Consider the following 106,268-nt stretch of genomic DNA (forward strand, 5'->3'; position numbering starts at 1 on the left):
TCCTTGATATTCAATACAAAATGATATCATTACTAAAATGTGGTTGAAGGAATAAAATCTTAATTTGGTTTATATTATGACCCAGAAATGAAGTCATATGAACTGGCTATATCTACAGCACAGGGACTAAGGGCAAGGAATTACCCCGAGATAGATTAGGATACCATAAAATATTTGTCTTTTCAAACCATTTTGAGTGTCCTTAATCCAAGCTCTAGTTTAGTCACCGGANGATACCGGCAAAGCGGTACCCGGCAAAGTGCAAAATTGATTATTATGTGCAAATAATCAACAGATTGCCTTCATATTATTTCATGAACATAACCAAAAAATAGTTATTCTATCATATCAAGGTCCTTTTCGCTTCAAACCATAGATTTTGGTCCTTTTTGTCATTATAACTCCTTTTCGTGGTTTACTTCTACCCGACTTTATTATCGGTTTACGGAAGTCACGGGAGATCAGTCATATGACTACGCACATTTTGGCAGTAACAAGCTAATAGCTTAATACCAGAATAGGTCTAAACAGAAACATTATTGCCGTATTAAGTCTATAGATTTACAGGGTATATGACTATGAGAGAGTTTTGTAATATTTTCACAAGTATTAAGCAGGGCCAGTAACACTGCCGATTGAGCTATATAGCTATGAAGACCTTATGATATCGTTAGCTATATTCACACAAAAATTATATAGCTTTATTGAGCTATAATTTCTCCGATTTCAATTTTCATTAAATCAAACCAAAGCCACATAAAACAATAAGGCTTATGGTAATGTTGACGACAAAAAGTATACATTTAGATGTTTATTTTCATTTTTCCTTAATGTAAAATTTCCGATTTTTTTACATCATTATTTTGTAAAAAGAATACTTATATTGAATGTCTTTTGTTATCAACCTAATGATGAAATCTTCTTTTTCAAGCGACTTTGTTTTGTTTTCCTTCAAAAAGAAAATCACATGAAAATAGCTCAAAAGACCTATTTCAGATACATGCAGCTATAGGTCAATATAGTCTTGTCTTTACAGCTATATAGGCAGAGTGTACTGGACCTGTTAAGAACAAACATACAATGTATGTATACGTACCTGTAACCAATTTTTTGGAACAAATACTAAATTTGAAATGTTCAGCGGAACCAGTAGAAGATCGAATGACATGAAATTATACAGTATGTTCGTATATAAAATGAAACTAGTGTCATTCTGAATATTTTCCTTTGGTAAATATTTAAGGATTGACCTTCATTTTGACTGCGTATATGATAGTATGAACGCAGTTGGCAACAAACATATTCTATGGAGCGCTAACGCGCTCCATAAAGAATATGTTTGTTGCCAACTGCGTTCATACTACCGTATATGCAGTCAAACTGAAGATCAATTCTTATATTTACATATTTTCGTACTATGATGGTACACTCAGAATAAAGCTAACTCCAATACATTTGCTTTTATAATGGTTCAAAGCCTCTGTAACGTGCGTAAACCCAAACAAATGAACAGCCTACAGCTTGCGAGCAGCTATGGATCTCCAACATTACCATTATAAGGTCACAATGTAAATTACGTCATCAATAGGAAACAATGGTCTCCAAGGAATCTCACTGCGTATACGGTAATGTATACGCAGTCACAGTTTACACAGCTTCAATGGGAGCGAATGTAAATATAGATTGTATACAGTACAATTACAAAGTATACTATTCATTATTAATGCTTGTCTGGTATCATTCCAATTGGTGCCGGGTCATTTCATCCCCAGTTGTTTTAGCACTAAGTTGTGTGGCAGGGTTCAATTGTACCTAGGATTAAGGTCGCCTTCTAGCCTCGAGCTAGGTCAGTGGTAGAGCGTCCGACTAGGAACCTGGAGATTGAGGGTTCGTTCCCCGGTGGAAGCACACTATTCTCTTTCCGGTTACAAATGGTGTCCGTGGCTCTCCCTGTGGTGACAGGGAGCTAGATCCTGGGTTGTGGTGTTCGAGGGTGAACACATTTAAAAAGAGGGGAGTAGTGTGGCAGGGTTCAATTGTTCATAAGATTAAATAAGGTCGCCTTCGAGCTAGAGGGAATTTCCCTTTAGGTCAGTACTAGAGCGTCCAACTAGGAACCTGGAGATCGAGAGTTTAGTCTTTTTTGTCATTAGACTAGTTTAATCTGTACATGGTCGACTAGATCTTCACATACAATGTAGCATACATCTGCATGAAGTTCTTCAGACAACACAATTGTTTGTAGTTTTTTAAATCATTAAAAACATCGACTGTTATTTATAGCTAAAAAGATATATCTATATTAAGGTGAAACTACCTTGGACAGACTGGATTAGCGGCAAAACGACCAGGATCTATTCCAGTAATAGTATTGTTGTGTTGTACATATGTTTCTATGTTTCTGAAGGATATACAATATAAAACTTATGTTTCAGTGGCTCGTGAGGGTACGGGGGTCGGTACCAGGAACTTCGCAAGGCTATCCTTGCTGAGGTACCTGAGGCCGATGTCAGTGGGCAGGTCGGACGCTCCTGTAAGTATTAATTCTCATCCAATTTATAATATTATTATGTGTTTATAATGCAAATCCATATCTCTGATCATGATTGGATGAGAAATGCAGGGTTCTCTTTTATTACTTTTTGGAATGCGGCAAATGACTTTGGTGTGTAACAGTGTAGCACTCCTGAGAGGTTGACAACCCTGATACATACATGTACATAGTCAAATTGGGAATTTTGGTAATTGTACCAAGATTTTTTGTTTCTAAAGTTTTTGAGAGTATCATTTAAAAGAATAAAACATCCTTATTTGCAAATTAAACATTGCATTGTGGTCTGAATATGCTGAAAATTAAAAGAAAAGTTGGAACTTTTGGAAAGAATTTGGGAAAATGTTGCTATTTTTAGTAAGCCATATGTCATTAAACTTAAATTTGGCCTTGAGATGGTCCTAAAATGCCCCGAGATTACAAATCTCTTGCAGACCCCAAGATAAGAACGGAATGAAGTTTTTAAGATACTGACTGTAATGGACTTTGTAATCCTTTGATATAGAGTTATATTCCAAAGTGACATGAAAATAATTATTGCATTTGTCTAAATGTAAAATTAAAACTTGAAAAATAAGAAAGTCTCAAAGAATTGTGACATCTGTTTTCAACTAATCAAAACCCTTCAAGTCTACATCAACATTTTATGCTAGATATCACTCCCACTACTGTAGATTACAAGAGTATGGTATTTAGTGGTAAAAATTGAAAAGCATACAAATTATATATATATAATTATGATATATGCTGTTGACCTGGTGCATGTCTTCTTTCTTCCAGCAACCTATGAGGTTTCAATAAACGGCCAACTTGTCTTCTCCAAGTTGAAGACACAAGGGTTCCCAGATGAAAAACATGTAAGTACAGGTTTTTGTTCTAGATCTGATGGGATACACTTGGCAAATTATAATGAACCCTTTCACCACTGTAGACCATAATGGACTCATCCCAATAAATGCATGGTAGAGTCCATTAAAGTTACCTAGGGTTGAAAGCGTTAATGAGTCATACCAGAGCTTGTGTAAACTCAGTGTCACAAGTTATTTTGAATTATTTTGTCTCCTCTTCGACAGAAGGTAAACATTTAAGCANTATGTCTTTTCCAAATTTCAAATTTCCCGCTTATTACCGTCAGGTCAGGTCAGTATCTAGAACGGCACAAAGATAACAGCTGACGTCATGCGCCATTTCCTATACAAAATTGAAAAGACTACACAATTTTCGTTAATAATTCATTTGATTTTGCTTTATATATATATATCATATTCTCGATTCATAAATAGTAACAAATGACATTTTGTAAGTAACTAATCAAGTGTCGTAAAACATTTTCCGATTTTATTGCGACCTATATCCGGCACACGCACTCAACGGTAGCCCGCAGCAATCAGGTCCGAGTTATATTTGCAGTCCGGCATGTTGTTGATGATGATCGCGCACCCGGAGAAGGTTGAATTGGTGAAAAATCCAGGCGTAAAATTGCTTGTTGATCTCACAGACACTTGAGATAGGCAGCTGGTGTTAGGGATCAAAGCAGAAGATACCGATAAGTTTGGAAGTGACATTGTTAAGTCGCTCGGAGGGGCAAAGACCAACTTCAGTTATAGTCTCATAAGATGAAGCTGCTATTGGCAGTGCTTTAGTAGTAATATAGAAGGGCTTTGCCACACCAAATGTAAAGATAGTGTATTAGTTTTTATTCTGGGTCTCCCTCTCATGTTATCTTGTCTGGCTGTTACTTTTTAGCCATAACAGATATTTTGATGAAACTTAAATTGTACCAGGAGTAGTGCAGTGCACTGGAATTAGGTCAATTTGAAGGTTGAAGGTCAAATTAAGTGCAAAGTTACCTGCAAAATCTGGTCTGGACCATAACTATGAAATGGAGCAAGATACTGTGATGAAATTTCAAGTGTATCTGCATCTCACCCCAAGTAGTGTGCAGTACACGGTAAACAGGTCATTGTGACCTTCACCCCAGGTTCAAAGGTCAAATAAGTGCCAATTTTCTAGTGAACAAGTTAAAGTAGTTTACAATTTTGCTTGTGGTGCATTGCAATTCAGGTAACGTTTTGTTTGTTTGTTTGTAACAGGTGATCGCCCAGGTCCAGGCTGCTCATAAAGGAGAGAGCATGACGGAGATCACAGATTCTCAGTCTCCAGGCTGTACCATTCTGTAGAGGAGGGGTGACAGACCCGCTATATTAACCTTATCCAACATTGGCAGGCCTTGAACATCATCCATGTCACTTCTACAAGTTGTTCTGACTCCCCTCTGTATCTACAATAGACTCTCCTTCATGTCCATATGCATTCCTGGCCTACCAAGGAGGACACCTTGTTATGTCAAAGGTCAAAATTTAACACAACAAGAAATTTCTACATTTGATTAAAGAGGGAAAACAAAGTAAAATAAAAACATCTTAGATGCAAAAATACACAAATAGCAACCAGACCTGACCATGAATAATGACAATCACAAGTTAAACTGTATGTTAAAAAGGATTGGGACAAATTTAATGTTAAATGCTGTGATAATTCTTACCATAAATTTATATTGTAAGTTTGTAATATTATACAGAATTCAGCTCAACAGAAATGATATCCTGGTGTATTTCTTTATTAAAAAGTTTGTAGAGACATGTTTTTCATTTTAAATTGACAAAAAGGATTCCGGAACTGCTTTTATGCAAATATTTCTCCTGAAATATGGAAAGGATATTGTGTTAATTTATTCACCCCTGAAATTTCACAATGAACTATTCCAACCTTTGAATTGGAAGAGTTCATAAGTGTATTTAGGGGTGAATGAGTTAATTAGTAGGATACGTAATAAACAAAAATAATTATATCTTTTCATTTAGAAGTTACTACTTAAGGAAATATATGTAAATACCCTCATATGTTTGATAATTAATGTTAAGTGTATAAAAACAATTAGTGTGTGTAAATGCATTCAGGCCAAAATAAATTCTGTGTGTTTAGGGTTACAAGGTGAAATTGGTTATCGGGTTGGATCAAATATAAATATTTTCAGAATTTTTCTGACATTGTTTTGTAAATTAAAATAACTGCATTTACTCGATGATTAAACTATTTTAAAGTAAATCATGCTTGGTTTCAACTTGAATGCATGCATACATGCATATCAATGTGATGAAACATTTTTTAAAAGCATATGAAAATGTCATGCCCACCAACAAATTTGAGATTTTTTTAAAAGTTGAAATTAAGAGCAAATGATTTTCAGTGGGTAAGGAACTCTAAACACAAGTATTTGCCTCATAAATAGAACAGATATCACGTAGAAGTGTCCAGGAGCAGGGTTTGCCATGTTTTTCAACTGTTGTGAATAATTTCTTTAATTTTCTCAGTGTTTGAGAGCTGGTGAATCGCTCATGAAATTAAAATGCCGAAGTCCTATGGAAAGGCATCTTAATGGATAGTTTAGATAAAAAACAGTTCTCAACACCAGATAAAGATTGAAGAAATAAATTACCTCAGTTTTGTATATAAATTGTGATATGTTTTATGTTTTTTATTTATTGTATTTTTTTGTTTTCATATATTTCAGAATGATCATATATATAATCTAAGCAATATTCATTAAGTTTTGAAAAGAAGTATAAAACACCAGAAAAACATGATATTACTGTACTTATCCTGTAATACGCTCATGTCTGGTCACAAGCCCACCCATATCTCTTGCAATTCAGTAGACAGACCAACATAGTTTTTCATTGTCCTGTGGTCAACCTACCCACCTGTTTTGAGTCAGAGATTACATGTTGCCCATCTGGACTTATTGCAGGATAAATATTGTATTGCACATTAGTGGAGACAAAATGTTAAGGTGTCAACCAGAAATATATTATCTAATACCCCTAGTGCAAAATAAAAAAATAAATAAAATGATATAATTTTTGAGTTCTCAAATTTGACTTTCTAATTTCAATTGTTAAATTTTAAACCCTTTCTTTAAAGTTGAGATCCTCTATTTTGTTTGGGATCATAAAGACAAACCCACTGACAGCTAATGAAATGTAATTTATCCATTGACTGAGTTCCTGGTCTAGGCAGGCCAAAATATAAAAAAAGTTTCATGTTATTAGAATAGAGATATTCTGGTCACAAGTGATTTTTCTTGATCTCAAAGTGTGTTCCTTAATAAAATATTTTTTATTACAAACATTTTGTATGTTACACAAGAAAAGATGTATTTTATTTCATTTATCATTAACTCATTCACCCCTGAAGACACATTTGAACTCTTCCAATTCAAAGGTTGGAATAGTCTATTATGATATTTTAGGGGTGAATGAGTTAATGAATTGGTGTTCGTTTTGAATATCACACATATGGATACCATAATCTTTGTTTGTTGCCACTTGCTACCATGTAAAAATGGTTGGGTTTTGGTTTGATCATAATTCCATAAACTTTTATTGTCAATATTGATAAAATACTCGCTGTACAAAGCCCATTGGTACAATACCTGATAATGTTACAGCCATCAAGGAATAGCTGAATTTTAATTGGCGAGGTGGTTTGAGATTATCATTTTTAGATAAAAAAATGCATGGTGAAAAAAGGTATTAAAATCCTACTGTGAGGCTATTTATTATTCATGTTAATTATAATTGAAGAGGAGATAACTCGGACAAGAGCCTGAATCAAATGATCAAAAATGAATGTATGATATTGTCACAAATGATCGGTAGAAATTAGGTTATTCCATCACTGATGCTGAGTTTTAGGAAGCTAATTAGCTTTGATCACAGATGGACATAATTCTAAGTACCTTTTGTTTGTTCTTCTGCTTGAAATCCTGGTTAAAGGAGGAAATGAGGACTGCTTATATCATATCTAGTCATCAATAACATTTTGAATAAAAACATCGCACCAGAAACATGGTTTTGGTTGTTTATATATTTAATAAAAATGATAATAATTGGAGGTTCTTATATACCGCTTTATCACAACCTAGTTTGAAGGTCGTCTCAAAGCGGTTCACAAATTATTAGGGCCCCGTATTGGAGATACGGGTGCCCTATAGTAATCACTCTGTCTGTTTGTCTGTCCGTCCACAAATTCTGTTCCTGGCGGATAACTTTGGTATTTATTGACTGATGTACATGAACCTTGGTCAAGATGTTCAGTTCACAAAAATACACTTTGAGGTAAAAGGTCAAGGTTAAAGGTCAATGTCATTATGTTCAAATTTCAAGGTCAAATTTTTACATCTTTTCACTGATGAGCATTTTGTTATGACATTATGAAGCAAAGTTGTTCCGAATTAAACAAAGAGACACACTGAGGTAAAAAGCAAGGTCAAATGTCAAGGTTATTAGATTCAAAGGTCAATGTCAAATTTACATATTTTGACTGATGATCATTTTATTATGACATAATGAAGCAAAGTTGATCAGAATTAAACAAGGAGTAAACTGACCAAAGGTCAAGGTCATTGGGTCAAAGGTCAAGATTAAATTTTGTACCTTTTCCCTGATGAACATTTTGTTATGACATTATGAAGCAATGTTGTTCAGAACTTAACACAGAGTCAACTAACCTTAGGTCCAGGTTATGGGGTCCAAAGGGTAAAGGTCAAGTTTTGTATTTTTCACTGATGAACATTTTGTTATGACATAAAGAAGCAAAGTTGGTCGGAATTAAAGAATAAGTCGACTGACCAAAGTTCAGGGTCACTGGGTTAATGGTCAAGGTCATTTGGGTCCAAAGGTCAAAACAAAGTGGATCTCTTACTTTGATCCTGGCTCTTGATGGAGGAGGTATATAAGGTGAAATAAAACAAATCAAAGTTAACAAATGAGTATTGCACCGGTATATACATTTCTGTTAGCCTGCAAATATGGAGGTGGAAGGAAACAAGACTCACATCATAGTACATGTAAAGTGTATATTTTACTTCCTTGCGATTCTTTTTGAAGTCCAAATGTCAAACATCAAGCTCACCTATATGGGCAGTTTCCACCATGATGATTATGGGGAATATATTGCCACAAGACGGGGCCCTTACTGACCTGTCAGTGTTCTAGTTATCCGTGGTTATAGGGCCTTTGCAACCAGCCAACATCTTTCTCAACTCCCCGGGGAGCATACAGCCCCTGCTGCCATTTCGGCGCTCAGAGCTAGCATTCTACAATTCTAGCACTGCCAAACCACGTACTCATTTACAGCTGAGTAGACTGGAACAAGAGGAGTAAAGTATCTTGCTCAAATATACAACACATTGCCGTGACACGAGTCAAACTTGCAACCCTTCAGTCACAAGCTCGGGGTCCTACCACTAGACTACCATGCCTCCTGAGGGTTCCCATGTAATAGCAAGGGGTACGAAATCCTTTTGCCAAATATTGCATATCACATTGCTGATTTTTTATTTCACATTTTTAAGTATTAAATTTTTATCATATTAATTGATTATTATACCTTACAGTAGGTCATTATATCACTTTCAATATTGAAGCTAATGAAAATTTAGCAAATTCACTGCATCTAACAAATATTCAGATTGACTGATTAAATTTACACTGGTGTCTCCTGATGAACTAAAAGGAACTTGATATCGTGATCTCGAAGTATAAATGATTACTATTTGTGGCAGATTTTAACTGTACATAGGATAATGGTCACCTAGTTTCAGGCTAGAGAGAATTTCCCTTTAGCTTAGTGCACATGGTAGAACGTCCGACTAGGAAGTCTGGGATCACGGATTTGAAACCCGGTGGAAGCACACTACTCTCTTTCCTGTTACAAATGGTGTCTGTGGCCCTCCCTGTGGTGACAGGGAGTTAGAAAACTGGGTTGTTGTGGTGTTTGAGAGCGAACACATTTAAAAATGTGAGTATAAGTGTGGCAGACTTCAATTTACAAAGGATTACCGTAGCCCTCTATCTTTGCAATAGAAATAATCTCCCTTTGGCTCAGTGGTAGAGCCTCTGACTGGAAAGTCTGGGATCTCCCTTTAGCTCAGTGGTAGAGCCTCTGACTGGGAAGTCTGGGATCTCCCTTTAGCTCAGTGGTGGAGTGTCTGACTGGGAAGTCTGGGATCTCCCTTTTGCTCACTGGTAGCTCAGTGGTAGCTCAGTGGTAGAGCGTCTGACTAGGAAGTCCAGAATCTCCCTTTAGCTCAGTGGTAGTGCGTCTGACTGGGAAGTCTGGGATCTCCCTTTAGCTCAGTGGTAGAGCGTCTGACTAGGAAGTCTGGGATCTCCCTTTAGCTCAGTGGTACAGCGTCTGACTAGGAAGTCTGGGATCTCTCTTTAGCTCAGTGGTAGAGCGTCTGACTGGGAAGTCTGGGATCTCACTTTAGCTCAGTGGTAGAGCGTCTGACTGGGAAGTCTGGGATGTCCCTTTAGCTCAGTGGTAGAGCGTCTGACTGGGAAGTCTGGGATCTCCCTTTAGCTCAGTGGTAGCTCAATGGTAGAGCGACTGACTAGGAAGTCTGGGATCTCCCTTTAGCTCAGTGGTAGAGCGTCTGACTGGGAAGTCTGGGATCTCCGGTATGATCCACAGTGGAAGCACACCATTATCTTTCCTGTTATACATTAAAAGAGGACAAACTTTCACTGTACTCATTGCAGAAGGGAAATAACTCTGTCTTCTCAAGACCAACATTTGTAAATAAAAAAACTTATCAATACTTGATTGATGAAAGCAGTTTTATTTCCTTCATGGAAAAAGGCAAGTAATCAACAGTTTAATATATATCTATTTTTTGGGTATATTCAATTTTCTAACAGAAAATGTTCTGTCGTGTCATATTCAAACAAAATTAATTTTTGACATCATAGTTTTAAATGTTACATACTATACATCAAATTGTATAAGATATTTTCATAATATTATGGTGTTTATTAACTCATTCACCTCTGACATTTAATAATGATCTATACCAACCTTTGAATTGGAAGCGTTCAAATGTATCTTCAGAGGCCTAGGGTGAATGAGTTAATTTGATATTACAACAAGAAGCACTGTGAAAGCAGATAAAGACAAGGGCACTTTCCACACATTTTCCAATTAATGTACCAGTGAAAACAATTGTAAAAGATAGGTACAATATTAATGAGAAAATAAATAATTTGCTCTTGGTATGAGCTAACATTGTAAAGCTAATGAGTTTTGCCTGTCAGGCACAGTTTACTTAAACAGTTAATTTGTTCAACTCAAACAGAGTGTATACATCTTTAGTTCTTAAACCATGGTTACTTATATATGTTTTCATTAATAACTGAAGTGCTTCTGCTAAAAATCATTATGAATTCAGATACAGTATGCTGATTAAGTTAAATATAGATTATCTCTAGCTGGATCAGTAACTAGTGACTAGATGGTTCACCACTGTGACATACCTCTAGCTGGATCAGTAACTAGTGACTAGATGGTTCACTACTGTGACATACCTCTAGCTGGATCAGTAACTAGTGACTAGATGGTTCACCACTGTGGCATACCTCTAGCTGGATCAGTAACTAGTGACTAGATGGTTCACTACTGTGACATACCTCTAGTTGAGTCAGTAGCAAGTGCCTAGATGGTTCACCACTGTGACATACCTGTAGTCGAGTCAGTAACAAGTGACTAGATGGTTCACCACTGTGACATACCTCTAGTCGAGTCAGTGACAAGTGACTAGATGGTTCACCACTGTGTCATACCTCTAGACTCGTCAGTAACTAGTGACAAGATGGTTCACCACTGTGACATTTCTCTAGTCCAGTCCGTAACAAGTGACTAGATGGTTCACCACTGTGACATACCTCTAGTTGAGTCAGTAACAAGTGACTAGATGGTTCACCACTGTGACATACCTTTAGTTGAGCAAGTAACAAGTGACTAGATGGTTCACCACTATGACATACCTTTAGTTGTGTCAGTAACAAGTGACTACATGGTTCACCACTGTGACATACCTCTAGTTGAGTCCGTAACAAGTGACTAGATGGTTCACCACTGTGACATACCTTTAGTTGTGTCAGTAACAAGTGACTACATGGTTCACCATTGTGACATTCCTCTCGTCCAGTCAGTAACAAGTGACTAGATGGTTCACCACTGTGACATACCTCTGGATGAGTTAGTAACAAGTGACTAGATGGTTCACCACTGTGACATACCTCTGGATGAGTTAGTAACAAGTGACTAGATGGTTCACCACTGTGACATACCTCTAGACTCGTCAGTAACTAGTATCTAGATGGTTCACAACTGTGACATTCCTCTAGTCCAGTCAGTAACAAGTGACTAGATGGTTCACCACTGTGACATACCTCTAGTTGAGTCCGTAACAAGTGACTAGATGGATCACCACTGTGACATACCTCTAGTTGAGTCCGTAACAAGTGACTAGATGGTTCACCCCTGTGACATACCTGTAGTCGAATAAGTAACAAGTGACTAGATGGTTCACCCCTGTGACATACCTGTAGTCGAATCAGTAACAAGTTACTAGATGGTTCACCACTGTGACATACCTCTAGTTGAGTCAGTAACAAATGACTAAATGGTTCATCACTGTTACATGTTTTTGTAACTGATCTGTATATATGGTGAGGAATGTTTATCTTTTACCACTTGTAAGGCACAGTACACGTGTTCTATATTATGTATATAATATAAATTATAAAGGTCCTAGTACACCTTAAAACAGGTGTTGGACACTCTAATGGTAGTGCGATGTGTATATACTATATAATATATAGTGTGTCCAGCACCTGTGCATTAAAAGTTATTAAATTAAGATTGGAATTAAAACAGTACCATAAGCAATAGATGTATAAGAATATCTAGAGAGATCATTATAAAATATTAAGATATGTGAACTAATTTGTTCATTTGAAGCATTTCATATTACAAAATTCAAGCTTTGTTCTGTTTTGCAAATATTTCAAAAATTTAATAGGTGATTTCAGGGTATTTTTAGGTCACCTGAGCTTTGCTCAAGTGACCTATTCTAACTGCTTTCCGTCCGTCGTCGTGCGTAAACTTTTTACATTTTCAACTTCTTCTAAAGAACCTGTGGATGGATATTTTTCAAACTTCGTCAGAATCATCCTTGGTAGATTAGGCTAGAAAAGTGTAAAACTGGGATTCCTACCCCAACCCCTGGGGCAAGGGTGGGGCCCCAAAGGGAAAATTAACCAATATTTCAAAAATCTTTTTCTCCAGACTCAGAGGTACTACATTCAATTTAAGTGCATAAAAAGAAAGATCATCAGGGGCTTTATTTAAATTGTTAATTTCAGGACCCCCGAGCTATCCGTTCTTCCTTGGGGAGGGTGTAAAGTTTACTACAGTTTATATAGAGATATAACACTTTTGGGTATATTTTATCCATTTTCAGCAGAAAATTACTCAAACTTAGTCAGAATCTTCTTTGGTGAATGAGGGTATTACATTGTATTATTAAGATTCCTGCCCCATCCCCAGGGGCTAGGGCGGGCCCCAAAGGGAACATTTACCAATATTTTTTTAAAATTATTATCCTTTTATTTGATGACATGACAAGTATTGTATATACTTAGTTTACATGCTGATTTCCACATCACATCTAAACAATAAAATAAAGCTACCAGTACCTATGATATAACTCATCTGACCGCTAAGGCCCTTGTGCCTCTTGTATAAATAACTCACTCGATATTTGAATAATTGTATGAGTATACCCTTCAACATTCATCCTTTGATGTAGCCATCATCTGAATTCAATGAATTAGTGAAATGACGGTATGGTAACATAGTATAAACATTTTGGGTACCCTTACCTAATTAGCGTTACTAGGAATTCCTACATGTCTTTCATAATCTCAGTGAAATTCCCATTTTCTGGGTACATGGTATATTGTCAGGTAAAATATCATATTGTGAGGAATGATTTATACGAAATCAAATCAAAATGTATTATGAATGTGGCACTAGCATCACATAATGTTTAACCCTTTCACCACTGTAGACCATAATGGACTCATCCATATCAATGCATGGTAGAGGCTACTAAAGTTGCATATGGGGTGAAAGGGTTAAAGATAGATTTTCATAGATGTATTCCAACCAAAGCACATCATTCTATGTATGTGAATTAAATGCATGACAGTTGTTTGAAATTTGAGTATATAAATTAGACACAAAAATGAATATAAATAAACAAACAAAAATAAAAATTTCCAATTTGAGTATATAAATTAGACACAAAAATGAATATAAATAAACAAACAAAAATAAAATTTCCAGAGGTCTCACTTATGTCTTCAATTCCTTCACTGTAGACATGCACAGTATCAATATGAAAGATAAATACTGGGAATTTTTTCACTGCAGTTTAATTTTACGCCTTTTTTCATATTTCTCATTACAGCAAACATTAGTACACAACATTATATACATAGCCATCAAATGAGAAAGGCGAATTTAAAATTGAGCGAAAACAGATTAAACTGTTGAAAGGAAAAAATTTGAATGGCCAAAATGTCCAGTAGATACCTCGTCAAGGGAAGGAACTCTAAGCTAGTACAATCAAAAGATGAGCTCTGAAATGGAACTCTTCCCACTTCTTCCTTATAACCCGTTACATTTATGTGCCTGACATTTAATGTATAGCACTATTTCTTTAGCCAGAATAAGTAGGTATAAAATTTAAAATCAATAAATACAATAAAAATAATAAGTGGATTTCACAGCAGCTGCCTTATCAGGTGCTTCCAACATGTATAGTGTGTGCTGGAGGGTTTTCTGCTTTGTGGTAGGACTCATCCTCAATACTCAAGGGGTTACGCTCACTTTCGGTCTCTGCACCACTGTCATAGCAAAACCAAAGGCTCAGTGTGCGCCACCTATGGATGAGATGGGAAGACTAGTTGTATCCGTTGATGTACATTAAAAGAACCTGTTGGTCGCATAATGGTAATATTGATTGGCTTTGAAGTCAGGTGATGCTCCTCTGTATTCTTCAAAGGATTTGGGTGTCAGCCTAGCATTCGGTCAGGTTATTTTTTTACCCGAGACCAATCATAATGCCGCCAGGTTCACTATGACATATAATATTCCAGGGGTGAGGAGAGTAAAAGTGAGCGTAATCCCTGGCAGATCGAGGATAGGTAGGATTGTGTTTCCAAAAACATTATTTTCCCTTATAATTAGTGCCATCTCACTTGAACACGACAGCGCAGACACTGTTGCACCCACACAAGACCCTTTTAGACTCTGGGTTTATTGAAGACCTTTTTATACTCGGGGTCTATTGAGTTATTTGTGCAAGAGAAAAACACATTCTCTCTGACAATTTCGTACAACTACGACTTCAACCCGGGCCCGTATTCACGAAACCGTTCTCCTGCTCAAACATGGATTTTGTGCTCAAACCAACTTTCTAGTAGCTCACTTAGATCATGTTAAACGATCAAATAGTCAAATAAAAACATTGAAAACAGTCTTCATTTTTTTTTCAAATCAATGACAAAATAAGATTTTATTATCAAGTTATAACCGCAATTTTTTTTTTAGACTTGAGCACAAAATCCATGCTCGAGCGTGAGAACGGTTTCATGATTACAGGTCCTGATATACGGTGAATGAAAGTTCAAAAATGTTTTCAGACATATATTATTTCATTCACCAACACTTGGATAACTTAACAATTTTAGTATTTATATACGCAAACATGCATTCATAAAATGAGATCTTGTCAAACTCCTGTTCTGGTTTATAAACGTGTCTGAATTCTACAGGACTCAGCGAAGACAGCTGGTTAACACTGAACAATCAGTATCTGATACGGTTATGTAATATATCATGGTTATTTCAGCACCATGTCATCAATTATTCTAAAAACTTAACATACATACATGTACCCAAACATGAGTCGAATGACATACATACATATAAAATATAGAATATATATACACTTTATTTATTTTACAACAATTATGAAACAAGCTATTTCAACTAATATCAATCGCTCGTGTTGCCCTGGATGTTAGCACACAGGGGCTAGGGTCTTAGTCCATAGTCATAAAATAGAGAGCCACATTCCCTACCGATAGATTGTACTAAGTTTCACTGAAATCTATGCAGTATGTTACGTTAGGAATAGGCAAGACATAGTTTGTTCTGATGAAAAGGGGCATAACTCTACAAGAAAGAGATGAAATGATAAAAGTAACGTTGTTATCAACTGCTATGCACCCGTACTTCAAGTCGCCTTATTTTATGCGGAACTCTGAATTTTTCCGTATTTAAAAAAAAAAAAATGTTGGAGAAATAAGGAGAACATTTTTTAATGTGGGGAAAATATATATAGAGCAGATGTGGCAAAGCTGACTTTGAAAATATTTGAACAAAATCAGAACCAGATTCTCTTCTTTTGTATTTCTCCATATTTCATTTCTCTATAATTTGTTATTTTTTTTTCTGTATATTTTCCTTTTTTNCCCCCCAATTTTTTTTTTACAGTAAATGTGAAAACCAGTGTCAAAATACTACCGTCTGTATTTTTTTCAAATTTTCTACGAAGAAAATATGGAAATCTGAGGTAGGGGCCATGCAGGCATACATTGCAATCTATACAGTACTGTCTGGAACAGTAATCTACAAACAGATGGATATACCCCGATTCCTAAAAATCCCCTCCATCTAACTTTGTTATGAAGATATAATAATAAGATGACCGCAAGAGAAGCTGGAAAGCTTCTTTTAGAAATAAAAATAAAAATAAACTTAACTTCATTTGGGGTAAAAACTTAACCAAGCTTTAACTCATTCACCCCTGATACTTCATAATGGACTATTCCAACCTTCGAATTGGAAAAGTTCAAAGGCGTCTTCAGGGGTAATAAGTGAGTTAATTAGAATACATTTATTAAATGTCAAAATTGGATCAATTAAAGCAGAGAACATCACGGTGTTGTACTATCAACAGCAACAGTTACATCTGTTTGTACTATTTTTGATTTCGAAATCCGCAATAAAAACCACACAACTAAAGGAAGAGCCATTAAGGTTACAATATACAACGATTGTGACAGTACAGGAGTGCTACCAAAGGGAGGTAACCACAGACCACGCCTTGCCGCGTCCCGTATATGATGTGAAAGCCAGGCTACAATGAACAGAGGACACAGTAGCCCAAAGAAACTGTCCCTGTAAACATCGCCCAGCGTCCACAGGATCACCGCAATCGGGATGATGATGGTCGTTGCATGGAAGTGTGGCCTGCTGGGTAATGAGGTAAGATCCTGTAATATTAGAATTAAAAGAAATAAAAATAAGTTTTTATTATTAAACATATATATATGCAAAGGAGTAATCAAAGCATTTTACTGTTTTTAATTACATACAGAACTGTATACTAACACAGGACATAGTGTCACCCTTGTAAAATACTAGCCACCCTCTACCGACAAATGGTTTAAGAAGAATTCCTCTACATCCAACTTCTGACACCCTTTTTTTCATTAACCAACTTGAGATGTGGTTACACCATATGAACATTGTATAATTGAATAATGTATATTTACATTTTGAGTCTGGTGTAGAGGAAAATAGCCGACTGTGATCCTGTACCAGATATAACGCGTATAAACTTAACTTAACTCATTTGGTAGGGTATGAGACTAGTAAGCAGAACACTAACTATAGAGATCTCGGGTTCAATCCTTATTAGAGACATTGACTCATTCACCCCTGAAGACACATTTGAACCCTTCCAGTTCAAAGGTTGGAACAGTTCATTATGAAATGTCAGGGGTGAATGTGTTAATAATGATAATGTCTTCTGTTATGTATACATTGACTGCAGTGCTCTCTTAGGGTAGCTCAGCTACAAAACTGTATATAGACTTACAGTCAAACCTGCTCAAGTGACCACAGGCATTAACTGACCAGCTGTGTTAAAATAAGATCCCAGTTTTAATGTGTGACATTGTAAGGATTTGAGAATTGAACCAGTATTAATTATATAAGAGACCACCTGCAATTAGAGACAATTTTTCGAAATTTCAAAGGGCAGTCTCTAAATGCAGGTTTGGCTGTAGAAATTACATGGAACACTGATTGACAATTGCCTTTCCAAGAATTTACATACAAAAACTCTACACTTACGTGGAATACAGATAACTGTATATATACATGCACACTTGCCAACCAACTCTCCCTATTTTGGAGGGAGACCCCCAATTTTGGACTTTAAAATGGAACATTTTCAATCAGTGAATTTGCTCAACTATTCCTGTATTTGATAGTCTATTGATTTCATTTGAAAGAACAATTCCGAAGATGTCATTTCAAAGTGTTATTTTTTTCTCTATGGGTATATAAACACATTTTATTATGTTTTTAATGTTGAGCTGGTGGAATCTCCCCCATGGAAATTATAAAAAGTTGGCAAGTATTTACATGGTTTGTACTTACGTGAAGGTTTATTGATCGTGCTGCAATAACGTGATCCACGTCCACCAGCATGGCCAGTCCCATACAAATTATACACTGGACGAAGCCCTTGACCCATTGGTCAGAGGTCGGAGGTCGGAGGTCAATCACAATAGCCCAGGAGAAAAACCCCACAAGTCCATGTGTCAAACTGTCTGTGAAGATTCTAAAATGGAGGTTTTCATACTCTCTTGCCAACAGGAAATCTCCGACACTGAGAACAGCGTACAGAAGGAACTCATACAGGATGGTGTTCACATCAATGAAAGTTGAAAATGATGACAGACTTGGCATTTTGTAATATTGGCGTATCAGCAACTCATTTCTTGTAAATCCATGTTGATTCTTGTCAAATCCATTTGACAATCCAGAAAATCCTACATGAGAGTGTCAAAATGCAGATCTGTTAATTCTCCATCTTCTGTCAGGAAATGATGCAATCAACACGGGCTGATAATTGAAGTCAAACCTTGACGTTACTCTTTCCCTAAAATGGCAATAAGAAAGTATTTTGATCATAAAGTTTACCTAAGGGATGTTGTATATATATCACTATCAAATTTTGCGAAGATCTGTTATATAGGGTTTTTACGAAGGGCAAATGAAGTTTTGCAATGGGACAGCAAATCCAATTTGGTCTCTTCAATGTCTGACAATCTCAGTATAGGACTTAGGAGAAAACATGTTATGTAGGGGGCCCACACATCATATTAGAGGCCTCTTGGCTAGGATACAGCATGTCTAATATTGGTTACTTTAAAAGTCCTTTAAACAGAAGATACAGAAGACCCAACACTTGTTTTTTTCTGCTGCGGGGGCCCTCATTGGTCACCTCTTATGGTCATGCATGCACTGGGATACATCAGGCATCTTTCCCCAATTCTACTCAGGTTATAGAGCATACAAACAGTACTTATAGAGCAGTCTCCATAATATTATGAGAGTCTTTAATGTCATTTATTGTGATGAATTGTAAGTTCCTTTCATGGAATATTGGACAGGTTTACTCGACTGGGTTGACTGGTGGCCACCAGGTACTCAATTGGTAGAGCGTCCGTCTAGAGTTCGGAGGGTCCCGGGTTACTTATACACCAAAAAAGATCCCTCTAGAACTTCCCGAGAAATAGCGATAACAAGAATTGTTTAAGGACAGACAACGGACAGACAGAAGGGTGATTTGAATAGCCCACCATCAGATGATGGTCGGCTAAAAAATTAGTATAAGGTGTATATTCTTTTATACACAAATCGATAATACGTCGCACTCCTGTGCAGTAAGGCAGTGTTTTCCCCTCAAATTCCTTAGCTGTTACAATAGTTATAATGGCAAACATGCTGTAGGTCAATCGTTATATCAGTAACTTCCCTTCCTCTTCTGAACTCACCCGTCACATCATTTAGCAACCACAGGGCCCTGATAGTTTGTTACAGCTATATTCACCTATAAATTAAAGCTGTATTGAGCTATAATTTCTCAGATTTCAATTTTCATTTAATAACAGCAAAGTCACATAAAACAAAAAGGTTTATGGTAATGTCGACTACAAAAATATACATTTAGATGTTTATTTTCATTTTTCATAAATGTAAAATTGCTTAATTTTTTACATCATTATTTTTTAAAAAGAATACTTATATTTAATGTCTTTTGTTATCAACTAATGATAAAATCTTCTTTTAAATGCGACTTTGTTTCGTTTTTCTTCAAAAAGAAAATCACATGAAAATAGCTCAAAAAAATAGAGCTATTATTTTATATAGGTCATTACAGCTATATATAATATAGCTCAATCGGCGTACTGGACCTGCTAAACTAAGGTGTTCACAGTTAAACTAGTTTACATATTTCACTGGTTTTTATCGATTTTCGGTAAAAATGACACCCAATTTTTAGTATAGATCATAAGGGTGTCAATTTTTTGGTCTTAGTTTAGGTCCAAATATATATAGCGGTAGGTCCCTGTGATAGCAACATGAACATAAACATGAGAAACGAACCTCTGAAAAGTCTGGAACAGATAAGACAAACTAGGGCCTCATGTAAGTACAACATGGTTGCCTATTGAAGTCAGCAAATTTGTCGTGTCTGAATTAGAAGTCAATAACTGTATCGGTTATTAACACATATTTACCAAATATAAAGTACACGTAAACATTCATAACATCATCCATGTGTGTTAATGTATACCGGATGTAGCGCATGTCGAACGCGCCTATACACCTTGGGGTGCTACTAATGATCAGAATGCAACTAGACTGACAGGAAAACATAAGGTTTATAACATTTATAATCGATTATAATTTGGTTTTGTAGTATTATCACGCAAAGGTAATATATTAAAATTATACTTTCAATACAGCTATATTGAAAGCCAGAATAAAGTGACAATGATATTTTTTTTTTTATATATTAATAATTTCTTAACTTAGTTGACTTGAATTCATCTGAATAAGTCTGACACATATTATATTATATATTAATTAAGTATATGTAACAGAGGTAGTTATTTTTTCAACGCCTCCGCTAGGATTCGAACCCAGGACCTTTGGCTTACTAATCTTAATTCTTCTAAGTAGCCGAGTCGGTAGGAAGCGCTGCATTTTACCAGTGTGATATAATATTTCAATGCTATGCGTGCTTACTCAATTCTCTTCGTGCTGAAGGTATAGTTCAATCCTAAAAGATCTAGCTGGAGCAGTTTATGTAATACACTTTGAGTCGTATAGACAGCAAGCGTTTTGTATACGTTTGTAATATTTCCTATGAATAAGATGGAGTCATAGCTTGACAAAGGGACCGGTCGGTCTTGAAACGTAGCGACACGTTTAATACGTACATTGTTTTTTGTAGAAAGTAAAACTTTTATATCATTTCCTATGAATATTTCTTGATCCAAGACAGAATTCCGTAGCGAATTCTAGACTCGCACCCACAACAGTACGTATTGCATGATGAATCATCACATGACCCTGTAAATCGTCTTCATTGATACCATGGCAACTGAACATGAACGATTGTCGATCTACCGGTAAGTTTCACGGTAATTTTTTTCGGACATCTGGCGGTTTACAATTGTACTTGAATTTCCATGTCAAAGTAAACGCAACTGCACAACAACAGACATGTTAGCCCGAGTTTTATGTGGCCCTAACACCAGACTTCCCCTACCAGACATGTTAGCCCGAGTTTTATGTGGCCCTAACCCCAGACTTCCCACACCAGACATGTTAGCCCGAGTTTTATGTGGCCCTTACACCAGACTTCCCGCACCAGACATGTTAGCCCGAGTTTTATGTGGCCCTAACATCAGACTTCCGACACCAGACATGTTAGACCGAGTTTTATGTGGCCCTAACACCAGACTTCCGACACCAGAAATCTATAGATATGTCAAAATGTTTAAGTCTGGTGTTAGGGCCAGAGGAAACTCGGGCTACAGACATGTCAGACAATGTTTATTCTGACCGCGAACAATACCATGGCAACTGAACATGAACGATTGTCGATCTACCGGTAAGTTTCACGGTAATTTTTTTCGGACATCTGGCGGTTTACAATTGTACTTGAATTTCCATGTCAAAGTAAACGCAACTGCACAACAACAGACATGTTAGCCCGAGTTTTATGTGGCCCTAACCCCAGACTTCCCACACCAGACATGTTAGCCCGAGTCTTATGTGGCCCTAACACCAGACTTCCGACACCAGACATGTTAGTCCGAGTTTTATGTGGCCCTTACACCAGACTTCCCCCACCAGACATGTTAGCCCGAGTTTTATGTGGCCCTTACACCAGACTTCCCACACCAGACATGTTAGCCCGAGTGTTATGTGGCCCTAACACCAGACTTCCCACACCATACATGTTAGCCCGAGTTTTATGTGGCCCTAACATCAGACTTCCGACACCAGACATGTTAGACCGAGTTTTATGTGGCCCTAACACCAGACTTCCGACACCAGAAATCTATAGAAATGTCAAAATGTTTAAGTCTGGTGTTAGGGCCAGAGGAAACTCGGGCTACAGACATGTCAGACAATGTTTATTCTGACCGCGAACAATACCATGGCAACTGAACATGAACGATTGTCGATCTACCGGTAAGTTTCACGGTAATTTTTTTCGGACATCTGGCGGTTTACAATTGTACTTGAATTTCCATGTCAAAGTAAACGCAACTGCACAACAACAGACATGTTAGCCCGCGTTTTATGTGGCCCTAACACCAGACTTCCCCCACCAGACATGTTAGCCCGAGTTTTATGTGGCCCTAACACCGGACTTCCCACACCAGACATGTTAGCCCGAGTTGTATGTGGCCTTAACACCAGACTTCCCACACCAGACATGTTAGCTCGAGTTTTATGTGGCCCTAACACCAGACTTCCAACACCAGACATGTTAGCCCGAGTTTTATGTGGCCCTAACCCCAGACTTCCCACACCAGACATGTTAGCCCGAGTCTTATGTGGCCCTAACACCAGACTTCCGACACCAGACATGTTAGTCCGAGTTTTATGTGGCCCTTACACCAGACTTCCCACACCAGACATGTTAGCCCGAGTGTTATGTGGCCCTAACACCAGACTTCCCACACCATACATGTTAGCCCGAGTTTTATGTGGCCCTAACACCTGACTTCCCACACCAGACATGTTAGCCCGAGGTTTATGTGGCCCTAACACCAGACTTCCCACACCAGACGTGTTAGCCCGAGTTTTATGTGGCCCTAACACCAGACTTCCGACACCAGAAATCTATAGATATGTCAAAATGTTTAAGTCTGGTGTTAGGGCCAGAGGAAACTCGGGCTACAGACATGTCAGACAATGTTTATTCTGACCGCGAACAATATAACTAATGTGAAATGGCTAGAACGCAGTACAATTGCAATGCTATATCTTTGGTATGTAATGCACTTAATGAAATATCTCTAGTGGAATGTTAAAATACTGTAGATGCCATGTTTGTTTGTTATTGAACGAAATCCCGTTAATCTATCTTAGAAGCGTGTTTATTAAATGTTGAGAATGATGAAAAGTGTTGTATATTTATGCTTTATTTTCCTCATAACGCTTTAATATAGGCTAACACATAACTCAATGGAAGACGAATCTTTATAACGGAGGGGAAATAAATAAATAAATAAATAAAGGAGCAGAAGGTTGCAGATACAATACAGCGTGTCTAGAACACAAAATAAATGCGTATTTGTTAAGCTATAATAAAATAACTTATTACATTTTTTGCCAGTGAAATATCGGATTCTATCAACTTGATAAAATTGATATCTTTTACACTGTGATAAATATCAAAAGTGATATTTTCACAGTGTGAAAATATCACTTTTTAGTATTGACCAATCATAACGGTATCTTCTATTCGCTGCATTCAAAAGCAACGATATTTTGTCACAGATTCACATGAAGCGACGGTAAAATGAGTGGTTGTTATGGTAAATGTTTGGTACACAGATTTAAGTATATTTGTACCAGTAATGACATTTTTATAAGCAATCATACCAGAAAATAGCAGAAAACGTCGAAATTGCGTTGAGAATGCCACTCAAAATGACGCGCAGCCTTGTTGTCAAGCGTGCCGTCATTATAATATATCAAAATATTAGCCATACTCGTGAAATATATTTGTTATTACTGAAGACAACATTAAATATCCTCTATTTATTGTACTGGGACGTAAAGTCTGCGTTACAAGAAATCTAGAGATAGGTCTACAGGTAATCAAAATATCTGCTTATATTTTATTTTTTTATTTTCCACGATTACCAAAATTTATGAACACGTTTACATATTACATATAATCGTTTACTATCAACATTCTATACATTGAAATCATTCAATCTTCCCCAAAAACTTACAAAAGTAGTTCTACCAGGACCTGTCTGAAATTCCCAAAGACATTTATAAATGCTTTTAACTACTTTCGTCGTGTGTAGTTTCAACCATTAATTCAAATAATGAAACCAATTTCGTTTAATGTTTTCAAAACAAAAAGATTTATTTGGTTTATGTACATCCGTAGTAGAGATCGTATTGTCGCTTCAATACCGTTGATAACATCGATCTTGAATGTGAGTACGGGCACTTAATAGGCGACGTGGGTGGTCGATAGTCGTACTGCCTTTTTGGGTGATGTTTCCCGTCAGATCTTGCCAACATATCAGAAAACATTCGTCGATAGTTGCACACACACCGGCCCTGGCTATATGCACAGGACGGCCCACAAAATCCACTATCCACTATGTAAGACAACGAAAAAGATATCTAATATGAATGTGCACAACCAAACGCAATTGTGAGTAATGGGTTTACTGTTCTTGTATTATGATCGTGAGGTCTTAGAAATTGTGACGTCATAATGATAACTGTGGAAATAGCTAGCGATTAATTGTTCCATTTACTTGAAATACATATTAAATTGTGAAAAATCAAACGAACATTTAGATAATGAATATCTTTGTAAAAATCATTAGGAATAAAACTATATTAGTTCATCCTTATTCGTCCAGGGGTTACACTCATTTACGTTCTCTGCGTGCGAGGTATATGTCCTGACAAAATTGAAGGCACAGAGCCAGCAATTTGATTCGTTTCATGTCTGACCAATCGCACGACTGGTGCCTTTAGGATGACCAATCGAAAAGCTGGTGCCTGGAGGAACGACACCATACTTCAAAACTGGTCAGTTTTACCATTCGGCTGCCGCGCGATTCTGTTGTGACATCACAAGATCAAACTAATATACATGTATCATCCGAAAGGTGGCGCGTATAGGGCCTTCGGTGTTGGCATTACATATTCCAAGGGGTACATAAAACGTAAGTGGGAGTATCTCCAGGAGCTCGAGGATGGCGTTGGTTATGACGACCTAACACATTTCAGTGTAGAATGAATCACCTCAGAGAGCAAAACATTGGTAGATTATTGAAACTTAACACAAAAGATAAAACTGGATACAAGGCACATTAACATGAAAAGTCATTCAGATTAACAGAGCCATCAAGTGTATCTATAATTTCATTATTAGACCCTCCATGCAGTATTTGTTTAACTGCTTTCCCACAAAAACATGCCATATAAATCATATCCCAATATCTCACAATGCCTTGCATGGAAATATATACTTGATTGAAATTTGAGAATTTCAACAAAAATAAGCCAAACTCTAAAGTGGAATTGCTTTTTCGGGATATAACTGTTCAGTGTTGCCATTTAGAGGTAAATAGCTAGAAAGGTTGGTCAGGAAATCATTTTTTTTTTTAAAACCAATAAAGCAATACGGAATCATGGGCTAAACAAAATTCATGTTATAAACATGCGACTTAGAATATTTTGGAGAGTTAGGTTACATAAGTAATTTTAACTCATTCAAGGGAACAACTAGGCATGGTTTTTCTTTTAGTAAAATCCTCGTTCTGTTGCAGGTAAACACCTCCCAATTCTTTTTACAGTTTTTGACAGTGGTAAGGGAATCTTAAACACAAAGTTAAGTTTTAGATTCATCGCTTTTTGACAACCAACCAACAAAACTTGTAACTTGTAACTCATAGGTCACATTATACAATGTTACACTGGTGTAATGGAATCTTACCTGTGACTACACAGACAATCAACACAGCTATCAGCATCGCAGTCTTCATGGTTACTCAGCAGCTTCGATATTGTTGAAATCTCTAGTTTCTCAACACTGTTCCCTTAATTGAAATATTTTTATGTATTCTCCTATCAGGAACAATTGTTCCATTCTTGTCTTATCTTATTCGAAAATAATTTGCTGTTGGGCGTCCAATCCTGGATCAAGTTTTAATCAGGGAAGTAACATGCTAGGTCAGTGGCACATTAAGTGTAATGGCTGCCCTGTAGATAAAGAGGTTGACCCCAAAAGTTTCTAATGATTTCATTGACTTTTACAACAGCTTAATACTGAGTAAAAGGTCAGTATTTTTTCTATTAAATCATTGATAAAATATTTTGAATGAAACGTCTTTTTGGTTGGATTCGACGGTTTCAAACTAGAACGAGTTTTAAAGAAAGGTATTGAAAGGGGTTAATGAAGTGAAATGAAGTGTTTCAATAAAAACGAATTTTATGGTGCACGATTTCCTTCGAATTGTATTACATATATTGTAATCAAGAAGGTCGTATTTGCTAGGACGTTTGTATCTCTGAGAAATACATTTACGCATGTTATCCGAAACGAAGATTACTAAACTTTCTCGTTTATAAAGCTGTCTGTGTAATGTACGTTAAAGATCAAACGTATAGTTTATCACGGACCCATTCCAAAGTACAAGGAGAATAAAATCCAAGTGTTCCGGAAGGGTAGGCGTCTTCTGCCTCATCGACAGAGCATTGTTAATATGATGCTACACTAAACATATTTTGACATTGCGATTGGAAAACCGGAATTTTTCACCCAGAAAATCATGTTTCGCTATCGAAAGGACAATTAATGTTATAATTATACCGCAACAAAACAGTGGCGTGGGGGAAATTGACATGTTTTATGTCGTGTTCATATGCTCAATAGAAGTCAATCAGACACACTGCTGTATAGATGAGGTATACTGATTTAATTATCTGACCTATTCAAAGTACATATCAATTTGTCCAGATGGATGCTGGATTTTTGAAATGTGAAAAATATTGATATGATATTCGACAAAAAAAGACTGCAGTACCATTGAATCATGTTGAATACCCACTCGTATTTTATATGTTTACATCTCTTTTTTGCTATGTTTACCTGAGTCCAGTCGTTAATGTATTGGCTTTACCTGCTGAGTAAGCAGTGCTGACTAATCATGTTCTTAACGTATTATCTATGGTATTCAACATTTCTGATGAGATTTTTTCAATATAAACATCGTGCATCATCACAAAATCTGGCATTTATTGTGTTTAATTTTGTAAAATAAATCGATAAATAGAATCGAGCTTCCTTCGATTCAGCGACTACAATACATATATAAACATTTGAATTGTGTCCGATATTAAGTAAGGATACTTTAATTTAACATCATGCAGTAAATACCCTTTGTTATTGGTGTCATTACTTAACGAACATTACAATGACTACAGAATAATCGATAAGAGTGGACATGATAACGCGTAACGTTGACGACTGTGTGAAAAGGTAAAACCAACAGTTGAGAACGGGACTGTTTTTTTTGTTCAGCTAGACATTGAATGGGTTTATAGAAATATCACGTGAAACTTATAACTTTCTAAATGAAACCTATATTTCACATTATTGTCTGTCAATAGACAATTGATTGATATATGTTTTCGAACACAGAGCTGTCGCAACTTAGCAGATTGTTGAGCGTACATACGAAGTAAACTGTATTTGGAGCACTGTGGCGAAGAGAGATAGCAGTATGTTTTGTTCAAGATCTATGAAAAAAAGCTTTTTAAGACTACTGTTGTTTATTAAGCATGGTCAATGGATAAAGAAATTATCACATGAGTTCCGAATAACTACAGCAGATGACAACAATGTTTAGGAGTCCTAGTCATCTTCATTGTTATTTTTCTTTTATTTCGGCATAATAACAAGAAAAGATAATGTTTTATCTCTCTTGAACTAACGAAACAACGAACATCTCATCGGGGATAGATATGATGTTTATGTTCCAACCCGAACCTTTGCAAAAGTAGATATGGACAAGGGATTGCTTGGTTCAGTTGTTAAGTGGCTGGGCCAAGTTAAGTTTGAAACCGGATTAGCAACCAGTTTACCCAAAGGTTTGGTCTGCCATATATTCAAGATACATGTTCATACAAGTGACTACGGAAATTCTGAATAAAACCTTAAATGTATCAAAATTCAAACTGAATGTCTGAACACATGAAATGCAAACATATTCCTGAATTTTTAGATTTTTTCCTTCAAAAATTCAAATTTTACATTTACAATTCACCAATTGGTTTTTGAACATCTAGCCCCAGATCTTGTAGAAAGCAGCTTGAGTTCAACTACTGGTAGGAGTGTGTCATTTCGAGAAATATTAAATGTTATATTATTATTAGGGACTCGCCCTCAGTAGAATTCTTCGATGTTTATTATCAGTTTAGTCTATGGAATACTACTCCAACCTGTACAGATTTATAAAAAACAATCAAATAAATAATGATCTGTTTATAAAACTAAACTCCAAAGTATTGGAATGAGAGAGCAATCTGTTCAAGCGGCAGATGAAGGAAGCCATCTGGATACGCCGCTGTGGGCAAGTTCTAAATCGAGATGAGGGGCTCATAAACTCTCGCACATCTAGACCAAGTATTAATCAAAGCGTAGCTGAATCGAGTCATTTTGGTACATATATGTATATAACAATTTTTGTACATACGCTTACAGCGAAGCCGAATCGACATCGATTTTGTTGACAACTCGTACACATTTTACACCTTTGTGTGCATACATTTCACTGTCATTGGTCTGATGAAGGTGACAGTGTACATACCGTACTAGTCATCGAAACGTCACATAGACACTTTTATTGGTTCAGTAAAAAGAACTTTTCATAATAAATAATTATCTGTCTTATACTCTGTGAATGTGGTATTTCATATCATAGTTTACTTTTAGTTAGTCCTTTTGAGGTTTAAGAGTAAAAGTAGTTCTGATAGATCAATCGTAGTTTAAAAAATAACACTTTATTGGGTAAGAGTGATGATATTTGGTGGGATGGATTTCAATCCCATGTGAGGGTAATAAAACTTTCAATCTGGAGAATGGCCTTCTTCTTCTCTAGCAGTCAATGAAAAAACCCATCATTATTAAGGTAACAGCTTCGCCCAAGCTGCAAAAGTTGGGTTCCACTGTGTCCTAATGTTCTTATTCTGACTTTATGTCTATTGCATATACATTTCGGTAAAAAGATTAAATAAAAGTATTCCATAATGATTCATGACACACTAATAAATGATTTGAGATAACTTATGCGGGAACCCCTTGCAGAATTATTATAGAATTGTTTTGGTGCTCTCCACTACGGGACACGCCAAAATGGATTCCAGGATACAAATTAAAACAGTTTCTATTAATGAAGATATTATATATCATTTACCAAAGATAAAAGTATGTTACGAAGACAAGGTTAGACTAATAGTAATGAGAGAAGATAATGAGCCAAATTTGTCCTGCCTTAGATATATCAAATAGACTATCTAAAGGGAGCCAGAGGTAGCTCCTAACCCAGTGCGCTTCCTTTTGATCTTCGAACGGTAGTCTTCACAGGGAATTAGGTGATCATACTTAAAATAGCCATATGGGTTAACATATTCTGTCAGGGTTAGAGTGGAAACAAACAACATCAAGGCATAGTGTACATAGGAAAGAAAAAAAACCAGATTCACTCAGCAGTGATTGGCAGGATACTATTGTTCATTTTAACTAGTTGCTGCCATGAATGTGTTGACTGAAACAGAAAAAGCTCAACAACTGTGCTAGATAGGGAAGAGCATATCGTACAGATCAAGTAGCTACACATGGACCCTGGGTTTGGTATCCTCCTTATCTATACATTCAGTAAGGGTATGATTTGTTGACATCCTCATGACCTGTACCAGGTTGACTTGTAGCTACACATGGACCCTGGGTTTGGTATCCTCCTTATCTATACATTCAGTAAGGATATGATTTGTTGACATCCTCATGACCTGTACCAAGTTGACTTGGGAGTCATATTTTTAGTGTTCAGTGAGTTGTATGTTATACCGTAGTTGATCTTAAAAACCCCCACAGTGAAACAATACTTTAAATAATTACAAACATTGTGTAAATTACAGTCGATGGTTTTTCTCCGGGAACTCCGGTTTCTTCCACCACCACCACCACCACCACCTGACACGTCCTTAAATGACCATTGCTGTTTTAAAATAGGACGTGAAACACAAAAACAAAAAACACCTAAAAACGTGGGACATCGGTAAGGGTACTGAAAACAATGAAAAGCGACTGTTACCAGTTGTCAGGACTGAATTCACCGAGATAGCAACAATGATTGTGACCAGTTGAATTCATCCACACTATATACAAATTCGAAAGTAGGAAAAACAGGAAAAAGAAAAAGAAACCTTATTATGGTATTTATATTCTTAAGACTATTCTTACATATCAATATGTACTGTAATTAATGTGATGGTCAATGGAACTTTTATATCAGTTTGTAAAGCAATAGGCTTCAACTATTTGATGTAAACTTTCAATTAAACAGGTTATACAGTGTTAAGGTTGTAGAGAGAACTCAACTCTTCGAATGGCGGACTAAGACTGACTTTATTACCAACGCTATTGGAGAGTTTCACATCAAGGGCGATAACTTATAATGGCTTAACCAATACTGTTACAAAGGTGTTATCCCTAACACTGGTATGCCTGTGCGACAACTAGTTCAGCTGTGACCTACATGGATATTGATCACTGGTCCCAGTTCCACATACTTTCATGTCAACAGAATGGTCATACAAAGAGAGCAGTTTCGATGGTCTTTCCAGGAACAGAGTCCCGACAGAAATGGAAAAAAAACGAGCCACACTGGTAACGAAGGTGTTGACAGACTTGCAGGATTAGGTTTTGTGTCTTTTACAAACACGACGGTAAGTTTTAAGTAAGTGCCAGTGTATTAAGCATTTTGCTTTCATATTCAAGAAAAGCTTCGTCCAAGCTGTATAAGTTGGGTTCCATTGTGTCCTCCTGCACTTATTCTTACTCTAAGGTGAGAGGACACCAGAATGGATCACATGACCATCATATATTCAAGAACTTTGCCAAATTGCAGTGACATTTTAGTTAACTTTGGAATTACAAAAAGGTTTGAAGAATTTACATGTTCCTGTAAGTATTTTGTTGAAGGAGTTATGTACTTCTATACCATTGCTTAGTTTGAAGTTAGTAGTTTAATCAGGATAGATTTGTTTAAATCTAACATGGTTTTATTTTTAGACATTAGAATTGGTAAAGAAGGAGGTCAGTATTTACATGTTCCTGATATGCAATCTAATGTAAGGGAGAAAACTTGCTTTTTTTACATTTTTGAAGTTATAGATATCTGTATACAGGCAACAGTGTACCCCTTTCTAAAGTACACCCTAGGTGTTCGAAAGGGTAGTAATGATTAGACAAAGTTGTATTATTTTTAGCCTAATTGTTTATTTTATATTTGTGTATCCTTTTATTGCAGTATAACTTGAGGTTCGGTACGGTTACTCTATCAGATCTTTTAGCAGACATCACTGGTGTTAGCTATTGGTTACAGGGGTGTTTTCTATATAGATAGCCGGATTTTGGTGAGTCTTTCAACACGTTTTTTGGTTTGTTTTTGTTGTTTTGTTAGGGTTTGTCGAGTTGTAAATTTTAGAGAGTACAGTCGTTAGATTCGATGTTACCTTTTTTCAATCCCAGAGAAAAACGACGGTCTGTGGGAACAACAGGTCATAAGTCAAACGGACTGTCCGCCAAAGGTGAGGATCTGATTGGTTGATTAGTTCGCGCACGCTCACACGTAAGCGTGGGTTATTAACAAAAATCTAGTCGTTCAACACTGCTTGTTGACACAGTTACGTCACAAAAATTAGTTCGACCAGCTCTAAGTGCATAGGCTCATCCGTCATAATTCTTGTAACAATAGGTTGCTGATAAGTGTCAGAAGTGACCTAAGAGTCAAAGTGACTTGAGCCTTTTTGTAAATAGGGAATAGTTTTCTTACACCAAATGCTTTTTGGCAAGCGTATTCACAGAAACATATGTTTGACCATGAATTAAAGGCTTATGCTTATCAAGGTTTCATATAGGAGAATGTTTAAAAAGTAGATTTTCCTTATGAAATATCCCTCCTGTATCATAAGGAAAAAATACATTTTAACATTTTCCTATATGAAACCTCCCATGTTACATTTCTCTTTATGAAAGCCTTTATTTTCAAATGTTAACAAAGACACAGAGAAATACTTGTATTTTTAAGTCAAAACAGGAAATGTTTCAATACAAATCTTTGTAGAATGACTTTTTGTGTTTGATCAGCCTAAGCCTTTCATTCAAGGTCAAACTTATTTTTATTCTTCAATTGACCTTAACTATTAATAGGAGGTTAAACCATGCATATAAAACAAGACACAACTAAAACCAAACTAGCCTCTTGAAACACGCTGAATTCTTAGGAACAAACAATCTTGAACAAGAACAATAAATGTTTAGTTTTTTATATAATGTTACGGACATTTAGTTCACATCTATAACATCGCATAAACAAAGAAATCCATACGTTGGTTGCATTAGTTTGTATTGCTTTCACCAAAATAAACAACATAATACATGTATATATAATTTGTTATGATCAGTATTTTATACGTCGAAATCACTTAAATGTTTCAAATGCGATACAGGTCGAAATTTACAGTATCGAAAGATTCCTGTTGCTGTGGAAGTTGTAAGAGATTAACGGGAAATAGAAGGTACGTCCAAGAGCTAATATCCGGATTTTGGAAGTCGGTCATCGTCTTGCCGTTTTGACACAAGTTTAGGACCTGTCAGTTGTTTAAACATTTTGTTTTGATGCAATTTTGGTGTTGTTGGCAACTCTCCGGCAACCATTCGTTTGAAGTTGCACACACACCGGCCCTGGCTGTATACACAGAACGGCCCTCCACACCCTTGTGTACCTGTGTTTAAAAAGGGACAAATTACATATTTACGTTAGCTTTTTCATAACAACTACATATACTCACCACTGTCCGATAGTGGATGTAAACTGTTCCACTTTATAACAGATAAAAAACGATTACCAATATCGATGGCAAATATAACCATAACTTTTACTCTGTATTTCGTTCGTAGTAATAGCCATAAAACTGTTAGCAAACTGAAGCTTACATTAATGCATAATTAACATAAATACAAATCTATATCAGCACCGATTGACGATAAATTGACTCAAAATAAACTAAAAATCCAGATATACCTTCTCTTTTCTCTTATCTGTCTGCTGTTACATAAGTAAACTGATGGAATGCATTCTTTTAATATTATTATTTGCAAATTAATATTAGGTAGTTTTGTTTCAAAGTCAAAAATCTTATGCCGAGTATCCTTCAGTATTTTGATTTTTAATTAGACATAGATTAAAGGATTATTCATTGGAGTGAAAGGAAACACGATTCTCTTTTGAAATCTGTATAAAAATTGGAGTCACTGTGCTTGTTTCTTGCCGTATTGTTGTTAGTTCTGGGCTTTGAAATAGCCCAGAGATTATAGCGATGGATCTAAAATTTGGTTGAAGTTTTGCTTGTTATCGCATTTCTGGTCTAACTATATGTATTTGTGGTAGTACATGTATATTGTGATGCCTGATTGTAAGTTTGATACAATTGTTATTCGATTTTCTCGAAAATTCACATATTGTTAAATAGTGATTTGGTAAGTTTTAACATCTATATTTAATTACAGCAGAACGAAAGCCTATTTCACACTACAGCGTGTGTTACAAACTATGTCGTCTGCTACGACGAACACATGAAATAGGTTAATTAGATTCGGTATAGTATATGAATCATATATATATATATATCATGAATTAATCTCTTTGTGATATAATCAATTGATAATTGGTAATTAGTTTGTATGGATTAATGGACTGTGCATTGAAGTTGATATAGAATGTACTATGTATGAAGTTGACCAAGCTTTTCACCAGTAAACGGAGAGGGTGGTCTAATAAGCTTGGTTGGGATAAAGCAAGGCAAATTATTTTTTTTGTGTACATAAATGATTTTAATTTTATTAAGAATACTTGTCCCAGCCTTGAACTGCAACTGATTACTATGTTTCTACCTATGTACTCAAACGATATGGTGTTGATGTCCGACAAACCTGAAGGTTTGCAATCTATGCTGAATTAATTAAATAATTATACAATCACAGAATTCCAAAATGTTTAGGTTAACGAAATTTTTGCGTAATTATGATTTAAAAATATGTATAATAATCTCTTGTATGTGTACTACATGATATAATTGTTTGATATTTAACCTATGGGTCGGATGACTCTTGGAAATGAAGAAACTGAAACTGAAAATCTTTAAAACATATGTCAATTTTAAAAATGCCAATAATAAAAGGTTAAACACCTTTTGACGGATGGACGGACGGACGGACGGACGGACGGACGGTGCATATGAAAGTATTTTTCTTTTTCATCTTCTTAAGAAAGGCATATAATACGTCCCTATTTTAACAGTTATGTAATATTATAGTGTACATATCAATCACAACAAAACAAATTAATTGAGTGTGGCTGTACCGGAATGAACTGGCCGAGCCAACTCAGATCAAAGAAAATTTGCTACGATAACGAACGTAGTTCATCTAGATCTGTCGCTATTCTGTACCTGTTACACACACCGCCCCCCCCCCCGCCCCCTTCCCAACACCCTTTCCGTGATCTTTGACCTTTTACTTTGAATAGAACGAAATGTTTCCCGTATATTGGCATTTTTTTTACTGGAAAACCTTCGATTTAAACTCAATGAACAAATTTGGATATATATGTGTATTGCTACATAGTTCTACACTTAATTGTTTATATGAGAATCTTACCTGTGACTACACAGACAATCAACGCAGCTAACAGTATCTCAGTCTTCATGGTTACTATGTAGTGTATATGCTGTTGCACTTTCTAGTCTCTTGACACTGTCGACTTAATTGAGGTAAAGTTATATATATACTGTAGGTAATGAGGGGGTTTTGTACCATTATTATCTAACTCGAATGTGATTGGCTTTTGAAACGACCAATTCTGAACAGGATCTTGACAAGGAAAAATTGGACACAGATTAAATATAATGTCTGCTGTATATATACCAAAGTTGACCCCAAATCGTTTCCGCCTATTTCATTCATTACTACGATTCCTAAATACGATCAAATGATCAGTGTTCTATATCAAAGCACTGTAAAAATCAAAATTTGAAAAACTGAATGGTTTCCAAAGCAACACGAATTTGGATGAACAGCGTTTGCATGTCTTTAATGAAATAACTATCGAAGCATTTACCAGGTCAGGTAACAAAGACCTTGGCAATTCCTCCTTCAATTTCTCTCTCAGAAATGTAAACAAATTGTTCCTCAACACAAAACATTTCCGACCAGGTTCAGAGTATATCGCCAACAGTACTTGAATTCAAGGACATAGTTGACAGGAACATAACTTAAAACATGACCTTTGTTGGATTACTAGCGATATTTTGCAAATAAAGATGTTGATGTAAACAAGTTTTATCCTATTAGTATTGAATATTACTGATTATGCTTATTATTCATCCTGTAATTTCGTGATCAGTGCCAAGAATCGACCATTTACTGTTGGAGGGTCTCTATATGAGATTATTAATATCTTCGTTTCATTTTCTATTAAAGTTGCTGTTTCTGTAATGTTTTTTGGATTATACGCGTGACGATTTTGATTACCCGGTCTTGAACTCTCCCTATGTTGATAATACACGATGCACCCAAGAACAACATTAAACTGCGCGCACTACATATATGTAATGTCACTTTTTTCTCAAATGTGTGAAATGTTGTGCAGCTATACAAACCGCTATTACATGATCCATGGTATCCTTCACATTTCAATTGTCGCTTCTAACTTAAGTATGCGTATACTTTACCGTATACTACAGGATTAATAAGATATAAATGCTTTCAAAACTTAATAGTTTATCTAATGCTATTATGAAAATATTGCATGACAATTTAACGTATTTTTAGTAGCTGCCAAATTTTGTTTGTATTTTTTAGTTTGAAATCACGAATTACGGTAATCTTATCGAAGCATTTGCATATTTTTACCAATCAGAAAAAGTGCAAAGATAGTCCTCGATAATGTTTGGACCATAGCACAATGTACATTTTTCGACAGAGCTGTTAGGAATAATTTTGGGATTTCCTGTACGTATTTTGACACGGTAGGGGCACCATAGGTCAGTTTGACTGCTTTTATCGCTCAATGCACAAGGTTTGAACAAAAGGTTGTTCTGATTTTACAGTCAGAAGACAATTTACCGATATGTCAATATCATTTATAGTAAGCTTGCTATAATACCAATTTATGTTTGTTAAACGTTTTATTTGTCTTGGCGTATTAATATAAGGAGTAAATACAGCGATTCCAAACTACGGCAGTTAGTCTGTGTATGCTTACAAGAGACCTTGCCGTTTCGTTTTGTTGATATATTTCTCAATCCGACGAAGTTTTCAGATCACGTATATCGGGTCTTCAACATTTTATGTTTAATAGGCAGCTAAGGATCTAAACTACTACTTCTTGTAAAGCTATTTCCTGAATTACGATAGTCTTCCATCATATTCCAAATAGAAAGTCTTCTATCTCCGTACAACACCAGCCAATCAGCAATATCCCCGGTATTTTTGTGTCTTTTCTTATACTTTGATTAATATCACATTTGTACGACGTTATTGTGGAAACATCGACATATTTAGGTTTGGTTTTGTCCTTTCGATTCAACAGATAATTATATTAAATGAACAGAAGATATCTCATTTTTTACAAAGAAATTGAACACTAATTTCCATTAATAGATTACTTACATCTTTTTAAAACTCACCTGATTCGCCGTCAGAATACAGCTCACATTCGACCTTTGTATAGAACCTCCATATTGTCAAGTATACACATTACCTGTCACCTGAACCTGTGATGTGGTACCTCTTGATGATTTTTAAGATATACTCAAAAGTAGGGATATGTGACTGGGAAAACTCCAGTGCATGAGAAATATGACGCATTTCCCCCCGATCATATGATTACTAACTATAGATGATGTATACTAGTATAATAGTCTGACATATCTAATGTATATTTGTCCAGATGCATGCTGTACTTCGATCATGCATTGCAAACAACAATTTGAAAAATATTGATATGATATTCGACAGAAAAAAGCATGCAGTACCATTAAATCAATTTGAATCCCCACTCGTATTTTATATGTTTACATCTCCTTTTTTCTAAGTTTACCTCAGTCAAACATGAAGCGATATGTGTTGACATTAGACAAATGGAGTGTACCTGAAACAGTCCAGTCGTTAATGTATTGGCTTTACCTGCTAAGTAAGCAGTGTCGACTTATTATGTTCTTAACGTATTATTTATGGTATTCAACATTTCTGATGAGATATTTACAATATAAACATTGTGCATCATCACAAAATCTGGCATTTATTGTGTTTAATTATGTAAAATAAATCGATAAATATAATGAAACTTCCTTCGATTCTGCGACTACAATATATATATAAACATTTGAATTGTGTCCGATATTAAGTAAGGATACTTTAACATCATGTAGTTAATACCCTTTGTCATTGGTGTCATTACTTAACGAACATAACAATGACTACAGAATAATCGATAAGAGTGGACATGATAACGCGTAAGAGGATTAAGGCGGATACAGATGGAGGAGATTATTTTACTGATGTAGCTGGATGACCAATACCGAGATGAACCAATGATCATTAATTATAAATAAATACACAGACAGGTTCTCTCGTATTTACTTATGTATTCGGACCTATAAATATATTATAACACTAACAAGCAAGAAATGTTTTAACACAAATTGTATGGATCTATGTTACGTTGACGTCCATGTGAAAAGGTAAAACAAATGATTAAGAACGTTTTTTGTTCTGCTGAATATTGATTGGGTAATTTTCTAGGTGACACCTACATTTAACGTTATTCTCGATTGATCCCTGTCTTCAAACACAACGCTGATTGTTGAGCGCACATACGAAATAAAGCTGTACTATTCAGACTGGTTTTAGAGCAGTGTGGTAAAGAGAGGCAGCAGGATATTCTGTTCACGATCTATGGCACAGTTTTAAAGACTGTTTTTGTTTAACACGCTTCAAGGTGAATCATGTTTCCTTCTCACGGAAATGAATGCTATTTTGTGCAAAAGATGCTCGCTAAACCAAATTGTGCAACTGTCAGTGGATTAAGTGATCATTACATTGAAAAAATAGCAATTTGTGACTACTAATTCCTTTTAAATAATAGTGGGTCAATATAACACCATCAAGACAAATAACATTGGACAATTTTCTATCAAAATGGACAAAAAGGTCTATTTTCATTTTGTGAAAAGGGTAGCGCTATCATTATTCCTCATATTAACAGAAACTACAGCTATTACCCGTGCTGACATCCATGTAAAAACTCAAGAACGGATAATCGCCGACTTATTTCAAAACTATTCACCGTTTATTAAACCAAGGAAGAATCTGTCTGAGCCTGTCGACGTTAATCTGACTTTACATTTTACGTCACTAAGGGAAATCGATGAAAGGTTACAAACGATGTCATTCATTGGTTGGATGGAACTGACCTGGATCGATGAATTTCTGATTTTAGGGGACGGATTAAAAAGTCTACAGCTTCCCAAGAGTGAGATATGGTACCCGGATGTAGCACTGTTTAATTCCATTGATGATCCTCAGCACATCAGTGACGGTCAACATATTATTCTCCTAGAAGACGGACGCGTCGTGTGGTACCCAGCACGGCAGTATAACGTTAGGTGTCAGATTGATATTAGGCGGTTTCCGTTTGATGAACAGAAATGTCAGATTCGGATAGGTGCTTGGCAGAGCCCTGTTTGGATACAGAGGATCGCGGACAACGGAAAGAGTCTTGCTGAAACATTGTTCGAACAAAATGGCGAATGGGAGATTACACAAACAATAACGCAACCAGAAGTGAGTACCGAATATAGTATTTCCTTTGTAAGATACGCAGTTCATTTCCGCCGACGGTTTCTACATCCAGTTATCAATACGCTATTTCCGGTTGTCTTGCTCTCCTTCCTTAACACGCTTGTGTTTTTACTTCCGGCCAACTCGGGTGAAAAGATGACACTGTGCATTTCTGTTCTTCTTTCCTTCACGGTGTTTCTGACAGTATTTAATGATATGATGCCCAAAACATCGACCACCATTTCGTACCTGTCAATTTACCTGTGTATACAACTCGGTATGAGTGGATTAGCCATCGTGGAGTCCATTTGTATTTGGCGTGTAAACCACCGTGAAAATACATTATCCTTTAAGAAAACAACAAATGGCAATATGGCAAATTGTTCTCATGACATTTCCGAAACTGAAAGCACTTTATCCACATTAACAGACGGTATTGTGTCAAACGACAATGGTATTCCAACGCAGGACGATTCCCAGGGAAGATACGAACATCATCCTACGTCTTTGAATGGTGCAAGCGTTAATAACATCAACATTCGTGATAAAACAACGTCGCCTAAATGGAACTTCTTTGGACAACATTTTAAACAGACATATCTTATGAGTGATAACGGAGAAAGTTGTGGCTGTCAGTTAGACTCGGACCGTTTGGATTTGATGTGTTTCTGGTTACACTTTGGTATAACGTCTATCTCTACAACCATCCTCATGGTTATGTTCTGGTTATAACAAATAATTTAATCTTGCCTGTAACAAGCATTTTCATTGGCTTAAAAAATTATGTTATCAACCCATAACGTAATGAAATGACGTCGCCGTTTGTAACCTCGCTTTTGATTGGTTGATGCAGCGGCGTAATAATTTTTAAGGGAAAAGAGTTTATCAATATAAGTGTTTTTTTTGTGTTTAATAGATTAAATTATAAGGATTGACTAGAATAAAAAAAAATGTAATGGAGCTATAACACAATAAAAAGGAGTGTACTCTCATCATATTAAGAGTACACTCCGGTTTTGTTGTTATATCTCCATCACATAAAAAAATACCCAAGTTAATCCGTAAAGGCACATTACTCTAAAAGAATTCATTAACAGTTTGTTTGGTGTTTTTGTTTAAATATTTGAAATGTTGTGCACAACGATTTAACATATTGAACGAGGATCATGGATAAGTGTTGAGCTGACACAAACTAATTACGTGTGAGTTCACACTAACTAAGACCGCTGATGTTCAGGTTTGCTATTTAACATGATACTGTATATTTAAAATAATATATCATTATTATATCAAATTCACGTTTTTGATTCCCATCTCCATGCTGGTTCGATGTTAAAAGTTGTGACGAATTTACATGCCCTGTTTGGCATATCATCCAAAAAACGCTGATTAAGTGTATATAAACAAATGTGTATTTCATTGTTAATTCTTATAATGTATTCAAAAGATAATTTAATGACAGATATTTCTTATTGAAATTACAATACTTATATGATGATCAAACATCCAGCAATTTTTGATTCGGTTGCGTTTTTAATAACCGTATAGATACGTCGATATTGTGTAGCATTTAGATTTAATTGTAAGACGTATGTAATCGTCATCTGTACTAGTAATAGCAAACTGAAAATTTTGCATATCGTTTATATTGTGTCATGGCATAAGCATTTATGTTGTGAATTAAATACAAATATCACATGCTAATATCAAAATTCCAAGGAATTGGGTCTTATAACTCAAACAGATTCCGAAATGTTTTTTCTCACTGGACATTCTTACAAAAATCTCTAGTAATACGATGTTCTTAAAGCAGAACTATATTACTACATCACTAAGCCGCTCTGGTTTACAAATTAGCACCCGATCATTTCTGGTTGAAAACAATATAAATGAGGCTATGAAACATATCACAATTAACACCTTTCAAATTTCGTTTAAGTTTATAGCTGTTTATCTACACATTTTGATTGACGGGAAGTAGATGGGATGTTAAATCCACTTTCGGGGCGCCTGAATGCGGCTCGGAGATTTTGAGGTCACATGCTGTCTCCTCTCTGTCTTTGACTGTTTTTCGCATCTCTATTACCTTTTATTTAGATTTGTTTCTTTTTAGTTGTTCTGAGTTGAGTTGAGTCTGGTGCATTTCTATATTGTAAATTTTAACCAGAATTGTCAATTTGATTTTTTTCTTCTCTACTGCAGTTAAGATATACGACATTTATGTCTTCACATGTAATGATAATGTTCGGTATCGATTTTACTTAAACCAATCAGAATGCTGTTTTCTATTAACTGCATTCAAAGCCGCAGAGTTTTCAGCTACATGTTAGGCAACGATAAAGTTAGTGGTCGTTTTGTACATCATTGGTATAAACACTTAGTAATGAAATTAACCACATAAATAGCAATGTTTTCATGAGGAATTCTTACCAAATAAAAGTTAAATGGTTCGCATTCCTTTTTTCAAGCGTTACGTCATTAAAATATGCCACCAAAGACTCACTGCTAAACTTTGCACATGTTTTGCCGAGAGATGGATTATCAATTCGCGAAAGCCAGTTTCTTTATATTTAAAGAATTAAAAAAGTAAAAATGTAATAAACAGAATATTCCTTGTTCGATGATGATGAACAGTAAAGGTCTAATATGAAGTATTAGGCAAGTTTGCACAGCAAAAAGGGGTCTGTCGTTCATCTGCTTTCATCTCATTATAATCACACAATTGAGAAGATGTAGTATAGAATGTACTTTGGTCCCTTGGTTCCCTATTCAGTAATGATTTACATGGCCATCTGGGGTCTAGACAGTCTTATCACAAGACCTTTCCCCTATCTGCAGGTCATGATCAACGGTCATAGAATGGACATGTATCCAACCAATAAGAAATGCTGAGGTCAAGATTATTCTTATCTCTATGTACAGCCAGCTGGGTATTCTGACCTCCCATAACCACTGATAAGGAATAGAGTATGATATCCGATCCTAGGACCTAGCATGGTCACATGACTAGTGCTCTTTGTTCAAACAGTTCTAGCTAACAGCCTAGTCGTTTTCTAATGGTCAAGCAAAACAGTCCTCCCCCACCACCACCTTTATTATGTGTATTTGTTGCCTGTCACTGTAACATTCCTCCCTTGGTTGACCCTCAGCCAACTGAAACAGCTTCATTCTTCACTATTTTGGCCTATGACAGTAAACTAGTATCATGTTATAACATATGGCTTATTAACGTGGCCAGTCTGGCTGCTATATACCCGAAATCGGTCAATTCAACTCCAGAACCTAGAGTTAGCCGGACTGTATACACCAAACATTTATGGCCGAGGGTAAGACAGTTAGTTGATCTCCACGTCTCAGTGATGTGAATCCCCAATCTTGCCGACTTCCGGACATTTAATCGACCAGGATATGACTTTCCAAGAGCTTCAGGTCAGTCACAGTCGTCCAAGTCCATGTTTGAGACGGGTAGTTGGCCACAACTTTTCAGCACTCTGCTCCTCTAGCACTACGGGGTCAATAGCTTATCGGCTATTCTCCATCAGGTCCAAGCGAGGTACTGATACAGGTAATAAGCACCTCTTATCTGCAGACTTATTATTGAATTTTTAAAATTTATCTTTCATTGTTTGCTATTTGTTTTGTAAATTCTGTTTTACCTGTTAACATTTTTTTTTATATATATTTTACCCGTGTTACGTACTTGGGAAAATATCAAAACATACAGCTTACACGTGAAATATATATTATTCATAAAAATAAGCTCTAATCACTACCAAATCTACCCCATATTGCCATTTTGCTCATTAAGGACTCAGCAATGGTATTTAGATCAAAACAATGTAAATCAAAGTTTAAAGTGGTCCGAGGGATTGTAGAAATAAGCCGCGAACCCTGAATAACGTTTAAAATTAATAAAGTGCGTTGGCAGATTATTTATATTTAGCCTAGTATTTAATGAAAAACCGTGCCTGAAATGAATATCAGTGTTTTGTAATTGTATTGGTGGATTGTTTGTGCGTCCTATTGGAATATATTGTTTGCTTGTGATAGACTTTGTTAGTTGATGGTTTTTATAATTTAGTTTGCTGATTGTAATGTGATAGCGATACAGTTATGTTACTGGTGTATGGCCCAAGCTTGTTTAAAGTATGTAGGCCAATACAGGTGCAGTGATATCAGAACGCCGACGATATTATCTGTCATCACTTAAAGACATAAAATGCCATTTAATACCTCACAATCATTGACAATGATAATGAAATATAAACAAAGAAATATTCCCCGGACAGATGGGATAAAATTACCTCATAGACGCAGTGTGGTCTATTTATTGATGTAATCAAGGTGGATTAAAGCTTTCTACTGGCACCTCTTCCTCTGTTGGTAATAACATGGGATTGCGTCAATATTACTATGACGACGGTGCGGACCCGACGAGGAAATACAAACTCTTAAAATGGGAACACATGGTCATTGCTTGAATAACCTAATGGTAATGTTGAGAAAAGGATCGACAAAAACACTGGATTACAATCATGCCTCATAGAGACGTCTATCTATAGACGAGCAAACATAAGCATAGTTAGTGTTGTAATCGTTGTAAACAATACGAAATGTACAATCAATATTTGAAGTGACATGTGCTGGTGTCTTTTCCGGGATTAGAAGTAGGAGGAATTGGACAAAAAGCAGAAATAAATATTTCTGTGCAAAAATGATTGCGCTGCTTTTGGTTGTACTGACGTTAACTGGAAACATGTATATTAGAGGTGCAGATATTCGTTTGAAGACTCAGAGGCAAATAATTGCCGATTTGTTTCAAGGATATTCAGCGGTTATCAAGCCTCGGCAAAATCTCTCGGAACCGGTCGACGTCAATCTTACATTACATTTTTCCTCTCTGAGAGAAATCGACGAGAGATTACATGGAGCTGACTTGGATCGATGAATTTTTAATTTTACGTGACGGAGTAAAAAGTCTTCAGCTTCCCAGGAGCGAGATATGGTACCCGGATGTAGCATTGTTTAATTCCATTGATGATCCTCAGCACATTAGTGACGGTCAACATACTGTTCTCCTAGAAAACGGACGCGTCCTATGGTACCCGGGACGCCAATATAGCGTCAATTGCCAGATTGATATCAGGCGATTTCCTTTCGACGAGCAAACGTGTCAGGTACAAATTGGCTCTTGGCAGACTCCTGTGTGGATACAGAGGATCGCAGACACCGGTAGAAGTTTAAATGAAATTGGATATGAGAAAAATGGCGAATGGGAGATTATAGGTAGAATTACGCAACCAGAATACAATGAAAACCTCAGGATTTCCTATGTAACCTATGAGATTCATTTCCGGCGACATTTCTTATATCCTGTGATCAACACACTATTTCCGGTTGTTTTGCTTTCATTCCTGAACACGCTTGTGTTCTTACTTCCGGCTAGATCGGGTGAGAAGATGACTTTGAGCATATCTGTTTTCTTGTCATTCACGGTGTTTCTGACAGTGTTTAATGACATGATGCCCAAATTATCAACCACCATCTCCTATCTATCAATTTACCTGTGTGTACAACTCGGACTCAGTGGATTAGCTCTTGTCGAGTCGATCTGTATTTGGCGGATAAATGACCGCGAAAATAAAGCAACTGCCAATAATTTAAGCCCAGAACCATTTGACAACTCTCTTTCGACACAAGCAGAAGATATAATTTATAACCAGCAAAATATTCAAAATGAGGACAATTCATTCGAAAGGCATCGACAGATTTCTTCCACACATGAAAACAGCAGTAACAATAACGACATACATAAGCGCAGTGAAAGAAGATCAACTAAATGGTTGTCTGTGCTAAGTGTAAAACAGACATATTCTGTAAATACTGAAGAAAGCACCGGTGGATGTCAGTTAAACTCGGACCGTTTAGATTTGATGTGTTTCTGGTTACACTTTGGGATAACATCTACCACTACAACCATCCTCATGGTCATGTTTTGGTTATAACCAAGGAACATTTGTATATCATATATACTTTCACTGTGGATATTTGGAAAGGTCAAGGTAAAATTGTTTTACATGCAACTCAAACATGCACGCTCCAATGTCTATTGTACTATTAGCATGTGGCTCTGTATGAAATATATTTGGTTTTAATTAACCTTCTGTAATAGAATTAAGGAGAAGAATAGAGTTCCGTTTGGTTTCTACAGCAGTAGTTTCATAGTGATTCTAACACACGTGTAAATATAGTTACCGATGTATATTTTCTGTAAATATTCCTGAATTTTATTGTTCTATTAACAGTTTCTCGTAATGCAATTTATTTGGTCTTAATGACCTTTCTACGAGAGAATCAAGGAGAAGAGAAGAGTTACGTTTGCTTCTACAGCAGTTGTTTCATATTGATCGTAACACACGTGTAAATATAATAAGCTTGATATCAATGTGACATAATTAACTTATCACGTGCTGTATGTTATAATTGAATCCTCAAATGACTAAAGTTGAATACGAGAACATGCAAACTTTCATACTGCGTATGTGTTCAGTAATTAGTAACACTATTGAATGAACAAAGATATTTGTTCAATAATAAGTAACACTATTGAATGAACAAAGATATTTGTTCAGTAATTAGTAACACTATTGAATGAAGAAAGATATTTGTTCAGTAATAAGTAACACTATTGAATGAACAAAGATATTTGTTCAGTAATAAGTTACACTATTGAATGAAGAAAGATATTTGTTCAGTAATAAGTAACAATATTGAATGAAGAAAGATATTTGTTCAGTAATAAGTAACACTATTGAACGAGGAAAGATATTTGATCAGTAATTAGTAACACTATTGAACGAAGAAAGATATTTGTTCAGTAATAAGTAACACTATTGAATGAAGAGATATATTTGTTCAGTTATAAGTAACACTATTGAATGAAGAAAGATATTTGTTCAGTAATTAGTAACACTATTGAATGAAGAAAGATATTTGTTCAGTAATAAGTAACACTATTGAATGAAAAAAATACAAGAGACATAATTTAGATTGTAACCTTGGCTTGTCTGTCCGAATTTGTTCTCTTGTAACGAACATATAATGTACGTATATCACAAACACGTTTATGTACATATCATGTATATATAACATAAAATGAAGAACTTTTTTGTTTCGTTCTCTCTACATGGCATTTTATCATTGCGTTGTTTTTTTCCTTCAACACCAGTAAAGAATGTCGTTTAGTTTTAAATCATCCAAGCCCCGCAGTTTAACGTTATATTGGGATTCCCCCCCCCCTCCCCTGTTTATTCAGTTATCATGGAAAGTCGCCAGTCTTGACATACATAGTTTTGTAACAACATACATGTTATTACTACCGAACCTTATGTATCCGCATACAGGAGAATATTATGCTTTATTTATCCTCAACGTAATTTTTCGTGTTTGTAGTAAATTGCTTTAGAAATGGAAATGAACTCACTCTTGAAAGCGTTTCATTGGAACATTTAACTTCAAAGTAGAATGATTTCGCCTTATTGGGAGTTAAATTGTGTGTCAACTTTGCAACAGTGCAGGTGTTGCTTAGGAACATTATGAGAAAAACTAGAGAATGCCGAAGTGCCAACAAAAATCGTAAAACGAACTCCTATCTACAAAACTAGAAGGAAAATATGAACAAAAGAAGAATGCACAGAGAGACTATTGAAAAAAATTACAAAGATATTAATCTCATTTCTACTGGAAGACTTAGTGTCTACTGCTTGCTCGACGACATCCGACATATTAATCAGTTCAAAGAGAACGATGTGAAGTCACGTGCATGATTAAAACATGCAGCACAATATTACTCGATAGCGGTTGTACAGTTAGATATAAAGTGCATATAAACTAGAGGAATATCGAATGATTATCTAGTTATTTGCATAGATTGATGTTGGAGCCTTATTTACATTTACGGCTTAGCAGTTTGATATTTTATACGAGGCTCAATTTCATCAATTAGTTCATGCAAATACCAAAATAAACAGCCAACCCTTTAATGTTTAGAAATCAATGCAGATTATCGACGTCTCTTCGATGCTTGTAATTTTTATCATTAATATCATAGTGTTTCATCTACTACACATATTTACTACTTTCACTTCACTTGATGAACTGTTGTCTCTGACCTGATGACTTGGATTTCAGGGTATGTCAACCGCATGCTGGATTTAATTACATAAACAAGTTTTACAGATTACTCAATCAATCCAATCTTCAACAGCTTTCAAATTAAATAGAAACTGTTTTAAATGATGTTTATTTGATACCAGAGACATTCAGTGTATTACATACACAGGTAAAATTCCTGAATTAATGAAAATAAAAATGATCCCCCTTTGACAGAAACACATGCTAGTCCAAAGTATATGACTAGAAACAAATTAGCATGATTTTTCTTATATATTTAAATCCCAGAAAATATTTTGAATTTTATTATGAATTGAAATAATTCAATTAGATAATAAAGACAGTAACGAAAGATTAAAAAAAATACATATATCATTATCATTTAACAATAATCCGGAACAAAGCAAACACAATTTCATCATGTATCATGTATTATGGGCGGATTTGTCGAGTGGTTAACACTCAGGCCTTCCACACAGACGGCCGGGGGTCGATCCCCAAAGTCGTCGTAAGCATGGATATTCAGAGAACGTGTTTTCCTCCTGCCCACACAACTCCAACAACCCAGGTGGAGTATAAATTGGTCTGGGATGGATGCTGCTATATCTGTGCTGTAGTATTCAAGTGAGGTGGCACTATAAATGATGCCGTGGGAAGCACGGTCCCACTACAAACAGAATACATTACATCTCCAGCACACACGCATGCATACACACATATGGAGATATTAGCCAGGTGGCATAGGACTAGTAGTTAGCGTCTGATAGGGCAGCTCCTGCGATTTTCTGAAAATTGAATTGATTAATGTATATGCTGATTGTATTAATTGTATATTTGTGTACTGTAAAGCCCTTTAGAGTGGCTTATGTTAGTAGATAGGGCACTATATCAAATGCTGTATATTATTATTATTATTATTATTTTATGTACGTATAACTAGTAGCATATACGCTTTCCAGATTAGGACACTAAGACGAGTATCATAGTTGATTCATCATACGCTGATCTCTCGGAACACCTCTTTTTGATATCTTTCTTTAGTTTTCGTGATTTGTCGTTAATTGTCGCTGTGATTTCGTTTTCTACTTAACCTCTCCACTGAGTCGTCCCTCACCTTTTTGTGTTAGATAGACCTTCAGTACAACAATTATGGTAGTTATAATAAATGAATAATGATCGAAACATTTGAACACGATTATATGATATAAGTTACAAAACACTTTTATATAATGTAATCAGTTGAAATACATTGATACGGGTTAACAGACATATGTTGGTAGGTAACTTATGTGTGTGTATTATAAATGCGTCATAGGAATAAAACTGCTTTTGCTCTACACACTAAGTTTATCATTTCATACATTTGACAATATGATATTTATTTTATTCAAACGAAAATGTGCACATTTAGATAAAGTACAATCCAAAATGGATATGAATGTAAATCCGGCTCTGTTAGCTCGTTATGAGTGTTTCCGACAACAGATAACGTTATATCGGTCAGTGAATCAGACGAGAGTTAGACCATATGTTACTAGGAGTGTACCTTATCTCCAAACACTAAGCAGAATCCCTGTAACGCAAACAGACCTCTATACAACCAAAAGGTAGGTGCAAAAAATACAAAGTTTTTTTTTGTTCTGCATGTTTATTTTAATGCGCAATTTACATGCATATAATTTGCATAATAGGCTCTTTAGATCACGGGTCATGGTCTCCTGATATACATGTTTGAGCAGAAATGTAAATATAAAAAATAACAAAAACAAAGACCTGTACATGTAAGTATTGCGTTCACAAGAGTTCACCTCTATATGGAAAAGAAATGATGACGTATACCATCTGGCATATCGTTTTCAGGACAATCCTGATGAATACCGCTCTATTTTTAGTGTTATATTTCAGCGAATTCCAAATTGTATATAAAGTCTAGTTCCACTGTTGTAATTGGCCGTTAAAATATGTCTTTTTTCTAAAGTATATTTAAGTAGAAGAAAAAAAGATAATTTGTACATGCTCTTTCTAGAATGCACAAATATTAAAAAATATATATAATGAACATTTCAGATGAAGCTAATAGTGTCGTTTCTGCTCTTCGCCATGGCAACTACAGCATTGTCATGCAGCGACTGGTACCAGGGGGCAGCATGCTATTGCGCATGCGAGGACACCGCCATTGCGTGTAAACAAAACTGTAACCCTCACCTCGGTGATCCACAAGACGTCGTCTTTCGGAATGTGTGTTCCGACTACTGCAATATGGACAGCCTACGATGTATGCGCAAATGTTTGTCGTAGTACACATGTTGTTAAGGCATGTACACAGTACCATTTCTAATACTAAACAAGTGTGGTGCTGCACTGGGTCAATGCATACGAACACGTTTACAAATTGTTAAACAAGTAAACTGATACTATCAATAAAATATCGTGTTGATTAATAACCTGTTTATTATTTTTTCAGGTTTTATATTGTGTAATAAGGATCCGTTTTCTTTAAGCTGCTGTCGTTTATCGAAATGTTTAACAGGAAAATAATCGCTAACGTAACTGACAAATGACATAAAATCAGTTTCATGCTTTAAATTTCATTTGTGAACTTTCGTCCTTCGTCGGGAAACATGGTGAAAATAACAAGATATCACGCAATGCCCTAGAAACTACAGAGTAAAGGCAAATATTACTTGCTTTCAGTAAAATTATACGAAATTCTTACCATATATCAATGAAAATAATTTAGGGATTTAACAGGAACTGCCTCATCATACCCTAGCTTTAGCCCTAAGCCACCTAGTTAATACCTCCACGTGCGTTCGTGGAAATTCTGAATAATGATATATATCATTTAAATGCAACACGTACACCAGGTTAATATTTCAAATTTTAATAAGCTGTTTGTGACGTAGGTGATTGGTACTTCTATTCATCGCATGACTGCCGCGTTATCTAGTGAACAAAACATATCATACATTTTTCATGTGAACTCAGGGAGACCGTAGAGAAGATCAAGAGATTTAAGAATTCTATTTTAAAAATTACATATGGTTATCCCTTCTCATTTCATAACAAATGATCTAAAGTTCTTCTATATTTTTTAATTGAATCTTATACTGATATCGATGTCAAAACTGTAGATCCTACAACTTAGGTTTTCATCGGAGAGTTAGGTCACGCGCTCCTTATTTATTCCATTGTTAAATACTGGTCCTATGGCACTTGGCTAAACAACCCCACATGCATGTGTGATGGAAATACAGCATATTTGTATAGTATTTTTAATAGTGCATTGCTCACTTGAAAGATACATCACAGACAATTGCACCAACTACCAGTTTTCACACCACCTGTATTATTGAAAATGCGTGGACCGGGAAAACGCGTTCTCAAAGTCCATTATAAGACCACTTTGGGGATTAAACCCTAGCCATCTGCCAGGAAGAAATGTAATTCACTCGACAGAATTCGTCGCGTAGGGACATAATTTCAGCAGCAAACGCTGGGACGTTCAATGTTAAATTATAAGCAAACAATGGGAAGTAGGATATAGAAAATGGTACCACACTGTTTAAAAGACAACTCCGAATACATCAAACACAAGAAAACACACTCTTAACCTAAGAAGAAGCTGGAGGATAAACCATGTCTCCAAAAAGCGTTTACTTCACCACACGTGGTATCTGTGAGATTTACAGACATTGTTTTCTCCGTGACGTTGCGACTGAAGATATTGACAAAAAAAGGAGTTGTTTCAAACCAAACATTAGGTGCGGACGACCTGCAGTTATCACTATGTACGTAATTAACAATTAACCTAATTATTCTTGTTGTTAAGGAATAACTTTGATACAGGTATATCAAAGCGATTAAAAAACAACAGATTACCAAAACGAAAACCGTTATTCGAACTTTAAATAGATGAAACAAGAATAACTTATGAACAATGGAAAGAGTTGCATGGATACCCTAGAAAAGGACAACGAAATAAGACCAGGTGTTTCGGGAGTGTAAGCGTTGTTTGCCTCATCTCCCTTACGTGTGAATATATATCAAGTTGGAATGATATAACGTCATACTGGCAAGAACTGTTGAAGTGGAAATAAAAAAAAATATGGTACATTATTGAGCATAACTGAAACATCGACATCCATACCACACAAAAAGTAGCATATATCCCAATGAGATAATGGCAATGATAATACAACTTCACCATAGTCTTCATCAATCTGCATCGTTGGACAACCTGTTTTGTAATATTGTACATCAGCAGTCACGAACGTCATGATATTCGAAGTAAACTCTTGAACACAACTGTTACTATCAGGAAAGGGAATGATCATGATCGCAAAATCGCAATTGTCCAGCGTATCGTACAGTGCAGTTGTAAGCCTTCCCAATTGTCGTTTTTTAAGAAGCAAAAACCGGTCACGTTGAGACTGGTTGACAAAGAACTATGCTTATAATGTCGTTTACTAATGTTAGTGATAAATTAGCTTTTATGATTTAGATAAAAAAAGGCGTAAGTAAAACTGTAGCTAAACATTTCCGATCTACTGTATTTACTTTCACACTAACCACGAGATAAAATGAACATTTCTATCAAATCCGTTGCATACGACAGACCTAGGAAGAATGTGTCGATGATACGCGAAAAATGCTAGAATGGGTTGGGTATTGATATTACCTTTCATTTACGATAAAGTTTTGGGATGGAATACATGCAGGCATTCGTAAAAATGTCATGTCGTGCATATTATCGTAGGCAAAACAAAACTGTAAATCAAGCATAACGTTTGTTTACATTACTGGTACAATTTCATTAACTAATAGAGATATTGAACCTAAGCTTATGATGATAGATACACTTTATTAACACAATAAGTAAAAATAATTGCAGACGTTTTACAATCATCGAAAAACAGAAAAAAAATATTCGAGAAACTGAATGCATAAGACTATTTCCCTATTTGTTTTGGTGTCAGTGCAGTGTGAGTGGATAGATAACCCTTGTAGAATCGTGCCGGTTACGCAGAAAAAAATACGTATGTCAAACGAGTGTGTTTGTGCGTCATTTATCTTTGCTCTTCACTTACGCGAACACGCATACCAAACGGACCGCTATTCCTTTAAAGGTAAGTGTTTAGTACATAACATTTATTTAATTCATAATTCCGTTCATTAGAAAAACAATATATGGCATCAATATGATTAGATGTTTTTTTTTTTTGAATTGTGAATAACTACTGTTTTTTTCTCATTTCCCTTATATAGATAGTATTGCGTCATATTTGTTAAAATCCTTTTTGTACATAAAATACGGAAATCTTTCACTTGTTAGGTTTAAGTAACTCTTCCAATATATGAAAATACTCGTGAATATATATAATTTAGACCGCTTATTAGTCAACGTGACATTTTCCATCACCAGACACGTGTTGCACCAACCGTACATCGTTTGTCGATTTACATGTGATGTTCCATTGTGTATTTCGGAGTCGAAGACAGGATTTAACAGGCAAATTTGTTAAGGTTACAGATGCTAAACTGAATCAATATAAATATGAAATGAGAATGTCACTTATTCCAAATAAAATGTGTGGATCAAGGAAAAGATATCAGATGATCCTTTAACTATATAATATTGAATTCATATGAGTACATGTAGGTTATATTGTTTTTGTTTATTGACAACAAGGTAGTACCATGTTGTTTGCATGCTTTCGTATGGTTCCATTAGGAATTATGTGTAGGACGTTTTCAAAAATACAATATTGTAATGATTCTAAATACAGCATCTTTTTTTTCTAGATGAAGCTGATAGTTGCATTCCTACTCATTGCCATGACGACCACGGTGTTGTCTTGCAGCACTTGGTACCAGGGAGCGTCGTGCTACTGCGCGTGCGAAGACGCAGCCATTGCATGCAAGCAGTTATGTAAGCCTGTATTTGTTGAGCCAGTAGATGCCAAGGTTCGGGTGATCTGTTCCGATACGTGCAACGTGGACAGCATTCTGTGCATGCGCGGATGTGTACATTAGGACTTATATGGATATTGCGTTCCAATGATGTAAGCAGAAAATCAATAAAGGGAGCATTATAACACAAAAAAGTCAATTGTTAATTATAGTTTGAAGAGAGATTTTGTGTATGTTATATTCATTTTTTCTTTGGTGGCGTGCACAACCAATTCAGTAAAGACAGAACTAGATGAACAAGGTATACACGTTTCTTTAGTCGTGTAGAGTGTACAAAAACTCCAAATTGACAAAACGAATGCAACATGTATAAGAACATATTTGAAAAACGGTAGAAACAATCCAGATGTTCCGGAAGGGTACGCCTCTTCTGCTTCACCGGCGACATCCTCTCAGCTTATTCAGGTCAAGTGCTTATTCAGGTCAAGTCTTAGTCATGTTTGTCCTTTACGTGAGATTCAAATTGGAGACATCGTCAGATTTATTTCCTCAGAAACTGTTGCTTCGTCTTACATTTCGTTTCCTCCGTAACCTCTTCTCCAGCGTAACGATATCCTCAATGAACCAGGCGAGTTTATTAACATCGCATTTGATGTCATCCTCGATCTGTAATATATGTGTGGGCGTCTAAATTCTGATGGTAAATACTCGACAATTTAAAACTTTAACTGTCAAGTTCAAGAATATTATACTGATTATATTTATTATGCATATTACTGATGAATACTCTAGAAAATGTACTTGCACAGCCAGGAGGATGAATACCTTGACAATAGAAATTACTCTAATTACTCTTATGAATAATATAAGTAATAAAAAGCTCCTTGGGGAGTGGAACTCTTCCTGAAGATTATATCTCATGCAAAATAAAATCTTCAAGTTAAAAAACAATCATATAGATATTACACAAAACGTGGCTAGGGAACATACTACATAACTTTTTCTGCTGTGTTTCTTTCTTCGCTTCCAATACATATAAAAGTTACCGAAATTGGTGTCTGAAGTTTTGTATATTTACAATTTGTATGTGTAACATCTGAAGGTATCAACTCGTAGCCATCAGCTGTTTGTTGATTTCGTAAAACACATAAACAATTACTGTTGTTAGTGAGACACCACCAAAAACAAAGAGTTAATATTACAGGTCATACATTATGACAATATGATTTACCGTTATAATGTGTGACCTAAAAACATGTGTGTAAGCTTACAGTAGATAACACTGGTCCAATTATTAACAATCAATTTGAAGGCATTCAAATAGTTAAAATGACACAATGGTTACACACTCTCGCCTTCATGTATTCATTGTAGAAACAGACAGCAAGAACAATCAATTTAAAATCTCAAAACGTAAATGATCAACGCACGACCCACTGTCTTTTAGAGGAAATACAAACCTCACTTCTCTGTAGAGTTGTTTTAGAGGGAAATGAGCCTGTCCGCAGAAAGGGAGATTTGTTGGGGAAGTAATGAGAAAAACGATGAAAGTTAATGTTTCCTCTTCGAGCGTCTTGATCTTGTGATATGATATCATGGACTTGTATAGGCTGTAAATTAATAAATGAAATTATTAGATAAGCACCCATGTAGGTATGTTAAGGTTAATGATATCTATTTAAAGATCTGCCAAACTGCTGGCAAAAACACTACAGATTCCACTGTAATTTTTCGTACATGAAGTAATCTCCCCGTTATTTAGTATGGTCTAACTGCAACACGACTGGGCCTGACTACTTCCTTTGCCAACATAACTCAGTGGGAGAGGGAGACAGTATAATGATCTGGAGGTGCACGGTTTTATTATCTCCTGTTTGCATTTTTTTCTGGTGTATTTTATCTTCGTTTATTTGTCATAACAGTCCCACAAGGGCTGGTGTCTTCTCGAATTGTTTCATCAAAGATAGTCATGCCGGAAATGTCTTTTCTCAAACTCTAGTCTCAGTTTTGGGCAGTGGAATAGGGGTCGTTAACCAGTGAATATCTTCATTTTAAAAACCCTATAGTTTGTAAAGAGATGCTTAAAACTAGTTTTTCTTTGATTTCTTTCTACCCTACTTGCATCTAAATGATTCTAGTGATTATTTTATGGAAAATGAGGTCTTTTACAGATATTACCCCTAATTCTCACTTTGGTCCTCACCCTCTGTGTGTTGGTGCTAACACAATTTGCTACAGAATGTTGAGTTCCATTGATCTGGGTATCAATAACACCGAAACTGAATTAACATTCCTTTCCTTATATTGAAGGAATATAATAAGTATTGAGTCATACCTTCTACGACTTTCAGATTCAAACTCTATAACCATACAGGGTTGTGCTATCTTGGCCCAGGGATCCGTTAAAGCAAATAAGAGTAAGATCCCTAACTCTTTTTGAAAATAACGCCCCTGTTTTCTGCCCTGAAAAGGGGTTAACCGTTGACTTTGTACAATGATGCTAATTGGCAAAGAAATTATTTGAATTATTAAACCCTAATAAGTTGAAATATCTTCCCTTCTTGATTAAAGAGCAGTCTTTATATGATCTACAAATATTTCCACTATCTCTAGTCAAATCTAAATCAGTTGGTGGCGTCAAGGTTATACAAACCGTGGCATGGATCTTCCGACCATCTATTTTATATTTGCGGTACCTCAGCATGACCGCACAAGACGACACAAGAACGAACAATATCCCAACAACGGCTACGACTAATGACGTCGGAAATGACATTTTGGCACCACGTGACTGTTCCAAAGATCCTGTAGAGATGGTCATGCTATCTTCACATGGACTGTAGTCTCCACATACTTGACGCAGTGGTGGAACACACACGTAATCGATTTCTTGGTTTTCTATAAATAGTAANGGGAGGAGCTAAAGATGAAAAATATGTATCTCCCTTCATTTCAGGAGGGCATGCATAATCGACGTGCTTAATACATGTCTTGCTATTGAAAGACAGCAAATCGTTGATATATTTGAAAGTGAAAATCGAAGGACTTCGATAACGTTATTTGAGAAAAGGTAGCGATAAAACTCACCAAAAATGGCAGTCGATCTGAACATTTTGAGATAAACAGGATCTACTTCCCAGCGGTCGGTGATGGCCGGATGAGACGTCAGTTGGTCCAGACTGGTGTCGTTGATGTGCTTAACCAAGCGGAATGATGGCTCACAGATCTTGGCTGATACCAGACCGCAGAGATTGAAGCTGACCACAACAGAGACAGGAACCAGACTGTTTCCCGGTTTTAACGTTCTGTATAAAAATCACAAAATTGGTCAACATTTCTCTTTTAACAAAAAATTATATAAGAAATAATGAAATGTTTTATGTAGTGGCAGCTACTAAAAGCTGCTGTTTGTTGTTGCTTGGTGTATGTTAAGGTAATGTCGTTTTTCTCTTATGAAAATATTTGATGTTCTGTAAGGGATTCTGCATTTATTAATATTGATTAGTTACACCGTAGATTGGCTCATGGTTGAAATACCCTTTTGATCGTTATGTTACAGATATGTTGGTCTAATGTTAATCATTTAGTATATTATGATTTTTTTCTGTTTATTCGTCGTTAAGGATACACAGTAGTGATTTTGCATACTAGTATTAAAAGATAACAGTCGGGTTAAATATATATTGCAAAGATTGTACACCAAAATAACAAACACAACCTACCCAAACTTTGACATTGTAATACCAGTAAACAGCATGGTAGTGTTAAAGATACCGGTAAGCTGAAAAAGTGAGATAAATAGCAATTCTAATTATATCAATTTTCATAAATAACAATGCTTTTTAATGTTTACTGTATCATGGTAGATGTCAATAACATAGCATTTAAAACTTTGAGATGTATTTTTCATCGCAGGCTCTCGAATTAAAACAAACCAATCGTATAAATATATGTTTGTTTACCTTTGCATGTAGGCTTTGTTCAAGGCGTTGCTTTCCGTTGCCTCGCTTTGTAGACTGTTCACGGCTGTGGAGTAACATCTTGATACACACATCATATGTCACGTTGTAATCTATTTATTAAAAATGTTAACAAAACACATTCTAATTTCTTAAAATAATACAAAGCAAACAACTAAAACAATTAAAGGACACAAATGTTACAAATAAACAAAACATAATTGGACATTTTTTGCACGAGAGGCAAATATTGAGAGTGGCATCATCATTGTTGTAATACACATATAGATATGGTTATCGCATTTGATTACATATCATTTGTTCGGCCATATTTACTTACGGCAAAAACAATCAAGAAATAACCTAGTTAAATGCTTAACAAATTAATGTATTAAGTATATTGTGTATGTTGTGTAGCAAACTTAGTTTTCATAGAACAACAAGAGTAACATGGAGGTAAATATATTCATTAAGTTTACTTACTTGAATTTTTCGTAGTAACATTACAAACACTGACACTGGTTGGTTGTAAGGAGGGAAGTGTTTCCGGGAACGAGTGAGATTTCAAGTCCTGGACAGATGAAGTTGTATAAGTATCGTTAAAAACCACCGACGTTTTCGCATCAGTGGTTTGAATGGTACTTGGTGATGTCGACGAAGGCAAGTCTGTTCCCAGTGACGATTTCACTACCAAATTAGTAAATATATTTTCTGTTGTGTCTGGAACATCTCGGTTCGACGAACTTAAACTGGCTCTCAGTTGGGTTTCCTCCGTTATTGTAGCGACAAATGTTGTTGTCGAATAAGATGATAACGGCTCGTTAATAGATGATACAGAAGACGATTCGTAAGATACTGAAGACATTTCTGATGATATCACGGTAGCAGAAGATAAATACAACGACGTTGACGATTGGGTATCGGTGTTTGTTGTGGGAACGAAGGAGGATATATCGCCTTTCAAATGAACGATTGTTGATAAATAAGAACTTGATCTAACATTGTAGGCTGTAACAGGTGTTGTTAAATACTGTTCACTGAAGTAGGTCTCTCCAGTTGGATCTGTTGTGTTCACAGATGATTTAGTCAGGGACGACGAACTGACGTCTGTGATTTTTGTTGTGTTGGTGGATGTAATCGTCTGTTGTGATAGTGTTGTTTCTATTTCTGAATAAAATATATTTTTAAACATGAAGACTGTATAAGCTTAACATCGACATGTGAACTAAAAAAGGAAGGTAGGTACAATGTAATATGTATTGGTTCCAGTTAAGAGTGAACGATATGTAAACCGTAAGGTTCAAACGTACATATTTACATAAAAAAACTATTTCTGTAGATTCATTGCAACATTAGCACATACTGAAACAAATGTTTCGCTTGTAAATAATGATACGGACTGCATTAATTCGTTTAAAGATGTGACAGAATTTCATAGTTAACGACATACATAAACAATATTAATAAAAAAACTAACTTTTTAACTAATTTGAAATCTGCGCAGGGCATTTTTGAACAACCATAACACTTAACGCAGGTCATGATTCATAGAATGAAACCTGCTAATGTGGCCGCCTCTTTTAAGTGACCCTATTTGTGAGGATACAACTTTGAATGTTCCCCAATGTAAGGATTTTGTAGTGAACTGAACCTGTAATTAGAGCCAAACTTTTCTAAGAGACTACTTTAAAGATGTGAAATGGGTAGCTGCATAATGAAGTTTTACTGTACAAAACAAAAAAATGTGATATGAGTGAATATGGCATTATGGGAACCTATTGTACAACAGACTGATAATCCAGTTACCTGACTTCACTTCTATTATAAATCCTTTAGCTTGGTGTAGATCATCAGTCACAAAAGTCACATTTAACTCCCCCGACACCCGGGTAAATTGTTCCGGGGTGGAAATTTCACCACATCGCCGGTTGTTGTCCCGTCCTGACAGGGACACATAGTCACTGTTACAGAATAAACTCTCTGCAACGTCCATCGCTATCGTCCGGAAGTAAAATGGGCCACCGGAACCAGAAATTATCCGCCAATTACATAATACGAGAGGAGAGTAGTTTCCTGGATATCCCGGAGATGTTATATTAATTCTTTCGTTAGGTCCCAACACTATATGTGTTGAGCACGCTGGAAATAGAAAGCAAAAAGTTCATTTTAATGCAACCACTACTGTTTTTTTCCCTTCAAATGCTGTTTATAAAATACGATCCAGTTGAACAAATCAGTGGAATTGCAGATATTATTATATATCGATAATGTATTTATCACTTGAGAGAGGTTAAGGAAAAATGTGGTCAAGACGTTCAGAATCGCCACCCGACCAAGATCATTAATAAAGCAACTATGGTCACTATTTCACTGCATAAACAGTAAATACGTGATTCTTTTAAATGAGACAATCAATCTTAGCAAAGTTTTTCTATAATTGAAATTACGCGCAGAGATGTACAGTAATATCAATATTTATAAAAGGAATACCCATAGATTCAGTAGTCCCTGGACAGATATGTTCGGAGAATAAATAATTATATTATAATAAGATCGCCTTATTAATACAAAATTGCTGTTCATGATAACATGTACATTGCTAACATAATCATGGCTAAGTAGCGTTAGTTTCCTCAAATTCGCCTCACCACAGTACATACAAGTGTATAATAAATTCCCTAATTTTTCGGAAACAGTGACTAACCTGCTCGAACGTAGGAAGGGGAGGATGTCGCACCTTCCTGGAATTTGTGCATCACACTGACCTTTACCACATACAATTGACCTTCATGACCTCTAGTGTTAATGACAAAACTTCGCCTGGAAGCTGGTAACGTGACAGCTAGTGTGTTCGTAGATGCGAGGACCGAGTAGCGCACTCTATAGGCGGTTATGTGATCCGTGTTATAGTCGGTAGGGGGCTCCCAGCTCACCTTAATTACCCTTTTGACGGCAACGACCTTGACATTCGAGAGATTTTCAGGAACGGGCACTTCAAAGAAAAGACATAACTTTTATTTACTATAATTTAAACTAAAATAAAATGTATTCGTACATATTTACATTTGGTGTGGCAAAGCCCTTCTATATTACTACTAAAGTACTGCCAACAGCAGCTTCATGTTATGAGACAATAACTGAAGTTGGTATGTGCACATCCGAGTGACTTAATAGTGCCACTACCGAACTAATCGATATCTTCTGCTTTGATCCCGAACACCAGATGCCTGTCTCAAGTGTCTGTGAGATCAACAAACAGTTTTACGCCTGGATTTTTCACCAATTCAACCGTCTCCGGTTGCACGGTCAACATCAACAATATGCCTGACTGCAAATATAACTCGGACCTGATTCCTGCGGGTTTCCGTTGAGTGCGTGCGCCGGATATAGGTCGTAATAAAATCGGAAAATGTTTTAGGACACTTGAATAGTTACTTACAAAATGTTATTTGTTACTATTTTATGAATTGAGAATAGGATATATATAAATTAATAACATATGAATTATTTACGAAAGTTGCGTTTTAAGTCTTTTCAATTTTGTATGGGAAATAGCGCGTGACGTCAGCTGTTATTTTTGTGCCGTTCTAGATATTGACCTGACCTTACGGTAATAAGCGGGAAATTTGAAAGTTGGAAAACACAAAAAATATTTTTTGCGAATTCTCATTACGAAAATATAGATATAAACAATAAACTGCATAGATGTGGCCGAACAACTGGTCTGCCACATCTAAACAGTTCATTGCTTACATATGTTTTTGTCGCGTTTACATCAAATTCAGGGAAGAGGTAAGTTTGAGCATGGGCAAACTAAGACCTTCTAACGTTTGGTGCCAAATTTTACTCAAAAATATGTTAAGTCTCGTTCAATCAAAGATGCATGGACAAGCTCTAAATATTAATACATTCCAAAACTTACCTATAGATCGTACCGTGATCCTGAATCCTCTTCCAGTTCTGTCACTTCCGGTGTGTAGCGTCAACTTCGTCCAATTTCCTTTAGAAAGAAACTGAGTACTGCTCGCATAACACATGTTGTTATATTCCTCTTTCGTGTCACTTAGCCTGATGTAACTATTCGTACAACTTTCGTCTCTAAAGTCAAGATCGTCCATTACAAAACTAAGTACGTATGAAGAGTTTGTTGATATGTTCCAGTTGCACATGGAGTAAGGCTCCACCCTTGTTGGATAGAATGGTGACGTCACTGTGATAGAGCTTTCTGGTAGAATGTATTGATTTCCACTACAACCTGGTTAAAGCATAGCATAGATTCCACGATTAATGCTTTCAAAAATCATACATCTTATTATACTGATACAATTCGTGCATTGCTCAGCCTTATTGATATAGAACAATTTTTGTTCGCGTTTGACATATATAGACACAAATTGATTTAAAAGGTTGGAAACACAATGACACATTTAACAGAATTTAAATATTCAATAAAGAATAACTGTTAAGAATTATAGCAGATAAATGTTTGTCTGACATCCTTGATATCGTTTGTTTATTTGTTGTTGTTTTCCGTTTAAACATCAGCAAAAGTGAATTTATTTAAAAAACAAAATCTATCATTATCTTAACTTTACGCATTGTCAAATCTAAATCACCAATAAACATACAAGCAATCTAATAGGAAGATGTTATTTTATGTTAGAACATCATAGTTCACGATTTCCCATTTACGTGAGACTACTGCTATATAAATCCAAAAACGGTCATCGACATCAATGTATCAGTAATTGAACGGTGTTACAATGTATTCACTATCGAAATAGGCATTTAACCATGAAAAACAATCACATTGTCAAGAACTACATCTAAAAACTTCAACTAAACACTACAATACCATGAACCATACCACTACTAGTTTTACCGAGCCACTGAAGCGAATTCAACGCTTCGTTAATATGTATTTGTCATAAAAACGTGAAAACAGTCATAAAGTATGTGCCATATAAGGTAACATCTCATGTAACATGCCATTAGTAACATATCATGTGACATACCATAAATAACATACCATGTGATATGCCATTAGTTACATATATGATGTGACTTACCATGAATTACACGTATGTATCTAGGCCGTGATGGCACACTCAGGCCTTCAGAATTCTCGGCAAGTACTGTAATGCGGTAAAGTCTGCCAGGGTGTTCTGCTACAGCTGGGAAATACAAAAGTGGAATACGGATCTGCATAGCTCACCTGGAAATTACCAGCCAGTTTAAAAGTTCAAAGTAATATTTCGAAATATCTTTATTTGAAAACCGGTGCTTTATTTTTTTATTTCATTATTTTCGTCAAATAAAAATACGATTCGATACCATGCTAAACCTCTATAAATTTTCCTTATTTGTAATAAAACTGTAATAAAATAAAAAAAATAAAAATGTGAAATTTCAAAATTATAGTTCGTGCCAAAAAACATCAAATGTATGTGTAAATAATAAAAATAACTTTAAGATTTATTCTACACCGATTTTAGTTTTTAATTTACAATTGTACGTGTTCATCATACTTAGACCAAATTCTTCCTGGACTAGCAATACTCTAACACACATAAAACCTTACCTTGAAAAGGTATGCAGTGTAGATAATATACTCACGAATAAGAACAAAAGTTTGTCGATTAGTTGTCATGGTGACATTATGTATGTCCGGAAGTACGTCATACACTACTTGGTAGTGTAATATAGGACCGTAGGTCTTCGTTGGAGGGCGCCACTGGACCAAGAAATTAGCCCTTACTGACTTCACACTGACAGCCTCAGGGGCCCCTGGCGGGGAACCTAGGACACACAGCAGCTCTATTTAGTATTATCTGTCTAGCTCTTTGAGTAAGTCGTTGTGTTAGTATACAATTTTCTTATTAACTGTAGTGGGTAGTATTACAATATCTTTACAAGGTAGATTTGAAGTGTCATCGAATTTACTTTGTTTAGCTCTCAGCATCCACTTATTGTTTTTCGTACTAATGATTTATTTAGAGTAAAAGATTAACTTCAGTAACTTATTAGATTACATTTCGGTCTGTTCCTCTTAACGTTCCAACCAATCGTGCAGGATTGGGGAAATAATATACCTGTTGTATCAAACTGCATGACGTGACGTTAAAGAACAACTTTCACAATGCTTCTTTTTGAATTTATATTTTGCAACATCCAAATAACGTAAGTAATACAGTACGGTGTTACCTTATAGTAAGTTACCTATGTAATTTACCTGTAACGACGTAGACGTGATATAGGAGAAAGGTAAGCAGGTGGAGATAAGCGATCACCGTCCCATCGGCTGTCATAGTCACCTTCTGATATATCTTCATACATACATATTCTCATCTTTCTGCTTCTATCATTAAGCAATGTTGGTCATATTTGATGGCAACACAGCAATGGCATAAAATAGAATATGCATCATTCTGGGAAAGCTGTAAAAGATAACATACATGTTTACAGTGATGTTTATGTAACCAGAGCTTTGTGATTCATTTAAAGGTAACTGTGCAACATACTGGAATCGCTAATAGTGATAACATACGTGTTTGTTGATGATTAATACTTACATATTCTAATCATTACCAGTGTGACTGTGAAGATAAGAAGTGAGAAATGCATTACATTTCAAAGGCATATCTAACGTAATACACAAAACATCAAGGAATTTTAATTGGGTTTTATAGTTATTGCCCTGTAATTATTGACTTCGATTTGCAATTGTCTCTTTACGATTTTTACTATGAGGTGCATTGTTGATTCGGTTGAATTTATCTTGTTCCAGATACGCAAATTTATAACACCTATCTAAAACAAAAGAAAAAGCATATGAAATATCAAACCGGAACAGATATTAGAGGTCTGTTTGTAATCCTCCAAACAAAACTGAATCAAGGGGTAAATTTCAATAAAATGACGCAAGTATTATAATCAATGGTTAATGCACTATCACATCGCAGGAAAACTAATTATATATATAATATAACAGACGAATTGAATTTCTACGTTATTCGATAAAAATGTTTAAGTATATTGCAACTAATGCCGGTGACATTTTTATGACTATCGACGGTATGATCATTAACTGTTTTTGAAGTGTGTTATAGGTAGTTTTTCTATTGATAACTATTCAAGTTTATCTGTGATAGATTTCATCAAAATATCGCCATTCTGTTGTGAAGACGGGAAACAAAACAAACCGAGACAGTTAACACGTGTGATGCTCGCGCATTATGATATTCATAACATCTTTTGAAACATAACATATAATGAATACTATAAAGCACTACCAATACTACGTGCCAAAAAACAAATGGCAAAGAAAGGCAAAACCTACTTGTTGTCATCTGGTAGGTATCTCTCGTACAACTGGTACATGTATCTCACCTGCAATGAATGAGAATGCGCCCGTCATCCTGGCAGATGTGTGGTTTATGTATCAGGCAGACTATCTCACGATTTTGTCTCTGATATAAAACGACTTATCAGATATTTTTCTCTTTGGATGTCATTGATGTGTAGCCCACAGTCTTTATACTTCAAACATCTTACACGAAAGTAAACCATGTCTTAAATGATGAACAGCAGTTGCCACGCAACATGTTTCACAATTATGCCAGTCACTAAACATTAACACGTTATTTCGATAACTGAAATAAATAATAGACAAATTAACTCAAAACTTCTTTTCATACAGTACACACCAACATTGGGTCATCCCTAATTGCTGAGACTGTTCACGATAAGAGGATCCTGGCAGTACTTTCATCAAACAAAGAACAAATTGATACTCCCATGTGTGATTACAACAAGCATAATCCTTTCTACCACTGGACAATGCCGTGAATGGTCAAGGTTTGTAAAGGTCTCTTACTGACCAGCTGACCCCCCACCCCACCCCCCTTCCCCCATAATAAAGATATCCGCTGGTTTTGATAGCACTAACCAGAAATTAACGAATATTTATGGCATTTTAAGTTATGAACAAAACTTGACATTTTCTATAAAGTACATGACTAAAAGTATTTTAACGTTTGTAAGAACAATATTTACTGACATAAGTTCAGATTTATCACGACGTACAACATAAATGAAAGCTAAATATCAAGCTAACAATACTCTGATTGCACTTCGTTGTATTACCTATCGACAGGATGGGAGATAACTCGTATTTAAGTGTGTGAATAAGAGATAAAGTACTCTTCCTCGGTGAGGGATTACTTTACCCTGTAACCTGGAGCTTTAAAGATTGACCTATCCTCTGTAGTGTTATTGTCTCACATTGACACCTGCCGCGGTGTGTCCCAATCTGTCTAGATAAGACACTTGCCTTACAAGATCACACCACGACTCTGTAGCTCACAACTTAAATAAAATAAAATGTGTTGGTCCGTTTTAAAAAAAAAAAAAAAATCTTTTATTCAACAAATGTTTATCAGTTTGATTTAGCAACATGTCAATCATGCGTGGTTAGCATAATCTTGATACGTTCTTAAAGATAGATATCCTCTCTACTACTTCATTAAAGAGGAATACTGTTGTGTGTTCTGTTATTTAAGAATTCGCTTCTAAACGGGTCAGGTGTTTAATTTCTGGACAGAAAAAGGAAACATTATTGCAGGTATCTTTAAGTAGAAAAAATCATTTTAATTCAAATGAAGATGTATTGAAATATTATTGAGTAATACTTTAAATGTAAAAGAGATAAATTTAATTGAAATCAAGGTATCTTTTTAAGACATGAGGATATCCTTAAGTCAATAGCAGGTTTATTTTAATGAATTAAGGATATCTCCTTTAATTTGATAATCCGTATGTCTGTATATGATTGAATGTAACATTGATACCTTTATACATAATAGATATTTCTCTCACAGGGGAAGTAACTCTGAAAACATTCCAAGATATCGGTAAATGTCAGAAATATATCTTTACAATGCAATGAACACTTTATCTCGATTAAAGATGTATTCATATTGAATAAAATTATATTTGTTCGAGTTGCTGTAGAAGCATATATATTCGTTGGGGCTAAGTTTCGTTGTTTTTGTATGGGGACAAATTCGTTTGGATTATATTTCCTGAAATCAATCTTTTAAACCCCGGTTTTTTCTGGTAAGTAAGAAGTTTAAATTTATCGGCGTGACAGCACAGTGCAGATTAATAGAGTACAGGTAAGATAGGGCGAGATTTATTCACTGGATGGATTTCGGTCGAATCCGTCACGTTCTATTGCTTACAAAGAGCGATGTACACATAATGATCAAACAAAATGTGTTTAGTGGTACGCGGCACATGTGTCTTCGCAAATACAAGAAAGAGTAGAGATCGTGAAAGTGTCGGTTGATTTTAATATCAGTGTTGTCAAACAAGCCCACCCTAAATGGCTTATGTATGCAATGGATGAACTGATGCGTGACAAAAAGTGCACTGTGGAGGTATTCCGACTGGCCGGGATTACCGAGGCCTGTAAATATTGTCATATACGGACAGGATACGGAGGTTTGTTTATACTACTTATATTTCATAAAATCGAGAAAACGAAAGAGAATGTAAAACATTTCAAAGAATACAAAACGGCAGCTAGGTATACGTATGTTTACTAGGTTACTCGTGGTCTATCCAATGAAATATATTTTTGTGTCGTGTAACATGTTTATACTATTTGTGATGAAGAACCTTGAATAACATTTTATTTATGATATCAAATGAAGGTATGTGATAACGACCAGGCCTGTTGGTAGACATAATGAGTCAGAAGCTATATGTGTAGAAATCGATATCACGTGATGTCCTAGTTTTATGACATATGTGAGACCGTCACGTTATCAAAAAGAACTGTTTTCCGTTGTCTCTGAATGATAACTGATATTTCTTGACCTAAATGTAATGGTAATATCAATCGTAAGGCTTCAACACAATCCCATAATAGTAGGATAATCTGTCAATTGTTAGAAAAATTACCCTTATTGTTATCAGTAAAGTGAATGTTAGCAATCCCAGAAATTTGAATTCATTATCAAGAAAACGAAACTAGAAATGCAATATTTCTGATGTTTGATAAAAATCGAAAGTAATTATTGTCGAATGCCTCCTGTTACATAATTTCATGATAGCACAAAGTTCTGTTGTATGAATCACATTTATAATTCGACAAAATGAAGCGATTATGTTCAATTGAGTTAAGGAACTAAACGTCCCTCTTTCTAAAAAAGTATTGTCTCATCTGAGATAAAAACAAACATTAGTTCTTATTAATTACAATAATGTATTGATACAATCTAGAAAACGAAAAGGGATTTAAATCAGTTTAAAGAAGACAAATAAAACAAGGAAAACCAGAAATTTAATAATGCTACCAGACAAAGAATCGCTTTGAAGGACGAGCAACTGCAGAACACTAATTCAATCAACCGTTTAAACAAAACGATTTCCCGCTGTTTTTCATTCCTTTTCGGTATTGTCAACTCTCTTTTCTGACAAATTCAGTTGATTACATTGTTAGAAAGATGTGACCGTACTTGGGTGTCACACCTTGGTGTACAATTTCTGTATGGGAAGCGAACTCTACATTGAATACCCTAAGAGAGGTCGATAACAGTATGTCAGATATCTTTAAATAAAAAAATGGGCATTTGATCAAAATAAGATATGTTTATACGTTTTTGAGTAATATTTTAAATGTACAAAATATATACATAATTGATATAGAGCTGTCTTTTAAAGACATGAGGATATATATAAGTCAATAACAGATCTTCTTAAATGAATTAAGGATATCAAATTAAATTAGGTAATTTCTATGTCTGTTATATTTCAATGGAACAGTGATATCTTGTGATATGTTAGATATACATTTAAATGTATTTGAAATATCTCGAACGGATGTAGAGAGATCTTAATACGACTTAAATGTATTAATGGATGTGCAATTTATATCCTTAAGATGGTCTAAAAAACCAATTCGATTAAAGATGTATGAATACCGATTGAAGTTTAACTAAGCAAAATGAGCACTTAATTGATAGGGTAATTCAATAAATGCATTTCAACAATCACGGAAGGAGCATTTATTGTATTCGATATTATCAAAGTATAAACCTTTGTTTTATGTAGTTGGAATTCAAATGACAACCCTATGGTAAAAAAATTATATCCAGATAATTATCTTTCATTCCTATCATACTGAAAATTTGCCTTTGACAATCGTTAAGTTAATCATCCTTTGGATAACTGGTTAGGAAAATGTATATGGCTATTAGAGTATCACGTGGTCTTTGGGGGTTTTCCAACTAGGTCCGCCATTACATAAACACTTAGAACTGTAAAGCGAGCGTTCCAAATACTTGAAAATTTAAGATTCTGCTGGAACGACTCTCTAGACGGCAACCCATTTATAACGGAGGTAAGCTAAAACATGGTTTCATTTTATTATCACATAAAATACATATTTGTTAAATTCTACAATGTAAGTGTTTGTTCCTGCTGCTATATGCATAGTTTGTTTCTCGATAGGAAGGTTTTGTTGTTGAAATGACATTTCTTATTTGAAAGAATGAAGTGATTTTGTTGTGATTTATAAAAATAGGTTATTAACGGATAGAAAAGCGCTCCCCTAAAAATATATCTCCCCATTAGAATAGAAACTAAGGTTTGCTTATAATACTTTATTTCATAAAATCGAGAAAACGAAAGAGAATGTAAAATATTTCCAAGAATACAAAAAGGCAGCTAGGTACACGTATGTATACTAGGTTACTCATGGTCTATCCAATGAAACACATTTTTGTGTCGTGTAACATGTTTATACTATTTGTGATAAAGAACGTTGAATAACATTTTATTTATGATATCAGATGAGGTTTTGTGATAACGACCAGGCCTGCTGATATGTAGAATAAGATATCACGTGATTTCTTAGTTTTATGACATATATGAGACCGTCACGTTATCACAAATAAACTGTTCCCGTTGTCTCAGAATGACAACTGATATTTCCTGACCTACATGTAATGGTAATATTAAATGTAAGGCTTCAACACAATCCCGTAACAGTAGGAAAACCTGTCCTTTTTAGAACTATACTTATTGTTATCAGTAAGATAATATAAGCGATCCCCGAAATTTGAATGCATTATCACAGAAAACGAAAGTAAAAATGTAATATTTCTGATGTTTGATAAATATCACAAATTATTGCCCTTCCTTCTAGAAATGTATCACCCCGTTTGAGATAAAAAAAATAACAAAACAACCTATTCTTATAACAATAATGTAGTTATACAAAAGAGAAAATGGAAATAAATTACAATTAGTTTAAACAAGGTTAACAAATGAAAGGAAACCAAGAATTTCATAAAGCTACCAGACAATTATTGCTTAACATGTCAATCGACTGCAGGACACCTTTTAATTCCACCGTTAATTTCTTTCGTTTTCTATAATGTCAACTTATCTTTCAGGCACATTTGATTGATTTAATGTCAAAAAGATGTATGCGTACTTGGGTGCAATGCCACTATGTATAATGTATTGAAGGGAAGGGAAATTTACATTGAATACCAAAAGAGGGGGCGATAACAGTAAGTTTTGTTGTTTAAATGACATTAAGGAAAGTCACGTTATTAACGGAAAATAATGCCCTTCCATTAAAATAATCCCATCAGGGAGGATACGGAGGTTTGTTTATAACACTTATATTTCATAAAATCAAGAAAGCGAAAGACGATTTAAAACATTTCCAAGAATACAAAACGGCAGCTAGGTATACGTATGTTTACTAGGTTCCTCGTGGTCTATCCAATGAAATACATTTTTGTATCGTGTAACATGTTCATACTATTTGTGATAAAGAACCTTGAATAACATTTTATTTATGATATCAAATGAAGGTATGTGATAACGACCAGGCCTGTTGGTAAACATAATGAGTCAGAAGCTATATGTGTAGAAGTCGATATCACGTGATGTCCTAGTTTTATGACATATGTGAGACCGTCACGTTATCAAAAAGAACTGTTTTCCGTTCTCTCTGAATGATAACTGATATTTCTTGACCTAAATGTAATGGTAATATCAATCGTAACGCTTCAACACAATCCCATAATAGTAGGATAATCTGTCAATTGTTAGAAAAATTACCCTTATTGTTATCAGTAAAGTGAATGTTAGCAATCCCAGAAATTTGAATGCATTATCAAGAAAACGAAACTAGAAATGCAATATTTCTGATGTTTGATAAAAATCGAAAGTAATTATTGTCAAATGCCTCCTGTTACATAATTTCATGATAGCACAAAGTTCTGTTGTATGAATCACATTTATAATTCGACAAAATGAAGCGATTATGTTCAATTGATTTAAGGAACTAAACGCCCCTCTTTCTAAAATAGTATTGTCTCATCTGAGATAAAAACAAACATTAGTTCTTATTAATTACAATAATGTATTGATACAATCTAGAAAACGAAAAGGGATTTAAATCAGTTTAAAGAAGACAAATAAAACAAGGAAAACCAGAAATTTAATAATGCTACCAGACAAAGAATCGCTTTGAAGGACGAGCAACTGCAGAACACTAATTCAATCAACCGTTTAAACAAAACGATTTCCCGCTGTTTTCCATTCCTTTTCGGTATTGTCAACTCTCTTTTCTGACAAATTCAGTTGATTACATTGTTAGAAAGATGTGACCGTACTTGGGTGTCACACCTTGGTGTACAATTTCTGTATGGGAAGCGAACTCTACATTGAATACCCTAAGAGAGGTCGATAACAGTATGTCAGATATCTTTAAATAAAAAAATGGGCATTTGATCAAAATAAGATATGTTTATACGTTTTTGAGTAATATTTTAAATGTACAAAATATATACATAATTGATATAGAGCTGTCTTTTAAAGACATGAGGATATATATAAGTCAATAACAGATCTTCTTAAATGAATTAAGGATATCAAATTAAATTAGGTAATTTCTATGTCTGTTATATTTCAATGGAACAGTGATATCTTGTGATATGTTAGATATACATTTAAATGTATTTGAAATATCTCGAACGGATGTAGAGAGATCTTAAAACGACTTAAATGTATTAATGGATGTGCGATTTATATCCTTAAGATGGTCTAAAAAACCAATTCGATTAAAGATGTATGAATACCGATTGAAGTTTAACTAAGCAAAATGAGCACTTAATTGATAGGGTAATTCAATAAATGCATTTCAACAATCACGGAAGGAGCATTTATTGTATTCGATATTATCAAAGTATAAACCTTTGTTTTATGTAGTTGGAATTCAAATGACAACCCTATGGTAAAAAAATTATATCCAGATAATTATCTTTCATTCCTATCATACTGAAAATTTGCCTTTAACAATCGTTAAGTTAATCATCCTTTGGATAACTGGTTAGGAAAATGTATATGGCTATTAGAGTATCACGTGGTCTTTGGGGGTTTTCCAACTAGGTCCGCCATTACATAAACACTTAGAACTGTAAAGCGAGCGTTCCAAATACTTGAAAATTTAAGATTCTGCTGGAACGACTCTCTAGACGGCAACCCATTTATAACGGAGGTAAGCTAAAACATGGTTTCATTTTATTATCACATAAAATACATATTTGTTAAATTCTACAATGTAAGTGTTTGTTCCTGCTGCTATATGCATAGTTTGTTTCTCGATAGGAAGGTTTTGTTGTTGAAATGACATTTCTTATTTGAAAGAATGAAGTGATTTTGTTGTGATTTATAAAAATAGGTTATTAACGGATAGAAAAGCGCTCCCCTAAAAATATATCTCCCCATTAGAATAGAAACTAAGGTTTGCTTATAATACTTTATTTCATAAAATCGAGAAAACGAAAGAGAATGTAAAATATTTCCAAGAATACAAAAAGGCAGCTAGGTACACGTATGTATACTAGGTTACTCATGGTCTATCCAATGAAACACATTTTTGTGTCGTGTAACATGTTTATACTATTTGTGATAAAGAACGTTGAATAACATTTTATTTATGATATCAGATGAGGTTTTGTGATAACGACCAGGCCTGCTGATATGTAGAATAAGATATCACGTGATTTCTTAGTTTTATGACATATATGAGACCGTCACGTTATCACAAATAAACTGTTCCCGTTGTCTCAGAATGACAACTGATATTTCCTGACCTACATGTAATGGTAATATTAAATGTAAGGCTTCAACACAATCCCGTAACAGTAGGAAAACCTGTCCTTTTTAGAACTATACTTATTGTTATCAGTAAGATAATATAAGCGATCCCCGAAATTTGAATGCATTATCACAGAAAACGAAAGTAAAAATGTAATATTTCTGATGTTTGATAAATATCACAAATTATTGCCCTTCCTTCTAGAAATGTATCACCCCGTTTGAGATAAAAAAAATAACAAAACAACCTATTCTTATAACAATAATGTAGTTATACAAAAGAGAAAATGGAAATAAATTACAATTAGTTTAAACAAGGTTAACAAATGAAAGGAAACCAAGAATTTCATAAAGCTACCAGACAATTATTGCTTAACATGTCAATCGACTGCAGGACACCTTTTAATTCCACCGTTAATTTCTTTCGTTTTCTATAATGTCAACTTATCTTTCAGGCACATTTGATTGATTTAATGTCAAAAAGATGTATGCGTACTTGGGTGCAATGCCACTATGTATAATGTATTGAAGGGAAGGGAAATTTACATTGAATACCAAAAGAGGGGGCGATAACAGTAAGTTTTGTTGTTTAAATGACATTAAGGAAAGTCACGTTATTAACGGAAAATAATGCCCTTCCATTAAAATAATCCCATCAGGGAGGATACGGAGGTTTGTTTATAACACTTATATTTCATAAAATCAAGAAAGCGAAAGACGATTTAAAACATTTCCAAGAATACAAAACGGCAGCTAGGTATACGTATGTTTACTAGGTTCCTCGTGGTCTATCCAATGAAATACATTTTTGTATCGTGTAACATGTTCATACTATTTGTGATAAAGAACCTTGAATAACATTTTATTTATGATATCAAATGAAGGTATGTGATAACGACCAGGCCTGTTGGTAAACATAATGAGTCAGAAGCTATATGTGTAGAAGTCGATATCACGTGATGTCCTAGTTTTATGACATATGTGAGACCGTCACGTTATCAAAAAGAACTGTTTTCCGTTCTCTCTGAATGATAACTGATATTTCTTGACCTAAATGTAATGGTAATATCAATCGTAACGCTTCAACACAATCCCATAATAGTAGGATAATCTGTCAATTGTTAGAAAAATTACCCTTATTGTTATCAGTAAAGTGAATGTTAGCAATCCCAGAAATTTGAATGCATTATCAAGAAAACGAAACTAGAAATGCAATATTTCTGATGTTTGATAAAAATCGAAAGTAATTATTGTCAAATGCCTCCTGTTACATAATTTCATGATAGCACAAAGTTCTGTTGTATGAATCACATTTATAATTCGACAAAATGAAGCGATTATGTTCAATTGATTTAAGGAACTAAACGCCCCTCTTTCTAAAATAGTATTGTCTCATCTGAGATAAAAACAAACATTAGTTCTTATTAATTACAATAATGTATTGATACAATCTAGAAAACGAAAAGGGATTTAAATCAGTTTAAAGAAGACAAATAAAACAAGGAAAACCAGAAATTTAATAATGCTACCAGACAAAGAATCGCTTTGAAGGACGAGCAACTGCAGAACACTAATTCAATCAACCGTTTAAACAAAACGATTTCCCGCTGTTTTCCATTCCTTTTCGGTATTGTCAACTCTCTTTTCTGACAAATTCAGTTGATTACATTGTTAGAAAGATGTGACCGTACTTGGGTGTCACACCTTGGTGTACAATTTCTGTATGGGAAGCGAACTCTACATTGAATACCCTAAGAGAGGTCGATAACAGTATGTCAGATATCTTTAAATAAAAAAATGGGCATTTGATCAAAATAAGATATGTTTATACGTTTTTGAGTAATATTTTAAATGTACAAAATATATACATAATTGATATAGAGCTGTCTTTTAAAGACATGAGGATATATATAAGTCAATAACAGATCTTCTTAAATGAATTAAGGATATCAAATTAAATTAGGTAATTTCTATGTCTGTTATATTTCAATGGAACAGTGATATCTTGTGATATGTTAGATATACATTTAAATGTATTTGAAATATCTCGAACGGATGTAGAGAGATCTTAAAACGACTTAAATGTATTAATGGATGTGCGATTTATATCCTTAAGATGGTCTAAAAAACCAATTCGATTAAAGATGTATGAATACCGATTGAAGTTTAACTAAGCAAAATGAGCACTTAATTGATAGGGTAATTCAATAAATGCATTTCAACAATCACGGAAGGAGCATTTATTGTATTCGATATTATCAAAGTATAAACCTTTGTTTTATGTAGTTGGAATTCAAATGACAACCCTATGGTAAAAAAATTATATCCAGATAATTATCTTTCATTCCTATCATACTGAAAATTTGCCTTTAACAATCGTTAAGTTAATCATCCTTTGGATAACTGGTTAGGAAAATGTATATGGCTATTAGAGTATCACGTGGTCTTTGGGGGTTTTCCAACTAGGTCCGCCATTACATAAACACTTAGAACTGTAAAGCGAGCGTTCCAAATACTTGAAAATTTAAGATTCTGCTGGAACGACTCTCTAGACGGCAACCCATTTATAACGGAGGTAAGCTAAAACATGGTTTCATTTTATTATCACATAAAATACATATTTGTTAAATTCTACAATGTAAGTGTTTGTTCCTGCTGCTATATGCATAGTTTGTTTCTCGATAGGAAGGTTTTGTTGTTGAAATGACATTTCTTATTTGAAAGAATGAAGTGATTTTGTTGTGATTTATAAAAATAGGTTATTAACGGATAGAAAAGCGCTCCCCTAAAAATATATCTCCCCATTAGAATAGAAACTAAGGTTTGCTTATAATACTTTATTTCATAAAATCGAGAAAACGAAAGAGAATGTAAAATATTTCCAAGAATACAAAAAGGCAGCTAGGTACACGTATGTATACTAGGTTACTCATGGTCTATCCAATGAAACACATTTTTGTGTCGTGTAACATGTTTATACTATTTGTGATAAAGAACGTTGAATAACATTTTATTTATGATATCAGATGAGGTTTTGTGATAACGACCAGGCCTGCTGATATGTAGAATAAGATATCACGTGATTTCTTAGTTTTATGACATATATGAGACCGTCACGTTATCACAAATAAACTGTTCCCGTTGTCTCAGAATGACAACTGATATTTCCTGACCTACATGTAATGGTAATATTAAATGTAAGGCTTCAACACAATCCCGTAACAGTAGGAAAACCTGTCCTTTTTAGAACTATACTTATTGTTATCAGTAAGATAATATAAGCGATCCCCGAAATTTGAATGCATTATCACAGAAAACGAAAGTAAAAATGTAATATTTCTGATGTTTGATAAATATCACAAATTATTGCCCTTCCTTCTAGAAATGTATCACCCCGTTTGAGATAAAAAAAAAAACAACAAAAAAAAACCCTATTCTTATAACAATAATGTAGTTATGCAAAAGAGAAAATGGAAATAAATTACAATTAGTTTAAACAAGGTTAACAAATGAAAGGAAACCAAGAATTTCATAAAGCTACCAGACAATTATTGCTTAACATGTCAATCGACTGCAGGACACCTTTTAATTCCACCGTTAATTTCTTTCGTTTTCTATAATGTCAACTTGTCTTTCAGGCACATTTGATTGATTTAATGTCAAAAAGATGTATGTGTACTTGGGTGCAATGCCACTATGTATACTGTATTGAAGGGAAGGGAAATTTACATTGAATACCAAAAGAGGGGGCGATAACAGTAAGTTTTGTTGTTTAAATGACATTAAGGAAAGTCACGTTATTAACGGAAAATAATGCCCTTCCATTAAAATAATCCCATCAGGGAGGATACGGAGGTTTGTTTATAACACTTATATTTCATAAAATCAAGAAAGCGAAAGACGATTTAAAACATTTCAAAGAATACAAAACGGCAGCAAGGTATACGTATGTTTACTAGGTTCCTCGTGGTCTATCCAATGAAATACATTTTTGTGTCGTGTAACATGTTCATACTCTTTGTGATAAAGAACCTTGAATAACATTTTATTTGTGATATCAAACGAAGGTAAGTGATAACGACCAGGCCTGTTGGTAAACATAATGAGTCAGAAGCTATATGTGTAGAAGTGGATATCACGTGATGTCCTAGTTTTATGACATATGTGAGACCGTCACGTTATCAAAAATAACTGTTTTCCGTTGTCTCTGAATGATTACTGATATTTCTTGACCTACATGTAATGGTAATATTAATCGTAAGGCTTCAACACAATCCCATAATAGTAGGATAATCTGTCAATTGTTAGAAAAAAATACCCTTATTGTTAGCAATCCCCGAAATTTGAATGCATTTTCAAAGAAAACGAAACAAAAAATGCAATATTTCTGATGTTTGATAAAATTCGAAAGTAACCTGTCCTTTTTAGAACTATACTTATTGTTATCAGTAAGATAATATAAGCAATCCCCAAAATTTGAATGCATTATCAAAGAAAAACAAAAGATATAATACGATATTTCTGATGTTTGATAAAAATCCAAAGTTATTATGATTAAATGCTGCTTTTAACATAATTCTGTGAAGCCAAACAGTTTGTTGTTTAAATTCCATTTATAATATTTTAAATGTTAAATGCTGCTTTATGCATAATTTGTCTCTCGATGGTTAAGTTTTGTTGTTTAAGATAGATTAAGGAAAAAATTATATTAAGGCAAATCACGTTCTTTACGGATAATAATTCACTCTCTTAAAAATCTATCTCCTCATCAAAGAAGAAACGAAAGTTTGTTTAAAATACTTTATTTCATAAAATCGAGAAAACGAAAGAGAATATAAAATATTTCGAAGAATACAAATAATATATTGTGAACTATTTAACGTGTTGGGCGGCTAGGTATACAAATGTGTATAAGGTTACCCAAGGTGTATTAAATGACACATAACATGTTAATGATACATGTAACATGTTTATACAACATTGGTTCACATTTTGTTTAATTTATGATATCAAATAAAAGTATCGGGTATGGACCAGACATATGTATAAACATAATGAGTCGACGCTATATGGGTAAAATACGTTACCACGAGATATTTTACGACATACGTGAAATCGTCGCGTTATTACAAAGAACTGATTTCCGTTGTCTCTGAATGATAACTGATATGTTTTTACTCACATATTATTGTAATATTCAACATATGGCTTTAATACAATAATTTTTCATGGTACACCAACATGTGATTTGTTTATATCTTTGCGTTCCATGTACGGTACAGATAAACATGAAAGCTAGTTGCATTTAGTTCATTCTTTACCGTGGTACACAAAGATATGAATGGCTTGTTGCTTGTATTAGATTCTATACCATAAAAAAGTACAGAAAGTATGGTACAGGGTGATATGATAGCATTATATTGCCGTTATGAGACACCATGTCCAGGAATGACCCTCGGGAATGAAATGTCTTATAACAACACCGAAAAAATATATCGGGAGTGCATTACTGTAAGTTTCGCGGCCTTTATAGAGGCTTTCCTACAGAGAGTAAAAAGACATTTATTTTCAATATTTCGTCTGATAAACGCATCGTTATATAAAAAAGCAGGACATTCTAGAATGGTCTTTGTATCATTTGATTAGACATTGTATTAAATCCACAGGTTTCTATCATTTGTTTAGAGTTAATGATGATTTTCATATTTAGAGAGTGAAAGCAAAAGGACGTACCAGGAAGAATTGGATAAAACCTGTTGGAAAGACTTCCCTTTTTGTTGTAGAAACGCATATTTTTGTATAGAAATTAATTGAATTTTTTATGTCAATTCATTTAACTATTATGACTTAAAAACTCATCGACGTGATGACAGCCTTATCAAGCGGTATATTGTTACACTTGATAACATTTCAGAGGCGACACTTTCATGTGTGTTTGCACCATGGCTCTTTTCCGTCGTTGTATTGGTGCAGAAACATACATGAAAAAGGTTTGATTACACATTTTCGTGCATATCATTATGTACCAACCATAGAACAAAAATGTATGATTTATTTTTATATCTTTGTTTACCAAAGAAAAGAAAGTGCACCGTGGTCCACGATGATATAAAACAATAATATCATTGTTTTGGGCTCTTGTCTTGTAGACTACTGATTATAATTTTATTCACTAACATATAACCGTTTTATTAAAACAAACAACATGGTTTCAATACAATAGTATTATTGATTGGTTATGTCTGTATTGGTCGCGTTATTGGTTCAAGGCCTGCTAAGCCGAGGCGAAGCCGAAGGCTTATATAACAGGCCGAGGACCAATACCCAAATAACCAATCAATAATGTCTTTATTAATTAGTGCTGTAACAATTAAAGAGAAAGTCATGACAAACGCATAATTACTATAGAAAAGTGTTTGTTTATTTTTAAACATCAAATATGTAAACCTCGTCGGTCTGGAACGTTGTTCAATTCATTAAAACGTATTGGCTATCTGCCTGACACACTGACTGATTGTACTTTCGAATATGAAGTTGTGTATTAAAGCACCCTACAGTCTACTGATTCCTCTCTATCCGACAGAAAATATTAACCATTCTCTCCTATTTCATTCCAGTCATTGTTATTGAGACAATTTGAACTAATTCTTCTACAAACTGTTCGTCTGTTCCCCGTTTGTTGGCTATTTTATTTTCGGTATCGTACCATTAAACCGACTGTTTCAAACGCGACCTGAACATTTCTGAATGTCAGGACGCGTTCGTTTCGCGCTAAATCTTGCATTAGCCGTGATGTCACTGTATTGACCGACTTAAGGGTTTGTATTTCACAGGGCCGATGTTTCTGTATTGCGTCAATATCAAGCTAGCTAGTTGATAAAATTTCATTAACGAAGGATAACCTGTCAACTGCAGTAAAGTTATAATATTTGTAATCCCGTATTGAAGCAGCCCCTTTAATAATATTTGAACGCATTGTCAAAGAATTAATGTTGTTTCAACGATATTTATAATTCAGTTCTATTCTCTCTGAATTTGCACTTCATTTTTATTTTATTATATATATTATCCATATGCGGTGATATTCACCCGAACCCGGGTCCACCCAACTCCCACATACACCTAGATTTTATTTCTATTTGTCATATCAATATTTGTTCGTTAAGGAAGAATACTCATATTATTGATGCTGAGTTCTCCGAATACGATATACTGTGCGTCTCTGAAACTCATCTTGATAATTCAATTCCAGAGATTCAGAGATTTTTATTATCACTCAGGCACACTATTGTGCGCAACAAGAGGTCATCATAAAGTACAATATAACAATGATATGGTTGACCGTAAAGCACTCATCTTACTATGCTACGTACAATAGTATAGTGGAAACCATTACACTCCTCATACAATGATAAACACAATATTACACTGTACTATCCTGATAGTGCTGTATCTTTGGAAAACTTTGGTAATATTTTTAGAAAGGATAGAGGTTATAATGGTGGCGGAGTTCTGATTTATACTAAACATAATAGTAATATTAAACGTAGACCTGACCTTGAGACAGATGATCTTGAATTAATATGGACTGAAGTAACTACCAATAATAAACCTATTCTTCGTGACTGTATATATAGACCTCCTAACGCTCTCGTTGGCTACTGGGACAGGCTCGATATTTACCTAAATAATAGTATTGATCTGCAAAGGGAAGTGGTCCTGGTAGGGGATGTAATCAAGACATGTTACATCTAAATCCAAACTCACATCTACATAGAATTTTGTTGAAATATGGGTTAGAAAACACTGTTACTGAACCTACCAGGATTAATTCCTAGACCTCAACATCACTTGACACTATATTAACAAACAACGTTAACTTTCTCAAAATACAATAGTACATTCCTCTTGTAGTGATCACTGTCCAGTTAGCGCTGATCTGAAATTTAAAACTTTAAAGAAACATGCATATAAAAAGACTTTATTACACTTTAATAACACTGACTTTGACGGGGCAAATGAGTATCTTAAGTCCATTGACTGGGATCTGTTATTACAGGGTGATATTGAAAATATGAACTCTCTTTTAACTGATAAAATCCTAACTGCTATCGACCTATTCGTGCCACATAAAACAGTAACTATAGGACCTAACGATAAAATTTGGATGACTAATGGTATCAGACTCAAAATTAGACAAAGAAATCGCCAGCATTCCAAAGCTAAGCTACATAATACTCCAGCTTCTTGGGCAAAATTTAGATCTATTAGTAATGAAGTTATATCCTTAGTCCGGGAAGCTAAAGAAAAATATTTATCTAATCTTCTTTAATTGATAAAACCATACCCCCGGAAAATGGTGGCGTATTGCAAAATCGGTTATGAATCTCAAAAACAAAAACGAAAATGACTCTCCATTGATTATCAACGGCGAACTGAAAATCCACCCCATAGATAAAGCGGAATCTTTTAACGATTATTTCGGTTCGATTTCCGTAACTGAAAAGAATGCTGTCGATTGACCTCCTGACTGCCCCCGACCCCGACATAACTTTTCAACAATAGACTTAATCGAACAGGACTTTTTTGATCAGCTCGATCTACTCAATGCTAATAAACCTTCAGGTCCTGAAAGTATCCCTCCAAAATTCATAAAAGGGGTTTTCCAATCTCTTGTGAAACCACTCTATCTCTTATTCAACAAATCTATTTCTACCGGAAAGCTACCAAATAGATGGAAAAATGCTTATGTTACCCCAATTTATAAGGGCAAGGGAGATACAAGTGATCCATCCAACTATAGACCAATATCTGTTACCCCTATATTTAGCAAGCTATTTGAAAAAAAATGTTTTTAAGTATATGTTCAATTACCTCTCAAGATATAACATTATTTCTAAGAATCAGTCAGGCTTTTTACCTAAGGATTCCACAGTGTATCAACTATTAATTATATACGATGATATTGTAAAACAGTTAGGCAAAGGCAAAGAGGCCAGAATGATTTTCTGTGATATTAGCAAAGCCTTTGACAGAGTTTTGCATGACGGTCTAATTTATAAACTGAAAAAATATGGTATATGTAATAATATGTTAGAATGTTCACATCATACCTTCATGATAGGCAAAAGAGAGTGGTCATAGATGGGTATAAGTCAAATTGGAAAACATTACAGGCAGGGGTACCCCAAGGTTCAGTCCTTGGTCCTATTTTGTTTTTACTATATATTAATGATATTGGTGATGAATTGGCCTCAAACGTCAAACGATTTGCTGATGATACCTCCTTATATGGTCTCATTGAGGGAGACAGGCAAGAATGTGCTAATATATTAAATGATGATCTAAGGAATATTTCTTGGGAATTAACTTTAATCCAGATAAAACTATGGCCCTGCTCTTCTCGAGGCGGGTTGACTCTGAGACACTGCATCCTAACCTATATTTTGATGAATCATCAATTATTAATGTTTCTAATCATAAACACCTAGGTTTGTTTTTCAACAGCAAGGCTAATTGGTCTAACCACATAAACTATATATACGAAAAAACTTATGAAAAATTAATATACTTAGAATGTTGAAATACAAAATTGGTACAAGTCATGCTATCTTATATAGAAAATATGGTTTTATAACACTTAATAAAAGAAGACATTTGCATCAAAATATTACATTTTATAAAATATATAATAGGAAATGTCCCCTCATGTCTATGATATAATTCAACCGTACATTAATAATAATGCTGACAATTATCATCTTCGCCACAATATAATTTTTGATGTTCCTATACCAAGAACTCATTCTACATAATGCCAGTTTTTTTCCCGAAACTGATGTCTGAACGGAATAATCCAACTTGCCTGTATCCCACAATGACATCCATTGAAGCTATAAAAAAAACCTTTTTACACTCAGATGAAATGGATTCTCAACCCCAATGTACCGATATTTTTAAATACAATGATGATCGAAAATTTAATATTACCTTTGTCAACTTAGAAACTGTGCCAGTAACCGGAATTCAGATCTATTTGAATCTCACCTAATTGATACCCCTGCCTGCTTATGTAGTTCTCTTGTTGATGATTGTGATCACTTCTTCTTACATTGTACTCTGTATGCAAATCAAAGGCAAATTCTCCTGAACTCCATTTCTGCTTTTAATGACATTATTCCATTAAATACTCTTTTCTTTATGGATGTCGAAGATTCAATATCAATATGAATTTAAGTATCTTGGAGATGGTTCAGAGATTCGTTAAAGATACAAGACGCTTTTACTAGATTACACTTACTTGTTTATCTTTTTTCACATGACTCTGCTGTATGGAATGATACCAGTACACTATTGTACTATGTGTTGTCGACCAGCAAAAATTTAATTGCCATTTTTTTTATAAAATCTAGTTTTTGTACAACAATTATCAAAAAAATAAAATAATGAAATGCAAATATCAATATTCATGTACATAATAGACATGTTTTATCATTACTTCAATTCAATATGATGTGTGTAAACAGTTTATAACTGTAAGGAGAGGGCGCTCATATGCTTTGCCTGTTGCCTAATTCCTTTGTATCTAAGATCAATATTCTGAAATGAAATATTTATAATTCCACAAAATGAGGTGACGTTGTAGAGGAAATTAACACCCCCTTTTTCGCATTTAGTATTTCCCTTTCAGCGATTAAAAAACCGAAGGTGTTATACAGTAATGTAATCAGTAATATCCAGAAACAAAAGTTGATTTAAATTAGTTCGAAGAACTATAAAGAAATATGGGAAAACCAAGAACTGTATGGTTCTACTAGGGCCAGTATCACTTGAAAATAAAGTTGACACAGCAAGCCAATTTGGATAATGACATCATAAGTCATGGACGTTAAACAATGGTAAAGAGTTACATTAACTCACAAAATGAAAATCTTTATTTTTTCAGAAATAATTGTTTTTCATTATTCACAATTGTTTTATTTTAACACAAACTTTATTTGGGGATAATACATAGAGTATCTTACATGAATGTCCGTGTCATATTAAATTAGTAAACGAGTTAAATAGTTTGCTATGACACGAGCATGTAGGCGAAAGAAATAAAAAATTATTGAACTAGTTTCATAAACTCAACATGATCTGGACACGAATGAAGGATCGTATTCATCACATAACATTCATAGTTACTTAAAATACAATTATGTGTTATCAGCTAACTCTCTATATGTCAAAACCAAACTACTTCGATCTTAGTATATTTAGTTCCACTCAGTGCAAATAAATCAATAGTAATGACAAATAAACAATTCAAATTCATTTGATAGCAAAACATCAAAATTTATCGGAAAAGATGCAGTAAATAAAGTACACACTGGGGTTGGACTATGTTTTCACGGTTTTGACCAATTGGAGCATCTGTAGGTTTTATTTAACGTGTGTTTGATTATATTTATGACATAGCCGAACAACATGGTGACATACATCGATTATATGATAAAACAGCTTTAGTGAAACTGTACATTCCATATATGACTTATCGTGTCTTGTTTATAAAATAGTTGTATTGAATTCTGCTACTTGTCTTTCGTTTTTCTTTCGTTTAGTCTATGTATACTGACGAATGCATATTATCAATTCTTTTAGTCATTCATTGCAACTAAAGTTGTTCATTATAATAAAAAAAGAAATAATTTAACTTAATTTGGTATAAGAGCTTGCAGAAAGAAATTGTATCAAGTTTCGTACTACATGGTTTTAAGAAACTTTTGTGGTAACCATAGCTTTGAGTAGATTCACTTCTGTTTCCTATGTAAAGGAAATATTGAAGAAACAAAAATTTGCCTTCTTCATCCGATGCAGCAATATGAATAATCGTCTTTTTACTTAATCATCAACTCTACGTTTTGGTACACCAAGTTGATTCAATGTAAGAACATGTGACTGTGCTTGCTTGTCAGGCCATTGTACAAATGTTTTGCAAGCCAACCTTACAATGACTACACAAAGAGGGGTTGATTAAGTATTTCTGATATCTTTAAAATGTAATTCAGTAATTTTTACATTTCAAAAATGATGACTTAAATTGAAATAGAAGACATAAGGATATCATGGAAAAGGAGGAGTTAAAAAACTACCGCCCAGTTTCAAATCTGCCTTTTCTGTCTAAGATCTTGGAGAAGGTTGTGTCCCGGCGTTTAGAGGTTCATCTCCATGCAAACAGTCTCCATGACAACATGCAATCGGCCTACCGCATGGGACACTCTACTGAGACGGCCCTCCTACGTGAACATAGTGATATAGCTTCTGCATTTCATAACAAGTGCAGAGCGGTGCTTTTCATTCTGGACTTGTCAGCTACATTTCACGTCATCGACCATGGCATACTTTATAAACGTCTGGAATACTCGTATGGAGTGACTGATACCGCACTATGCTGGATACAGTCATACCTGAGTGAACGACGACAGTGTGTTGCCATCGGATCTGCCACCTCACATGACAAAGTACTAGATTTCGGGGTTCCTCAAGGGTCGGTGTTAGGACCACGAAAATATTGTATGTACGCCAAACCGATTAGAGAGATTTGTCGTCGCCATAGCCTTCGCTATCATTGCTATGCCGATGACACACACATTTACATGGTCATATAACCACGGGACAGTTGGAATACAGTCTCAGAAAGTCTGGAAGCTTGTCTGACAGATATAAGTATCTGGATGAACGCCAACATGCTTAAACTTAATCAGGAAAAGACGGAACTAATCGTCTTTCCCTCAAAGTGTCAGCAAAATATGGCTCTCCAGCTCAAGGTTGGTGCCAGAATTATTGAGACTGTTCCAGCTGTTAAAAACCTAGGGGTATACTTTGACAGTTCTCTGAACATGGAGAAACAAGTGAACGCTATTGCCAAATCCTGTTACTACCAGATCAGGAACATCGGCTGTATTCGGCAGTTTCTAACTGCAGATGCATGCAAGATTTTGGTGCATTCACTTGTTACCTCTCGGTTGGATTATGGTAACGCCCTGCTCTGTGGTATATCTGACAAACTAACTAGTCGTCTGCAGAGGGTCCAGAACACTGCAGCACGGCTAGTTACTCGTACTCGAAAGAGAGAGCACATCACACCTGCGCTTTATTCGTTGCACTGGTTACCTGTACGATACATGTCGCAGTACAAATTCTGGTATACACATACAAGGCACTGAATGGAACAGCTCCTCAGTACCTACAGGAGCTTGTTACCCTGTATCAGCCGTCAAGATCACTGCGGTCGGAGTCAGAATCTTTGTTGTGTGTCCCAAAATCTCGTACTATGACCTACGGAAACAGATGCTTTGGGAGTGTTTAGGCTACGTTGTGGGATAGCTTACCATCTGTTATTAGGAAATCAAATACCCTGGCCAAGTTCAAGAGGGACATAAAAACTCACCTTTTCACGTCTGCATTTTATAATCTTTTCAAAGACGTCATGTAAATACCACCCTTTTATTTTTTCAATTATGTGCACATTGCTTGTTAAATGTATGAAAGTGATTGCAAGCCTTTGTTGTTTGTTTTCACAATTATAACCGATTACTATTATCCATATGTTGTAAAGCGCCTTAGAGTAATTTTACAAATAATATAGGGTGCTATATAAATGTTGTATATTATTATTATCATAGCAATTACACTTATATTTCATTAAATTAAGATTGTATGTCCATTATCGTATCACTCGGTCTCCCGGTTTTCCCTTTTTGTTCCGCCATTACACTGGCACTGAGAACTATTGAGCGAGCGTTCGCGATGCTTGGTGATATTTAGGAATATGCATGAAAGACTCTCTGGACAGCAACACGTTGGTGTCATTTCACTCTCATACATAATGCGAATTTGTTATAATCAGCAAATATATTGTTTGTTCATTCAGCGTTCTACTTAATTTATGACACTGAAGTTCTGTTGTTTTTAAGGCATTTATAATTCACAATATGAAGTCAGCATGTGATTGTAAAATATTGCCCAGAATACCACTAAGCCAGTAAAACAATTGGCAGCTAGGAAAACTGTGTACTATGTTACATATACATATGTTACATGTTTAAAATTATTGTGTTAAAACCCATTGTTTAACGTTTTTCTTTTGTAATGATTTCATATGTGTAGAATACGATAGAACGTGATGTCTTAGTTTATGACATATGTAAGATCGTCACATCATCACAAAGAACCACCTTGCGTGCTCCCTTAATGACTTAATATGCTTTATATTTATTAACTTACAGATAATGGTAACATTGATAAACAAAGATTCAATACAGTTTCATAAAACAGTAGCATAACTTGTCAAACTAATAAATAGTACTTTGTGCTACTTGGTTATTCTTAACCATCCCTTTCACCTAAATTTGAAGGCATCATCAAAGAACATAGTGTTTATTATCAAATCTAAAGTTATTTTTGTAAGATGCTGCGGTTTATATCATGTCTAAATGTTGAAGCTTGTTGTTTCAATGACATTTAAATTCGACAAAATGAAGAGACGTATTTGTGGAAACCAACGCTCTCCCTCTCAATTTGAATTTCATAATCAGAGATAAAAAGTATCAGAAGGTGTTCTACAATGACGTATTTTTTTAAAATTGAGAAAACGAAAGTGAATTAAATATATTATTATAAGTTACCTATAATGGGGTAACTACTTTTTAGGGAAACACACCGTTTAATTCATTATCAAACCTTAATGGAAGCCACCAGACTACGCAGGCGAACAATTCTAAAGTATTTGAGTATTTAAAGTATCCATATCAGGACTGAACACTAGTTACACTATGTAATATTTTAATAGGGTTTTCTACAATACAGAGCTATTCACAAGTACTGAATAGAACTAAATGGTCGTCACAGCGTAAAATGAAACCAGGTTATTCTATGTGGTTAAGTAAATACAATGGTGCACCAACTAAATAAAATGGCTTTAACTAATAATATATATTTAAATCATGCAAATCAGCTACAAGCTGCATCTTTCGCCAAGTCAGTAATGTAACATTTCACTTACCGAAATATGATATAGTAATACATGAGTGTGCAATGATGTGATTGTCCGCCTATCTGATTGTCCTTCACCATTTATTTTTTACATACAAACCTGTACACGTTCGCTGTTAAACGGTACGGAAGTGCTACGCAAGTGCTACGAAAACGGTACGCTAGTGCTACGCTAATGGTACGGAAGTGCTACGCAAACGGTACGGAACCGGTACGCAAGTGCTACACAAACGGTACGGAAGTGTTACGCAAATGGTACGGAAGTGCTACGGATGACGCTCACAAATGGTGATTCGTTTGTGGCGACAAGAACGGGTTTACATAAAAATCGGAAACATATAAAATATCTAAAACGAAACGAATATACCCATAATGCATAGGAAGAAACGTCAGTAAACTGTAGGCTGCAAGGAGGCACATACGAATGTTTTAAATTTTGCCATTTCGTTTGGATGATGGATGAGTGTGAAACAAACAGAAATGTCTCGTGATTTATAAAGATAAAAGTCGATCAAATATTGGTACATGTAATATATCCATCACAAAGACCTGACGTACGCTAACAGATCAACGCGACACACTGATAATAATACGTTATGGTCAGAAGTATTTCCATCTGCTTACTGAAAGTAAACTGGTTTCGTTTCTTAAGGAGAAGCGTAATAATTAATAAGCCTAATAATAAAAAAACTGAAATAATTTCAGACTCCTGTGTTAAGGATCGAGTACCTATATTTCCATTTTATATTTCGTCTTTAATACTTCTATACACTTTAAGATTTTTCGTAGGATTTGGAGACCGATAACGTGCTTGATTATTAGTACATGCAAATACATGCATCCCAGATTTGAAATGTATACATGTTATACCATGTCTATTCATTAAATTTATTTCATTCACATGTAAAAAATATTTTTTTGTTATACATCTTTTATTTTATTATGAAAATGTAGTTGATTCTTGTTTTAGTCTACATTGTATATTGTTACGGAAGTCATTATATATGATTGAGTGCGCGAACTTTATACAGTATCTGTCAGCGGGTGGTCATGATTCCCTAACAACCTTTATAACGGCCAATAAAGTTGTTTATACCTTTAACAAGGGACAGGTCATTACCACGTGGCCAGCTGTATGCCTGTTATTTAAATAACCCCTTTGCTGCTGGTGTTGAGAACACACAGTAGACCCATGGGAGGAGGGCTGTTACGTCAATGTATGTGTAATCCGACATGTTTGTGGTGTTTTTCTTCTGACTATTATGATAGTTGGAATAATTTTCAGGTAATGCGGTTTATAATGATTTTTTTATCAACAGTTCGTTTCGACAAATATATATTCTGTAAAATTTTCGATCGAAAGTTTCACAAACGCTTTTTAAATGGAAATATCTAGACGCAAGTGCTACGGAAACGATACGGAAGTGCTACGGAAACGCTACGCAAGTATTACGGAAATGCGACGGTAATGGTACGGAATTACTACTGAAATGCTACGGAAACGGTACGCTGAAAGTGGAACAGCGAACGTGTACGGGTCTGTACTTAACAATATGATTACACTTAAGATGGGGTTTGTTTTCAAATTATTACCAAGAACATGTTAAGGATAGTACAGCTTACGATATGATGAACAAATAGATTTACATTTCTAAAATGCCAATGAGGATCTTGGACCAAACTGAGGATAAAAATCATTGGTTTTAATAATCTGTATATTCAAAATATATATCAATTGATGACCCTTAAGGTCTTTTGTTATGATAACAGTACAATTAAATTGTTGATCAGTTTTGTTCTGTTTCATGCTCTACTATACATTATTTACTATCTTAAGACAGGTCGATTTCAGTTTTAGATCCCTGCTATGTCGTCATATAGGAAATGATGCAGTTTTGAACTTGTTCCTTTTATCATTTGGTAATCATATTTTTACTTTAATATGTTGAAACTGAAGGCAGTTAGGTCATCATTAAATAATTTAAATGTAATTCAGTGTCTTTGATCTATTGATTCCCGGCAAGTTAGGTAAAGGAAGGTGTAAGTTGTGTTTCATATTTTGGCTCCAGAGATATTATCGAGGTAAGAGAAAATTTTGCATTATTTTTCATTATATATTTCCGAAGATTGAAATGTCATTATCTCAGAAGTATGTGATATTCCATACAATGTTATGGTGAGTTTGAAACAGTTAAAATTTAATCACATTGCCGAAGAAGGGACTTGCATAGGTTAAGATTGGTGCAAAATCCTATCTCAATAAGATACATATGTATATTCGAATTGGAACCCTTAGGAACAGAAATGATTTAAAGTAGATAAATAATGGATAAAGAATATATCGTCATTTTTTCCCGTTATATTCCAGGAAAACCAAATCAATAGTTTGCCTGTTGATAAGACATCAAGTTGTCCTCACGCACCAAATATGTTCATTTCACTAAACTAACAAAAACAAATTCTTCACATGCGGGCGATGGATAAGAACATTAATGTGACATGATATTCATCTCACATAGTGATTGTTTACCATGAACATGGAAAGGGAAGCCAGAGAAGATACAGACTGCTATCATCCCAAATTTGAATTTGATGCAGCTCCTAAAGAGGTGTCACTGAATGAAACAGCAGAATCTGATCGGGGCAGTTTACAAAGCATATCATCCGATAATACCGAAAGTCCTGGAAATGCCGAAAGCACGTCAATACAACCACCATTTGAAGAAATTGACAAAGATGAGGAAGCTGCTGCAACGAAGCAGTCCGCTACTGCACCGGGAAAACCAAGAACAAGTGAAATTGGATGCAATTTCTTAAAACTGGAATGGGAGAAGCCTTCGGATAGAGACATTTCGTACTATGAAATCAGGTTCAAAATTGTGACTGACACTGATTGGTGTACGCCTGTCTTCTCTGAATTCGACAAACCGTGTTACCAGCTAAGAGGTCTGGTGCCTGATACAGAATACGAATTCAAAGTAAAGGCACACTACGAAGGCAAAGAAGGTGACTTTAGCCAAAAGAGCGATCCATTCAAGACCAAGCAAGCAGTTGTTGAAATGACATCATCCACTTCAAAATATCTGACACGAAAACCAGGAAAGCCCATTTCATTAGATGCCAAGGAAGACCATATACAGCTCGGGTGGGATAAACCAGAAGAGAAAAATGTAAAATATTACGAAATCAAATACAAATCTTCAGAGGATGAAAACTGGTCAAAATCTGTGTTCACAGAAAATGCCAATACATTTTACCTGGTCAAACGTCTGCTTCCAGAAACTGAGTATAGATTTAAAGTAAAGTCACATCACCAAACATTTGAAGGGGAATTCAGCGACGTAGGCGATGCCATAGAGACAACGGCGGCGGCGGCGGAGAAAGTTAGTGTTTGCCTTACACCAACGTCTTCTAGTCGGCCGGGTAAACCAGCTGCATTGGATGTTGGTCTTGATTACGCGTGTATCGCGTGGGATAAGCCCGACAGATGTGATGTTGCATACTATGAAGTGAAGATGAAAACTACAGGTGATGAATTGTGGTTGAAAATGCCATCTTTCACAGAAAACAACAAGCCGTTTAAGAAAGTTTCAGATCTCGCATATGGAACGGAATACGAGTTTAAAGTTCGTGGTCATTTTCAAAGGGATGAAGATGAAGGTGATTTCAGTGAGAAGAGTGACCCGATCATCACCAATCAACCAAATGTGTTTAAGACCGACCTTCGCAGTGCTTCAAAGAAAGTCTCATTACGAAAACCGGGAAAGCCATGCTGTTTAAATTGTGGTTGTGACTTCATCGATTTAGGTTGGGAAAGACCTGCCGAAAAAAGCGTTACATATTATGAGCTTAAATCAAAAACTGCACACACGAAAGCATGGGTCAAGATGCCTGTAGTTACTGATGATGCTAAAACGTTTTGTCGAATGGGAGGACTTTCACCTTCAACACAATACGTGTTCAAGGTTCGAGCATATTTTCTCGAGGAAGAAGGGGAATTTAGTGATGAGAGTGATATTATCACAACTTCAAACATGCTGGAACACATAGAAGCAGAAGATTGTTCCATGTCAGTTGTGAAATTTCAAGAAAGAGTTCGCCCTACGAAGGAGGTCCCTTTAGGAAGACCGTTGACAGAGCTGACACGACATAGCAAACTCAAGCATGCTGATGATGATTACCTACTCCCTAGTCAATTTCCTATGACTTATCCTGGAAATATACAAATGGAACAGGAACACTTTGGGATTATTGAACCCCGTTCGCAAAACAGCACTCAACTCAGGCCCATTCGGGACGATGATTACCTGCTTCATAGTGTATATCATGGGGCGTTACATACCCCTGACGGATCGACAACAAGCTTGGCTGCACGTAGCATCAATCAGAATCGAGCTGGTGAGTTGCAGGTGTACTTGTCACTTTTCGTTTTAGTGTGTGTTAACATCCTTTCTCCCACGGCCACTATATGTTTCCTTACTCCCAAATCATTAGATAAACCTGTTCGAAGTTGTTAAACAGGTTTGTGGGTAACACTTTGAACTTTAATTGACTTGACTACTTTATAATTATGACGCCAAAGTAATAATGCTTTGCAACGTCATTTTCCATTGTAGAGTCATTGTTCATGGCAATTTTCCCCCTCGGAAACAAAAACGATCTATTCCCAGCAGAAACATATGATTTTCTAGATATAATATATTCTATATCCATTGTCAATAGATCTAACTAAAAGTATAGTATAATAACTAAAACCAGTATTTATTCCAGACAGAAAACTGCCCTTTCACTATGTTGATAAATTATTACATTAAAAGTAAAAGAAACAAATTAAGATCATATGTATATTGCCTGGCAACCGACAACAAAAGAATTGGAGAAGGGGGACAATATCACTGCCATCGATTTTTTTTTTAATTCATTTTTGTGATGATGCAGTTTTGCGATTTGTTGTTAGGACTTACTCTAAACTTTGTTTCTTTATCCACTTGCAGGCTCAAAACATGCACACGCAAGACAACCAAGTAAACCAACACGGTTGGATGTGGGCAGTGATTTTATTTTGCTGGGATGGGCCATTCAAGAATCTGAGGGTGTCCTGTACTATGAAATTAAGAACAGACTCACACGAGATGTGTTATGGGTTAGGGATTCGGTCACAACAAACGACAGTGTGCCCCAGATTTTAGTCCGCGGCCTTCTACAAGATACAGGATATACGTTCAAGGTCAGAGCACATTACAGGGACGGAGAGGGTGAATTCAGTGAACCAAGTGACTCTATATATACAAGGCAATCACTGGCTTTGTCCGTTCGGAACGTTTGCATTAAACTTCAGGATGGGGAACCAGCATTCTACAAGATGCCGTTGTCAGAAAATAAGGCTGCCAGAAATTCGGCATACAAAACGAGGAAGTGTGAATTTGGTAAGACACGTTGACATAATACAGACAATTGAAATCGATACCAGCTGCATCTGGATCAATGTTATATTATTGAAAACGTACTTTGCTGACATTACGAAAAACTTAATGATGTTTTTATATAGTTTTTTATTTAATCGCTTGTAGGATCATCAGATCTTGTCAGCGAGAAAACGATAATGATGATCGGAGCTACTGGGTCTGGCAAAAGCACACTTATTGACGGCATGGTGAACCACCTGATGGGGGTCAAGTGGGAGGACGACTTTAGGTTCAAAATAATCGATCTTATGACTGAAGAGGAAGCCAGAAAAGGACTTGAAGTGAGTAAAATCAGTTGTTATATTGATATTCGTTTCCGCTAAAAAAAAGTTAAGACACCATTATTTGTTTGTCTAATTAATATAATGATTATAATTCGTTCTTCTGGTTCTGCTGTCCTGTCAGAGATTACTTGGCAAAGCGTAATAAAATATCACAGTGTAATGATTAGCATGTGTAGATGTACCACAGACATATTTGCGAATGGATATCAAACATACCTTGCGACCTCTGATTGGCTGATTTATACCGAAATCTTACGTTTGACATTTGTTTTACTTTGGGTCTTGTTATGAAAGTTGATCAAGGAGCTTTCGTACGCAAAGCTCTTTTGCTGAGCAAAAAAAATCACAAGTCTTCAACACTTTATCCGCTATTGACGTGCCCCTGACTAGCTGAGGCAATTCTTAACTTGTCTGAACATTTTAGAAATTAGTTGAGTAGCAATATTGCGCGATGCCTTATTTTTTTACTGCAGGGTTTAATGGAGGAACATTAACAAAAGTTCATGTGACTGTATTTGGACAAGGTTACTGTTGTTTCTATAATCATTAAAAAGCCGGAACAAAATACAAACCTGAGTATTTTGGGCATTTTTGCTTTGTGACGTTTGTAAATCGAAAGCTCTTTAATATCTGTGTTTTGTCCTCTTGAAATTCCTCGTCTGGAAGTAAAAATGACGAAAGGCTAGAAAGTGCCATTCTAATTTGCTTACAAACAATTGTATCGTTAAGTGCCATTTATTTAAGTTTAACGGACACTTCGCGGTGATAGGCCTAAAAAAAGACTATGTGAAAAAGCGCAAATATAAACCAAAAATGTAGTGGCGTTGAAACAATTTGTTTTCAAACCCTCAAGCAGCGTGAAGCTTTTCCACTTCCGGTGTTTTCCCATGCGCAAAAGCCTTCTGAGAAATTGAGGCTGCATAGTTTCCATAAAAAACGAGTTGTGTCTTCGTATCAGACCCGAAAAATGATAACTTTAACGTTTTGTAAGTATCCTTATTTGTAAAAATGTTGGAAGGTTTAAATTATAATTTATGTGAATGATAAACGATTCCTCTTCCTTCAGAAGATAACGTCGTTATAATTATTTGTTTGACATTTTTGAAAGTAGGGTTAACTTAAAATAGACTGATGTTTCCTTTGTGACACATCTCCTAACATGCATCCCAACAAAAAGGTGTTTAACTTATATAGCACATACGATTTCCACAAATGAGATGCAATTCCTTTCACGTTGGTAATTCTAATTCATGACAATTCTTTTTAACATCCATTCTCATATATCCCAAAGGTCCATATGTGTCACCAAAGTTCAAATAAGTCATCAACATCTATTAGTATGATATATTTTCTGTTGCACATGTACAGTTGTAGAACAGTTTGATATGGAGGTCAACAAAAAAGCCGAAACATTAGATATTCATCATTATGGATAAATATGTTACACGTATAACATTTTAACAAAGGTCCATATTTAAGAAAACAAAGGTATCGGATGTTGTTACTAGGCTCACCCCCGCAAATGTAACAATATGGCGAATTAGCAATGAATTTGTTTAGACAAAATGTAACCTCCGCTAGAAGTAAACAGGTAACCGTGAACCAATGTTGTTATGGTTGTGTGTCATTTATGATAGAATACATTGTGAAAATCTTCATTCGCAGCATTATGACTAACTGATAGCTGATAGTTACTGATAATTTTCTTCTTTGCGTCAATGAACGATGCGGTTCATTGTCTATAAAATACAGCTTTGTAGCGTGGATCTCCAATTAGGATTTATTTTGGTTACGAAGTTGTTAAGTTTTGTACATACAAGTATATTTTTATCGTGATTTATTGTAAAGTATCCATAACTATTTGCATAAGTCTTCATAAAATTTCGGTGATGAATTTACGAGTGTCCGTTACAGCCATGCTGTTCATACTGTGTCCACCAAACTCTAAACAATAGGTCACATGTCACGATAAAACAATTAGATTACGCGGTCGTCGTTTGTTATAACCATTTAATCAGAAAACAGCAATATCTCTGTACATGATAACGGGGATAAGTAAGCAACTTTTCTTGTCTTCAGTTAACGACAATTGTACCGAGAGAGTCAAGGATGTACTCTTCTGAGGTTTGAATCACATTCAAGCCTCGGTTTGATCTCGTGTAAGGTATTTTTGTAATATTTAACAAATTTTTATCAATTTTAATAGCAAACATGCGTTTGAAAAATGTGTCAAAAAACTAGATGTCTGTTGTTTGTAGAAAATTTTCACACGAATTTTTAAAAATGACCAATTCGGCGGCAATTTTGAAAATGTGTATTTGTTGCGCTTCACGAAAGGACAAAATATCACATTTTTTGACACTAGATTGTCCCTTAAATCGTCATTGTGTCTCCATTTTAAATTGTAGCAAGTTAATTTTTGCTATACGAATTTTATAATGTTCAATATAATGAAATGATATGCAACAAAGTGGAAAATAAATATTTTTGGTAATTTTTTTAAACAGATTTAGTGTAACTGAAACACTTTTGATTGTTGACCCAAAAAAGGTGAACAAATACACAAATCATGATGGGACAAAAAACAAGCACACGAACCCCCTTTTTTATGGCTGTAATTAAAAGAGAAACCTATTTCCTTTTTGATCTGTCAAATATTTAAAAAAAAAAATGTTTAATAGCAGAATTTATTATTCCAAGATTTAAATCTGTAAACAATGGTGAAACTAAATTGTATTTTGTCATTGAAAAATAAAGGGTAGGGGCTACTTAAATTGCTGTTCTGAGTTAAAAGAATACGTTCAAGAAATTTTACTTCATAATTTAAAAGATATACTTTTTGGTCAATTCTGCAATTATTCATACTTATCTAATAATATACTTGAAAGATATTGTTTGAATTTGACCTGCAAATGTTAAAAACCGCAAAACTCACTTAAAATCACATATTATGTCAAATTGGTATCTATGATCGATCATAGCACAAAAAACAAGCATACGGACATATAATTCTTTATGCATTTATGCTATGCCATTAACTCCCTTTTCCAAAATTGCATTTAAGAAAAAAAAAGTTTAATACAGAAATTTCTTGACTTCTCAAAGGTGTGCATTCTTTAATAAAATTAGTCACTTTATTGCACTCTTGTTGCAACAAAAAAATAAGGCTAATACTTATATTGCCGACTATGTTATATTTTATGGTACAATGTAGTACTGCTACCTAATTTACATGAGTTGATGTATATTATATCTGAACACATCCTTTATCGTAATTAATGAGATATGCAAGGAACATTATAGGATCAATCATGATATGATGATAAGAATACGGATTACTACTCGTGATATAAAACGCATCAGAAAAAAGTGAGCTTTTGTCGTGGCGCGTCGTCCGTCGCCTGTCCCTTCGTGATTATTTACTTTACAGTACTTCTCCAGTCCTACGATTAATAATTGGATCACATTAGGTACAGATGACCGGGAACAAGTGTCGTTACTTTCGAAACGTTTTAGAATCAAATATTGTCGCCATGACCTCTGACTGGCTGGCATATTTTCGACTTATTATCCAGTTTTTTTATGGGATTGGGGTCAGATTTGATACACATGTTTGTCTCATAGCCCTGAACAAGTGCTGTTATTTTTGGTCTGAATTATTCAAGGTCACATGTGGTCAAATATGTCAAAACCTTCTTCTGAAATAGAACCAATATGCCTAGTTTCATGTAATTTTGGTTAGTACTTTTCTTACATGGAGCATGACGAACAAAGTGAACACAGATGATTTTGACCTACTTTCATGGCTACAGGGGTCAAATATATTGAAGACTTCTGCTTATCCAAGAAGCCAAGGATGACAATTAGGGCCAATAACATGCTTGGATGAACAGCTAGCAAGATGGTTAAAATAAATCACATTGACCAAATGTCAATGTCACAGAGTCAAATGTGATGCAATTTTTTCACATGTAATTTGCAAACAGGTCCATTGACCTATTTTTATATTTCCTTGTTAAAAATGGCTGATGTCGCCTTATTGATTGGAAAATACAATAATGAGTCAACAAGAAACATATGGCTGGGAAATTGAAATATTTTATTCTACATTTCACAGGCTATTACATTTTCCTATTTTGATCTGAACCCGGGAACATATTTTCTTTGTGGTTTCCTATTGCACCGACTTGTATTTGGATATTCGTAACAACTTTGATACAGATGTACATTCGGACCTCAAACATTTGTGTGCGGTAATCCTTACTAAAAGCTCTTCAAATTTGACTAATTATTGCTCATGGCATCTATATAATGAGTTGTTATTTCTCACATTTGTTCAACAATAGTTAATTTAGCCGGGTGAGCGATTCAGGCCCACTCGGCCTTTTGTACAGAGCTCAGTTTATTAAACAGCGTGAAAAAGTATATTTAAAGCCCGTATTTATTCTTGTGTTGTTGACAAAAAACATAAATGCTGTGATTTTATTCTCATTACAAGACGGAGTCACAAACTGACTGGATCACCAGTTACAGAGTTCATCCCATGATCGAAACTGTTAAGTTTATCTGTAACATCATTGACACGCCAGGATTTGGAGATACCAGAGGAATAGAGAGAGACCAGCAGCTTGTGGATCAAATCCGTGCATTCTTCTCTACGAAAGGCGTCCAAGGAATTGAAACAATAGATGCAATATGTTTCGTCACACAGGCCCCTTTAGCCAGGCTGACACACACTCAACGATATATCTACGAATCAATTCTGTCCATATTCGGAAAAGATATGCAAGACAACATCGTTGCTTTGGTAACATTTGCAGATGGGAAGGAGCCACCGGTGCTTAATGCTCTGGTGCAAGCTGAAATTCCAATCAAGATGCACTTTGTATTCAATAATTCAGCCCTTTTCGAACCAAACACAGACCACAAATGCAACAGATTCGGCAAGATGTTTTGGGATATGGGTTCTCTTAGCTATGGTGGATTTTTCAAATTTCTGCCACTGATGACGACACAGAGTTTACAACTAACAGCTGAGGTGTTGCAGAAACGAGAGCAACTCAAAGTCACAATAGAGGGACTGTTACCACAAATTGATATTGGGCTTGGAGACCTTGAGACAATGAGACAGGAGAGGGATCTTGTGAACAAATACTCAAGAGAAATCGCTGATAACCAAAACTTCACATACGTAGTAGATGAATTTCATCAGGAAAAAACACCCTTAAATCCAGGCGAATATGTCACTAACTGTACATTTTGCCATTATACATGTCATTACCCCTGTCATATCGCTGATGACAGTCAGAAGTCAGTGTGTGCAGCGATGACAAATGGGATTTGCACGATTTGTCCGAAAAAGTGCGGATGGAATTCCCATCGAAACAACGATTTTCGCATAAAAGTTACACAGGTGAAAGTAAAGAAAACTTACGAAGAAATGAGAAAGAAGCTAGAGATAGCAGCGAAGGGTAAAGTATCTAAGGAACATGTCCTTCAACGCATCGGGAAAAAAGTAGCTGGTGTGAAAGAAACTGTTTGTAACATGATTGAAAAAGTTCGTAACTGTGGTAATTATTTACGGAAAAACGCTCTCAAGGCAAACCCACTTACGGAGGTGGAATACCTCGATGTCATGATGAAATCGGAACAACAACAGAAGAAACCCGGTTTTGAATCTCGCGTTGAGATGTTGAAAATGTTCAAGCGCAGTGCAAGCATCAAGGCAAAAACAATACACATGAAAACAGATGATGTATTGAAGGACATGGGATTCCATGACATGAACCTGTAACTGTATACCGCGAATAGGAAGACGATACGATAAAGGAATTCGATATTTTTTAAAACACATTTCATGCTAAAAGAAGACTTTCAGTGACTTACAGAAGAATAACAATTTAATTTAAACGGTTGAATTATGAAAACACAACACTTGATACAATTATTACAGGTGACTCAAATAAACATGTTAAAAGTATCGTCTGTTTAAAGTTCTGGTGAAATACATAAGTGTTAGTATGATCAACTTATTTACACGAATGACTTTCTATAGGTGTATGTAAAAAGAAATGGTATTCAGATTTTTGTCTAGATAGTCCAATGATTATTTAATCGTTTACTTTGTCATTCCGTATTTAATCAAAAATGCATTTGGCTTCTAATTAGGAACCTATTAATGTATGGAAAATGAAGAACTGAAATAATTAACAAACATGAATGCATACATTCTAAAATAGATACTATTTAATCGGATGATAAACGTTGGATGAACAAAGAGAGAAGCTTAATCGTAATTCAAATGTAATAAAGATATATAAACTTGTTCGATCAGGAAAACCATAGTGTTGAGTTGCACGAATTCAAAGATGACAGCTACAGTCTATGAAGCAACAAGGAGCACGGTAGTTGTTGGATATATTATCAATGATTATGGCTTATTGACAAATATATATTCTTTTGAGTTAGTATCTGGCACTATTATATCTTAAGTTTAAAAGTATGCGTATGCATTTCTGTTTTGGAAAGAATTTGTATAGATATCGACTTTTTATTTTTCAATGAAATTTACTGTTTTATAATGAAAAGAAACACTTGATAGATCTAACCAATTTGAAAAAGGCGTAATAAGATATTTGATTTATTTAACTATCAGAAAATGTGATACTGGTACTGGAGTGCACTTTAAGCACGGGAATACTATCCGACATAATTCATCAGGCACAACAATTGGTAATGAGCTTCTACATACAATTTATAACTTTGTATTTTACATATTTATAGGTATATGTATTGCAACATTCAACACCATTTGTTCCCATTCGTTATGTGTAAGGTCAATTATGCCTTTTTCACCTAACAGAAAGTTCGCTTGTTGTTTTTGTTTTTTTTGGTTGTTTTTTTTTCCAAGCATTTTCAAATATATGGTACACGGGTTCGAAACCTACGCGGGGCAGTTTCCAAGTACTAGCCGTTGGTCGGGGTTTTTTCCGGGAACTTCGGCTTTCCTCCACTATTTAAACCTTGCATATCCTTATATGACCATCGCTGTTAATAGGACGTAAAACACAAACTAACCAACCAAACAATAACCAAAAAAGAAAACAGGTGTTTAGCTTTATGTAAATATAAATAAATCGTTTGAGGGGTTCATGAGATATTTTCTATACAAACCTTTTACTTCAAAAGCGGTCAAGTGTGATCAGTGTCTTTCATCTTTGACGCTATATCTTTGACCGATGACCATAACACGCTGATCAGGTATAGAACTTGATATTGCCATGGTGTACATATGAATATAATGTCTGTAGCGGTTCATGAGATATCTGGTACATAATATTATTTACTACTTAAGATGGGTGGACGGACAGGCCTTATGTTTAGTAAATTAGCTATTATAAAATGATGCTTTTATTATTGCATATCCTATACTTGATTTATTAACATAACAATCAGTGCTGTTTCCTACATAAAAACGTTTATAATTTAGAGTACATAGAACATGTATATTTGTGTAAATACAATACTATCATTTACAACAATTGAATCGTTTCACTTTAAATGACAATTGTTCTTAAAATTATTTTGATTTTTCTCTCTATGATTTGCATACAAACTATTTTTTATAAGATTTATTGTTTCATGTAAAACCCAAAGGATCATACCTATACAAATTTTGATTGTTTTACCATTATCACTCTAGCTTACCTAATTACCAACTCATTTGATAATTTGCTACGAGTTGGTAAACATTTGTGGTAACCTACAATTGCTTAACACCGGTGTAGCGGTTCATGATATATCTGGTACACAATATTATTTACTACTCGAGATGGTTGGACGGACAGGCCTTATGTTTAGTAAATTAGCTATTATAAAATGATGCTTTTATTAAGTGTGCATATCCTATCCTTGATTTATCAACATAACAATCAGTGCTGTTTCCTACATAAAAACGTTTATAATTTAGAGTACATAGAACATGTATATTTGTGTAAATACAATACTATCATTTACAACAATTGAATCGTTTCACTTTAAATGACAATTGTTCTTAATATAATTTTGATTTTTCTCTCTATGATTTTCATACAAAAAAATCATTTTTATAAGATTTATTGTTTCATGTTAAACCCAAAGAATCATACCTATACAAATTTTGGTTGTTTTTACCATCATTACTCTAGCTTATCTAATTACCAACTCATTTGATACATTTGCTACGAGTTGGTAAATTTGTGGTAACCTACACTTGCTTAACACCGGTGATGTAACTTTATTGGGCAATCCTTCAACTATGATAATGCTTTGGGCTGACATCTTCCATTGTAGCGTAATAATTAATGGCAATTGTTTACCGATAAAAAACAGGACTCATGTTTTTCCAAGTGAAACGTATGATTTTCTAGACATGAAATGTATGTTATGGGAGGAAAACGTTCCGAAAAAACTTGATGACTGGCCATCATGTTTATCTAATTATCGTCAGTTATTTTGCAAAACGTAAAAGATACTCAGTGAACCTCTTGTTTTAAACAAGTTTGAACATTAACCTACTCGATTAACATGAATATATTAACCAACCAGCACCAATACGTGAACCCCTAAGTCTATTTTGAATTAATTTAGGCAGCTATGTTTTGCAACCTCTCTTATTTAAATGGGAACACCGTTCGTTTAAGTGGAGAATTCCTTAATTGATGTTATTCCTAATGAGTGTGTATACATTCAATGTTGTTTTTGTGACGAATTGGTAAAATAGTTTTACAATTCGCAACTCTTTTAATATATAGCTGATATAGAGTTTATGATAACTTCTGTAATATTTTAACATTGATGTGTTGCACATTTCATAATTCTAACTTTCTTTATTCGAACAATTATTTCAAGGGGGATCCAATAAAATAAAATAAATTTCTTTTCAAAATTCGAAAAATGACCAAAATGTGTCACAGCTGATCAAAGGGAGCAACTAAACAAAGAGTTTACCAAACTTGCATATTTTTAGCAGACTTCTTTTCTTTGCATTCATATATTATGTACTTTTGTTCCATATATGTTACATGATATACCACTAGATACGTATAATTGTGTATTGATGTTTTGTATCTTATCTTCAAATAACACGATAATCATAGGACATTTATAATTTATTTATAATAGGCTGTCATTCAAGAAGTATGTGGCAGACGTCATCGTCCGTCTGCCAAAGCATCCCTGGAAAGACTAGATAGCAAGAATGGGTTTTATGAATTTCGACAAACTTTAGACAAAAAATTCCATTGGCCAATGACACTTAACTTTGTTATGACGTGTATTACCAGTATATACACAGCGTAACTGGTCGTATGGGGACAATATGCATTAATATTCTCAGATTATTTTGTCTTTATGGGTAGGGTAATTTGACTTCACATGGTGAAACGAATTGCGTGGTCAAATGTTATGGATTTTGTAAAAAGAGATGTATTTACCTACTTAAAGTAATAATTTAAAAATTGAAAAACTACCTTTATGACCTTTATAACTGATGATCGGCGACTTGTGGACTATTAGGGGAGATACAGGGTATAATTGAAATACTCGTTCGGTACAGATGAAGGACCTTTAACCTAGCACTGGCACTCTTAGTCAAGGGGACTCCTCAGTACCTAATTTCATACATTAAGCGCCGTAAAGTAATGTTGCTGTGAGTATTCTGTCATTATAGAAACCTTCATTGTTGTTGTACAAATGTAAATGAAATAAATTTTACAAGACGATGATCTTGAATCCCAATTTAAGCAATTGAGCCCACAAGGAATCTTATAGTTTAACTGCTAGCTTTTTATATAATCCAATTAACATAATAATCAAATAATTAATTCGACCTTCTTTTTATAAGAAATCATTATCGATACATTATACAGTATGAAGGGGTATGATGTTATCTGTGAGTCAGACCAAACTAACCTGTCATGTTGATCTTTAAAGAAAAAATATCAAATCGGGCGGTTGAATGTTTATTCACTGAAGGACGTTACGACAGTTTAATTTATAACTTTGATTACCAACTGTGGTGACCTCTCAATTCGTACCAGGTGCTTGAAATGAGATTGGTTTGGTTTGGTTTGGTCTAATTTTGTTTCACGTCCTATTAACAGCTAAGGTCATTTAAGGAGGTGCCTTCATGTGTGTAGTGTATGCGTGCTTGCGTGTGTGTATGCAGGAGGCATGCTATGTTGGTGTGCTTAAAATTGTTCTCCCTCACGACAAACCCTAGAAATCACAATCTATATGAACTATGTTGTCCCTTTAATTTTGTAAACTTAAGGAAGTATAGTATAGTTTTTATCATCTATATGCTACTTTATATCGTCTACTAGACCCATTATCACAGGTTGTCGTTATTGGAATACTTGAGACTTCAGAACTGATTTTTCAATTTGGGGATTTTCTTTATCTCAGTAAAGAATTTATGTATGTGTCATGCACCTGTGAGTTTTTCTCAATATAACACTTAATCATGGTGTTTTTTGTGTGTTTTTCACTTATACTTTTGATCAGCCTAATTTTCGAATTCTTTGAAATCCGCACATCAGGTATCAAATTTAGGACTTGCATGTAATAAGAGTTAAGATAATTGTTCTTAGTTCAGTCACAAATTTGTTATCAGTAAATAGGCGATGACAAAAGCGAATAATGATAAGAACTTGTATTCGAAAACACATTCAAACAAACTTTTAAACATATTTTTAAATTCAAGTTGTGCAAAATAGAAACAAAAACAAGAACCGCATGAATCACAGTGTTATAAGATAAGTATTCATTCGCGCCTTGTTAAATTATTGTTATCAGCTTTGATTTAGTCCAAAATGTTTATATGTGTAGTAACAGTTGTATTGCTATCTTATTGACTTTTTCATGCTACATAATGTACATATGTCTTATATTTTCCGTTACGATCTGCATTGTTGTTTTCTTTGTAGGATTTATTGTTCCGCGTTTGATTTTGTAACTCACAATGACCTGACAATATATAAGATTTTTCTCAAACTAATTGATTTGAGAAACAAGTTTCTCCCACGACCCTTTTTTAGTTTTTTAGTTTTCCTCATTCCAAGCTTATTTGATAAACTTGCTTTGAGTTGGTTAAACCCTGGACGTTGTTCACTTGGTAAATGTTTTAATTTTCAGCCCACCATCATCTGATGGCGGGCTATGCAAATCGCCCTGCATCCGTGGTCCGTCGTCAGTCGTTCGTTCTTAAACAATTCCTGTTAACCCTATTTGTCAGGAATTACCAAAGGAATCTTTCTCAAATTTGACATATAGATTTCCCTTGGTCTGTCCTTGTTTATATTTCCTTTTAAGACTTATCAGATATACAAAATTGCCGACAGGCAGCCATCTTGGAATTTGACAATGACGGTTTGTTAAAGCTTTTTCTCAATAAGTACTGGTTTGCTAGTACTATTTCTCGAGAATAACTTCTTGGTCCCTAGTTGCATGTTTTATTTTGAAACTGATCATAAAAACAAAAAAGCTGAAGAACGAACAGATCTTTCTCATATTGCAATGATTGGTTATATTTCTTTCAAATTAAGTACTGTTTTAGGAAATATATAAAATGACAAACTCACTTTGAAGGTTGTCTTTTATACACAGCAGTATTAAATTTAGATCAAAAGCTACCTCAATGTTCATTTACTGTTAGCATAACTCGATCAAACAGATAAGAGGAAAGAAAAGAAAAGATCAAACAGACAAAGAACTAATGAAGATTGTACAATGGTGGGCACCAAGATCCCTCTGGGATCTCTTGTTACGTTACCTTTCCCCGGCATCGTCCATCGTAGTGTCATAATTCATGGTAATTGTTTCTCAAAATCATAAATAGGAATGATGTAATCCCAAGAGAAACAAATGGTTTTCCACATGTATATATTATATCTGAACGTTGTTGGAGAAAATGGTCTCAGGACTCGGGAACGTTAATTATCATGTTTATCTAACTCTCATTAGTTAATTGTCTTATTTTAAAGGTCATAAGGTAAAACTCATAAACTCATGTCTTTATACTTTTTTAAAATTAACTTAATCGAGAAAGATAATCATGATGACCAAACAACACTCGTTTGGGAAACATTTATGTCTATTTTGAATATATTTACTATATACTTAGACTGGTATGCTGTGTAGCTTCCTTTGTTTGTTGTAAGTGATGAACTTGATATCAAACTGGAGTTACTTTAAATTGCTATCTTTCTAAATGAATGTGTATTCTTAATATGTTTGTGACGCATTGACAAATCAATTACATATTTGACTTCATTTGATAAAATACAACATTCGAACTGAAGTGTGTTAACAAAGAGGTATTTGTTGGCAGAATTTACACCTTTAATTCATACGAGTTTACATGTGACCAGACTGTATTAAATGGAAGAATATTCTGTACATTTTACCAATCAATCTTATTTTAATAGTGTTATTGTAATTTCCATATTGTCTATTTCACTTAGTTTGTAGGACTTTTTTCTCTCTTTATAGTACTGTTGCATGTTGTATTTAAAGTGATATCCAATAATACTATTCTTGACTTAATTAGTATAATACTGTGAGTAGTTTTTAGTCATTTTTAGAAAAATTAGTGGTGGAAATAGTGGATGATGCTGATTACATGTAGTCCATTATATATCAGTATTGGTTTAAGCAAATTCTAAACAAATAGTATAAAAACAAAAAAGTGTTGACATACAAAAACGCAGAAATAATTGTCTTATAAGAGATGCAATCATCCGTGCATTATAGCCTTGATACGTCAGCTTATCCTGGTTGTTTTTGTAATAGCTTAGATTTTGTCAAACATACTTATATTAATTAATTGACTAATTGACAGTATTTCATGTCACATAATGTACATATGTGTTATACTTCTGTTACGATTGGAATTCTATTTTGTAGTATGTATTGTTCCACGTTTGATTTTATATCTCACAATGACCTGACAATAGATAAGATTTACTATGAATTCGATTGATTTGAGAAACTAGTTTCTCCACAACCATTTGTTTTAGGGTTCCTCATTCCGAGCTCATTTGATAAATCTGCTTGGAGTTGAGAAACGTTTTTGGTTACCGACTATTTGGTTAAACCTAGGACGTGGTTCCATTGGTAAAAGTTTTAATTTTTAAGTTACATAACTATGCTATCGTCCATTTTAATTGTTACCCGCATCAGAAACAGTAATAACGTATTCTATTCCCAAGAGAACCATATGCTTTTCGAGATGTTCTATATGGACGATGTGAGAGAAAAGTCTCCCGAACTCTTGATGGTTAATACTCATGTTTATCTAACTCTCAGTTTATATTTCAATTGTGAAGGGCACTAGGTACACCTCATGTCTTTATACTATTCGAAAATTAACTTACTGGTGTTAGGTAATCAGGATGACCAACGAGCTTTTAT

The 106,268-nt window shown here is 34.9% G+C and overlaps 3 protein-coding genes and 3 long non-coding RNA genes across 12 annotated transcripts; 3 read left to right on the top strand and 3 right to left on the bottom strand.

The window, feature by feature from the left end:
- The first annotated feature begins 502 nt into the window (after positions 1-502).
- LOC110450185 lies at positions 503-7,460 on the top strand. Of its 2 annotated transcripts, none has more exons than XR_002462944.1 (4): positions 503-521; positions 2,436-2,533; positions 3,332-3,408; positions 4,645-7,460. It is a non-coding gene; the product is annotated as an uncharacterized LOC110450185 (long non-coding RNA). The 2 variants fall into 2 exon arrangements; XR_002462943.1 differs by lacking the exon at positions 503-521 and adding an exon at positions 548-568.
- Positions 7,461-16,026: 8,566 nt separating this feature from the next.
- On the bottom strand, positions 16,027-20,180 carry LOC110450186 (transmembrane protein 267-like). Of its 2 annotated transcripts, none has more exons than XM_021497493.1 (3): positions 20,131-20,180; positions 17,981-18,485; positions 16,027-16,806 (listed from the first exon to the last, which is right to left on the bottom strand). In XM_021497493.1, the coding sequence occupies exons 2-3, from the start codon at positions 18,290-18,292 to the stop codon at positions 16,468-16,470; spliced, it is 651 nt and encodes a 216-aa protein (XP_021353168.1). In that variant the 5' UTR covers positions 18,293-18,485; positions 20,131-20,180; the 3' UTR covers positions 16,027-16,467. The 2 variants fall into 2 exon arrangements, with proteins under 2 accessions (XP_021353168.1, XP_021353167.1); XM_021497492.1 differs by having other exon boundaries at positions 19,997-20,175.
- Positions 20,181-32,207: 12,027 nt separating this feature from the next.
- LOC110450195 lies at positions 32,208-34,729 on the bottom strand. The gene is made up of 2 exons (XR_002462945.1): positions 34,617-34,729; positions 32,208-32,683 (listed from the first exon to the last, which is right to left on the bottom strand). It is a non-coding gene; the product is annotated as an uncharacterized LOC110450195 (long non-coding RNA).
- Positions 34,730-48,472: 13,743 nt separating this feature from the next.
- On the top strand, positions 48,473-49,414 carry LOC110450197. The gene is made up of 2 exons (XR_002462946.1): positions 48,473-48,580; positions 49,041-49,414. It is a non-coding gene; the product is annotated as an uncharacterized LOC110450197 (long non-coding RNA).
- Positions 49,415-52,778: 3,364 nt separating this feature from the next.
- LOC110450196 lies at positions 52,779-64,262 on the bottom strand. Its single transcript, XM_021497514.1, has 12 exons — positions 64,235-64,262; positions 61,915-62,019; positions 60,768-61,100; positions 59,550-59,837; positions 58,652-58,984; positions 57,329-58,012; positions 56,849-56,958; positions 56,609-56,667; positions 55,974-56,191; positions 55,540-55,784; positions 54,347-54,496; positions 52,779-53,552 (listed from the first exon to the last, which is right to left on the bottom strand). The coding sequence occupies exons 1-12, from the start codon at positions 64,260-64,262 to the stop codon at positions 53,436-53,438; spliced, it is 2,670 nt and encodes an 889-aa protein (XP_021353189.1). The 3' UTR covers positions 52,779-53,435.
- A 1,784-nt stretch (positions 64,263-66,046) lies between these two features.
- On the top strand, positions 66,047-103,514 carry LOC110450188 (titin-like). Of its 5 annotated transcripts, none has more exons than XM_021497497.1 (6): positions 66,390-71,612; positions 74,561-74,606; positions 89,436-91,465; positions 92,062-92,493; positions 92,638-92,813; positions 97,315-103,514. In XM_021497497.1, the coding sequence occupies exons 3-6, from the start codon at positions 89,599-89,601 to the stop codon at positions 98,608-98,610; spliced, it is 3,771 nt and encodes a 1,256-aa protein (XP_021353172.1). In that variant the 5' UTR covers positions 66,390-71,612; positions 74,561-74,606; positions 89,436-89,598; the 3' UTR covers positions 98,611-103,514. The 5 variants fall into 5 exon arrangements, with proteins under 5 accessions (XP_021353173.1, XP_021353172.1, XP_021353171.1 ...); XM_021497496.1 differs by having other exon boundaries at positions 66,390-68,435; positions 71,384-74,606; XM_021497498.1 differs by lacking the exons at positions 66,390-71,612; positions 74,561-74,606 and adding an exon at positions 66,047-66,349.
- Positions 103,515-106,268: the final 2,754 nt, after the last annotated feature.

Source organism: Mizuhopecten yessoensis, unplaced genomic scaffold, assembly GCF_002113885.1.
Source record: "Mizuhopecten yessoensis strain PY_sf001 unplaced genomic scaffold, ASM211388v2 scaffold5091, whole genome shotgun sequence".
Lineage (NCBI taxonomy): Eukaryota > Metazoa > Mollusca > Bivalvia > Pectinida > Pectinidae > Mizuhopecten > Mizuhopecten yessoensis.

Excerpts from the sequence above, each read along its gene's own strand:
- LOC110450186 (XM_021497493.1), bottom strand. The coding sequence starts at position 18,292 with ATGCCAAGTCTGTCATCATTTTCAACTTTCATTGATGTGAACACCATC. Across the intron at positions 16,807-17,980 it reads CACGATCAATAAACCTTCAC|GATCTTACCTCATTACCCAG; the intron begins GTAAGTACAAAC and ends CTAATATTACAG.
- LOC110450196 (XM_021497514.1), bottom strand. The coding sequence starts at position 64,262 with ATGACGGGCGCATTCTCATTCATTGCAG. Across the intron at positions 55,785-55,973 it reads CAGATCGACTGCCATTTTTG|AAAACCAAGAAATCGATTAC; the intron begins GTGAGTTTTATC and ends TACTATTTATAG. Across the intron at positions 53,553-54,346 it reads CAACTCTACAGAGAAGTGAG|ATCGAGGATGACATCAAATG; the intron begins GTTTGTATTTCC and ends CATATATTACAG.
- LOC110450188 (XM_021497498.1), top strand. The coding sequence starts at position 89,599 with ATGAACATGGAAAGGGAAGCCAGAGAAGATACAGACTGCTATCATCCC. Across the intron at positions 92,494-92,637 it reads AACGAGGAAGTGTGAATTTG|GATCATCAGATCTTGTCAGC; the intron begins GTAAGACACGTT and ends AATCGCTTGTAG. Across the intron at positions 92,814-97,314 it reads AAGCCAGAAAAGGACTTGAA|ACGGAGTCACAAACTGACTG; the intron begins GTGAGTAAAATC and ends TCTCATTACAAG.